The 105,620-nt window shown below is 37.5% G+C and overlaps 1 protein-coding gene across 1 annotated transcript; it reads left to right on the top strand.

The window, feature by feature from the left end:
• Window positions 1-7,460: 7,460 nt before the first annotated feature.
• On the top strand, window positions 7,461-103,542 carry CC2D2B (coiled-coil and C2 domain containing 2B). The gene is made up of 35 exons (XM_067709881.1): window positions 7,461-7,687; window positions 11,597-11,661; window positions 13,301-13,361; window positions 14,625-14,701; window positions 15,062-15,127; window positions 17,834-17,917; window positions 21,655-21,853; window positions 22,202-22,338; window positions 22,439-22,567; window positions 30,751-30,960; window positions 36,549-36,646; window positions 41,258-41,398; window positions 46,151-46,256; window positions 46,452-46,570; window positions 47,171-47,348; window positions 50,009-50,159; window positions 51,307-51,454; window positions 55,662-55,800; window positions 56,944-57,147; window positions 62,750-62,842; window positions 66,075-66,166; window positions 70,717-70,887; window positions 72,340-72,439; window positions 73,229-73,338; window positions 78,074-78,170; window positions 83,161-83,259; window positions 85,645-85,827; window positions 85,970-86,167; window positions 89,321-89,410; window positions 92,008-92,121; window positions 94,334-94,468; window positions 94,857-94,979; window positions 99,431-99,489; window positions 101,019-101,196; window positions 103,085-103,542. Exons 2-35 carry the CDS (start codon window positions 11,620-11,622, stop codon window positions 103,271-103,273), a joined length of 4,320 nt encoding a protein of 1,439 aa, XP_067565982.1. The 5' UTR covers window positions 7,461-7,687; window positions 11,597-11,619; the 3' UTR covers window positions 103,274-103,542.
• Window positions 103,543-105,620: the final 2,078 nt, after the last annotated feature.

Genomic DNA, 105,620 nt, shown 5'->3' with positions numbered 1-105,620 from the left:
GCTCCCACCAAAAGACAGACTGGGGCTTCCCTGGTGGCGCAGTGGTTAGGGGTCCGCCTGCCAGTACAGGGGACGCGGGTTCGTGCCCCGGTCCAGGAGGATCCCACATGCTGTGGAGCGGATAGGCCTGTGAGCCATGGCCACTGGGCCTGCGCGTCCAGAGCCTGTGCTCCGCAACGGGAGAGGCCGCATTGGTGGGAGGCCCACGTACCGCAAAAAAAAAAAAGATACAGACTGGCTGAATGGATACAAAAACAAGACCCATATATATGCTGTCTACAAGAGACCCACTTCAGACCTAGGGACACATACAGACTGAAAGTGAGGGGATGGAAAAAGATATTCCATGCAAATGGAAATCAAAAGAAAGCTGGAGTAGCAATTCTCATATCAGACAAAATAGACTTTAAAATAAAGACTATTAGAAGAGACAAAGAAGCACACTACATAATGATCAAGGGATCGATCCAAGAAGAAGATATAACAATTGTAAATATTTATGCACCCAACATAGGAGCACCTCAATACATAAGGCAAATACTAACAGCCATAAAAGGGGAAATTGACAGTAACACAATCATAGTAGGGGACTTTAACACCCCACTTTCACCAATGGACAGATCATCCAAAATGAAAATAAATAAGGAAACACAAGCTTTAAATGATACATTAAACAAGATGGACTTAATTGATATTTATAGGACATTCCATCCAAAAACAACAGACTACACATTTTTCTCAAGTGCTCATGGAACATTCTCCAGGATAGATCATATCTCGGGTCACAAATCAAGCCTTGGTAAATTTAAGAAAATTGAAATTGTATGAAGTATCTTTTCCAACCACAACGCTATGAGACTACATATCAATTACAGGAAAAGATCTGTAAAAAATACAAACACATGGAGGCTAAACAATACACTACTTAATAACGAAGTGATCACTGAAGAAATCAAAGAGGAAATCAAAAAATACCTAGAAACAAATGACAATGAAAACACGATGACCCAAAACCTATGGGATGCAGCAAAAGCAATTCTAAGAGGGGAGTTTATAGCAATACAATCCTACCTTAAGAAACAAGAAACATCTCGAATAAACAACCTAACCTTGAACCTAAAGCAATTAGAGAAAGAAGAACAAAAAAACCCCAAAGTTAGCAGAAAGAAAGAAATCATAAAGATCAGAACAGAAATAAATAAAAAAGAATTAAAGGAAACGATAGCAAAGATCAATAAAACTAAAAGCTGGTTCTTTGAGAAGATAAACAAAATTGATAAACCATTAGCCAGACTCATCAAGAAAAAAAGGGAGAAGATTCAAATCAATAGAATTAGAAATAAAAAAGGAGAAGTAACAACTGACACTGCAGAAATACAAAAGATCATGAGAGCTTACTACAAGCAACTCTATGCCAATAAAATGGACAACCTGGAAGAAATGGACAAATTCTTAGAAATGCGCAACCTGCCAAGATTGAATAAGGAAGAAACAGAAAATATGAACAGATCAATCACAAGCACTGAAATTGAAACTGTGATTAAAAATCTTCCAACAGAGCTTTCCTGGTGGCGCAGTGGTTGGTAGTCCGCCTGCCGATGCAGGGGATGCGGGTTTGTGCCCCGGTCTGAGAGGATCTTGCGTGCCGCAAAGCAGCTGGGCCCGTGAGCCATGGCCGCTGAGCCTGTGCGTCCGGAGCCTGTGCTCCGCAGCGGAAAAGGCCATGGCAGTGAGAGGCCCGTGTACAGCACCAAAAAAAAAAAATATCCAGCTACAAAAGCCCAGGACCAGATGGATTCACAGGCGAATTCTATCAAACATTTAGAGAAGAGCTAACACCTATCCTTCTCAAACTCTTCCAAAATATAGCAGAGGGAGGAACACTCCCAAACTCATTATACGAGGCCACCATCACCCATCACCCAAACCAAACAAAGATGTTGCAAAGAAAGAAAACTACAGGCCAATATAACTGATGAACATAGATGCAAAAATCTTCAACAAAATACTAGCAGACAGAATCCAACAGCACATTAAAAGGATCATAGACCATGATTAAGTGGGGTTTATTCCAGGAATGCAAGGATTCTTCAATATACGCAAATCAATCAATGTGGTACACCATATTAACAAATTGAAGGAGAAAAACCATATGATCATCTCCATAGATGCAGAGAAAGCTTTTGACAAAATTCAACACCTATTTATGATAAAAACCCTGCAGAAAGTAGGCATAGAGGGAACTTTCCTCAACATAATAAAGGCCATATATGACACACCCACAGCCAACATCGTCCTCAATGGTGAAAAACTGACAGCATTTCCACTAAGATCAGGAACAAGACAAGGTGGCCCACTCTCACCACTCTTATTCAACATAATTTTGTAAGTTTTAGCCACAGGAATCAGAGAAGAAAAGGAAATAAAAGGAATCCAAATCGGAAAAGAAGAAGTAAAGCTGTCACTGTTTGCAGATGACATGACACTATACATAGAGAATCCTAAAGATGCTACCTGAAAACTACTAGAGCTAATCAATGAATTTGGTAAAGTGGCAGGATACAAAATTAATGCACAGAAATCTCTGGCATTGCTATACACTAATGATGAAAAATCTGAAAGTGAAATTAAGAAAACACTCCCATTTACCATTGCAACAAAAAGAATAAAATACCTAGGAATAAACCTACCTAAGGAGACAAAAGACCTGTATGCAGAAAATTATAAGACACTGATGAAAGAAATTAAAGAAGAGACAAATAGATGGAGAGATAAACCATGTTCTTGGATTGGAAGAATCAACATTGTGAAAATGACTATACTACCCAAAGCAATCTACAGATTCAATGCAATCCCTATCAAACTACCACTGGCATTTTTCACAGAAGTAGAAAAAAAATTTCACAATTTGTATGGAAACACAAAAGACCCCAAATAGCCAAAGCAATCTTGAGAACGAAAAACAGAGCTGGAGGAATCAGGCTCCCTGACTTCAGACTATACTACAAAGCTACAGTAATCAAGACAGTATGGTACTGGCACAAAAACAGAAATATAGATCAATGGAACAGGACAGAAAGCCCAGAGATAAACCCACGCACATATGGTCACCTTATCTTTGATAAAGAAGGCAGGAATGTACAGTGGAGAAAAGACAGCCTCTTCAATAAGTGATGCTGGGAAAACTGGACAGGTACATGTAAAAGTATGAGATTAGAACACTCCCTAACACCATATACAAAAATAAGCTCAAAATGGATTAAAGACCTAAATGTAAGGCCAGACACTATCAAACTCTTAGAAGAAAACATAGGCAGAAGAGTCTATGACATAAATAACAGCAAGGTCCTTTTTGACCGACCTCCTAGAGAAATGGAAATAAAAACAAAAATAAACAAATGGGACCTAATGAAACTTCAAAGCTTTTGCACAGCAAAGGAAACCATAAACAGGACAAAAAGACAACCCTCAGAATGGGAGAAAATATTTGCAAATGAAGCAACTGACAAAGGATTAATCTTTAAAACTTACAAGCAGCTCATGCAGCTCAGTATCAAAAGAACAAACAACCCAATCCAAAAATGGGCAGAAGACCTAAATAGACATTTCTCCAAAGAAGATATACAGATTGCCAACAAATACATGAAAGAATGCTCAACATCATTAATCATTAGAGAAATGCAAATCAAAACTACAATGAGATATCATCTCACACCGGTCAGAATGGCTTTCATCAAAAAATCTAGAAACAATAAATGCTGGAGAGGGTGTGGAGAAAAGGGAACACTCTTGCACTGCTGCTGGGAATGTGAACTGGTACAGCCACTATGGAGAACAGTATGGAGGTTCCTTAAAAAACTACAAATAGAACTACCATACGACCCACCAATCCCACTACTGGGCATATACCCTGAGAAAACCATAATTCAAAAAGAGTCATGTACCAAAATGTTCATTGCAGCTCTACTTACAATAGCCAGGAGATGGAAGCAACCTAAGTGTCCATCATCGGATGAATGGATAAAGAAGATGTGGCACATATATACAATGGAATATATTACTCAGCCATAAAAAGAAACGAAATTGAGTTATTTGTAGTGATGTGGATGGACCTACAGTCTGTCATACAGAGTGAAGTAAGTCAGAAAGAGAAAAACAAATACCGTCTGCTAACACATATATATGGAATCTAAGAAAAAAAAATGTCATGAAGAACCTAGGGGTAAGATGGGAATAAAGACACAGACCTACTAGAGAATGAACTTGAGGATATGGGGAGGGGGAAGGGTAAGCTGTGACAAAGTGAGAGAGTGGCATGGACATACATACACTACCAAACGTAAAACAGATAGCTAGTGGGAAGCAGCCACATGGCACAGGGAGATCAGCTCGGTGCTTTGTGATCACCTAGAGGGATGGGATAGGGAGGGTGGGAGGGAGGGAGACGCAAAAGGGAAGAGATATGGGAACATATTTATATGTATAACTGATTCACTTTGTTATAAAGCAGAAACTAACACACCATTGTAAAGCAATTATACTCCAATAAAGATGTTAAAAAAAAAAGTTCATCCAGAAAGAAAAAAATAATAATACATCTCAGTGAATACATGCTATATGTATTTTTAAAAACATGTACCACTGTATAATAATAATTCCAGGAGTTAGGTGTAGTTAAGGAACACCACAGAGTACATATCACTTGCATATGCACGCATACTGTATAATGTTGCTATTTAAGAGATATATTGAGTTGGCCAAAAGGTTCATTTGGTTTTTTCCATAAGATGGCTCTGGTAGCACTTAGTTGTTTTTAACTTCATTTGAAACAATTTTGTTAGATTGTATTGTGACAACAGTCATATCACTGTGCATTAAAAAAAAACTCATCAGGCTTCCCTGGAGGCGCAGTGGTTGAGAGTCCGCCTGCCGATGCAGGGACACGGGTTCGTGCCCCGGTCCGGGAAGATCCCACATGCCGCGGAGCGGCTGGGCCTGTGAGCCATGGCTGCTGAGCCTGCGCGTCCGCAGCCTGTGCCCCGCAACGGGAGAGGCCACAACAGTGAGAGGCCCGCGTACCGCAAAACAAAACAAAACAAACAAACAAACAAAAAAACTCATCAAAATTGGTGAATTTTTGTGTAGCCATTTTGCCGAAATGCAAAATGTTGCTGAAAAGCAACATCTTTGGCATATTATGCTTTATTATTTCAAGAAAGGTAAAAACGCAACTGAAATGCAAAAAAAGATTTGTGCAGTGTATGGAGAAGGTGCTGTGACTGATCAAACATGTCAAAAGTGGTTTGCGAAGTTTCGTGCGGGAGATTTCTTGCTGGACGATGCTCCATCGTTGGGTAGACTAGTTGAAGATGGTAGCGATCAAATCGAGACATTGAGAACAATCAACATTATACCACGTGGGAGATAGCCGACATACTCAAAATATCCCAATCAAGCACTGAAAATCATTTGCACCAGCTTGGTTATGTTAATTGCTTTGATGTTTGGGTTCCACGTGAGTTAAGCCAAAAAAAGCTTCCTGACCATATTTCCACATGCGATTCTCTACTTAAACATAACGAAAACGTTCCGTTTTTAAAACAAATTGTGACGGGCGATGAAAAGTGGATACTGTATAATAATGCGGAATGGAAGAGATCGTGGGCAAGCAAAATGAATCACCACCAACCATACCAAAGGCCTGTCTTCATCCAAACAAGGTGATGTTGTGTATGTGGTGGGACTGGAAGGGAGTCCTCTATTATGAGCTCCTTCCGGAAAACCAAACGATTAATTCCAGCAAGTACTGCTCCCAATTAGACCAACTGAAAGCAGCACTCGACGAAAAGCGTCTGGAATTAGTCAACAGAAAACGCATAATCTTCCATTAGGATAACGCAAGACCGCATGTGTCTTTGATGACCAGGCAAAAACTGTTACAGCTTGGCTGGGAAGTTCTGATTCATCCGCCGTATGCACCTTCGGATTTCCATTTATTTAGGGCTTTACAAAATTCTCTTAATGGTAAAAATTTCAAATCCCTGGAAGACTGTAAAAGGCACCTGGAACAGTTCTTTGCTCACAAAGATAAAAAGTTTTGGGAATACGGAATTATAAAGTTGCCTGAAAAATGGCAGAAGGTAGTGGAACAAAACGGTGAATACATTGTTCAATAAAGTTCTTGGTGAAAATGAAATATGTATCTTTTATTTTTACTTTAAAACCAAAGGAACTTTCTGGCCAACCCAATATTTCTAGACATTTTCTCTTTCTCGACTCTCATTGTTCCTAAATTCCTATACCAGAAGAGCCCTAGAAAGAGGGGAGACCCTGCAAGGATTTTATTCAGTATGACAGTTTGGCCAAATGATTTCAAGGTTTGGACATATTTATCCGTATGCATTATTTCAGATTATAAGGTGAGTGGAACTTCAGTTCTACTTGTACTTATGCCATAATATACCAATATAACCTGGAATATTAGTTTTGCAGCAGTTTCTTTACTTCCACATCTCCCCTTCCCCAAATGTACAAGGTTTGTTAGAAGTTTTAAACACTTTCTAAATTTCTCTAGGGTTAAAGCGCTAAGCACAACGCCTCACACAGAAAGCGGCCATTAAACATCTGAACGTTTGAATGAATGAAAGCGTACGTAACACTGCTGTGCTGCTTTCCATACTAGCAAGTTTCCTCACTTCGCCCCCGCCAGAGTTTCCCAGGACAAGTTTCCAACCACGGAACATTTTATTTAACTCGTTATTTTAACACGGGGTGAGTCACTGGGAAAAGAAAATAAATCAATGTAAGTTGTTTCTTTCATTAAGCGAAGATGACATGTCACGAGTGCGCATGCCCAGCATGCCCTATTTTAAGAGTGCAAAATAATTAAATTGGTTACACTAATAGCAAGCTCTGGAAAGAAAAAAGACCCCTCGCATATTCGGGGCGCTCTTTCAGATGCCACACCCAAAGCACCTGAACTCTAAGAACCTCTCTCCTCGGGGCAAGGCAGAGGCAGGTCCCGCCGGCGAAGACCCGGGTCTTCGTGCTCCTCGGCGACCCGCACGCAGGTCACAGGCTCCGGGGCGTATCTGGACGGTGCGGGCGACCGCACTTCCACGGCGGGCTCGGGAGCATCCTCCCCCGGGAACACCCGCTCAGGGGCGACCCCGGTGGTCACCGCGGGCCCGCGCCGGCCAGGGAGCGCGCGGCCGATACTCACCCGTTGGGAATAACGGTTCTTCTTCACCGCAACGCGAGAGGTGCGGGGTTCTCACGACCCAGGCCACCCCGCTCTCAGATCTCTTCCAGAACAGCCGCCAGGGCAGTTGCGGCCACTGGAACACAGACGCAGGCGGCGGGTGATCAAAGCCCGTGGCTCCCGCCGGGCGCTCTAGGCGGAGACCGGGCCGAGCCCCAAGCCCACGCAGCCGGGTGAGCAGACGTTGCGCACGGAAGATTCCAGAAGGCACCGGCTCCTCGCGCGCGCCGGGGCCGCACCGCGCATGCTCCGCACCGCGCATGCTCCCGAACCGCCTTGAAGTTCAGCTAGAGGAGCAAGCGCCAGGCTAGCTTGTGGAGCGGACGTCGGGAGCGCTGCGGGGCGGTTGGTGACCTCTCAGAGTATGCGGTGAACGGTGCGTCCTGCCTTCGCTGCCCAGACGTAGCAAAAGTGCAGTCCATCCAGGTGAATGTCTTACTGCCCCAGAAAGCCTCCACCCTTCCCTGTCAGACGCTCCAGTATTTTGTCTGGTTGGAGACCGGCTCTGTGGGTTCCCCGGCTACCAGGGCCAGACCCGCATGGGCCACTGGGACTTGTAGTCCCCGGGACCTGGCCCACCCATTAGTCATCCCCTTGGGAATTAATCGGGTTGAGAACAACTCCATTATATAGCTTTCGAGAGCACTGGTTGATTTACTTTGAATCCGGGACCGTATTATTTATTGAGTCCCTACTGTGTGATGAACACCTTGCTAGGATTGGTGGAGGGTAGAAGAAGATGAGTTCATGCCCCAGCCCACTGTAGGTAAGCAAGTGGCCTTGTAAGGTAGACTGTAATGAACAAAAACTACGTATTATTAGTGGTAGTGGAGGTCCCAGAAGGACCGGAGTCAGAAAAAAATTTCCTGGAAGATGTGGGGCTTGAATCCGGCTTTGAAATGTGGAATGCTCTAGATTACGGGAGAAGCTGGAAAAATCAAATGATGGAATTGCGGGGAGTATAAAGAAGAGTTTGGTCTGGGTATAGTTGAAGGTTTATGAGAGAGTGGTGAGCAAGGCTTAGGTGGGGAAGTGGACACAAGCGTCTTTTGCCCTCACTTACAGAAAGGGCCTTTGTTTTGAGTTTCTCTCCAGTGGAGACTATAAGTACAGGCACCCAAGATACATCTTCAGGTTTAAATAAAAGATAACACCACAGGACTTACTTGTGTCCAGTTTCTGGACCTCATGGCCCTTGTTGCTCTATGAATTAATACATTTTTATCAATCCTATGATGAACTTGTGGGTAGCAAAATTACATTGCATTGTGTGTTGGATATAATGTTTCAAAATATACTACAGTTTTTATAATTTGTTTTGTCACTTATTCAATTTTTTTAAATTTTATTTTATTTATTTTATTTTTGGCTGCATTGGGTCTTCGTTGCTGCATGCGGGCTTTTCTCTGGTTGCTGTGAGTGGGGACTACTCTTCGTTGCAGTGCGTGGCCTTCCCATTGTGGTGGCTTCTCTTGTTGCAGAGCACGGGCTCTAGGCGTGCGGGCTTCAGTCATTGTGGCACGTGGGCTTAGCAGTTGTGGCTCACGGGCTCTAGAGCGCAGGCTCAGTAGTCGTGGTGCACGGGCTTAGTTGTTCCTCGGCATGTGGGATCTTCCCGGACCAGGGATAGAGTCCCGTGTCCCCTGCATTGGCAGGCTGATTCTTAACCACTGCACCATTAGGGAAGCCCTCAATTTTTATATACCAGAAGTTTCAAGGGAAGTGGATCCAGTCTTTCTTGACCTACAGAAGCAGGTTGTGATGATTTCTGACTTAGTCCTGAGAGCAGTGGATGATTTAGTTTTGATGCCTTTCAAAGATGTGTACAAATTCACAGATCAGAAAATTCTTTGTCAGACTGTTGGTTCCTAGGTTTTCAGTTTAGAAAATAAGATCACAGTTAACTAAAAGATATTAATTTTCAAACTTAGGTAATGGAACACCTGGAAATCTTGATCGTTTTCATGAAACACTGTGAAATAATGCTGTGTTACACTTAATTGTGGAATATTTTGGTTAAGTTCCACCTTTTCCATATCCCAGTACCAGTAAAGGGTAGCTGGTGACATGTATTTAATAAATTTTAATTTGAAAAAGTGCTATCCATTGCTTTAATTTTATCATAACTTTGAACAAGACTAATTTTTTGGCATAGCATCCCCATTCAAATCAAATGGGAGAACATGATTTGTCAAACATTGCTATAAGGGAGTTCAGAAAAGGTTCATGATACTATGTGACAATAAATGAACAAAGATAAAGATGAAACTGGGTTTTGGACTGAATTCTGTTCTGCTAAGGAAGAAAAGTGGATTAATACATTTGAAGTTATTTTTAACAAGAGCTGGGGAAAAACTGAAGGAAAAACAAATTTCTAGTTAGTTCATACTTAACCAAAGAAATATTATTAGATACCAGAATATGCATTTTGTGATCATTTCATACACTAGAGATTTTCCTGTAATTTTGTTCTGCTAACACTCCTGAAACCAAGTGGCAGGTGGTTGAATGTTAAATTTACACGCAACATAGAATAGGCTTTAGGAAATTTTATTTCAGCAATCACCATAGTGATAAAGGCATTGCTGGATGTATTTGCAGAACCCAGAGATTTCTACATGCTAAGCAAGAGGCAAACTTTTATACTTATAAAACACTTACAAAAAATTGCCTTCTGTTTGGTATGGACCAGAAAAGGTTGAATGAATTACTTCACTTTAATTCTCAGGCTTTGACTGTGGACCTCCAGTTCATCTGATACAAAAATAGCTAATCTTCAATTTCCTTGTCTTTTAGAAAAAGCTGTAACTACAAGAATTGTAAATTAGCAATATCCTTGAAGAGAATATTGGATTTAACTGTTGGAGCCAGTTTTTTAATACAGAAAGTTGAATTTCTGTAAGAAGGTGGAAGTCTGAGTCATAATTTTTCCTTGCTTCCGCATGTGATTTTTCGACAGGGCAAATGCAATTTTCATCCAGATCTTCAATTTTATCTACTATTTTGCCTGTAATCATTTATTTAGTATTTATTATAGTATTTATGAGACGATAAATAAACTAGTTTAGAAACATCTACAGGTCTGCAAAAAACGTGATTAATAATTTCTTCTACAATAAGATATTTATTTAATAATTTATTATAATTTAACTATCTATAGGATGTGTCACTGCTAATGTTTTCCCTAGCTTTAGCAGATAAAATTTGCAGGTGTAGGCATCAGTAAGCCAGGTACTGATTTGAAGTTCATTTTTCATTTTAGAAGTTCTTGCAGAGTGGAAAGTAAATTCAAACTTCTCTTTTCCCAACATTCTATTCCTGTTGTATCCATTCTTGGTATGTTGGTGGGAAAAATCTTAAAGGTGTTGATTCTTTTCAAGAGTCATGGAATCAATCTCTTAAATGCTTTTTTCACTGAGTAAACAAAGGAGTTAGCTAACTTAGAACTGGTTCTCTTCTGCTCCAAGTCAGTTCAGTATTGTTAATCACTTTTTGGACCTCTCACCTTAATGTCCCGTAAGCAGCCTCTGAAAACTGAACTCTTTTAACTCCTTCCCCAATTATATTCGACAATACACAGAATGATACTACCTCTCAGTTACTCAAGCCCAAACCTTAGAATCCTTGATTTCTCCCTCACTTTGTCCTACACATCTAGTTGCTCACCAAATTCTGTGAATTCTACCTCTTAACTGAATCTCCATCTTCCATTCCCGCTTCCACTTTTGGATTCAGATCTCCAGAATCTCTCATCAGGACTATTATAATGGCTTCTTAACTAGTTTTCCTGCCTCCAGGGAATATCTCTTTGTTTAATCAGATTTTTTTCTCACTGTAAAGTTTTATACTTTTTTGGGGGGGGAGGGTCCCAAATATTTTCATTGAAGTTATTCCTATGTATTTTGAAAAAGTTTTGTATTGCTGTTATGAAAGTGATTTCTATTATATTTCTAGCATATAGGAAAGCTGGTAACTTTGCCATACATTCTCTTGTATTCTGCCACTTATCAACTTTCTCATTTTTTCTAAAGTTTTTTGATTGAATGTCTTGGAGTTTCTATGTATAAAACCTACCCTCTACAAAAGAATCAGTTTGTTGTCTCCTTTCCAATAGTTTTACCTCTAACTCTTACATGTCTTATTGGACTAACTAGAATTTCTATTAAATACTAAAGGTGATCAACAACTAAATACTAAAGGCAATAGTGTGTTTCTTTGTTTAGTTTTTAGTTAAATTAAAAAATTTAAATAGCATGTTTATCTCAAGCATCAAAATAATTGTTTTCTCTCAGTAATATGATATATAATTCTTAAAAATATTTCTTATTTATTTAGAAGGTGGAAATGAAAGAACCATCATGAAAAAGATTTCAAAGAGAAAAGAAGATATTTTTAGAAAAGTAAGGTATTAATGGAGTTTATAAGGATTTTGATTATACTAAATAGCTCAATTGTAAATGTAGGAGACTCTTGAAAAAATGTGATATATTTGGTTCTATATACAAATCGTATAGTTCATATGTTAAAAAATAATAAGAGAGTTTACAGATTAGTTATACTCTTTGGTCTGTCAATTATGTAATAAAGTATTAGAGGTGAGTTATTTATATATTTATTTATCTATTTATTCCCTTATTTAAATATTTATTTCTCTGTTCTCTCAACCAGCTAACAATCCATTTCCTGCTTTGCTAAAAAAAAAAAAAAAAAGTTTTTCTTTTTTAAATCAATGAATGAGTGAAACATTTTTAGGACTGGTATCTACGTGTCACCTAGAGTAAGTCCAATTAAGATTCATGTTTTATTCCTGCCTTCTAGATGGGGATGGGAAGTTATGAAAAGTATATCCAGAATGCTGGGTGAGATTATTGGGAATTGAAGGAGACATCTATCAATCACTTGCTGGGGTTAATGTCCCATCACACCTTCAAGGGTTACTGTCTCCTTGGTCAAGAGTGAAGTTAGGTATTTTTAATTTTGTTGAGGAAAATACTGAAGGCTTAGTAAGAACAGAACATCTTAGTTCATACTGACCTTACTCAGTAGTTCTTAAGTGTGGTACAGGAACCACTGGTGGATTTGGAGTTCTTTCAGAAGGTCTATAGACTAAGCTCTTACTGTGATCATGTCAGTATACCCTGCTTTGGCTTTTGACACGAATCCATGTTTTTACTGTGATTGGAAATCTGATGTGTGTCTGCTTGCTCTTCCCATTCCAACTGCACATTAGTTTGGTTAGCATGTACAGTTGTTATTTAAGGAGTCTTTTGCTATTCTATTTTTTCAACTTAAAATGAAAAACTTATCCATATTCTAAAAAAAACATTTAACGTTGCTAGTATGGTTTAATTTTAGAATATTGAGGTTTAAAAAGTGGTAAAAGAAATAAATGCTCATTTTAAAATATTGAATTTTTGATAATGGTAGTACATTCAATTAGAAATACCAGTAGGCAACTAGAAATATGGTATTCAGGAGAGCAGTCAAGGTTGGAGACAGATTTGGGAAGCCATGGGAATCCATGCACTCTCCAAATTCTTGGAATGTGCCCACATTTAGGCTATGAGGAGAAGTGTGACCAAGAAAGGATACAAGGAATTAGTGGCCAGAGAGGTATAAGGGTAGAGGAAAAGGATATAGAAAGCTTTTAGAAAGTTATCAGATGCTACAGAATACTCAAGTAATAGCTAACATTGATATAGTGTTGAGTTTCAAAGTATTTTCATATGTTTGATCTCATTTGACCCTCCTAAAAGGTATATGAAGTAGGCAGTATATGAACACCAACAACTATCTACTGGATTTTATCATTAAAAGGTTCTTTTTGATATTACAGAGAGCAATTTTTTAATTAAAAAATCTATCATATATAAAGAGCTCATACCCATTGATAAAAGGATGAAATTTAAGAAAACAGGCAAAGGATATGAATTGTCATTTTAAAGGAGATGACTTTCAAAGGGCTGATAAACCTATGAAAAGATGTTAAATGCCAAAACAAAAAGATACAAGGTAACGCTTCCCCCCTTTTTTTTGCAGATGTCAGAAGACACAGATAACATTGCAGTAGAAGAAAATGTAGACAAGCATCTCCAGAAAGGTTCTCACTAAGTATACCACAGCTCTAATACTGTTGGACTTTATTTTTAAAAGATATAAATGACTAATCCTATCCCAGGGTTTCATTTGGGAACACAGTTTCTTAAGGGATAAGTTCAAACAGAAACTAAACTTCCTATATAATACAAGTGGGTATAAGGAAATAATGGTAAAGTCAGTGCATGTAATAAAACTAAGTTTTGTTTTCTCTCTCTCTCTCTGCAAACATGGAGAATCTTCTTGTTCTTCAGACTATGTTACACCATAAAGATACAGAGATATAGAACCTGTTTCAGGAAGTTTCCAGGTCTCAGGGAGAAAAGTATATAAATAATGGTTGACTCCTGCTTCATTTATCCAGCAAATATTTATTAAGCACCTACTATGTGCCATCTGTCATTCTAAGTTCTGGGAATAGAGTATAAACAAACCAACTAATAATTTTTAAATTTTATCATGGAATACTGCAATTAAGAATGAAGATTCTCATGACCTATACTGATTTAGCTTTATGCTTACCCTTTATTTCCACTATTTTCTATTTAACCTTTAACTACTCAAAGGCAGGGAGAAGAAAAAGAAAAATACAAGGCAAAATGACCAGTAGGTCCTCCATTTTCTATTGTACCTAGGACTGCATAACCCCTGTCTTTCTCAATCCATACAGTAGATCATCTGGTGGATGAGAAGAAAATAACATGAGGTTTGGAGTACACATAGCAGCTGGAGCCTTCTTTATACCCAGCAAGACTGTTTCATTTCCTCTAAGAGCTGGCAGTATTATACTGAATTTACAAAACTGACATAAGTAGTTAGAATGGATGCTTGGAGACTTACCTTTCTTTTTTTCAGATTCCTTCCTCTTCAGTTTAATCGAGTTGAAGTAAACTGGTTTTGATATTTGTATATTCTGTGGACTATAGAGCACTTTATATAGAATATTACTGTTTTCATTGATTTTTTTCCTAAAAGGAAAAAGATAAAGGTTTGCTTACTTGAACCCTATTTTTTTTTTTTTTTAGCCTCACTACAAAATTCAGTATTTATGCATGAGTATTTATTCCAGATGGAAGAGGGGGAAGTTTCTAAGCTTTATTTTCTAGGTTCTAAGCTCTCATGGGGCAATGACCCAGTCTTCATAATTGTCATGATCCAAAGAAATTCATGTTATTTAGCTATTTAATAAGTACTTTTGTTGCTGTTGCTGTTTAATTATATTATAAGAAAGTATCATGAACTCCATATTATGTTGGCTTCTTGATAGATTTAAATGTGGAAGAAAATCAAGACATAATAGAAACTCTGAGAGGCAAAGTAAGAGAAAAGCTAAAAAATGCCAAGGTAATATTATTTTTTCTTTCCTATTTTCAAATTTACTGTTTAAATCAACATATATCATGATAAACTTTTCTTTATCAAAAAGAGCTAAAATTCTATTTTAATATAGCTCCTTAAATCCAAAAAGCTTCAAGTTATTTTCCATGCTTTCTATTTCCAAACTTGAAGCCAAGAAAAGTTAAGTGATTTGGTTATGGTAACTAAATTTGACATCTCAGGAGAAAACATGTATATACTTTTTAAAAGAAAAACATTGAGAAGTCTTTGTTTTTATCCATTTTGGACAAAAGACTTATGAACATGATTATGTCTATATCTGTGAACATTAAGTTTTCCATACTATTTATTTACATTGTGTTTCAGATTAATCAAGGCAAAAAATCTTCAACTCAGCTTCTCATTGATAATAAGATATATCAGTGGTCTAAGGTGAATAACTTTTTTTAAAAAACTTTTTAGAACAGATTTATTGAGGTGTACTTTACATAGCAAAAATTCATCCATTTTAAGCGTATGATTCAATGATTTTTAGTAAATTTACAGAATATATAATCAACATTATAATCCAATTTTAGACCATTTTGTCACTCCAAAAAGATCTCTCATGCCAATATTTAATCACTCTCTATTTCTACTTGACATTATTTCTTATCTTAAAAAATTATAATAAAATATTATAGGTGATCCCCAAATTACAGATTTTGTTTTGAAATACAACGTGTAATCACATATTTGAAACTTCAAATGACAAAAGAACTCACATCTTGGGCGAACTGCATTATTTAGAGTAAAGGCTAAGCAGCTTTAACAAAAAGATTCAAAGTAAAATGTCTTAATTAAGATAGAAGTTTTATTTCTCTCTAGTGTAATAGATAAGTAGTCCAGGCTACTAGGAGAGTTCTGCCATCTTCAACACTTAGTTTCCATCTCTGAGTCCAATGGCAAAGCTACTGTGTCTTCATTTGCTAACCAAAGGGGAGGGAGGAGGAAGAGAGCCATAGGATTGCAGATTGATCTCTTACAGGACAAGACCTGAAAATTGCACACATTATTTCCACTAAAGGAATGTGGGAAACAATGTCTCGGTATCCAGCTAAAAGTAAGTTCTATTATTAGAAATGGGAGAAAAGACAGCAATGAACAACTAGTCATTTCTGCCATAAGCAATGAGAGTATTTAAAAAGTACTCTCAAATTTTAAAATGTAAGGAGTGTATCTCGGGTTTTTAAAAAACTCATCTTTGTCTTCTCTGCAGGGTCCCTCTTGGGTGCTTAGTAAAAATTAATTAAATTTAATAGTAAAAGCAGACTAAAAAAAGATGATTGTATACATGTTGTTCATTCAACAAATGAATAAAAATGAGCCTAACTTGGATTAATTTAACTATGAATAGTAAAAAATTGGAAGTTTATCAAGATAAGTCCACTGAATATCAAGAAAAGAGGTAAAAAGGAAGAGAAATTGGCTTCTAAGAGTTTCCATTACAAACTACTAGGAAGGGATATCTGCTCAGGAAGTTGAGGATTTTAGCAAATGATTTTTCAATGAGCAGAGACAGAGGGAAGTAAAAGTATATATGGACAGTTTATATATCAGTATTGTTGAAAGGTACATAACTTTTAAAGTTAATGGGACAGCGATATTGTAGATACAAACAGGATGTAGGATAAGCTTTTGTATTTTACATATTTTTGAATTCTTCAGTTCCTAGGAACCAGCAGATTTCCTCCTTCCTTCTTTCTTTCCCTCCCTCCCTCCCTCCCTCTCTCTCTCTCTCTCTCTCCCCCTTCCTTCCTTCCTCCCTCCCTCCTTCCCTCCCTCCCTTCCTTCCATCGATTCCTCTCTCAAACCTCTCTAAAAACAGTTCATTTAAACGTGTGTGACAAAGAAGTGATAGGTGATTTATAATTGAAAGATTCAGACTTTACAGTATTGAAAAATGAGAGCCTACTTACAAGCAAGTTCATCACTAAGAATATGCCACTTTTAATACTTTTTATTATCTCTAAGTTCACAAAAGATTATTGGTGGGGTGGGGTGGTACTTGTATGTGAGTGCATTCATACATGAGAGCACCCAAAAACAGGGAGAGAAAAGAGTTTGCCCTGAGTCCAATTTTGATCTAACTGTAAGGTAATGCTCTCAATACTCTGACTAGAGTGAAGAGATAGTTTGGGAAGATGGAGAAGATTTGGACCCTATATTTTAATTTTTTAATTTAAGAAATTTTCTAATTGAGATATAATTGACACATTATATTACTTTCATATAATTGACACATTATATTACTTTCAAGTGTACAACATAAGGATTCAATATTTGCATATATTGGGAAACGATCACCACAATAAGTCTAGTTAACATTTGTCACCATATATAGTTGCAAAAAAAAAGCTTTTTTTTCTTGTGATGAGGACTTTTAAGTTTTACTCTCTTGACAACTTTCAAATATGCAATATAGCATTATTAACTAGTCACCGTGCTGCACATTATATCCCCAAGACTTATTTTATAGCTGGAAGTTTGTACCTTTTGACCCCCTTCACCCATTTTGCCTACTGCCCCCTGCACCCCCTGCCTCTGTTCACCACCAGTCTGTTCTCTGTATCTGTGAGCTTGATTTTTTGTTTTGTTTTTTTAAAATTTCATCGATAAGTGAGATCATATGGTATTTGTCTTTCTCTGTCTGACTTATTTCACTTAGCATAATGCTCTCAAGGGCCATCCATTTTGTCACAAATGGCAAGATTTCATTCTTTTTATGGCTGAATAGTACTCCATTGTGTGTGTGTGTGTGTGTGTGTGTGTGTGTATCTTTGTCCATTCATTGGTTGATGGACACTTAAGTTGTTTCCATACCTTGGCTATTGGAAATAATGCTGCAATTTTATTGTGTTTTTTTTTTTAAATCACAGTTACCGGACCTTAAAAACAAAACAAAATACAAAAATAATTCATGAGCCAAACAGACGCAAAGTTAAATATTAACTTGATACTATCTCTCCTACTGCTTTTTGTTCTTGAATAAGATACAGTTACTATTACCATATTACAGAGAACTACTTCTTTCCCTTAAAAGCAGAAAAAGCTCTCACTTCAACACTGAATACTGGTTTTCCATTGTTTAACCTGCAGACTGAAGTCTCACTGGATGAAGGTCTTTCGTGTTTTATTCTGAGTGGTGAAGAAGACTCAACTTTAGGCCAGTCTGCAGAGCAGGTTGGATTTGTTTCCCTTCCTCCTACATCCTCATTCTCAGGAAAAATAACTCTTTATTAAAGGCATAGAATGAAATACTTGAAGGGAGGTGAAATTTTTATTATTGAGCTGCCTTCTCTTTATTGAGAAGCTGTTCATAATAATAATTCCTAACATTTATTGAGTGCTTACTGGATGCCCAGTGATATGCTAAATTTTTAATGTGGATCATCTCATTCAATCCTCATAATAACCCTGTGAGGTAGGCATTATTATGATCTCTGTTTTATAGGTGAGGAAATAGGCACACAGGGGTAAGAGCTGATAGAGCCGGGAAGTACAGGCTATCAGCTCCAAAGCCTGTGTTTTCTTTTGTTCTTCCTGTTCATTTCTCCAAGTGCCCACGTTGTTCTCTGTAATCTCTATTACTCTTCATTGATTCCCCATTCTTCATCCCTCCTTGTACAATCCCAGACCCTTCTAATTTCTGTCAGTTCTTCCCAAACTCTTCAGCCCACTGTTATTCTAGGGCCGTCCTCTCCTCCAGTCCTAATCAGTCTCACTAGTCTTTCCCATCTCCTGATTTGTCAGTCTCATTGGTCTCCCTTCTGCTCCTATTCCTCTCAACTTTCTCCATTCCTCTCTACCTTCAGATCTCTCTACAGTTTCCTTGAGCCCCCTCCTGTATTTCCAGAGTTCTACCCAGTATCTTCTGACACCTCCCAGTCATTTCCAAATCCTTCAGGTCCTCCTTCTGAATTTGTCTTGGACCCCGCTTTGCCTTTCTACTTATTTCTCAGTCTCTTCCATTCCCCTTTCTTTGTATCCTGTATCCTGCTCCCGTCTTTACGTTCCTTTTGTTGTTGTTTGTTCCACAGAAAAGAGCTTTATCTTTAAAAAATATAACAAATTTATTATATACATTATAAAAACTTAATGCAGAAAACCATGAGGAAGAAAATAAAAATCATGTGACATCCCACTGCTCTGAGATAAACCACTATTACCCTTTTTTCATACTGTTCTCTATGCTTATACCCATATATGCACACACAGACTTTTATATAAATAGAATCACAGTATAGCAATTCCATTTTTCCAATTGCTCAGCCAAACCTTGGTGTCATCCTTGGATCCTCTTTTACTCCCATGCCTCATATCCAGTTTGTCACAAATCCTGTTGGTTTTACCTTCAAAGTATCCAACCCACTTCCAGAACCCAGCCCACTTTTCATCACCTCCCCTGTCACAGCCTAGTCTATGCGGCCGTAACCTCTCATCCAGATCATTGCCATAGTCTCCCTTTATTTTTACTATTGCCCCAACAGTCTATTTGGTATATCATATAGAAGTCAGAGTGATTCTGTTAAAATCTAAGACAGAACATTTTTTTTAACACCTTCTAATGGTTTCCTATCTCAAAAAAAAGCTGAAGTCCTTATAGGGGCTTCCACGGCCCCCTTAGTACCTCTCTGACTTCCTTTCTCACTAGTTTCCCCTTCTCCCACCCAACTCCGGCCATACTGGCCTCCTTCCTGTTCCTGCCTCAGGGACTTTGTACCTTTTAACTGTCTAGAAATCTCTTCTCTTATCCTCATGCTCTCTCCCTCACTACCTTTGGGTCTCTGTTCAAACGACACATAATTAAAAATACTGTGCCTGAAAACCTTATGTAATAGTACCCCCCAACCCCCAACCCCCCATCCCAGTATTCTCTAGCCACTTATCTTGCATCATTTTTCTTTATGACATTTATCACCACCTCGCATGTACTTCTGTCTCTTTGTTTATTTTCTTCCTTGAACATATCAGGCACCCCATGTTTGAGTGAATATTGAATAAATGAGTATCAAACATGCACATGCTCTGCCAAGTCACTTGATACCCCAGAATCCCACGATATGGATTAAGGAATGGACTTTTCAGGGGGAACGAGAAGGTCCACCCAGCAGAGGGCACCAGGACGAAGCGCTGTGGTTATGGCTGCTTTTCCTTCTCACAGGGAAGACATGAGAGAAATTAGGTCAGTGGGGCAAGTAGACTGGGCACAAGGAAGTCCAGGCTTGGATGTGGGTTGTTTAGAGAAGTTGTTTGGAAAAGCCATCTGCCCTGCACCTGGTAAATTTGGGGACAATGGGAATCTACTGTCCTCATCACAGGAGGAGAAAGCTACTGTTTTGTGGGAGGCTGAGTGTGACTGTGGCTCCTTCCTACTGGGAGAAAGGGGAGAATCTCTCTCTCTCTCTCTCTCTCTCTCTTTTTTTTTTTTTTTTTTAACCACACCGTATTCAGGTGCATTCATTTAGACTTATGCATGGAAAATTAGGTGGTTGCCTTCTGACCGCATGCTTCCTGTCACACAACAGCTAACAGCACAGACACTGGTCTGCTGTGAGCTGCATAGTGAAGACCAGGAAGGTGATTATATTGGTTGAGATCATAGCTTGTCTCAGGCTAAAAATATGGGTAGCTGTAGTGGGGTAGGATTCATGAAAGAGACCTACATGGTTATAAATAAAAGGCTGGGATCCAAGATGAGAGCCTGACATGACTCAGCCATCAGGGCAGACCTCAGCTCTGAAGGCAGGTTAAAAGCCCTGGCCCACACCAGGGGTGCGGTGAAAGTAGCTTGGTAATGGGACCTCCAGCAGGAGCAAAGAGCCCCTCTTTGTCTATGATTGGAATATTCAAAGAGATCCCCTATGTGAAGATCCCTCAAATCTTGCTCCTAGGTGCCAGTGTCATATCTTGTTAGACTTCTGAAAATGATGCCACAAAGATTTCTGGATATAAAATACTTTCTTGATTTCATGACAGGGATATAGGGAAGGTATGATGATGTGATGACTTGATGTGAACCTAGGTGATGCTTAACCATGTTACTCACTTAATTTTGTCAGAGTTGATCAGGGCCATCTACGGTTATCTATTCAATGAAATTCTATTATTAATTCTTTTAATTTAATTATTTACCCCTAAATGTATGTTTTTGAAAATTAAGGGGTTTTTATTTGCATGACTCACATACTCTGTCTCCTTCTCTGTATCAACATATGTAGATTTTAAGTTAGACAACTAAAGTCATCCAAAATAAATTGGTAATATTTTTTGTGAAGAGACTCATATAAAATTTCTGATATAATATAAAAGTATACATTTTTATATTTAGTAATACATCTGTTTCAATACCTACATTCAGATTGTTTGTAACTTTTATATATCATATTTCAGAAATGTATCATAATCAATCACACTGCCACAGACTTCTATTTGTATCTTTACTTTTCTTTCTTTTTTTTCTTAAATATCATCCAGAAAACAGCATGACTACTCCACATCACCTTAGGTAGTACTTCTTTCTGAATGGTGGAAAAAAATGGGGCTGAAGACCACATGGCTTGATGTCTCTAGACTTTGCCCTGCACTGTGAATTCTCAACAGTTGAAATATCATAGTCCAATATTTCAGAACATTTTCCATAGGAGAGGAGAGACTTGAATTGTAGTTCTTTTTCAGTAGTCTTTCATTGAGAATTTCAATGAAGGGCTATAGAAAAATCATATTTTATAATATTAAGCCTTAAGTGAGTTCCTCTGTGTTCAATGAAATTTCATTGTCACACAGTTTCAGCTTGAACTTGAACTGGGTGGCATAGATCAGAAAGACTTCACAGCAAGCTTCTAGTACCTTTCATTTATCTGCCTGTTAATCATTGAGGACAAACACATATACTTATTTTTCTTTTTGGTATTCAACAGAGATCAGTAAATGATAGTTACCACAAACACTTTTCACTTGGTGATAATTTACAAAACTTTGCTGAGGGCCGAGATGAAGATTTTATGGAAGAAGTCGTTTTCCTAGATTTACTTGAAGTAAAGGCTGCCGATTATGAAGATGATCAAGAACAAGTAAAAAAACAACAGGCAAATATTTTTGTTCCAAGCAATTCTCCGGGTAAAGTTTTTACAAGAAAATATTCAAGTCATTAATGAATCATATTGTAGGATAATAGCTTCTTTGTATGCTGGATAGATAAAAAGTACTGATTTAAAATTATAGAAAATTTTCTATATTTGTTCTTCATGCTTTCTCTGAGTTAAAAGGAATTGGTTTAAAGAGCTCATTCATTGTGTGTGTGTGTGTGTGTGTGTGTGTGTGTGTGTGTGTGTGTGTGTGTATGTGTATAGACTTTCTGCTAGGCTTTAGTGGTAGAGTATATGATAGTTCCCTTTTGCTTCTTGTTTGGTCAATACCAGTTTAATATTTTGGACTTTAAAGTAATATCTATGTTTTGTTATTAAGTGATCAACCAACTTAAACTGCCAAAAGATATGATGCCACGCATTTTAGAAGAAGAAGGATTCTATGTTCACAAAAAGCCAGAAATATATAAAAAGACCTGCAACAAAATGGAAAATCGCCTGCTTAAACTAGAAGAGGCAAGTTCACTAGCTAACAAGGGAAACCACTCACTGATGGTGTGTGACATTTGTTTTTAGTGTAATATTTACTTACTATATTCTTAAATATTTTTGATAGGGGAAGTGTTGGTTTGAAGAAAGTGGAGAAATAATGTCATTACCTTCACCTGTTAGACGGTCATGGAATTTCAGACTCAACATAAGTAAGGAACCTTTAAATCCAGCACTGAAGACCATATACAGGAAGGTAACCAACAACAGTTTATTTATGATTATGGTTAGAATTCTTGTAATATCAATTATAACTTATATACTTATTTTTGTGGTGTTAATTCACCTTTTAAAGATATTAGTAAGTCTAGTAAAGGCAAAACTATGATGATATATTAAATATCCATTAAAATTATGTTTTCAAGGAATATTTAATGATATGGAGAAGTGCTCAAAATAAAATGTAAAGTTAAAAAAAAGCAGAATGCAAAATTTCATATGATCCTAATTTTATAAAAATAGATAATGAATGAATGAATTTATCAATGAATGAATAAGTACGTACATATATGTGTATGTAGATAAAAAGACTAGAAAATATATCATAGTCAATAACTATCTCTGGATAGTAGGACATAGGATTATTTTTATTTTCTTTGTTATACTCTTTTCTATTTTCTAAATTTCAGAAATGAATATATGTTATACTTATAATTAAACTAATTTATGTGTATTCCAAAAGACATTATGAAAATTAGCAGTCCATTAACCTAATGAGAAGAAATATTTAGACAGAAATAGTTATGTTAAAAATTTGGCTTGAAACAATTTAAATAAGAATTTTGTACAAAAACCTAATTGCTCAACCACTTGCATTAACCATTCCATATATAGGAAATATGGCTGTAGGTAGATACAAAGTGGAAATAATACTTCCTAAAAATACCGTCAACCCTTGAACAATGCAGCAGTGGGGCACCAACTCCATGCAGTCAAAAATCTGCGTACTGCTCTCTCTGCCTCAAAAATAAAGAAATTAATAACTTGCTCATCCAAAGGCAGGAAGCTGAGACAGTTTGGGTAGACTCAGGACTCAAACCCTAGTTCTTTTGATTCCACACATTGTGATCTCTAATCGAACACCAACTTTTCCCCACACTTAGTTAATTTAAAGATCTGTAAAATGAAAATATAGATACTGTAATTATTGAATAAATCTGTGTATAAGTGGACAAGCTCAGTTCAAACCCATGTTGTTTAAGGGTCATCTGTACTTACAGGACTTCATTCTCTATTCCCTCTGTTGCTTTAAACCTGTGAGTTACTTCTCCTCTTCTAGTAATTATATGCCTTCTGTAGTTAATGCTTTTTCTTTACAGTTGCAGTTCTGTGTTTCTTGCATATTCCAGTAACTGCAACATTTTAACAGCAAGAGCACTTAGTTCCTTATAAGGCTGTTACTTCTCAGCCTCCATAGGAAATGAGATTTCTCCCTAAACTGAAGAGATTTATACTTTTGGAGGTCTCTTTCTCTTTCTGTAACATGTGAGGATCTTCTTTCTTTATGATATATGCTCTCTTTTCTTCTCCACAGTTTCTATTTCTTTCCCAGAGAAACTAGAAAATTTGAAAAAAAAAGTCTTCCTTATGTTGTAATATGTTTTTTATATCTTTATACCACTCACAAATTTCTTTCAGGATTTTCTAAAAATACACCAAAACTTTTTGCTGCTAAGAAAATCTTTTACCATTTTACCATGCAAAATGCATTTAAGCTTTAATTAATTGTCCTACTTTTTTTTTTTTTTTTTTTTTTTTTTGCGATACGCGGACCTCTCACTGCTGTGGCCTCTCCTGTTGCGGAGCACAGGCTCCGGATGCGGAGGCTCAGCGGCCATGGCTCATGGGCCCAGCCGCTCCACGGCATGTGGGATCTTCCCGGAGCGGGGCACGAACCCGTGTCCCCTGCATCGGCAGGCGGACTCTCAACCACTGTACCACCAGGGAAGCCCAGTTGTCCTACTTTTAAAATTAAAGACATATACAAAGATTTTTATCATGAATGAGAGTTGACATTTATCAAATGCTTTCTCTAAGCCTTAAGTATTGTAATAGTATTTTCTTAACTTTTAATGTGGTGAATTACACTGATTTTCAAATATTTCTGAAATAAATCCCATTTGTGATGCATTTTCTTTTTATATATTACTGAATTTGATTTTCTAATATTTTGTTCAGGATTTTTGCATACATGTTCCTGAGATAACTTTTTCTTTGATTTTTCTTCCTTGTAATGTTCTTGTCAGATTTCCATCTAGGTTACACTGGCTTCAACACAATTTGGGGTGTGTTCCCTCTTTTTCTCTTCTCTGGGAGAATTGTATAAGATTGGTGTTATTTCTTCCTTAAATGTTTGGGAGAATTCACTGCTGAATGCATCTTGGCCTGGAAATTTATTTGTGGGAATGTTTTCTATTATAGACGTATTTTTTAAAAAAATAAAAGACTGTCCAATGGAAGCACATCTTGTGTTTGTGGATTGAAAGACTTAGTATTGTTAAAATGTCCATACTACCCAAAGCAATATACAAATTCAATGCAATCCCTATCAAAATCCCAATGGTATTTTTCACAGAAATAGAAAAACAATTCTCAAATTCATAGGGAACTTCTAAGGACCCTGAATAGCCAAAACAATCTTGATAGAGATGAGCAAAACTGGAAGAGTGACATCATCATTATGTCAAGAGTTTTCTACCATCTTTCTCTCCAGAGAACACTGATTTTGACAATCACCCATGGACAAGAGTGCCATTATGGAATTCTGGGAGTCCAGTGGAGAAGTTCCAGCACACCATTGAAGTAAATGGTCTAGAATTCTGGGTTGGTTGTTATTCTTCTTTTAGCACTTTGAAGATAACTTTCCACTCATTTCTGAATCTCATTGTTTCTACTGAAAAGTCAGCTTAAAGTCTTACTGTGGTTTTCAGTTTTTCTCTTTGTCTTTGGTTTTCTACTATAATATGTTAAGGTGTGACTTCCATTGTAATATGTTAAGGTATGCTTTTTCTTTATACTGATCCTGCTTTGGGCTATTAGGGCTTCCTCACTGTATGCCTCCATGTTATGCATCCGTTTTGGAAAATCCTCTGCCATTATCTTAGCAAATACTGCTTCTGCCCTAATCTCTTTCTCTTTGTGTTCTGGAACATCAAGTATACATATCCATTTTATCTTCTGCTTTTGCATTGTTTTCATCCCTTTTTCCCTCTGAGTTTAGTCTGAATATTTTCTGTTGCCCTGCCCTCTAGTTCACTTAGCTAACTTTCTACTGTGTTTAATCTCCTGTTAGATCCATCTAATGAATTATTTCCCCTTCTTCATTTATTTTTTACTTGAAAAGATTTCTCTTTTTTTTACCTTAAGGAAAAAGCATTCTGTGATCTTTGTTTTTGTGTTCCTTCTAGTTTAGGCTTAATGTCTAAATACTTAAAAAAATTTTAATTATTTCTATTACTCTATTGTTACCTCATTTCTGAGTTTTCCAAATTCTGGTTTGTGTTCTTTAATGTCATAAATTTTCTTAATGTCTTTTGGCTTGTTTTGTAATCCACATTTCTATTTTTATGTTTTTGAATGTCTTTCTGGTATGCTTTGATTGTGGGGATATTATATTACTGTTTATTCATTTTTATTATAGAAACTTTGTATAGATTTAATCTTGAGCCTTTTCTGCTGTTCATTCTTATATTAAATTAGTTTTCCTGAAATTTTAGGAAAAAAGCTTGTTTCAGATAACTTTTCTGATGTCACAGAATTCTGTTGTTTTTGTGTAGTGTTAAACAATATAGTGGCTGTATTCTCCTTCCCAGATTTTTTTCTGTATCTTCTATTAATCTCTGTGGTCCCTGACCATCTCAAGTTTTATTCCACTTCCAGTAGTTTCTCTTTAGTGTGAAGCCTTGTCATAAAATTTTCTAGGGAGTAGGCGCCCCTAGCTGCTTCAGAATTCCTTGCTGTAACCCATAACTGGAGTAGACAAAACCTCTAACAGTTTTGGCTGATGGCTTTTTTTTTTTTTTTTGGCTGTGTTGGGTCTTTGTTGCTGCGTGCGGGCTTTCTCTAGTTGCAGTGAGTCGGGGCTACTCTTAGGTGCGGTGCGCGGGCTTCTCATTGCGGTGGCTTCTCTTGTTGCGGAGCACAGGCTCTAGGCGTGCAGGCTTCAGTAGTGGCGCATGGGCTTAGTTGCTCTGCAGCATTTGGGATCTTCCTGGACCAGGACTCGAACCCTTGTCCCCTGAATTGGTAGGCGGATTCTTAACCACTGTGCCAGCAGGGAAGTCCCCTTTTACTCTATTTTTATAACACATTAATAATAGCTACCTTAAAGTCCATATCTGGTAACTCCAATATCTGGGTCCCTGAAAATCTGTTTTTTTTATTTGTTCTTCTCTCTTGATTTTGCGCTTTTAGTCCTGTCTTTTATTATAGTTGGTATTTTTTTATTATATTCCATATATTATATATGAAAAGTTGTAGAAACTCTAGATCATATCTTCTTGCAGAAAAGTTCATTCCTCTACTTTTTAGGCATATTGAGTGGGGATAATCATCTTAATCCAATCAGGGACTTAACTGATTTCAGACTGGGTTGCAGTTTTGTTAAGGCTCAATCTCTATCTAAGTCTTCTGTTTACCTAATCTCTTCCCTGCTTGACTGTAACCAGGGTAAGATTTTCTTTTTGTTTTGTTTTTTTAAATCACTAGCACATATCCAAATGCCTAGCATATAGCAGACACTCAGTGAATACTTATATAATTTGTAATGGAATTCATCACTTCAGTAGATGTAAGCTTTTAGGGTCCTGTATAATTTAGAAGAGAAAGACATCAGTTGACTGGCATAATCTTAGACAATCCTATTTTCTTCATGGTGCCTATCACACCATGAGAGCCTGGCAATGTCTCTGCCTCATCGTAATTCATAGTATAACACATTTACCAAGATTTTATAAATGACCCCCTCACCCCCACCCAACAGTGCAATATCTTTCTGTTTTTCCCCAGTTACTATAAAATCCATCTCCATTAAAAAATCAAAAAATAAAAGGATAAAAGAGGAAGGAAGGGAAATCCCTGGTATTTATTTTATCTTGTTTTTTGTTGTTACATGGCATAACTTTTGCATGGTATGGTGACAGTGTGTTTTATTTAAATTTTGCTCAAGATATAGCACAGATCTTTTAACATAATTATTGGAGACCATTGCTCTTGGAGAAGGAGGTCCTTGAAACAATGGCAGTTTGCTGAATGAATGAGTGAGTGCATGAATAACTGAATGAACAAAGCGATGATAAGTAAATGCAGAAAATATAATTTTTGGATAAACATTAACCACTATGCAGATTAACCTTTGTAACCATCTGGAATCCCAAGTTGGAAACCACTGGGCTGAACAAGTAATTTTTCCTCAACTGCATCTGTCTAGCTTCATCCAAGCTAATTTCAGTATTTCATGGACTCTTAGAGTTGGGAATAAATGTAAATGTCACTTCATCAAGCATGTAAACTGAGCATTAAAATTCATTCTGTAGCAGCATCCTTAACAGCTAATGTTCTCAAATTAGTGCCACACAAATGCCTCTGCCTGCCTTTCCCTTCTATCTTCTCTACATTTTTTACTCTGCTCAGCCAGGCATGGAGGCAAGGTTCATTTGGGGTTTCTCACTGGAATAAAAATAACATAAGGGCCATTGAAACAGAGATAATAGCTCCCTGAGTATCAAAATCCTCTCTTTGCTGTTGCCTTGGCCAGGTACTTTAATACTCTGTCATACCTCTATTACCCCAGGTCTTATTTGCTTGTTTTTTGTTGACTAGTTTTGCGTAATTATTTACTATATGCCCTTTATTCCTTCTGGCATTCTTCTTATACATTTACCTGGATTTTATACATGTGCATGTAAAAGTTACATTTATGCTACCCCCCTGTAGTTTATTAAGTATTCAATAGCATTATGTCTAAAAAAACGCAATGTACATACCTGAATTAAAAAATACTTTATTGCTAAAAAATGCTGTCATCTAAGCTTTCAGGGAGTCATAACCTTTTTGCAGTGGTAGCATCAAAGATCACAGACCACAGATCACCATTACAAATATAATAATGAGAAAGTTTGAAATATTGCAAGAAGTACCAAAATATGACACAGAGACGGGAATTAAGCAAATGCTGTTGGACAAATGGTGCTGACAGACTTGCTCAACAAAGGGTTGCCATGAATCAATTTTTACAAATTAAAGAATTTGTAAAAAAAATGCGACATCTGAGAAGTACAATAAAGCAAGTTACAATGAAATGAAGTATGCCTGGATCTAAAACTACATGGCCACTATATTTCCAGAATCACCCATCTAATGAATTATTAATTTCGGATATTTTCAGTATATTTTTAGCTTCAAAGTGTTCATTTGACATTTGATTCTTCTGTATATATTTCAGTTTTCTTGTGGAATGCCCTATGTTTTCATCTTCTCATCTTTTCATGTATTTTATCTTTTACTCTTTTTAAAATCCATTAATAGTAGCTACTTTAAAGTCCATATCTGATCAAACTCCAATATCTGGGTCTCTGAAAATCTGTTTTTTTAACTTGTTATGCCATGTAACAGCATGGATGTTTTTGTGCTTTCATCTGGTTTTTGATTCATTGTTGCCTAGATCTTTGTTCTTATGGTCTAACACACTTACCTAGTTCTAGAAGTTCACATAATTCCTTCAGTCAACTGCTGCTTTTAACCAGTGTCATGGAGCTTACTATCTCCCAAGAGAGCTCATTCCAGTATTAGGCAGTTCCAATTGTTTATTGTTTTCTGTGTGAATTAAAATCTGTCTCCTGGATCACTATTGCTCTTTTGACTTTGGCCATAAAGAACTCATAAACTACCTCACTTATGTGACAGCTCTTCAAATATTTGAAGCCTACTTCCACCTTTAGCTTTTGCTTTCCAGTCTAAACTTGCTTCCTTTGACTGCTGTTGGATATTCCGCCATCTCAGTTACCCTTCTCTAGCATCTGAGCACCACAATCAGTAGGTATTGAATAGGACGGGACCGAGGGCAGATGTTTGTGTTATTCCAGTAGAAACCCAAAGCAAGTAAGCAGCATGGTTATTCGTCCAGTACTGAATCTGCTTAATAAGACAGGCATCTCTAGCTTAGCAACTTGAATTTCCAAAATTATTCCATTATAATTTGGTGGTGTAAAATGGAAACTGTTTATTTCCTTGGTGGTTTTGCCTGGTTAATGACCAATTTACTACCGATTACTAAATTTTATAGGTGGAATTAAGTGCAGGTTTCCCTTTCTGAGTTGGCCTTTACATTGAGAATAGAGACTTACAAGATAAGGATAAAACAAAAACAAGCTTTATTACTATTTTCTTGCCTCCCCTCAACCCAGAGAGGAAAAAGGAGGAGATTCCTAGCTCAAGAGAGAGGAGGGAGGGAGAGATGTAGGCATCATCCTGGTGACCTACAGTCCTTGAGAAGCACTGGATATGCCACACCAGATCAGGGGTGGGACAGCAGTTTTTTCAGTGTAATAACAGGTGTAATAGCAATGACACAGACTGGAGGGTATGTTCTACTACTACAGATTGATCTAGAAAGAGCTCATGCTGTGTTTTTTAGGTGGTTGCAGTCATGGCTCATATCAGGAGTGGCTAGCCATTCATGAATTAAGCTGTACGTGCTAAGTAACCCATTAACCTTCTCAAACTGTATCACTAAAAACTAATCACATGAATATTCAAACATAAGTACTTAAATTCAAAGTAGTGTACTAAAACACTGTTGAATCATTTTTAATACAATCTAAGGCCTACGGACTTCAACTAATTTAGGGACAATCTGGTTTACAAATGGAGACAGTGTCATGTATAAAGAAAGATGGTCTCCTTATAACATTTGCTTAGAGAGTCCAGGCCCCTCCAGGGAATTTTCCAGGGAATTACCAACATATTCACTTAAGAAAAATGTTTTAATAAGGGTTTGTCATTTAACTCTGGCCACAGATGACTGTTAGAACATCACATAGTGAACTATTGACCCACCAGTTCTAAACACCATTTTTCATGGTGCTCCTATAGGAAATTATTTGGCGGCTTATAACTTGAAAGTTCAACCTCTACCAGCACACAATAGTAAGGTAGATGACAGTAATTTATAGCAAGGTGATTAAAATGCTGCAGTATAAATATATTTTATGAAATCAAGGGCTATAATCAATTTTGAGGAAGAAGGAGCAAATAATTGTTTTTTTTCTTTTCTGTATCTCAATTTTCTTACAGTTAACATATTACTTTTTAAAGAAGTTACTTGTAATTTCAAAAGAAATAGAATAAAATTAATATCCTGTAAATATTTTTCTTTAAAAGGCAGTGAAATCTGATCTAGAAAGCTCTATTAGGAACAAAATGGAAGGTCAAAGGGAAAGGTACCAATTAGATCTCAACATTGTGGGTTTGCAATTCAGTCATCATCCTCTCTTCAATCAAGAGCAAGTGTTATGTGCTAGGCTGCTCCAACTTTATGAGTGTTTTCAGGACAGGCAGCAACAGAATTTACCTCAGCTGCTTTATGAGAAGGTGAGAATGGTTTTCATTATATTTACAGAGCTGAACTTTTAATATTGAAAGAGAAAAGAGACTTCTTAGTACAGAGCAAGCTATCATTGAATATGTTCCCTTAGCACTTTGAATATTTAATCAAATAAAAGAATGGTTGATTTCAGTTTTCCTGAAAAGAAACTATAGGAATTAACTGGCTAGGGAGGCAGCCTCAAACATATCCTGCAGGATATTTAGCATCTATAAATGTTTGCTAATCAATGGTATTCTTGGTCCTATGACTCAAGAAGAATATTTGAAATCATTACTATTTAAAAGAGCCAAATGGCTGTTTTCAATCTTGTAAGAGTGTATTTTTGATAAAAATATTAGTGACCTTGAATCTCTCATCAAATATGAAGAGTGTTAGTCTGAGAATGATTGATCCAAGTAGTCATCTAATGACGTCATAAAGGGTACATAAAATCTGAAGAGAAATCGAAGGAGTACCCACTGATTATTTTTATGAATTTGCACCTCTCATCTAGACTCTGTGCTGAGTTTTTGATACATGAGCATTTTGTTAACTAGTGTTCTCTCTGAAAAGATATTTTGATAGGTCTCATTCAGCTAATTAATACAGTTAAAAATAAATATTTAGTGAGGTATTTAGCTAAATATTCAAAACTAATAGAGTCACCAAGATATTCCAATAAGCTGGAAATGAATTGTACCTTAATATATCTGCCTTTTAAAATACAAGTGCAAAAACTACAGGACTTAATCCATTTGATTGAATTTTCACATAGCAATTGTGTGGGAGAACTTAACAGATGAAGACCATGAATTAATAAGGTCAGAATATTTCCTAAAACAAATATTGAATATTCTAACTTTTAGTTTAATATGACCATTGTTTTTATGAATGAAGGAATCAACTCTGAAATTAAGATGTAGATCATTGAAAAAGTGACTTGATTTATAGATTTCTACTTAATAGACAGTTTTCCAACAGTATTGTATAATTTTTGAAGTCTGATCTAGCAATATCAATTATATTTCACTAGAGTACTATCTATTACTGTACATAAAAACTCTACATTTGTTTTTCATGTAGCATGGCTCTCTGTATAATATAACATTTGGGGATCATTATTTGTAACATGTTTTTTATTATTATTATTATTTTGATTCTTAGGAACCCAAAGTAATTTCTTAGCTGATTTTTACTTTTCTTCAATTTATTCCCTTATGTGCACATAAACATTTTCTCCAATTTCCTGGTAAATTGTAAAAAGAGAAATTTGGTAGGTCATGTTCATGCCCTTCTAAAATGAAAGAGGAGAAGAACAGTAGGGAGGAGGAGAAAAGGCCAAGTGTTACAGAGTATGTCCATTGGTCTCCTACCAAAATACTGATTTATAATGTATGTATCCTTTTAGTCCGTTGGTGTGAAATGTATGGCTCTGCTTGTTCTCAGTGGGTTCAAACCAACTTCAGAGTAGTGGGAAACTCACTGACATCCAAGGAATTCTGAAACTGGAATATGTCCCTTTATATGAGTATGAATCTCACTTAAAGAACAAGGAGAAGTGCTGCAGACAGTATTGGAGAGTAGAAAGGATCCTCAACCTGGCAGCATTCTGCTATTTTTCCCTCCAGTTTTTTTTAAATTACACAAGTAATACAGGAGTACATTCTCATTGTAAATGATTCAGTGTAGAAGTTTCAAAGTGTGAAAGACCCACTTCAATCTTTACCTCATGGTTTGAACTACAGCTTTAAAGTTCTCTTTTCATGTATCTGTGTGTATACATACGCCATGATAGTTTTCAACATAAATTGGATCTTCCCATATGTATTATTTGGCAACTTCGTTTTTTAAAACTAATTCTGCATCTTGGAGCTTTTTCCATATCACTATATATAGACCCATAATATACCTGTATTTTAATATGTTTAATCACTTCCCATTCACGACACTTAGGTCATTTCCATCTTTTTATGATTACAAATAATAAAGCAATGAACATCCTTGTACCCATATATTCGAGCACACAAGTGAAAACTTCTTTCACACAAGTGAAATCTAGGCTAGATTCATAGAAGTGATATTTTTTGGTCAAGGGTAAGGGTGCATGAAGTTTAAATTTTATTAGAGAGTAATGAATTGCCTTTCCAAAAAAGGTTTTCAGTTTGAATTTCCACTGACAGTACAGGACAGACCCCACTTCCCAGAGTTCTAACCAGTAGTTGATATTATTTGCCCATTTTTCTGTAGCTTTGTGTATCTTTATAAGAGTTTTCATATATATACACATATACGTATATACACATGTACACACATACACACACACACTGGATGTAAGTCCATACAAGATATATGTCTTTTGAATATGTTTTATATATTTTTGTCCCATTCTGTTTCTTACCTTTCAACTTCATTTTTCTTATCTCTTGGAAATATTTAAAATTTTATGAAGTCAAATCTGTCAGTTTTTTTCTTTGGGGATTTTAAGTTTTGTTGTTCACTTACTACGCTTCCTAGATTTGTATCAATTAGCATACCTTTGGTTACAACTCACAGAAAACTCTCTCTCAATTGCTTTAAACAATAGGGAAAAAGTATTACCTTCTGTATCAAAAGTCCGAAGTTAGGGCAGCTCTACAGTTGGTTAATTTGATGGCTCAACAATATCATCAACAACCCTGGCTTTTCTCTCTTTCTAACCTTCATCTTCAGAAAGTTGACTTGGTTAGCTCTTCTCATGGGAACTAACAGAGTGGCTGCTCCAGCTGAAGGCATGCTGGCCAGACACACAATATGCAGCCTAGAGTCTCACTTTGAGAGCCCTCTCCAACCTTTCCCTTATACCACAGCAGATTTCCCCTCATGTCTCATTGCCTAGAATTATATCACATTAAAATGCCTAAACCAGTCACAAGAGAGAAGAATGACATTGCTACAAATGGCTAGACTCATCAGGGTTTACGTCTAAAATAAATGGAAGAAGATTGAGCAACTGAACAAAATTGGGCTCTGCCTACCAAGAGAAATGAGTATTCAAGGGCGACCAATAGTGTCTGGCAAACCAGAATTATAAAGATGCCTTTCTAAGGATGCTCAGCATCACTAATCATTAGAGAAATGCAAATCAAAACCACAGCGAGGTATCACCCCACACTGGTCAGAATGGCCATCATCAAAAAAATCTACAAACAATAAATGCTGGAGAGGGTGTGGAGAAAAGGGAACCCTCTTGCACTGTTGGTGGGAATGTAAATTGATAGAACCACTATGGAGAACAGTATGGAGGTTCCTTATAAAACTAGAAATAGAATGGCCATATGACCCAGCAGTCCCACTACTGGGCATATACCCTGAGAAAACCATAATTTGAAAAGAGACATGTACCACAATGTTCATTGCAGCACTATTTACAATAGCCAGGACATGGAAGCAACCAAAGTGTCCAGTGACAGATGAATGGATAAAGAAGATGTGGCACATATATACAATGGAATATTAGCCATAAAAAGAAATGAAATTGAGTTATTTGCAGTGAGGTGGATGGACCTAGAGTCTGTCATACAGAGTGAAGTAAGTCAGAAAGAGAAAAACAAATACCATATGCTAACACATATATATGGAATCTAAAAAAAAAAGGTTCTGATGAACCTAGGGGCAGGACAGGAATAATGACGCAGACGTAGAGAATGGACTTGAGGACATGGGGAGGAGGAAGGGGAAGCTGGGACGAAGTGAGACAGTGGCATTGACATATATACACTACCAAATGTAAAATAGATAGCTAGTGGTAAGCAGCCGCACAAGGAGATCAGCTCGGTGCTTTGTGACCACCTACAGGGGTGGGATAGGGAGGGTGGGAGGGAGGCTCAAGAGGGAGGGGATATGGGGATATATGTATACATATAGCTGATTCACTTTGTTATACAGCAGAAACTAACACAGCATTGTAAAGCAATTTTACTCCAATAAAGATGTTAAAAAAAAAGTCTTTCTATATATTCTCCTAATAATGTGTGTGTGATATGTAATTTCTAGCTTTTTATTCTATCTAGAGTTTATATCTGTGTTTTCTGAGGTCAGGCTTCAACTCAATTTCTTTCCCCTAAAAGGTTAGCCTATTATTTCTACTGATTTAAAATTCTGCCTTTATTGTAAACCAGCTTCACATATTTACATAGATTTAAGGACTATCTACTCCACTGACTTATTGGTCTGTTTCTGCCCTGTTTTAATTACTATGTTTAATTATTAAATTATGATGTGTAAGGACAAGTGCCTCCTTATTGGTTTTTTCCTAGGATGTATTTGCATATTCTTATAGAGTTGATCTTCCATATGAACCTAAGAATTAGCTTGTCAACTTCTATTTTAAAGATCCTATTACCAAGGCTTCCCTGGTGGCACGGTGGTTAAGAATCCGCCTGCCAATGCAGAGGACACGGGTTCGAGCCCTGGTCCAGGAAGATCCCACATGCCGCGGAGCAACTAAGCCCGTGCACCACAACTACTGAGCCTGCGCTCTAGAGCCTGTGAGCCACAACTACTGAATCCCGCGCACCTAGAGCCCATGCTCCGCAACAAGAGAAGCCTGCACATCTCAATGAAGAGTAACCCCCTCTGAGAAAGCCCGCGCACAGCAACGAAGACCCAACGCAGTCAAAAATAAATAAATAAATAAAATAAATAAAGATCCTACTACCAAAATAATCTAAAAAAAAAGAAAGTGGATACATGTATATGTGTAACTGATTAACTTTGCTGTACACCTGAAACTAATACAACATTGTACATCAACTATACTCCAACAAAAATTTTAAAAAAGATCATATTACCATTTTTATTGTAATTGCATTGTTATATTAATTTTGAAAGAAATTTTATCTTTATAAAATTTGGGTTTCTTCATCTAGGAATGTAGTATGTCTTCACATTTGTTGAGGTCTTCTCTTATGTCTTCCACTAAAAGTTTATATCAGTTGACTCTAGTCGTGGAGTTGCCAGAAACTGTCGCTAACTGCGATAGACGACTTCTGCACATTTTAGGGTTTTGTTTCCTCCGGTTTTATTTCTCTGTCGATATTCTCTGTGGTTATTTCTGTCTGTTTTATACTTTCCTCCATATATTTTGCTGATTTTATTTTACTTGTTATCCTATGTTGTTATACACTTATTTTATAGTGAGATATAGATGTGTTGATATAATTATAAAATACATGTATAGGTATGGTTGTGATGATGGTAGTGGATATGATAAAGAGAGATAGATATCTTTTCTGTAACCATGGGATTTTAGATAGAAGATAAGATAGATGCCTGTGCTCAATATATCATCTTGATTGATTGGCATTTCTTTATATTAATTGATTAATTACTTAGAAGTTTCAAGGTATAATGTTTGTTTCTTAGACAAATATTGAGGCTCTTCTCAGTTCTGCCCCAAGGTGCTTATATAAAATATATTTTGGAAGACAAGACAGTAATATACAAAAAGTTATACACTTGTGCTTCTGCTGCTCATACCTAGACCTACAGGTGAATTGGCATGATGGTAACAAGTGGATGAAATGTACCAAAAAAGCTCTTTTCTTTGTTGTAGCTTAAAGCACTGAAGGATGCTACCAAATTAGCAAACGAAAATTTGGAAACAAGCCAGCTGACCAGAAAATCTTTACAGGATTATTATTGGCAGATAAGGTAGGTTTTAGGCCATTCATGTATTCATCAAGCATTTATTAAGTAATTTCTTTAGACAGAGTATAGTACAATGCTATGGATGATATAAAATAAGAAAATAACAATATCCTTACTCTTTTTTTAAAATTAAAGTATAGCTGATTTACAATATTTTGTTAGTTTCAGGTGTACAGTAAAGTGATTCAGTTGTATTTTTTTCAGATTATATTCCATTATAGGTTATTACAAGATATTGAATATAATTCCCTGTGCTACACAGTAAATCTTTGTTGCTTGTCTATTTTAGGTATAGTAGTTTGTATCTGTTAATCCAATACTTCTAATTTGTTCCTCCTTCTCTCCTTCTCCCCTTTGGTAACCATAAGTTTCTTTTCTACATCTGGAGTTTGTTTCTGTTTCGTGTATAGATTCATTTGTATTATTTTTTAGATTCCACATATAAGTGATGTCATATAGTATTTGTCTTTCTCTTTTTGACTTCACTAAGTAAAATATTCTCTAGGTCCATATGTTGCTGCAGATTACACTATTCCATTCTTTTTTATGGCTGAGTAATATTCCAGTGTGTGTGTGTGTGGCTGTGTGTGTGTATTTTTTTTTTCTTAAGCCAATCATCTGTTGATGGGCCCTTGGGGTTGTTTCCATATCTTTGCTATTGTAGATAGTGCTGCTATGAACGTTGGGGGTGCATGTATCTTTTCGAATTAGAGTTTTCATTTTTTCTGCGTATATACCCAGGAGTGGGATTGCTGAAGATCCTTAGTCTTTAGGCAATTATAGAAATGGTTCCAACCTTTTGTAAAAACTCATTTTTGTGTAAGAATATTTCATAGAGGTGTCACATGAAAGTAGTTTTACAGTCTATTTTAAAAAAATACATGTTGATTAAAAACTACTATGAGCTTATTAATACCTTTCAATTGACTTGGATTATATTTATCTCAAGTGTTTGTATATGTTTGAGAATTAGTCCACATACACATATGTGCAGGATATATTATTAATTCCATCTAAAAACAATACTCAGATAGTATATAGAGTTAAGGACCCCTGTAAAAAAACGTGATCTACAAGTTGGGAATCATTGGCTGATAGACTTGTTGGGAAGAGAAGTTAGGAAAGAATAAAATAACTGGAAAAATAATTTCAGGACAACACATGATTATGTGTCAAGGAATCTTCAAAAGCAAGAAGGCTCTCTGGGAGCCTTTTTTTGGGTAGAAAGTTAAACTGTGCACAAAGATATGACAACTGTGAGAGTGATTTGATAGTTAAAGAATTTCCCTGACTCTCTGCCCATTGACCTGAAATGGCTCTACAAGCTCTTAACCACTAGAGGCAAGTTGTTTTAAATAATTGGTTTCCTAGAATAACCTAGTTAAATGCAAACAATATTACTTGAGGAAGTTGACATATGTCTTGTACAAGTACTGGCACATAGTGAACTCTCAATAAATGTTAGTTGAATGAATGAGTGAATGAACAGAAACCTTCAGTATTTACAAAACAAACTAGTGTTATTTATAAAATTAACTACAACTTAAGGCAAAGAACAGTCATGGCATAAGGAACACAGAGCAAGTAAGGAAGGATTGAGGAGCAAAGAGAGTGGTAAATATGTGGGTAAGTCTCAATGAACAATCATGTAGTGATATAATGATGTCTTACAGTGTATAAAAATATAGAGAGAGTTAAAATATAAAACTTTTAGGGCTTCCCTGGTGGCGCAGTGGTTGGGAGTCTGCCTGCCGATGCAGGGGACACGGGTTTGTGCCCCGGTCTGGGAAGATCCCACGTGCCGCGAAGTGGCTGGGCCCGTGAGCCATGGCCGCTGAGCCTGCACGTCCGGAGCCTGTGCTCTGTAACGGGAGAGGCCACGACAGTGAGAGACCCGCGTACCGCAAAAAAAAAATAAAATAAAATAAAACTTTTAGAATGGAGTAAAGAATGGAGAAGCATAAATGTAATTAAAGATACTTGCATTGACTAGGAGGAGAAAAAGGTAAAGCTTAATATTAGACTTCGATAAATCAAGGACTTAGATTTTAACTTATGACCTCTAAAGAGAATTTAAAAATATGTCTTCCAAATCAATTGAAGAGGAAAATGGTATAATAAGAAAATACTCAAACTATCCAAAAGAAGGCAAAAAAAAAAAAAGAGAGAGAAAAGGGACTGTAGAGACTGATGAGACAAGGGGAAAGCGTAAAAGAAAATGGTGGAGTTAAACCTAAATATATCTAAGTGAGTTAAGTGATCCATTTTTATCTAGACTGGATTAAAATAATTGGATTTTTTTTCTGGAATTTTTCTTTGTGGCACTTATGTCCGAATTTTATTTTATTTTATTTTTATTATTTTTGGCTGCATTGGGTCTTCGTTGCTGCGCACGGGCTTTCTCTAGTTGTGGCGAGCGGGGGCTACTCTTTGTTGCGGGGAGCGGGTGGCTTCTCTTGTTGCAGAGTACGGGCTCTATGTGCATGGGCTTCAATAGTTGTGGCACATGGGCTGAGTAGTGTGGCGCATAGGCTCAGTAGTTGTGATGCACAGGCTCAGTAGTTGTGGCACACGGGCTTAGTTGCTCCGTGGCATGTGGGATCTTCCTGGACCAGGGCTCGAACCCGTGTCCCCTGCATTGGCAGTCGGATTCTTAACCACTGCTCCACAAGGGAAGCTCAATAATTGGATTTTTAAAAATCCAGTTATATTTTATTTAGGAGAGACTTATCTAGAACATAGGGATATAGAAAGTTAGAGAACAAAATAATGGAAAAAAATGCCACATAAACACTAACAAAAGAAAGCTGGCATAGCTAAGTTAGTATAAGATAAAATAGATCTTTAAGGCAAAAAGCTTTACTAGAGCTAGAGGGCCACATCAGAGTATATGGTTTAATTCACACGTGTGCATACACACACACACACACACACATATACATATATGCATATCATAATATGGCTTCAAAATATATAAAGCAAAATTTGACAGAAATATAAGGAAAAATAGAAATTCACAAATGTATTGGGCAATTTTAACACATTCCTCTCAGTAATTGATGGAATAAATAAACCAAAAATTCTCATTAAGGATATAGAAGATTTGAACAACATGCTTAATAGACTTGACTTGGTGTATTTGTAGAATATTGTACCTAACAACTGCAAAATACCACTGTCTTCAAGAACACATGGAACATTTACAAAAATTGACGTTATGTTATCTCAACAAATCTCGGAGTCTCAATATATTCAAAGGATTTAAATCATTTAGTGCAGAAACCCAACATAAAAATGCAAAAAATATTGCTAGGAAATCTCCGTATGTATGGAAATTAAGAAATACAGGTCTAAATAATTTGTTAACCAGAGAAGACATCATATTGATCATTGGAAAATGTTTTGAATTTACTGATAAAAAACTAATATGTATCAAAATTTGTGAGATACAGCTAAAATAATTCTCAGGAAAATTTGACTATTTAAATACATATATTAGAGAAAAAGAAAGGTTGAAAATTAATGAGCTAAGCATCTTTCTTAGAAAGCTAGGGAAAAGGATAGAAGGAATGAAATAAATAGAACAGAAATTAATAAGAAAGCTAGGATAGAATCAACAAATCCAGATGTTTGATAAAAAATTGATAAACTCGGGACTTCAGTTTATGAGGTTATATTATCCTTGAAATTAAAACCTAACAACAACACAAAAAATACTGCAACCCAATTTCATTCACGAAATATGCTAAACAGAATTTTATCAAATAATATAGCTAAACTGTGGTCATTCCAGGAATGCAAGGATGATTTAATATTAGAAAATCAATCAGCATAATTTACCATACTATAGTGAGTTTGCAAAGTCAGGAAACCAGTAATAGTATATTACTTCAGCATCCAAATAATCTGCTCACTACCCGTCAGGCAAAGTACCTCTAAATTTGAAGCAATGGTTCTAATTGTTAATCTGAAAAAATGTATAAGAAATATACTACAGAATGTCCAGAAAATCTGGAAATACATGGATGTTAGCAGAGCACTTTTGAGTAGTGAAAAATCTTTAAGAGGTATGAATCTCTAAATGGAATTTCATTCTCTACATCAAGATGTGGGTAAAATGAAAAAAAAGGAAGGGTGGGGGGCCCCAGAAGAGTTAGTACAATACATTCTTCCAGGCCATTTGTAATGACTTGTACTGTAGTTCTAATCCACTAACATATTTTTAAAATTTTATTTGTTTTTGGCTGCATTGGGTCTTCGTTGCTGCGCGCAGGCTTTCTCTAGTGTGGCGAGCGGGGGCTACTCTTCATTGCAGTGTGTGGACTTATTGCGGTGGCTTCTCTTGTTGCAGAGCACGGGCTCTAGGCATGCAGACTTCAGTAGTTGTAGCACGCGGGCTCAGTAGTTGTGGCTTGCGAGTGCTAGAGCACAGGCTCAGTAATTGCGGTGCATGGGCTCAGTAGTTGTGGCTCATGGGCTTAGTTGCTTCGTGATATATGGTATCTCCCCAGACCAGGGCTCAAACCCATGTCCCCTGCATTAGCAGGCAGATTCTTACCTACTGCACCACCAGGGAAGCCCCACTAACATATTTTTAATCTAACATTATTGTAGGAATACAAAACAGCTCTATGACTTAGAAAAGGAAAAGGACTTCTCCCTACTACAGAGTATATTATGGACTTGGAAACAGATGAAATCCCTTCGACAACGCCAAGGGTTTACAAGCACCTCGATAAAGTTGCAGTTTCAGAGGTGAGTGGCTGCTCTATTTGTCCTTATAGGTCTCCTGAGGAGCTGCCCATGAATAACTGGGAATTCAAAGTAACTTGGAAAAGAAAATCCAGAAGCTAGTCAACTATTTGACATAGTCAACAAAGAACTTGTATCTTGAATGTGTAAACAACACTTACAACTTAATAAGACAACTCAATTTAAAAATGGGCAAAAGATTTGAACAGACACTTCATTAAAGAAGGTATATGGATGGCAAATGAACACAGGAAACAATGCTCAACATTATGTTATATCAGTAGGGAAATGTAAACTAAAACCGCAATGCGATACACTACACACCTATTAGAATGGCTAAAATCCAAAAAAAAAAAAAAAAAGAGAAAAGAATAGAGAGAAGAAAGAAAGAAAAGAAAAAGGCAATAACAAATGCTGGCAAAGCAACAGGAACTCTCACTGATGGCTGGTGGAAATGCAGAGTGGCGCAGCTACTTTGGAAACAGTTTGGCACTTTTTGATAAAGTTAAACATAGACCCAGCAGTCATACTTCTAGATGGAACATGTAAGTCACAAAAACATATCTAGTGGAGGAGATAGTTACAAATTAAAAACTTTGCTTGCAAATCACTTCTTAAGCTGTTTGTGAACCCACAGTGAAATAACTGGTTCTCTCCCACAAGCCGTTGTCCTGGGTCTTTTGTTTTTCAAAACTATAAAAGATTAGTATAATTTCAGGCAATTAAGAAAGATGTTTAGCTTTGTTGATTTTTTTTCCTGCTGTAGTAGTTTTTAACAAAAGTGCTTCTGACAGTTTCTAAACCTAACCCAGCATGGACTTTGTTTATCTTAGGCTCCTGAATTCATGTAAACTTGCTGACTTGCCTCTCATATTTTAAACCGGTCTAATACACTCTTGCATTATGAACCCCTCTTCAGAAAAGGAGAGTCACAGATGCAATAAGCTTGTTCAGAACAGTAGCTCTGGACCAATATTCCTGCTCACCACCTACTCTTATTCTACGAAACTCCAATCCCACTTGAGGCCCTTTGCATTTGTTCCTTCTGACATTTACCATTCAACTTTCCCCGTGGACTTTGGCTTGGGTTTGCCTCTCCAGATTGCTCCTGTAGACTTCTGAACTAAACCCCACAGTGTCAGTGATGAGTTTGGCCGCACAGGACTAGCTAGCCCCAGCTACACTAAAATGGGGCATTTCACTTGATCAAAGTATCATTCTTTTTTTTTTTTTTAACATCTTTATTGGAGTATAATTGCTTTACAATGTTGTGTTAGTTTCTGCTGTATAACAAAGTGAATCAGCTATATGCATACATATATCCCCATATCCCCTCCCTCTTGCGTCTCCCTCCCTCCCACCCTCCTTATGCCACCCCTCTAGGTGGTCGCAAAGCACCAAGCTGATCTCCCTGTGCTATGCAGCTGCTTCCCACTAGCTATCTGTTTTACATTTGGTAGTGTATATATGTCAATGTTACTCTCTCACTTCGTCCCAGCTTCCCCTTCCCCCTCCCCATATCCTCAAGTCCATTCTCTACGTCTGCATCTTTATTCCTGTCCTGCCCCTAGGTTCTTGAGAACCATTTTTTTTTTAGATTCCATATATATGTGTTAGCATACGGTATTTGTTTTTCTCTTTCTGACTTACTTCACTCTGTATGACAGACTCTAGGTCCATCCACCTCACTACAAAGAGCAAAGTATCATTCTGATCAACTAGAAAAGCTGATGTTTGAAGGCGCTCCTGGGAACTCTGTTTCCAGGCTAGGTGTATCACCAGCAACCTCACCACAGGCCTTCACCTTGTGAACCCTAATTGAATAAGCTTGTAGCCAGGCCTATGTGAAAGACAGTACTTATGACAGGAAGACCTGGGACCTAGACACTAAGCTCAGCTTATCTTTTCTTCATATATTTGGTTTTGGGCATATTGAATTTGATAAGCTTTTGAGACATCCCTAAATAAAGCAACTGAATGGGCAGCTGGATGTATGGTTTATACTAGAAAGAAAAATGCTGAATTTTTATGGCAGAGTAATAGTAATTGAAGCCATGCATGTGCATGAGTCTGCTTAGGAAGAGGGTAGAGAATGAGATGAAAAGAGGGCCGAGAGCTAAATCTTGAGAAACTGCCTTGAATGGCTTGATAGAGGAGGAGAAACCAGAGGAGGGACAGAGAAACACCAGTTAGAGTGTTTTGCCACAGAGGCAAAGAAAGGGGAGTATTTTAAATAGGAGGGAGGGTTAATAGTATTTAATGCTTCTGAAGTATCAGTTAAGTCTAGGACTAAAAATGTTCATTGGATTTCCTCACATGGAGGTTACTGATTGAGAAATTAGAGCAGGTTTGATGAAGTGATGGTGGCAGAATAAAATAGCAGGAAATTGAGGATATAGTCCTGTCTTCTCATTCAGGCAATACATTTTCCTTGTCTCACGTTACCAACACTACATTAAACTTAGAGAAACTGCCTGGGTAAGTAGCCACAGACCTTGTTGTAATTTGGCTACTGAACCCAAACCACAGCACTGGTAAGTAGCACGGTGAACCCAGATTCCTGTATATTGTCTTCACCTGTGTTCTCTGTTAGGCTCCTACTTACCTGGAAGGGATCCAGATAACTGTCAAAGGGGCTTTTAAAAGATATAGAAAGAGCAATCTATTCAAGCAGGAAAATCCATGTCATTTCCCAGAGCTACTGAATAGAAAGGAGGAAGCTATGGAACCAAGATCACTGTCTCGGTGATCTCCTCAAAAAGAGACTGCCTGTTAAAACACCTATTGTCTAAGTACTGTACATTGCCTAAGTTACTCTCCACTGGAATCACTTGGGAGAGATCTAAAAACCACTGTTATGATTTAGTTGGTATGAAGTATGGTCTGGGCATCAGGAACTTTAAAAATATCCTCAGGTGAGTTTAATATGTGACAAAGTTTGTGAGCCATTGGATTAAACAATAAGTTAAATGACTTTTATATTGATTACCCTGAATCAGAGGAAAACAATAATAATATTTGTTGAGTGTTTGTTATACTCCAAGCACTGGACTGAGCACTTTACATGAATGAGTGCATTTAATTCTCATAACAACCCAATTTTCAGATGAGAAAAGTAAGGCATAGAGTACTTAAGTAACTTGCCCAAATTCCATAGTGTCAGTAATGGGTCTGGGCTTCAACACAGGTAGTCTGGTCTCTAGCCCATATAGGTAGTATCTACACTAGGTTCCCTATATTTTACTGCAAAAGGCAAAAAGCATATGATATTTTACAATGATAATGAGATATACTTCACATACCATACAGTTCATCCATTTCAAGTGTACAGTTCAATGGTTTTTAGTATGTTCACACCACTGTGCAAGCATCACCACAATTATCATTTTATAACATTTTAGGCACCCCCCCCCCCGTAGAACTATCTTCCTATTAGCAGTCACTCCTCACGTGTGTAGATATAGTTTTTGTTTTTCTTGGGTATATACCTAGGAATGGAATTGCCGGGTCATATGGTAACTCAGTGCTTAACATTTTGAGGAACTGCCAGACTTTTCCAAAGCAATTGCACCATTTTCTATTCCCAACAGAGTATATAATACTTAATCAAAGAATCTCCTTTTTAAAAGATTAAAAATAAAAAACTGAACTTTGAACTGAAAAGAATAAAAAGTCAACTCCCAGACCAATTATTTTCTGAAAGGGTTCCAGAGAACTGGGGTTTTGCTGGACTACTAATAGAAGAGGAATAATAGTAATACCTACTTCATAGGGTTGCTGTGAGAATTAAATGAGTTAATATGTATAAAGTACTTAGAATATTGCCTGGCATGTACTTAGTAAGTACAATGTAAAAGTTAGCTGCTGCTACTACTAGTAGTAGTACTGGTGGTAGTAGTAGTAGTGGTGGTAGTAGTAGTAGTTGTTAGTGGTAGTGGTGGTGGTGGTACTAGTTGTAGTAGTGGTAGTAGTAGTAGTTGTCGTCATTGTTGGTGGTGGTACTAGTTGTAGTAGTGATAGTAGTAGTAGTTGTCATTGTTGTTAGTGATGGTGGTACTAGTTGTAGTAGTGATAGTAGTAGTGGTAGTAGTTGTCATTGTTGTTAGTAGTGGTGGTGGTGGTGGTAGTTGTGGTAGTGGTAGTAGTAATGTCATGAACTGCTTACTGTTTATGCATAAACCCCAAGGAGTATAACTGAGATTTACCACTTAATATTCCTATAGTGTCCTGCCCTTACACATGGTCATGTTCTCACAGCTTAAAAAATATGGGAGGGACTTCCCTGGCAGTCCAGGGGTTAAGACTCCATGCTTCTACTACAGGGGGCATGGGTTCAATCCCTGGTCGGGGAACTAAGATCCTGCATGCCATGTGGTGCGGCCAAAAAGTTTTTTAAAAATATGAGAGGAAGCAAAATGAGAGGAAACATGGCATGTGCCCTTAAATTTGTGTCTTCCATCCCCCTTGGTTACTCATTCTCACCAGAGAGGTTTCTTGATGTCCTTAGAAAAGGCTGAAGACACTAAGTAGGGAGAAATCTGTGAAAACTAAGAACAAGTTTATGAAATTTTATGTATATACATATATATGTGTGTGTATCATATTGATAATTTCCTTGGGATGTAAAATTATTTTATGTAAGAAATTGTGGGGTGTGTGTGTGTGTGTGTGTGTGTGTGTGTGTGTTGGCAAGATATCTAACAACTCTCAAATCCATTATTCCTGCTTTAAATAATTCTATTTATTATTAATTAGGATGAAAATGAATAAATGTGATGAACAAAAACAAGAATTGTCAAAAATATATGAGACTCAGAAGAAAACTGAAGGAAAAGCATTTAAGAATGGGGAGAAACAGGAGGTATTTATATTGCAAAATAACATTCAACTCATCTTAACTAGTTATAATATTTGTTTGGTAGAATAGGAAATCTTGGTATTTGTAACAGTTACCCAAGAAAATGACAAATATAAGAAATAAAGTTTAATTTTAAGAATAATTGTCCTAAGCAATGAACTTACATTATAAATTATATATTTATTTTTCTGTTTCTAGAACTTCTCATATTTAGCTTCAGAATTTGAAGAAATAGATATTGAAAGGATAAATCCAATTACCTTGATGCCACAAATTTCTTTCACAGCAGAATTAACAAACTTATCTAGATGTTCACTGTAAGCATTTTTAAAAGATTATTTCTTCATTATATATTGTCTAGTAATTGTATTGTTTTTTTAATAACGTTAGATTTCTTGAGTGAGTACCATATACCAGGCACTTAGCATGCTGAGTTTAAGAGGACACAGCAAGCCTGTTGACTTAGAGCCACTTCCTTGAGGTTATTGAAGACATGGGGTGTGTGTGTGTGTGTGTGTGTGTGTGTGTGTGTGTCTTTTAAAAGTTAGAAAATATTTTTGAATTCTCAATTCAAGCTCCGCCACCCCCATTCCTAAGTCTCTCAGCTTTCTCCTCTCATGAGACATAATGGGTAAGTGCTATAATCTCTTTAAGTTATAATTTAGTAAAATAGCTGAATGATTTATGGTACCTTAATTTTAGTTCTTTTTGTATTTTTGAGTAAATGTCTTTTTAAAAAAACACTTGAGGGGTAGGAAAGGCTTTTATCCACATATAGGCAAATGTTATTGGGCTCAAATATTATTTGTCCTCTAAAATGATCATATTTTAACATGTTGAGGTACATTTTGAAAAGAATAATATTTTATATCTGGTTTGCTTTTCAAGGGTCCAATAAAGGTTTATTTAATTTTTAGGCATGAACAAAAGAGGAGAGCCAAAATTCAGAAGCTTAAATATTTTATTAAAATATTATACAACAATAAACAAGTTTCTTGCACTTCAGTATCTCCCCTACAGTTTGATTTTAAAGTCATGTTTCAACAAATTTTCAATATTCAGTTAATATATTGGCCTGAAACAATTTGCTTGGAGGTATGCCGTTGTCATTTAATTTTGTATCTTATTTTATGACATACATAATTTTAAATTTCTTGTTAGTTACTGTTATATGTGATAAGTAAGTTCTTTTATATTGAGATGACTGATCTATATGGATAGACATTTATAAATAATATATTTATAATTCATCAATAGTCTTTTATTAATAGCTGTAAGTACAAAATTATTTGATTTGTAGTTGTTCTAAATACGTCTATCCTGCTGAAATTCTTGCCAACCCTAGATGTGCAGCATTATTATTCATTTGTTAGTGAGGTGGAAGAGGGTTGTTTAAACTATGAGTAGTATAGCTATTGTAAGTGTTGAATGATTTCTCCAAATTGCCCCAACCTTAACTTGGTGATATCAGTCTCGATATATTTGTTCATCTTTTAAAAAAATTTTGGATCCCTTTAAGAATCTGATGAAAGAACACACATACAGCAGACCCCTGATTCCTGCCCAAACACCCCACCATAAGAATTCCTTCACTAAAAGAAGAAGAAAATAGGATGATGGAGAAAAATTAGAGACAGTAAAGGAGTTTAGACAAGAAGTCTTGCTGGTTAATATAAGGGTTAAACTTGTACCTAGAGCTGAAAGAAAAGTTAGGAGGGAATAAAGATTTGTTAACTAATGAGAACCGGCTGTATAGCACAGAGAACTCCACTTCACTGTACAGTAGAAACTAACACAACGTTGTAAAACAACTATACCCCAACAAAAAAATAAAAATAAATAAAAGTAAAAATAAAAAGATTTGTGTATGTGAGTGTGGGGTGGAGTTTGAGGTGTGGGGAGAAGATTATTATTACAAATCTAAATCAAAGTTATTTTTCAATGCCTAAAATAATTTTGTGCTATCCCTGATCAAAAGCTGTATTCATTTTGTTCATCTGAGCTGTCAAGTTACTATCATCTTAAAATGTACCTCTGTTGAAATTTTTATTTAAAAAATATATTGACTATACTTTCCTACTATTGTACCTAAAATAAATTGTGATATAATAATCCAACCACTTGAAGTTTAAAATCTGCCCCCTCCCAAAATAGATAAGTGTGTATTTTGAATCCCTCATCATCCCATGAATTAGCACATGATCTTAACAAAACAAGAGGCAGGGAAAGAAAGGAATCTATCTAGGGATAAGTTGTACCATTAGCAGTGCAAAACTTGCTAAATAAATCTATATGCCCTAGACTAACATTCTAACCTACATTTATAATTTTCTTCCTACTATTCTTCTTTACTCTTTCTTCACTTCAGCCAAACTGAACTGCTTGTTTTTTCCATACATTCTTGCAACTTCCTACTTAGAGTTTTGAATATTCTACTTTCTCCACTTATAATGCCTATTTTCATTCTTCACACTCCATCTCAGCCACACAGTGGTGTTGATAGCTTCCATTAGGAGACAAGTCTGTCTCTGGGGAGATTCCAGGTAGAATTTGCTACCTTTACATTTGCTACCATCCAGGATCTGGCCTCCAGCTCTGCAGTCTCAGAAACTGGATTTAACAGTTCCATGAGAATGCATCTACATACCCTAAATAAATTTACAAGGACGATGTGTAAAATCAGATTACGAATTCAATATCTGAATATATTTATCAGTTCGTTGTCTCTTTTTAGTCAATTTACTAATTTACAGTAAGAAAATTTTTTCACAGACCTAAATACTTTAAGTCCATTAGCTATAACCCCTACAAACATTTCTGTATTTAGGGAGGCCTTTGTCAAAGGGACCAATGTGTTGGGTTAAATTCACTCTTACAGGGACAGTATTTAGATGACCAGAAAAAATTTGCCTCTTCGTCTTTCCTTTTCCCCTGCTTTCTTGGTTAATCAACTATCCTTTTGATTGGTACATTCTTTTTTATCTTTCACGGGGCATTTACCACCCCCCACTGTCCATTTCCTTCTTCTTAGAACACATACCACTGTTTCCCCAAACACTAATAACACAGTATAAGTCAAAATAAGATTTTTCTGTTGAAAAAACTTTAGATTTGTAGTTATGGCAGTGATGGAACTATAGTAGAAAGCACAGCATACAGAATCAGAAGACCTGGGTTAGTACCCAGTGGACATCTATGGAACAGTCTACCCAGCACCTCCCTGACTCATTCTGGGACTTTTCCTCCCTTCCCTGCCCCATAGCTTGTTTAACCTGTCCTTGGATTCCATGAGCCAGCACATCTCCCCTTTTCTTAAGCACTTCACCTGGGTTTCTATCACTTTTAATAAAAATTAATATAGTTTCATATAGAGACTCCATTTCTTCATTTACAAAGTGGGAAGAATAATACCTATTTCCTATAATTTTTATCAGGTTTAAATGAGGTAAAGAATTTTAAAAGTGCTACACAAAAGTGAGTTATTCGGGTATTGTGTTATAGGTAATATATTCACGGAACTGTATTTGTAATCCTTTTATTCAATTGATTTTCTTTGAAACCAGTAAAAGGCATTATACTTTTAAACACCTAGGATTATCTACTTTTCTCACAATCATGTGGATCAAATGCTATAGAGCAATACCTATTTTACATTCTAGTATTTTTAAAAGAATTATGTTAGTGATGATCTTTATTTTAGTTCTTTTTCTATTTTGTACTTTCAGTGATTTATCAACCATTTCTTTTATATTTAGGTTTATGAAATAAGTAAAAGGACAAGCTTATTGGCAAAACTACATTTACCCTTACCTAAAAACACAGAGCTAAAAAGCAAAACTGTTTTGGAATATGTAGAATTTAGCTCTGATCAGCTGGTCATACCTGCATATGGAGAAGTAGGAAGCAGTAAGTTTATTAGAAATGTTTCTTCCCTCCTATTTTCTTCATGAGTTCCATATCCTAAATGACCCTGGGTCATTTATATGAATAAGGAATCCTATATTTACAGTATTAGGTTAAAAATGAATTAAGTTCTTCTTCCAGACATTAAACTAATTTTTAAAACTTTGACTTGAATCATCTTTGGGATATCTAAAATTCGGGATTAGCCCCTTTGCTTTTCCTGGGACATCTGAGACAAGGGCGCTATGCTCTCTGGAACGTGAGCTCCACTCCTGAATGCGTAGGCTGCTCTGCCTCTGCCTATCCTTTAGTAAATCTTAAAGATGCTCCAGGACAGGTTGATTCATCTTTGAACTGAATAGGGGAGGGAGGAAGAGAAAGAGAGAGAAAGGAAGAGGTAAAGGAGAGAGGAAAGAAGAAGTGATGTTTTTGTTTATTGTTGTTCAATTGATTTTACTCCTCCTGCAATTAAATTTAAGTTAGCATGTCTGCCAGAATGCTGTCATTTCTCTTCTCCCCCAGCTCCCTTCTCTTTCACCTTCCTAGGGGTTTTGCAGTTGCTGCATCCAGCTGGTAAAAAGAAAGGGAGTATGAATGAGTGAGCAAGGAGGAGAGAGAAGAAAACAAATAGGCAAAGGAACCAGGGGAGAACAGAAAATGAGGGAGGAATGTAGTCTGCTTAGACAGAGTCCAGATGAAGCAGAAAATAGGGTTGTGGAGACCCAGCAGAAAAGACTTAAGAGTGAAAATTTTAGGGAGCACTAGGAACTTGGCAGAAGTTTCAAGGAGTATCGTTAAGCTCTCTGAAGACAGAAAGAAGATGAGGAGAGGGGGAACGCTCAAGAATGTAGGAAAGGAGACACACAGTAGCTCTTTTTCTGCTGCCAATATTTTTTTCTTGCTGGCAGCCACTCCCAGAAAGAATGGGTTAAAAACTTCTGTGTCCAGATAAATATGTTCCTCTCTCTTTTGTAGTCTGTTTGAAGCAGTCTACCTGAGGGATCTTAGATGTGAGGTGAGGGAGAGCTCTAAGATTAGAGCCTATGGTCGACATAAACTTTGTGTTCCTGAGGTTCCACAAGTAAAAGTCTGGGAAAAAAACTGTAATGTGCTCAGATATTCATTTGTTTTTAATGCCTTTTATAAATAGATGTGCCCTTTCTTCTTGAGGGAAACGGAACTGAAGAACTTTGTCTTTTGACTTCAGGAAAACTAAGCTATTCTCTATCATGGGCCTTAGATGAAAATGGTGTTCCTCTGACACCTATGTCACAGTCATTAAGATCTGCTTACTGCAGGTAATAAATGTTTATGCTTGAAAAATAATGCCAGTCCTCAGCAAAGCATCTCACAAGACCTACAAAAGGGAAAACTCTAGAAACAGTTTAGTTTACTTGGATGTTGCTTTATTTTTTATTTGTATTTATAAATATGTAAAATATTTATATATTTTATTTATAATCACTCTACTAAGACAATAAGTATCTTTGTAGGTAAGAGAATGTATCTCTTCAATGCTTAGGATTAGAGCCACATGGATGATGAGAGAGGCAGTTCCACAGTCCTTAAACTGTAGGCAAAGGCCAAGACTCCGAAGGATTTTACTTCTGGGACCTTTATATCTCCCAGTCGTTCTGGATTATGAAAGAATCATTTTTTGCCTTATCAATTTGCTGGAAGAAATTGCTGGACATAGAAATTTCATCTATATCCCAGGACTTCCTAGGGGAATTGGGATTAACTGCTAGACCACATCCACAAACAGGATTACTAGAAGTAAAGTAAAATTCTATAAAAACGATGATAATGCTGGCTTACCTATTGTGCTATGTTTGAGTAAGACGGTATATATAAAGGACCAAAAGATCCCATCATTTAAAAATTAGTGAATGATAATAACAAGAAGATAGCCTTTACCCTCCCCATCTAAACACATATTTTTTTAAAAACCATGGCTATATCCAACTATATGACATTATGGGAAAGGCAGAACTATGGAGACAGTAAAAAATGTGAGTGGTTGCCAGGGGTTAGGAAGAGAGGGATGAACAGGCAGAGCACACAGGATTTTTAGGGCAGTGAAACTACTCTGTATGATACTATAATTGTGGATACATGTCATTACATATTTGCCAAAATCCATATAATGTAAGACACCAAGAGTAAACCCTAATGTAAATCATGGACTTTGAGTGATAATGATGGGTCAACATAGGTTCATGGATTATAACAAGTGCAATTCTTTTATTGCAACAAACATAATAAATTATAACCCTGGTGCAGGATGTTGATAGTGAGGTAGGCTGTGCAGGGTGTTTTAGGAGAAAAATGGACAATTAATAAGGGTAATTCATTTTGGAACTAGTGAATAAGCTTTTAATATGCTGAACCATTATTTTCTTGTGTTTCTTAGTATTTCCCTAGCACAGTCCCCACTGCAGCTATTTTTAATCTTTGCCTCATCATACTATTCTTTGCCTTTTTCTTGGAGTCAGGTGTTTGTTCTCCTCACTCTAAAGCTAGCTTTTATACAAGTAATTTGGAACTTTCCTTCGTCTCCATTAGGATTCTGCTGACATATTTATATCCTTTTCTTATCTTTTCTTCAACTTTTCCGTTTCCTACGCTATAAGTCTTTTGTATCCAAGAAGCTTTCTGTGCTTTGAAACAAAGAAAAATCCAAGCGTTTGATTAAACCCTGAAAACTCTTTCTGGTTGTTTTTCTCGCCCAAGTCCTCATATGGGTGGTCTACTGGTCTGCATACATTGCCTCTACTTTTAATTCACACATTTCGTCCTTAACCCAACTCAGTTATTCCTGAAGGCTACCAGGGACCTTCTGGACATATTCATTGGCCTGTCCTCCTCGTTTTGCTTCTTGAAGTCTCTTGTCTCATGGCTTCTGTGATGCTGCACTTAACAGTTCCTGTTAGTTGGGAACTCAAGTTTCTAAAAGATTGAGAGTAATTCTGCAAGATTGGAACAGATGACAGGTTTCAACAGGGAATGAATTGCAGGAGAGGTTTTCAAAGTTCAAAGTCCTTTCTAAAGTGAACTAGAAGTAAAACTTTACAGTTGGGGCCTCTGAGATCAGAGAAGGAAGTTACAGAACTCTCCTCCTCTACAGTTGTGGGAGCCCAAGGACTGGTGAGGAGCAGTGGTTCTAGGAACGGGATGGGTGCTCCAAAAGGCAAGATTGACTTGTGAGAGTCAGAGCATGGAGCCACAGGAGAGCACAAAGAAAGTGTGTTCATTCACTGTTTCACTCACTCATTCATTCATTTATTCATCAACTACTGACAGAGCCAGAGACAAAGAAGTGAACGAAAAGAAGATCTTAGAATGCTTCTGTGTAACATTAGGCACACCTCTCCAATCCCATGTTGTCTAGAGTTTTTGTTTAATACATTTTTAAAACATAAAACAGTTTTTCTCACACTCACTAGTTAATTATTTTCTGATGTGGTTAATTGACTTTTATGTTTGCCTTCATTTCTTACCTCCCACGACTTTCATTCTGGATTTACTTGCTGAAAGTTGCTCCTTTCATGATTCAGTTTTCATGGCTAGCAAGCTTGTTTAGTCTTTGTAGATCTGAAAATGTATTTATATTTTCCTCCTTCTTGAATAATTGTTTAGATGGGCATAAAATTTGAGGCTGATATTTACTTTCCCTATTTGAAGCTATAGTTGCATTATCTTCTGGGATTTGTCATAGCTGTTTAAAAGTCTGCCATCAGTTTAAACATTAGTATTTTGTACATTGTCTTTTCTCCCTGGTAACTTAAAAATTTTTTGCTTAATTCATAGAGACAAAGCCAGGGGCTGAGGGGAGGGAGGAATGGAGAGTTATTGTTTAACGGTACAGAATTTCTGTTTGGAATGATGAAAAATTCTGGAAGTACATAGTTATGGTGGTTGTACAATACTGTGGGTATACTTAATATCACTGAATTATATTACTTGCTTAGCATTTGGTTGTGAAGGAGGGGGTGCAGATGACTGAGGAATTTTGCCATAGCCCACAGCTAAACACCTGTAGGGCCAGCTGGGGGAATCAATATAGCAAGGGCAGGAAATGTTCTGTGGTCTTTATTACTTCCTGAGGCAGAAATCTGGAGACTACCTTGAAATACAATTACAACCTGAGGCAGAAATCTGGAGACTACCTTGAAATACAATTACAACCTGAGGCAGAAATCTGGAGACTACCTTGAAATACAATTACAACCTAAATTTTTTAGGCTATAATGGGATAAGTTTCTCTCCCTAATCTATTCTTTGACATTTAAACTGTACCTCAGCCTTTGTTCTCTAGGGGACCTGGGCTAAGAATCTTCCCATGAGAAGGAAAATTTGTTACATGATGGTGTTAAGGGTGTCAGGCCCTAGATATCTCTTATGACAAAGACCTTAAAACAGTTTAAATATGAGAGCAGACATAGGAATTAAAGAAAGGAAGAATACTCACTCAAACTTTATCTGTTTGTAATTTTGCTTAACATCCTATCATACCATACATTGGCTTTGTTAGCAATAGCTTCCAAAGATTCATCGTAAAAATATGAATAGATACTGATGGAAAGTAGACAGTGTAAAATGTATGTCCATGTTTGGGTTGACATTATTGAATCTGAGTCAGAACTGTATTTCTGGAATCCTAGTTTATGGACTGGAATTTTTCTTGAGTACTTTACAGAAAGGATCTTAGAAATCTTCTAGTCCAAATTGCTCTAATTCTACATGATGAAACAAATTATCTGTGAAGAGAGAGATTAAATAACTGGGATAATTGATGGCTGAAAATAAACCCTTACTGTTTAGGGTTGAATTCCTTCTTCACTTAGCCTATAGTTGAGGTCACTAAGGATGCATTATGAGTCTAGCCCATCTTTTATAGCTCTCTTGACTTCTGAAGATGGCCTCATATGACCAAAGATATTCTTCTGGCCCTTACTTCCCAGTTAATTGTATTACATACTCTATATTATGTTTCAACTGTAAAGATATAGCCTAAAGATTCTTTTTATATTGTGGACGTTAGATAGCAAAGATGAATATTTACAGACTTTACCCTTAAGAAGCTTACTTGTCTCTTAAGGGAGGGGTAGACATTTATCAAAAAGCTATGATACACAGCTAGGTGGTTTGTGACCACCTAGAGGGGTGGGATAGGGAGGGTGGGAGGCAGGGAGATGCAAGAGGGAAGAGATATGGCAACATATGTATATGTATAACTGATTCACTTTGTTATAAAGCAGAAACTAACACACCATTGTAAAGCAATTATACTCCAATAAAGATGTTAAAAAAAAAAAAAGCTATGATACAGTTAGAAAGTGAGAAGAACCAGGAAAGATATCACATCTAAACCTTCTATTTTATCCTTAAACACAGGATAAGCTTTATCTTTAAATACCTGGAATGGGTAGGTTTTACCCCATATAACAGATTTATCACCTGCATATTATATAGAAGTTCACAAAATATTTTCCTTTATGTTAGTGTGTTTAGGGATGTAGATGCAAGAGGTGTTCCTGGAATTCCATGGCTTATTAATGCACAGAAGCTTTTTGAATGGGCAAATGAGGTCAGAATTGACCCAAATAATCCAGAATATTCTGATTTAATGGAATTTGTTATGGTAAGTTACAGCAAATATCTGTACTGTAAATATGTTTTATTTCTTAAGCTCTACACTCTTACACTCCTCCACAGTTTGCAGTGTATTTTTCTAGGCATTAGGAGGCATTAAAAGTAAATCTGAGGACAGATAGAGTTTTCAGACAGTTTATAGTATTGTAAGGCAGTTAGAAATTCAGCAACTGAAATAATTACTACCTTAGGCCTGGTGATTGGTACTCTGCCACTATTTAGCAGCCCTTGCTTGGTGCATCTTGCATCCAGGCTGACATCTATTGTACATCTACTGAATGCCTGCCATATTATTAAACGCTGAGGATTGTAAAGATGATTTATAGATACACTCCTTCCCTCAAAGACTCTATTATCTATTCACTTCTACTCCTCCTTACAGCCAACTGAACTGCTGTGTGTGCTCCAACAGGCTTTCTTCATACCTTTATTCATGTCGTTCCCTCTGTTTAGAAGCGCACCTATAGCAGCTGTCTTACCCACCCTGCAAGTCTGGGTAAATCCTTCCTTGGCAACCTCAGTTAGATATGGGCTTTTCTTCCCTTGCCGTCCTGTTAACTTTTTTTCTTTTTATAAACTCTTATGGCTCTAATACCATTTTGCCTTTTACCTTAGTTATTTGTTCATGTGCTTTATCTTTCCTTGTGGAACTACAACTAGTAAATCTTTGTCTCTCTTATGGCAGCTAGCACTTTTCCTTGCATGTACCATGTACTCACATTTACATTTATTGAATAAAGCAGTGCATGCATAGATTATTGCAATTAAGTTTCTTCAGATCAGAGCTTCTCAACTGATGTGCTGAATTGATTACATGTGTATGGAAATATTGAGCCTCTGTCGACTCATAGGGCAACCAGACACAAAAACTCTCCTCTTTTAACCCACTGTGCAGTACAGATGTTTTCATTTTCTGTATAAATCATGACCAGGAAAAGACTGAGAAACTTCATAGGCCGGATTCTGCCTTTTTTTTTTTCAGATTTTCTGTACAGATTCAGTTGCTCCATTTCCTATTTTTATTGCAACTCTCATATCTCACAGTTAGGGGGAAAAACTGTTTTGAAATAATTCTTGAATTTCAAAAAATTAATATTTTAAGTAAAGACTTTACATTATTTGTGTTTTATAGTACATGAAACATAAAGAACAGGATATTCCAAAGTATTTTCGTCTCAAACAGTTGCAAGATGAATTTAACTTTGTTTCTGAAGAGGAAATGAAAAAGAGTAAACGGTTCCAGCTATTGCAGCTTAGAAATGCAGGTCAATTAGATGTTTTCCTTCTGCCGCAAATGCCTCTCTATGACAGAGAGATTCCAGATTTACTCTTCCAGGTACTTGGTTTCTATTTGAATATAGTTTATTCTATGATAAGTTAACGTTTTGCTGCTTTAAATCTATCTTAATTTTTTTTTAAACTGATAATCTGTAGACAACAATTTTCCCCTCTTAAAATTTTTTTAATTGAAGTATAGTTGATGAACAATATTTATATAAGTTTTACAGGTGTACAATATAGTGATTCACAACTTTTAAAGGTTATACTCCATTTATAGTTATTTATAAAATATTGGCTATATTCCCTGTGTTGTACAACATATCCTTGTAGCTTATTTTATATATGATGGTTTGTACCTCTTAATCTTCTACCCCTGTATTGCCCTTGCCCACTTCCCTCTCCCCACTTGTAACCACTAGTTTGTTCTTTATATCTGTGAGTCTCTTTTTTGTTATTGTTATATTCAGTTGTTCGAAACAATATGTTTTGTTGGACATATTAGGCAACATGTTGGACATAGATAGGCAACAGTCATGTCCATGTTGATAATACTTTCTCTTTCACAATTAAGTCGAGCTTGTTACATGGGAATTTTTCTTTCTTGATTTTTTTGGGATCCCCTTTTCTTTAGGCATTAAAAATGTATAGCTCTCCCAAATTTCAGAAAGTCCTTAGCTTAATTTTGCAACTTAATTGTCCCAACAACCTATTTCACAGCCAGACTCTTTTAAGTATATTATAAATTTATGTAAATATTGTGGGTTTTATTGTAAAATATATCACCAATTTAATGGCAACTTTGGGGGATAATGGAGAGAGACACTACCACATTAAACTTACACTTGATTATAAAGCACATCTCAATTTCAGAAACTTTAAAATGTGGGGAAAAAAGAAAGAAAGAAAAGTTCATCTTATGCTGTGTAGTGATGGCGCGCTGGAGCCTGCTGGCACCAGCTGGTAAGAGCCTGTTGTGTGCATCTCTTCCCCGCTCCTCCTTCAGTGATTTCATGTTGGTTGCTTTAAATGTATTGCTGGGAGAATGTCTACACCATAAATCAACAAATGCTGCAAATTGGGGCTTCCCCTCCCACTCCCAGAGAACTGGCTGTTAAACATTTACCAGCACTCCACTAGGCTTAAAAGAATGGAATTATAAGAGCTAATTCCTGTAGAAAAAAACAATTGTACTAATCCTAACACTTGTGCTTGCAAAGAGATGGTTCAAGAAGGAAGAAACCAATGTTCCATCTCTGAAGAAAATGCCTGTGTAGTAGAATTACCACTGTAGGGTGATGTCAGCCAACTTAAAGATAGCAGATGCTGATGAAGGATATTGAGGTTTATACATCTTATGGGTCAGAAAGAGTGAATGCCTTATACTAAAATTGGTTATAACAGGTTTATTAACTTTGGTGAATTATTATCAATTGATAAAAAACGGATAAACTTTTTGATATTTGATTTCCTTCGATTCTGGACTGAAGGGAAGTAGCAGCAAGCCACTTAATATTAAAAATAGTAAAAGTTACTTATAAAAAGGTTTATGTTTTTTCTTGTTGTTGCCACTCAGCCATCCTTTAGCTGTTATACCCTAATATAGAGGAGACACAAACAAAACTATACAGGACTCATTACATTTAAAACTCAAGTAATAGTGGGAAGACGCTCATGGCTGAACCAAGTGGATTGTCTGAGAATCTCTTTTGGTGTGGCTCAGAGGTGAAAGAGGAAATGCAAGTCAATGATTTTTCAATGATAATATCATGGCACCACCAGTTAGCACATATGACTATAATAGTCATAGGATTTGCAGATTATTCATTATTTTCACAAACATGGGTGAGTAGAAATATATGTATTCACAAACAGACCAATTGATATTTGGCTTTGGAAAGCATTGCTCAACTTTTAATTGTGATTCATCTGTTTTGAGACCTTAGGAATTTCAGTTAGTAAACTGCAGTGGGAAGCCCTTGGCTTAGAATGGCTGAAAAGTTATTCAGTTTCCTCCTGCTTCTCTCAATGATTGAATTCAATTCTACAGTTCCGTAAACTACTGTGGGCAAAGCACAGTGCTCAGCATAATTGAGGATATAACTTCATAAAAAAGGAAGAATTTCTGCTTCTGAAACTAGGGGCTTTGCTGACTTTCCTTATCTTATACAAAGTATTGAGAGAACACAAAAAGAGGGAAAGCAACCCAACTCATTTTCTGAGGTTGATGACCTTCATGCCAAAATTGGGCAAAGAAAGCAAAACATGATCATTTTAGGTCAATTTCACTTATGAGCATAGATGTGAAATTACTAATAAAATTTTAACAAATCAAAAAGCAATATATTATGTATAAATATATAATTATACACCATAATCTAGTAGGGTTTATTTCCAGATAACAGAGCTAAGCTAATCTAATCAAGGAATCTATTAATATAATTTACCACATTAACAGAGTTAAGGAAGGAAAAAATATGCTCCTTTTAAATGCCCAAGGGACTTCCCCGGTGGTCCAATGGTTAAGATTTCGCCTTCCAATGCAGGGGGTGTGGGTTCCATCCCTGGTCGGGGAGCTAAGATCCCACATGCCTGGAGACATCTTCAGCCTGTCCCCCTCCTCCTCCTCTTCCGTCCCTCTTACTCCCCCCTCTCCTCCCCCTTGTCCTCCTCCTCTAATTTGTTTACAAGAAGTATGAGGAATAAAGGAACAAGTTAAATGACACCACAAAGAAACAATCAGACAAATTTGGAATGTGGGCCAACTGGCTAGCAAGTACAACTGTTTCTCTCTGTTGCATTTTGATCTCTTTAAAAAGTCATCATTTTTAGACCTAAATAAACATTTCTTCAAAGACATACAGATGGCCAACAGGCACATGAAAAGATGCTCAATATTGCTAATTATTAGAAAAACGCAAATCAGAACTACAGTGAGGCACCTCCTCACACTAGTCAGAATGGGCATCATCAAAAAGTCTACAAATTAAATAAATGCTGGAGAGGGTGTGGAGAAAAGGGAACCCTCCTACACTGTTGGTGGGAATGTAAATTGGTATAGTCACTATGGAGAACAGTATGGAGGTTCTTTAAAAACTAAAAATAGAGTTACCATGTGATCCAGCAATCTCACTCCTGGGCATACATCCAGAGAAAACTCTAATTCGAAAAGATACATGCACCCCAATGTTCATAGCAGCACCATTTACAATAGCCAAGACATGGAAGCAGCTTGAGTGTACATTGAGAGATGAATGGATAAAAAAGATGTGGTATATGTATACAATGGAATATTACTCAGCCATAAAAAGAATGAAATAATGCCATTTACAGCAACATGGTTGGACCTAGAGATTATTATACTAAGTGAAGTAAGTCAGAAAGAGAAAAACAAATACCATATGATATCACCTTCAATTTAGGAAATGCATTACAAAGTCTTAAAAAGAGAGCTGTGCAATTATGTGCTCATACACATACGTCCCTTGATGGTATTAGGTTTGCTAGGAATTTCCGGGCTGGAATCAGTAGCAATTTTCTAGAATTTTGTAAAGCCATCATTTGGCTGTCTCATGTAAAGCTTGTTCTCAATAAAATAAGACGAAAGAAAAAAATATCATATGATACCACTTATATGTGGAATGTAAAAAAATGATACAAATGAACTTATTTAGAAAACAGAAACAGACTCATAGACATAGAAAACAAATTTATGATTACCAAAAGGGAAAGGGGGTGGGGGAGGGATAAATTAGGAGTTTGGGCTTAGCAGATACAAACTACTATATATAGAATAAATAAACAACAAGGGTGTACTCTATAGCACAGTGAACTTTATCCATATCTTTCTTGTAATAACCTATAATGGGAAAAAAATCTGAAAAGTATATATTATATATATGGAGATATACAATATATATATAGTGAAAAAACAGCAATTGGTGAAAAAACAGCAATTGGTGAAATTTAGATATTGGACTATTATGTAATATTGATAATTGAATAGTAGATATATTGGAAAATTGTTAGTTTTGTTGTCTGTGATTATGGCACTGTGGTTGTGTCCTTAGTTTTTGGAGATTCATGCTGAAGTATTTATTTAGGAATGAAGTGTCATGGTGTCTGTAATTTATACTTTGAGATATTTAGCCAAAAAAAAGAAAACAAAAGCAACAGATTAAGCAAATATGGCAAAATATTAATTACTTAATCTAAAGGGTAGGTACATAGATTTTAACATTCTTTCTAATTTTCTGTATGTTTGAAAAACTTGAGGAAAAATTAAAAACAAAAAATAAATAGCATTCTATACACCAACAAAAACTCACTAAAAATGTAACTTAACAAAGATACACCCTACAGTAGCAATAAAAACTCTTAGATTCATAGGAATATATTGAACAAAACACGTACAAAAACTTGATGGAGAAAATTATAAAACATTTTTGAATGGTGTAAAATTAGATTCAGACCTCACAAAAGAAATAAATACTATGTGTAATGAAGATTACACATGAAATGCAAAACTTTAAATGTATATCTTAATCTTGGGCAGGAAAATCTTTCTTAAACAAAACACAAAAAGTATAAATTATAAAGAAATAGATTAATAAACTTGATAATATTAAAGTTTAAACCCCACAGATTAGGAAAAGATATTTTCAAATTATATATTAATTAATAAAAATTAGTATCCAGAGTATTTAAGTAACTCCTATAAATTAATACTTTTAAAATAAATAAAGTGATATGAAATAGTAATATAATATATCCCTAGGTAAAATGTTACTTGTCAACAGGATTAATTTCAAGATTTCTTGTGGATAATTAGAAAAACAAATAAATTACTTTCAGATAATTTATCTACTTAAGGTAAGAGATACTTCATAATTTTTGTGTCATCTTTAATGCTCTCTATAATGTAAAATGATTTCAGTGTGCAGTTAGGAACGTATCCCACAAATGCAGCTATAACAGATGCAATTTATTCTAAATTATATAGATGAAGCATCCTGACAAATAATCTTAGACCCACTGCTGGATGTTAAGTTAAAGTTATTGATTATGGCCAGCATATTTTGACTACTTACTGTATGCCATGCACTTTATAGATATTGTTTCAGTTAAATCTCACAGCAATCCTGTGACATATTAATAACAGTAATATTATAATTATTACAAAAGAGGAAACTGAGGTCTGCAGTAGTTAATCATCTTTTTCCCAAACCACAAAGTTAATAAATGGCCGGGCCAACGTGAATCCAGGACTATGGCCTCCAAATCCCACTCTCTTGACCCTTATACTCTACCACTTTCCATTTCTTTTGTTTCTAGTGATTACCAGGTAAATGCATGCATGAAGAATTGTTCTCAATCGTCTTTACATTTTCTTATAATTTTCTCAATCGCAAATTTTTTCTCAATCATTACTCAGTTTTAAAAGATGAATGGACCTCCTCCTAGAAGCAAACAAAATATGTGTTCTTAGCTAATTCTCATTGGGAGAATCTAAAAGAAGTATTCTCTCCTCTCAATTCCAGAGTGTTGCCAATATCTCCTACACATGAACTGAAATGAGTAGTTAATATTTTATTGCAGTGTATCATATCTAAACTCTGTTACCTTCAAGAAGTGAAACTAATTTAATTCTCTGTTTATAGGAATATGAAAGTCAGATAGAGAAGGATATGTCCATTTCAGATATGAATTCTATTACCGCACAAAGGATTAATTCTGCCAATTTTCTGAAAAAGGTAACAACAACAGAATAGTTTTATCAATATGTTTGAATTTACTTTTGTGAAAACTGGTCTGCTGGATGCACAGTACTATACTCTTCCCAGAGAGTCAGATGGACAGACTTACTTACTCATCACCTCTTTCTGATCACCGAGAGGTTTTCTGTTCTATTCAGACTTCCTTTTCAGAGTTAGTTACTGACCATCTGTAAATGTACACTGTTGATGTACATTGTTGATGCAGCAGTTACTTCAATTGACAGCAAACTCATTATTAAAGCATATCCCACTCTTTCCATTTACAAATGAACGTTAAAGACTTCCCATCTCTTTTTGACCCTAAAAGTTCATTTTAGGAAGTATGCCAGCATTTTGCCAGAATCCCTAGTTTTATTAATAACTCATAATGCCGTACACCAGAGCAGTTCACGGGACAAAGGGAGGAGCCACTAGGAGACAGAACACCGTAACAAAGCCTAAACCAGGTTTGAGGTGGAATCCCTCACTGAATTTCACCCCTGATTTCTTTCCACTGACCCCTCATCGCTCCAGTGACTATATGTATAGATCCATCATGCCCAGCACAGTGCTCTTCACTCAGAAAATGTTGAGAAATGTTTGAACAATTAATGAAGTAAGGGATAAAATTGCAGGCTGAGGAGGTTTCTAAGACTTCTGCAAGAGTAGAATCTATACTATAGGGCTATAGGGCACCAGAGCAGCCTTTTAGGGTAACTTGAAAAGAAGCAGAGAGCCATGGGAAGATCTAAGAGGTACACACAATTCCCTCGTGGAGACAGGAGAGAAGCAACCTTGTGTGACTAGAAAAGCCCTAGGCAGGTGTGTGAAGACCTGTTCTGACCATCCTGTTTGTCTTTGGGCAGGTAATCTATGCACTGAGTCCTGCCTTATTGTTCTATAAAAACAGACAATAAAAATGCCTGCCTTGCTTTACTTCTGAAGTAAGGGGCAAATAAGATAGAACCTCAAGGTCTATGCTAGTTTGTACTCTGTTCCTATGGAAGTGTGGTGGAAATGCAGACCACTATAGCTATTGTAGCCTGAAAGAGCACCTCCTCTTTATTGCTGGCAGACGTTTTTTTCCACTCACTCTTGCCCCTCCTACACCTTCTTCATTAGCTCCATATATATTTTTTTAAGTTGAGATGTGATTTAATAATGATATTTGCGTCTTAGGAAATAAAGAGGTGTTCTTACTCATAAGAAAAGAGAGGGCTTCCCTAGTGGCGCAGGTTGAGAGTCCACCTGCCGATGCAGGGGACATGGGTTCGTGCCCCAGTCCGGGAAGATCCCACATGCCGCAGAGCGGCTGGGCCCGTGAGCCATGGTCGCTGAGCCTGCGCATCTGGAACCTGTGCTCCGCAACGGGAGAGGCCACAACAGTGAGAGGCCCGCGTACCACAAAAAGAAAAGAAAAGAAAAGAGAATACATATCCTTCTTATGCCTTCTCTTTTTTTGGTGTATGAGGAAGCCCAGAAGGGAGGGCAGCAAAAGATCAGGAATGTGGTAAGAGAGCAAGTGTCTGAGGATGCTTGACCTTCATATAGGAATCCTGGGAAGGAGCTTTAAGAACATTGTGTGATTGGGTTTCACCTCCTTGTGAAGACTTCTTTGCTATCTCAGGATAGTTTAAAACTACAGGTTTAAGGGATAATTACTTTAATTACAGGTACTGGAATCCTGCTTTGACACTGGAGGCCTAATAGGGCCATGGTGTCTAAATCCTGCTGCGGGAGGGACTGTGAGTTATATGCATTACACTTCCTGCTGTGTTACTGGGGTCAGTGGTGGCTGAGGCCGGGACTGGAGCAGTAAAGTCCCGGCAGTCTCAAGGATTGCTAGATAAAGTTTTGCTGAAATATTTGCATCTAAGAGGCCAGTGCTTCTCCTCAACCTGTCCCTTTCATTAATTTACTCAATAAATACTTATTGGGCACCTGCTGTGAATCAGTCATTATACTAGACATTGGAATTACAGCAGTAAACAAAATAGATTAAAATCCCTGGCCTCCTAGAGGAGGTCGTTCTGGTGGGGGAAGTCAGATAATGAACAGAACATGAGTATGTTAGAAAGTGATATGTGCCATGACAAGTGAAGTAGGAAGAGAGGACAGGAGTGTGTATGGGGGTGGGGGGGTCAGGTGTGATTTTAGATAAGGGAAAGCCTTCCTTAGATCAAGGAAAGCCCTCGAGATGCTAACGCTTCAGCAAAAGACCTGAAGTGAACTGAAGGAGCTAGCCATGGAGGTTTTTTGGGAGAAGAACGTTCCAGGCTAATGGAACCACATGTGAAAACTGTGAGGAAGGAATATGCGTGGCCTATGGGAGGAACGGCAAGGAGCTCAGTCTGTGTGATAGCAAGGGAGCAAGGGAGAGGGAGAGAGAAAGAGAGAAAGACAGAGAGAGAAAGCACAAGTGAGAAGGCTCAAGCACACTGATGGGGTCAGAGGGAGGAGGGCTGTGGTTCACCTTCAAAGGAAACAATTTGTTCCCCACATGGCAGGGTAATTCTTAGGAATTATAATTTCCCATTCTCCTATCACCCCATTTTCCTATCGAATTTAAGCAGATCATTAGGCTTTAGTTTACATTATCTTTGGGATGATTTGTGGCAGGACAGAAAGAAAATTGCCTCCAGACACACTTCTTCCTGGTTTCATTTCTAAAAGTGTAAACCTGTTGTGAAGCATGGGGTTAGGGGAGAAAGGGAGGGATTTCCTCCGACTAAAAAGAAGAATTTCAGAGTCCTTGGAGGAACCAAGATCTGTGGGTTCTCCAAGTTGCAAGGGCTTAGGGGATTGGCTCTGTTCAAGCACTAAATATCTTACCAAGCTGACAGAATGAGAGCTTAAGGTCAGAATAGGATGGACTCAAAGGAAATACAGAAATGTGACCACATTTCCTTGTGAATCAAGATTTGTGTGTGTACAAGTGACTGTTGTAGAAACACATTCACAGGATAATCATCTCCTTTGGTGAAGATTAGTTCTGTCCACATATACTGTGAGTTAGGTGGAAAAAGAGATGAGAGGGACATTAATGAGAGCGTTAGGAGTGATTTTAATAATGGTAGCAAACAGAACCATACTTTCACTTACCTAATTCCCCTTTCCATTCATTGCTTGAAAAAATTAGGAGTGAAAAATAGTGACACCAGTAGCATTGTATATACTTAATCTTAAAATATAAACTGCATTTCTTTAAATTCTAAAAATTTTTTTGTAGATGAGAAGGTCGATAATGAAAAGAATTGCCAAAGTTAACAAATTTAACTTATCAGATATTGTGGCTGATTATGAAGAAATTGTATCTGCAAGGTACATACTAAAATTATTATTATTTAAGTACAAAATAGAAAGCTATAAGATAATACCTTCAAAGTCCTCTAATAAGTTCTCTATTTTTATATTAATTAAGTTAATGTCAAAATGCAATTACAAAGCATAAAATGAAACACAGTGACTTAATTTTTTTTTGTCATTTTAAAATTGCATTTTGGACATAACTATATGATTTGTATTTTCAATTGTATAATATTTTAGATTTTAACCCTCTCCTTATTGATACTTTTTAGGGCAAGAAAGAAAAGAAAAAAAAAAAGAAATACTTTTGTCCCAAATTAGTTTTGCCCTAAGATTTCCCTGTCCTGAGACTGCTACTGGAAAAGTCATTGCTGGTAGCACCACACACTAAGCCTGTAATCTCTCCCTTTCAAAATGGAATCCTCAGCCATATAAGGGCTCTGTGATCCACAGGCAGCAGTTGGGGGAGCCTTTGGCTGAAGTAACTCAGTTCTCATACTGTCCTATCTGGGAAACTTAAGGGTGGGAGCAGGAATTAGGGATGCTGCGTTTGGGGAAACCGCCCTGGGGCCACTTGCAGATTCTTAGTATTAATAATAAGGTTTTAATTGGTGTAGGATGCTGAAGCCTATTTTTTTTGAGGGGGGTGTTCTATTCTAAAATATACCTTGAAGTAATTCTTTCATGGGCACATTTTTTAAATGAAAACTTACTTTTAAAAAATTTTTACTGGGGTAGGGACTTCCCTGGTGGTGCAGTAGTTAAGAATCCGCCTGCCAATGCAGGGGACACAGGTTAGAGCCCTGGTCCGGGAAGATCCCACATGCCGCGGAGCAACTAAGCCCGGGTGCTACAACTACTGAGACCACACGCCACAGCTACTGAAGCCTGTGCGCCTAGGGCCTGTGCTCTGCAACAAGAGAAGCCACTGCAATGAGGAGCCCACTCATTGAGGAGCCCACTGCAATGAGGAGCCCACTCATTGAGGAGCCCACTGCAATGAGGAGCCCACTGTAAGAAGAGTAGCCACTGCTCGCCGCAACTAGAGAAAGCCCATGTGCAGCAACGAAGACCCAACACAGCCAAAAATAAATAAATTTTTAAAAATAAAACTTTTACTGGGGTAGAGTTGATTTACAATGTTGGGTTAGTTGCAGGTGTCCAGCAAAGGGAATCTGTTATACATATACATATGTCGACTCTTTTTTAGACTCTTTTCCCATATAGGCCATTACAGAGTGTTGAGTAGAGTTCCCTGTGCTATACAGTAGGTCCTTATTAACTATCTATTTTGTATATAGTAGTGTGTGTGTGTCAATGATGAAAATTGATTTTTTTAAACTTTTTATTTTTTATTGGAGTATAGTTGATTAACAATGTTGTGTTAGTTTCAGGTGTACAACAAAGTGATTCAGTTATACATATACATGTATCTATTCTTTTTCAAATTCTTTTCCCAGTCAGATTGTTACAGAATATTGAGCAAAAGTTCCCTGTGCTATACAATAGGTCCTTGTTGGTTATCCATTTTAAATATAGCAGTGTGTACATGTCAATCCCAAACTCCCTAACTATGCCTCCTCCCCTCCCTTCCCCCAGGTAACCATAAGTTCGTTCTCTAAGTCTGTGAGTCTGTTTCTGTTTTGTAAATAAGTTTATTTGTATCTTTTTTTTTAGATTCTGCATATAAGTGATATCATATGATAGTTCTATTTCTCTGTCTCACTTCACACAGTATGACAATCTCTAGGTCCATCCATGTTACTGCAATGGCATTATTTCATTCTTTTTAATGGCTAATATTCCATTGTATATATGTACCACATCTTCTTTAACCATTCTTCTGTCAGTGGATGTTTAGGTTGCTTCCATGTCTTGGCTATTGTAAACAGCACTGCAATGAACATTGGGATGAATGTATCCTTTTGGACCATGTTTTTCTCCAGGTGTATGCCCAGGAGTTGGGTTGCAGGTTTATATGGTAGCTCTATTTTTAGTTTCTTAAGGAACCTCCATACCATTCTCCATAGTGGCTGCACCAATTTACATTTCCACCAACAGTGTAGGAGGGTTCCCTTCTCTCCACACCCTCTCCAGCGTTTATTGCTTATGGATTTTTTGATGATAGCCATTCTGACTGGTGTGAGGTGATATCTCATTGAGGTTTTGATTTGCATTTCTCTAATAATTAGCAATATTGAACATCTTTTTCTTAAATTAATTTTTATTGGAGTATAGTTGCTTTACAATGTTGTGTTAGTTTCTACTGTACAGCAAAATGAATTGGCTATACATGTACATATATCCCATCTTTTTTGGATTTCCTTCCCATTTAGGTCACCACAGTGCATTAAGTAGAGTTCCCTGTGCTATACAGCATATTCTTATTAGTTATCTATTTTATACATAGTATCAATAGTGTGTTTGTGTCAATCCCAATCTCCCAATTCCTCCCACTCCTGCTTTCCCCCTTGATATCCATAGTTTCTTCTCTACATCTGTGTCTCTATTTCTGCTTTGCAAATAAGATCATCCATACCATTTTTCTAGATTCCACATATACGTGTTAATATATGATATTTGTTTCTCTCTTTTGACTTAACTTCACTCTGTATGACACTCTCTAGGTCCATCCACATCTCTACAAATGACCCAATTTTGTTCCTTTTTATGGCTGAGTAATATTCCATTGTATATATGTACCACATCTTCTTTATCCATTCCTCTGTTGATGGACATTTAGGTTGCTTCCATGTCCTGGCTATTGTAAATAGTGCTGCTGTGAACATTGGGGTGCATGTGTCTTTTTGAATTATGGTTTTCTCTGGGTATATGCCCAATAGTGGGATTGCTAGGTCATATGGTAGTTCTATTTTTAGTTTTTTAAGAAACCTCCATACTGTTTTCCATAGTGACACTATCAATTTACATTCCCACCAACAGTGCAAGAGGGTTCCCTTTTCTCCACACCCTTTCCAGCATTTATTGTTTGTGGATTTTTTTTTTAAGTAAATAAATTATTTATTTATTTTTGGCTGCATTGGGTCTTCGTTGCTGTGCACGGGCTTTCTCTAGTTGGGGCGAGCAGGGGCTACTCTTTGTTGCAGTACGCAGGCTTCTCATTGCGGTGGCTTCCCTTGTTGCAGAGCACAGGCTGTAGGCATGTGGACTTCAGTAGTTGTGGCTCGTGGGCTCTAGAGTGCAGGCTCAGTAGTTGTGGCACACAGGCTTAGCTGCTCCGCAGCATGTGGCATCTTCCCAGCCCAGGGCTCGAACATGTGTCCCCTGCATTGGCAGGCAGATTCTTAACCACTGTGCCACCAGGGAAGCCCATTTGTGGATTTTTTGATGATAGCCATTCTGACTGATGTGAGGTGATATCTCATTGTAGTTTTGATTTGCATTTCTTTAATAATTAGTGTTGTTGAACATCTTTTCATGTGCCTCTTGGCCATCTGTATGTCTTCTTTGCAGAAATGTCTATTTAGGTATGCTGCCCATTTTTTGATTGGGTTGTTTGTTTTGATGATATTAAGCCACATGAGCTGTTTGTAAATTTTGGAGACTAATCCCTTGTCAGTCACATTATTTGCAAATATTTTCTCCCATTCTGTGGGTTGTCTTTTCATTTTGTTTATGGTTTCCTTTGCTGTGCAAAAGCTTTTGAGTTTAATTAGGCCCCATTTGTTTATGTGTGTTTTTATTTCCATTACTCTGGGAGATAGATTGAAAAAGATATTGCAGTGATTTGTGTCAGAGAGTGTTCTGCCTGTGTTTTCCTCTAAGAGTTTTATAGTGTCTGGTCTCATATTTAGGTCTTTAATCCATTTTGAGTTTATTTTTGTGCATGGTATTAAAGAATGTTCCACTTTCATTTTTTTTACATGTAGCTGTCCAGTTTTCTCAGCACGGTTTGTTGAAGAGACTTTCTTTCCTCCATTGTATAGTCTTGCCTTCTTTGTCATATTTATAGATTAATGGACCATAGGTGTGTGGGTTTATTTCTGGGCTTTCTATCCTGTTCCATTGATCTATATTTCTACTTTTGTGCCAGTACCATACTGTTTTGATGACTATAGCTTTGTAGTATAGTCTGAAGTCTGTGTTTTATTTTCAGTCTTTGGAGGAAAATAGGTGTGACCATAAAGCTATAATTGCATAGATTTGTGTTGCCAGGGTTGGGAGCACATATAACTAACTCCTATTCAGAACCATGTAGAAAAGTTGAGTATCTAACCACTTTCGAGAGAACGATTCCTAAAAAATGAATAATCCTTTGATATAACATCATGTTTCATGGAATTACCTCTCCACGCCCTTGTTTCTTCTTGGACCATACACCCAAATTACGTGGAGCAATCACATTCTCTCTTAATATAGCATCTCTTCTATGCTCAGAAAAAGATTCTTTCCTTGGGTCTAAGACAACTCTGTCTCCCCTCCACAATGGAGAGAACGTGGTTCAGAATAATGGCCTTATTTATAATAATTAATTTTAAAAATTGATATATTTCAAATTTTAAGTTATCTTGTATCTATGTGATTGATCATTTTTTACTCTTTAGCCAGTTGACACGTGCAGTTTGTAAGCTTCTTGAACGACGAAGAAAGTTAAAGCCTCAGAGGCAAGAAAGGAAAAAAGTGGCAGCACAGACTATCTGTGACGGAGATATTAAGATTCTTGTCAGAATATTGAGGGCTTATAATATTCCTACAAGGAAAGCAATAGTTAATAGGTAAGGCAATTGCGCCAATTTTTGGAGTTGCAAAAGATGTCTTAAATGTAAATTTCTATACTATCTTCTTAATAAAACTTTGCACTTGGGGCTTCCCTGGTGGCGCAGCTGTTAAGAGTCCGCTTGCCGATGCAGGGGACACGGGTTCGTGCCCCGGTCCGGGAAGATCCCACATGCTGCGGAGTGACTGGGCCCGTGAGCCATGGCCGCTGAGCCTGCGCGTCCAGAGCCTGTGCTCTGCAACGGGAGAGGCCACAACAGTGAGAGGCCCTCGTAAAAAAAAAACAAAAAACAAAACAAACAAAAAAAAACAAAGAAAAAAACTTTGCACTTTATTAATGCAGAAACTAAATGAAAGTTGAAATCTTCATTTGGATAGTCAAACTTACTGTCATTGCTGTGTATTACAAATTTTCAGAAGTTTGAGATGCCCGAAGTACCTTTAACATGTATATTTTTGGGTGCTATATCAAATAAATACCTTCTGTCCCTATTCCCTATTGTGAAAACTTAAGCTGCTATTGCTAATTACACTGTTCTCTGCCACTGTCCCCTCACAGTATTGGAAGTATATAGACTACAGGAGAGAGTAAGCTCCATTTTGGATTTATCATTTTAGGTGACTTCTACAAAAATCAAATCTTACCTATCTCTTCTGCAGGCACGCAGTGTGTTTTATTTGCGTTTCTTGGGCAGAGGATATGTAGGGTCAGAGTGGCCAAATTAAGGCATCATGAATATTAAATACTCATGAATATTTAGTATAACCCGAATTTCAAGTGTTTCATATATTTAATCTCATGTATAATTTATGTATTGTGAATATTTAGTGCCCAGGTACCTCAGGAATACTGAGTAACCCTCTCTGTCTACATTTAACACTTATGTGCTCTACTTGCTTATTTTGTTTACCACATCCCATGAACTCTACATATGCAAAACAAATATTTTGCTTACTAGCTACGAATCTATAGTTAAAACCTCTTAAAGGTTTTGCCTGTGTTTTATATTATAAAATATGACTTTATTTATGATAGAATTGATATTCTCAAAACAAATGCACATTTCAAGGCTGTTTTGTGAAATAAGGACATTATAAAATTACCACCATTTTCTATAATGATCAATTTGTAAAAGAAAGAATATTGTAACACCAAAAATAGGAAGAATATAGTCTCAAAGTATTACTTGCTCTATTTTTTTCCTTTTGCTGAGGGTCAGTGAAAACTCTGTCACAGACTGGTTCCAATCCATAGTTCAGCATTTAGGAGCTACCCTTTCAGAGTAGTGATTGTCACGTATTTATCTCTAACCACCTATGTTATGAAGATCCAAAGCAAACTCTATAAGATCCAGGGTAGCTGACTTATATACCTCTATAAGCAGAAGCAAAAAGCCACCAAAACTAATATTAAAATTAATTAAAGTGCCTATCTCTATATTGTTTTTCAGAAGAGCCTTGGATATTCCTACTTATTTGATATCATCCATGTCTCGCCTCAGACATAAAGAAACAATCAAATCCGTAACCTCAGATGAGATCTTAAATGAGGTAAGTATTTAACACTTCTATAAAGTGCCGTTTTGATCATGTTTTCCCTGAATTGCAACTGGCCCCTAACTGGACTATCCATCTAATTCTAGTTTACTCTCCATAACACAGTGAAGGTGCTCTTTATAAAATGTAATTCTAACTATTTCATTCTCTGCTACCCTGCTCTCAGGGTCTATAGAATAAGGTGCAAGCTCCTTACAATGGTAGCTCCTTAGAACGGCTACCACTCTGTGATGGTCTGGTTCTTACATGCCAATCAGCCACATTTCTCATCAGCCCACAGCGGTATCATATCATACTACTACTTGTTCTAGAAGGCCTCCGTATATGCCCTTTCCTTTGCCTGGAATGGCCACCATACCTCCATGTTATTGGCGACATGAACTACTATTTAATGTTTCAAAGCTCAAGCCCAAGCAATGTTTTCTCTGTGAAGTTCTCCTTGTCCTCACCCCAGAGAGTTAATCATTCTCTCTCCTGAGTTACTATTATACCTTGAATATATTTCTTACATTTCATTGCAATTATTTGTTTACCTGTTTATTTTCTCCTGATAGACTTAAGATAAAAATCCTTAAGGATTTCCATTTATTTTTGGATCCTAGCAAAGTAGTACCTGATATTGAATAGGTTGAAGAAATGTTAATTGAATGAATGAATGAATAATTGTTGTTTGAAAAACTGGAAAAAGTAAGCCATCCAGTTATCAGCCAGTAACTAATTTCTACCTTCTATCAGCTATATAAAATATTACAAAAATCTAGTCGTGTTAATTATGTGTTTCAGGATACTGTGCACCCCTTTGTGGAAGTTTCCTTTCAGCACACTGTGTACCAAACCAGTGTTGCAAGTGGATCTCATCCATGCTGGAATGAAGAAATTAAAGTAGATTTTATGTAAGTTGGAGTCCATTTTTCCTCAGCTTCTAAAATAGAGCAGTAACAAAATTATTTTCTTGAGCTGGTTATTGAAAATAATGATGGATATAGGCTTAATTTTTAAGTTTTTAAATTATGAAGTATTTCTTACATAGATATTAATATATATAAGGTATATGTAAATGTAAGTTCTGAGGAAAAATGATAAAATGAATACCTCTGTATCTACCATCTAGCTTAAAAAATGGAGTATTAGCAATATTTTTGAAGGCTCCACTGTGCCAATAACTATTTGTATCCCCTTTCTTTCTCCCCAGAGGTAACAACCATGAATTTGTTTATCATTCCCTCTCTTTATGACTTTAAATCATAGGTATTTATCCCTAGCTATGTTTTATTTACCTGTGGATGTTTTCCAACTTTATGTAAATTGAATGATCTTTTGCAATCTGTTTCTTTACTCTTATTTTGAGCGATTTATCCATATTCATATGAATATGAATTCATATTCCTTCCTTCCTTTATTTTCACTTCTGTATAGTATTCCACTGTATTAAAATGCCATAATTTATTTATACTTTATCCTGTTGATGCAGATTTGCCTGGTTTTAATGTTTTTCTATTGTAAATAGTATTGCTCTGAACATTCTTGTACTTGTCATCTGGAACACACATGTAAGAGTTTCTTTTTAAGACAGTAGTTCTCAAAGTATTTTGTGCACTGAAATCACCTGTACAGCTTCTTTAAACAGATTGCTGGGCCCAACTCCATAGTTTCTAGTTCAGTAGTTCTCATACATAATTCCATTTCTAACAAGTTCTCAGGTGTTACTGATGCTCCTAGTCAGGGGACACTTTGAGACCCTTTACTTTAGGATCTGTATCCAGGAGTGGAATTGCTTCAACTTTACTAGCTAATGCCAAAGTTTTTTCTAAAGCGATTGTGCCAATACATACTCACAACAGCGATATAAAAGTTCCTATTGTGCCACATCTTCAATAATATTTTGTATTTTTAAAATTAATGTTTCTAATACAGTGGATCTAAAGTGGTATTCTTGTTGTGGTTTAATTTACATTCCTGGATTTCTAATGAGATTGAGTTTCTTTTTTTTTTCCATTTTAAACAAATCGATAGGCTTTAATTTTTAGAGCAGTTTAGGTTCACAGTAAAACTGAGCAGAAAGCACAGAGTTCTTATACATCCTCTCCCTACAACACGCACACACAGCTCCCTAAAGTGTCAGTGTGGTACATTTGTTACAATCAATGGACCAATGTTGACACATTATCAAAGTCCGCAATTTACATTAGGGTTCACTCTTTGTGTTGTACATTCTATGGGTTTTGACAAATGTATGATGACATGTATCCACCACTGTAGTATCATACAGCATAGTTTCACTGCCCTAAAAATGCCCTGTGCTTCACCCATTTATCCGTTCATCCTTCCCCTGGAACCTCTGGCAACCACTGATCCTTTCACTGCCACCATAGTTTTACCTTTTCCAGAGTGTCATTGCATTTCAGGGTTCTCCATAAAAGCAGAACTAACAGGGTGTGTGTGTGTGTGTGTGTGTGTGTGTGTGTGTGTCTGTTTGACTCTCTTTACCCTCTGTAATAGGGGTGTGCCTCATCCAATTGGTTGGAGGCTTAACAGAAAAAAGGCTTACCCCACTTAGGAAGATGGAATTCTGCCAGCACACTGGCTTCAGACTTGAACTGCAGCTCTCCCCTGGGCTTCCAGGCTGCCAGCTTACCCTGCAGATTTTGGGCTTGCCTTCCCCCACAATCACGTGAGCCACTGTTACAGAGGGTAGTTTGCCTTACTCAACGTCTACTGACTTTTTTAATGTGGAAAGAACACTTAACACGACATCTACCCTTTGAACAAACTTTTAAGTGTGCAATATACTACTGCTGAATGTAGGTAAAAGGTTGTACAGCAGATCTAGAGCATATTCATCTTGCTTCCCTGAAGTTTTACGCCTTGTTGATTAGTAACTTCCCATTTCCCCCTCCCCCCAGCCCCTGGTGACCACCATTCTGCTCTTTGACTCTATGAATTTGACTACTTTAGATGCCACATACAGGTGGAATCATGCAGTCTTTTTATGACTGGTTTATTTCATTTAGTATAATGTCCTCAAGATTCATCCATGCTGCCACATATTGCAGAATTTCCTTCTTTTTAAAGGGTGAGCAGTATTCCATATATATACCACATTTTCTTTATCCATTCATCTGTCAACAGACATTTAGCATGCTTCCATACTGTTGTGAATAGTGCTGCAATGAACATAAGAGTGCTAACATCTCTTTGATATTCTGATTCAGTTCTTTTGGATAAATACCTAGAAATGGGATTGCTAGATCATATGGTATCAGTTCTATTTTTAATTTTTTGAGGAACCTGCATAACGTTTTCCATAGCAGCTGCACCATTTCACATTCCCACCAACTGTGTGCAGGAGTTCCAGTTTTACACACCTTCACCAGCACTTGTTACTTTATTTTATTTTTTTTGATAATAGCCATCCTAACAATTGTGAAGTGATATCTCATTGTAGCTTTGAATTTCCCTGATTATTACTGAGTGTTTTATTATTAGTAATTTTGAGCATTTTTTTCATGTATCTATTAGCCATTTGTATGTCATTTTTGGAAAATGTCCATTCAAGTTTTAGTACATTTTAAAATCAGATTATTAGCTTTTTTACTATTCAGTTGTATGAGCTCTTTATGTATGTTGGAGATGAACCCCCTTATAATATATATGGTTTGCAAATATTTTCTCCCATTCCATAAGTTGACCTTGTACTCTGATGATTATTTCCTTTGCTGTGCAGAAGGTTTACAGTTTGATATAGTTCCACTTTTTTATTTTTGCTTTTGTTGCCTGTGCTTTGGTATCATGTCCATGAAATTATTGCCACAACCTATGTCATGAAACTTTTCCCCTGTATTTTCTTCTAGAAGCTTTATAGTTTCAGGTCTTACATTTTAAATATTTAATTCATTTTGAGTTGAATTTTGTGTATGGTATAAGATAAAGATCAAATTTGATTCTTTTTTTATTAACATCTTTATTGGAGTATAATTGCTTTACAATGGTGTGTTAGTTTCTGCTTTATAACAAAGTGAATCAGCTATACATATACATACATCCCCATATCTCCTCCCTCAAATTTGATCCTTTTGCACGTAGTTTTACCAACACCATTTGTTGAAGAGATTGTCCTTTCTTCATTGAGTAGTCTTGACACCCTTGTCAAAGATCGGTTGACCTGACATAGATGCAAGGATTTATATCTAGGCTCTCTATTCTGTACCACTGGTCTATATGTCTGTTTTTAGGCCAGACTGTTTCAATTACTGTAACTTCGTAAAATATGTATTTTGAAATCAGGAAGTGGGATCTCCAGCTCTTTTCTTTCTCAAGGTTCATATTTGATGCTAAAGCTATATAAATAGTCTTTTGTAATTGAAAATAAAGTGCACTGATCAAGACAGATTTAAAATGTGGAACTTAAAATTGTTCTCTAAACTCAAGTAGCAATTTTCAGTTGTTACTTCCTATACATCTTTAGCTCTCCCTCGGGTAAAAGGAATATAAAGAACTGTCAACTACATCTGTTATCAAAGTCCTTTGTCTTTTCCTGGCGCCCTTACCCCCTTCTCTTGCCAATCTTGTTCATCTCCCTCAATTTCTGCAGATCATATGGTTCTTGACTATTTGCATGGTTTTTTGATGGCATCCCTCTGACTTTTTTTTTTTTAACATCTTTATTGGAGTATAATTGCTTTACAATGCTGTTTTAGTTTCTGCTTTATAAGAAAGTGAATCAGCTATACATATACATCTATCCCCATATCTCTTCCCTCTTGCATCTCCCACCCTCCCTATCCCACCCCTCTAGGTGGCCACAAAGCACCGAGCTGATCTCCCTGTGCTATGCGGCTGCTTCCCACTAGCTATCGATTTTACATTTAGTAGTGTATATATGTCCATGCCACTCTCTCACTTTGTCTCAGCTTACCCTTCCCCCTCCCCGTGTCCTCAAGTCCATTCTCTAGTAAGTCTGCGTCTTTATTCCTGTCCTGCCCCTAGGTTCTTCATAACTTTTTTTTCTTTTTTAGATTCCATATATATGTGTTAGCATATGGTATTTGTTTTTCTCTTTCTGACTTACTTCACTCTGTATGACAGACTCTAGGCCCAACCACCTCACTACAAATAACTCAATTTCATTTCTTTTTATGGCTGAGTAATATTCCATTGTATATATGTGCCACATCTTCTTTATCCATTCATCTGTCGATGGACACTTAGGTTTCTTCCACATCCTGGCTATTGTAAATAGTTCTGCAATGAATATTGGGGTGCATGTATCTTTTTCAATTAGACTTTTCTGTGGGTATATGCCCAGGAGTGGGATTGCTAGATCATTTGATAGTTCTATTTTTAGTTTTTTAAGGAACCTCCATACTGTTCTCCATAGTGGTTGTACCAATTTACATTCCCACCAACAGTGCAAGAGGGTTCCCTTTTCTCCACACCCTCTCCAGCATTTATTGTTTGTAGATATTTTGATACTGGCTTTAATGAAAGATAGCAGTTGTCCTGAAAGCACATAGATTTTCTTATCTTATACTTTATAAAAGAAAATAATGCAGGCAATTTTATAGTCCTTTATGAATAATGCTTTTATAAAATCAATTAAGCATTTAAATACGTTTTTCTTATTTACAGCTTACCAGGACATGATTATAGCGTCTCAAGCTTATCTAAAATAAAAGATAATATATATATCAACATTTTTGATGAAATGATTATTGAAAAACATGAGGTAAAGTAAAATAATAATCAATGTTGAAATAATTATAAGTTCAGACTGAATGAAGTCTATTAACATATTTGTAAATTTGATTTTAGATACAGTATCTATTTCCAACATTTTCTAAAAAGGATATGGGGCAACTTGAAATAAAATCAGACATATGACAAGTCAATTCAAAAATAACAGGGATCGGGCTTCCCTGGTGGCACAGTGGTTGAGAGTCCGCCTGCCGATGCAGGGTAGACGGGTTCGTGCCCCGGTCCGGGAAGATCCCACATGCCGCGGAGCGGCTGGGCCCGTGAGCCATGGCCGCTGAGCCTGCGCGTACGGAGCCTGTGCTCTGCAACGGGAGAGGCCACAACAGTGAGAGTGTACTGCAAAAAATAAATAAATAAAATAAAATAAAATAACAGGGATCATAAACCACATAGAAGAGGAGGAGAGATAAATATACCAAGAATTTGGGAAAAGTAGATTTCTGCAATTGAACGTTACATTTACACGTGAACTTCCTGGTAGCCAAGCTTTAGCGTATGTTTGAAGTTTGCTGCACTAAGCATATTTACTATGATAAAGGTATATACGTTAAGATGCTTTACACTGTTTACTGACATGTAGCAAGATATCCAAAAGCAGTGGTTATGAACTGAAGGCAGGAATCTGGGGTATTGGCAGCTTTTTTCAAACTTCGGCCCTTCCCCAGATTCAGGTACGTAGCAACAACAATCCCAGGGCTTGGAAATTGAATACCATGGCTTTCTTGATATTCTTAACAGTTGCATATGATCACTAGAATCTCAAAATTGTCTATTATGACCCTGGACTCCCTGGCATTTGTTCTTCTTAGAAGAGAGAGATCAGATTAAAATGGGAGCCAGAATATACTGCATTTTCTTTTGCAAGGTTTTTACATTTCTAACCTGGACTATCTACAAGTGGACCATCAGATGAATTTTCTAAGGAACGGGCCATGGCAACCTAACTGATACCATTATTTCTTGGCAGTAAGCCAACATGGTCCATAATTACAGCAGCAAGGCAGAGGTGGATGGTGGAAAGGTAAAAGATGAAGCAGAAAGCAAGATAGTGTGTGAGGAAAGCTACAATGAATTACCCTTTTTATCTCCCTTCTTTTATCCTATCTCCTTACTTCAGCCCAGATAATAGTGTATAACTTTAATATTAACAGAAATTCTGAGTTTATGGATTTAAAAGAAGTCACGTTAACATAAATAATCTAAGGTCTTCCTCTTGGTCCACCCTCTACTCACAGAACCTCCACCAGTCCCTCCGAAAATTTTCTGGAAGCCTCCAAGTAGTCCTCATATATGTGCCTAAACATGACTGTTAGCTATAGTCATCCTTCCCATTTCAACAGTGTGTGTGTGTTCTTTTGATTCAGGCTCCACAGCTCTCAAAGCCACTTAAAAGAATCTCACCACCACCACTGTTGACATTGCCCCTGATTAGGATGCCATCATCTGTGCCAAGGGTATTATCTCCCCAATTATCCTTGAGCCCAAAGCTATGAAACTTCAGAATACCCAAGAGGCACTGGATTCTGCACAAACATGGGAAGAATGGCCCTATTTTCTCTGAATTCATGCTACATATTATATATCTAGATCTTAAAGCAACAGTATTGGTACACAAAATCTCACAGTAGAAGAGCTTCTCCAGCCGCCGACCCTAATCATCAGGGGTCAAACCCAGGACAAGGGACCTAGTGGGGTACAGTGCACACCAACCCTTTCCATGTCCTCATTGTCCTTTCTCTTCACCTTGCTTCCTAAACTCAGCCCAACTGCTCTCACCTTCCCTAATTACAAACAAAAAGATTCAGTGGATATAAGTACATACTAGTGCTAAAGAGAGGGATATTGCCTATACTAGTCTTAAACAAGCAACATGCCTGTTCCAAGAGGTATTCTCTAACACCTTTCCTATATTCCCCCATTTCAGCACTTTTGTTGATGAAGTGAAAAATTTAAATGGCTAAAAGTGGAGTGAATCATAGAGTACTGCCAGTGGGGTTGGTCGTGGTGGTAAATGCCAAACCCATTTATGTCTAGTCCCTGCTTCTCTTACTACACATACTTTCTCTAATTTAAAAAATAGGATTATTGTGGCATAATTATCATATAATAAACTGCACATAATTAAAGTGTATACTTTGACAAGGTTGGTTTTTTTTGTTTGTTTGTTTGTTTGTTTTTTGCGGTACGCGGGCCTCTCACTGTTGTGGCCTCTCCCGTTGCAGAGCACAGGCTCCGGACGCGCAGGCTCAGTGGCCATGGCTCACGGGCCCAGCCGCTCCGTGGCATGTGGGATCTTCCCGTACCGGGGCACGAACCCGTGTCCCCTGCATCGGCAGGCGGGCTCTCTACCACTGCACCACCAGGGAAGCCCCTTTGACAAGTTTTGACGTATATATACCCATAAAACCATCATCAAAGTCAAGATAATGAACATATCCACCACTCTCAAAGGTTTTCCCCTGTCCTGTTAGAATACCTCCCTCCTTCCTTTCCTTCCTCCCACCCCAGGCAACCACTGATCTGCTTTCTGTAACTATAGTTTACATCTTCTGGAATTGTATAAAAATGGCAGCATACAGTATGCACTTTTTTCCCCTTGGTCTGGCAACTTTCACAGAAAAATTATTTTGAGATGTGTCTCAGTTGTTTTATTTATCAACTAGTTCATTAATTTTTACTGTATAGTGGTAGTCTATTGAACACATACATTCTGTTGTACATTTAAATATTCAGCTGTTGATGGACATTTGGGTTTTCTTTGGGGGTGGCTATTATTAATAAAGCTGCTATGAGCATTTGTGTATAAGTCCTTGTATGGACAAATGCTTTAATTTCTCTTGGGTAAATACATAGGAGTGAAATGGCTGGATCATATGGTAAGTAGACATTTAAGAAACTGCTAAACAGTTTTTCCAAAGTGACTGTACCATTTTTTATTTCCACCAGCAATGTATGAGACTTCTTGTTCTTTCACAGTCTTACAGACAAGTGGTCAGACTTAAAAATTTTAGCCACTCTAATAACCGTGTGGTTGTATCTCATTGTAGTTTTAATTTGTATTTCCTGATGACTAATGATGGTGAGCACTTTTCCGTGTATTTATTTGCTATCTGAATATCTTCTTTGGTCAAGTGTCTGTCCAAATCTTTTGTCTATTTTTCAAATTGGGTTATTTGTTTTCTTATTATTCAGTTCTGAGGATTCTTTACATATTCTGTGTACAAATCCTTTATCAGATATATGATTTACAAATATTTTCTCCCGGTACATAGCTTGTCTTTTCATTTTCTCAACAGTGCCTTTTGAAGAGCAAAGTTTTAAGTTTTGATGAAGTCAAATTTATCAACTTTCTTTTGGTGTCATATGTTTTAGCTCTGTTTTTGCTTTATATATTTTGTAACTCTTTATTAGGTGCATGTACTTTTCTTAATTTTTGAATTTTATTTTATTTATTTTTTTATACAGCAGGTTCTTATTAGTCATCAATTTTATACACATCAGTGTATATATGTATATATGTCAATCCCAATAGCCCAATTCATCCCACCCCACCCCCCCCGCCACTTTCCCCCCTTGGTGTCCATACGTTTGTTCTCTATATCTGTGTCTCTATTGCTGCCCTGCAAACTGGTTCATCTGTACCATTTTTCTAGGTTCCACATATATGCCTTAATATACGATATTTGTTTTTCTCTTTCTGACTTTCTTCACTCTGTATGACAGACTCTAGATCCATCCACGTCTCAACAAATGACCCAGTTTCATTCCTTTTTATGGCTGAGTAATATTCCATTGTACACATGTACCACATCTTCTTTATCCATTCGTCTGTTGATGGGCATTTAGGTTGCTTCCATGACCTGGCTATTGTAAATAGTGCTGCAATGAACATTGGGGTACATGTGTCTTTTTGAATTATGGTTTTCTTTGGGTATATGCCCAGTAGTGGGATTGCTGGATCATATGGTAATTCTATTTTTAGTTTTTTAAGGAACCTCCATACTGTTCTCCGTAGTGGCTGTAGCAATTTACATTCCCACCAACAGTGCAAGAGGGTTCCCTTTTCTCCACACCCTCTCCAGCATTTGTTGGTTGTAGATTTTCTGATGATGCCCATTCTAACTGGTGTGAAGTGATACCTCATTGTAGTTTTGATTTGCATTTCTCTAATAATTAGTGATGTTGAGCAGCTTTTCATGTGCTTCTTGGCCATCTGTATGTCTTCTTTGGAGAACTGTCTATTTAGGTCTTCTGCCCATTTTTGGATTGGGTTGTTTGTTTTTTTAAATTGAGCTGCATGAGCTGTTTATATATTTTGGAGACTAATCGTTTGTCTGTTGATTCATTTGCAAATATTTTCTCCCATTCTGAGGGTTGTCTTTTGGTCTTGTTTATAGTTTCCTTTGTTGTGCAAAAACTTTTAAGTTTTATTAGGTCCCTTTTGTTTTTATTTCCATTACTCTAGGAGATGGGTCAAAAAAGATCTTGCTGTGATTTACATCAAAGAGTATTCTTCCTATGTTTCCTCTAAGTGTTTTATAGTGTCCGGTCTTACATTTAGGTCTTTAATCCATTTTGAGTTTATTTTTGTGTATGGTGTTAGGTTTTATTATATATTCTTTATCACAGTCTATCTTTATATAATATTATGCCACTTCATATATAGTGTAAGAACAGGATATTACTATACTACCATTTCCCCTCCTGTGCTTTGTGTTAGTGTTATCATACATTTTCCTTATATGTATGTCACAAACTCCACAACAGGTCATTATTATTGCTTTAAATGGTCAATTATCTTTTAAAGAAATTTTTTAAAGGGAGAAAAAAAATCTTTTCTATTTACTCTTTGGTTTCTTTTTAAAAAGGAAGAGAATTTTTTATACTTACCTACATGTTTGTGTGAAATTATCCAACACATGATATAGAATGAGTAATAGAAAAATTATTTATTTTAATAGGATCACAGTTTCAAGAGCTGCAGTGGTCATTCATATATAAGAAAGAATTGGCTTGGATCCATTGTCTTCCCTTTCTCTGCTCTCCTGCAACAATCTGAGGTAATAGAAGATGATTCTTTGCTAATTATTCTGAATTTTTGTCTCTGGCTAATAGAAATACCTGTGTCTTTGAGTCAGATTCTGACTGGCAGGTTGATAAGTCAGTCAAAATGATCCTGTATTCAACTGCCCCATGGGTGTTGGAGTATTTGAAGGTTTTAGCTGTCTCTGGAATAGGGGACACCCACAAATTTATTTCATGTATTTTTAGAGTGTTTGTTGATGAAGAAAAGGACAGGTAGCCTTAGATCTTAAAGCAACATTCATATTTGCTCATAATAGTTTTGTAAGACCAGATTCATAAATATTCTGATTAATGACATTGCTTTGTAACCATGGGTTCCAGGAGTTTCAGCTCCTCAAACACTGTTTATTGATAATGGTGAGACTGATGATTAGCATCTGTGTCTGTGGTACCCCCAGAGGGCTCTGCTGTTGGGTTTTGCAGCAAGAAAATGCCTACATGGCCAGCAAAATATAAAAACCCCATTCTAGATTTCATCTGGGGCCCTGTAACTTACAGAGATATGCCAGTTACAGATGATTCAGCAATGAATTTTCTACCTCAAGGAGTTCACTGTCTATAGAAGAAAACCATTTCAGTACGACATGGTAATGCTGTAGGGCTTTGATAGGGGCATGAGGTTGGTACTATGAGAACACTGAGTAAGGAGTACCCTACCCTTCCTGGTTTGGAGGGGGAAGCAAGGGGGTGTTCAGAGGGGTTCGGGGTAGGTGAGAGGAGAATGAGGAGGAGCATGAAAGGTCAGGGGAATATTTACAGAGGAGATAACTTTTAATCAAGTCCCTAAAGATGCATTTATCAAGCACACAAAGTCATTTGACTCAGAAGGATTTATGTGTCTATCAGTTAGTACTGTATTCAGTCATATGCAACAGAAAACCTGACAGTGGCTGTTGTAAGAGGTCTATTTATCTCACAAAAAAGAAGTCTAGATGCCAGTGCATCTGCTCAAGAATATCATCAAGGATCCAAGCTACTTTTGTCTTTCTGTTCTACTCTCCTTATCATGTGACTTTCATCCTCATAATTGCACCTCCAGCCTCATATTCATGCTGCAGACAGGAGGTGGGGTGAAGCAAGAAGGGACAGTGCCTGTATCAGGAAAACAGACACTTCCCCAGAAAACCTCTCAGACTTCTTGCATTTTACTTATGTGACTTGGTCACTACATGGCTGTCATGTTACCACCTAAAACTGTTGGTAAGAAAGGAGAAGAGAATGGAGGAGAATAGAAACGTCTGCGTATTATGCAATCACAGGATGTCATGAGGGAGCACGTTGAAAATACAAGTGCTGCAAATAAAGAGCAACGGAGATTTTAAATTGTTGGAGGTATAGGGCTTCCTATGTTTGTAAATCCCTGCAGGTGTTTCTCAGTCTCAGGCCAGATGCTAGGATAGAGAAGTAGTTAAGAATGTGAGCTTCAAAGGGGGACCAACCGGGCTTCCCTGGTGGCGCAGTGGTTGAGAGTCCGCCTGCCGATGCAGGGGACACGGGTTCGTGCCCCGGTCTGGGAAGATCCCACATGCCGCGGAGCGGCTGGGCCCGTGAGCCATGGCCGCTGAGCCTGCGTGTCCGGAGCCTGTGCTCCGCAGCGGGAGAGGCCACAACAGTGAGAGGCCCACGTACCGCAAAAAAAAAGGTGGACCAACCTGGGTTGTAATCCCGGCTCTACTACTCATTAGTTTTGTGATCTCACACAAATTACTTACATGCTCTGAGCCCCAGTTTCCTTATCTATGAAATGGAGATAAGAGCGGTATCTACCTTATTGAATAATATGATCTATATCAAGCACTTGGCAGAATGCCTTGTACATAGTAAGTGCTCAATAACTATTAGTTATATTAGTAGTATTATTAGTTATTATTGTAAATTATCTCCTCCCAAACATGCGCGTGCACACACACACACACACACACACACACACACACACACACATAAGATCCCTCCTCCAGTGGACTTTGGGTCATCCTTCCTGCTGTTATATTTTTTTTCCTCTTTCCAGACCCAATACAAAATGTATCATGGTCTTTTAGCATTTTCTCTGAGCTTAAATTAGATCTTCTAAGAGCTTTTATCACTCTGGTCCATTAACTTGCTTCATTGTTTCATCCCTTTCTTACTTCTGCCTTCTCCACGTACTACATATTAGACAGGGACCCAGGGTGTCAAGGTTGCCTATGAACAAATCATCATGGAGAACCTTACCATCCTTGTGCAAGTACCTATTAGTAGAATCAGCATGAACCCATGCAAGCCTGTTTCCTGCCATGGAGAAGACTGAACTGAGCTATACTATATTTGACTGATGTTTATTTTCATCATGCAGAATCCATTATACTGATATACTCTTTCAGATTAGTGGAACATTTCAAGTAAATATTCCACCGGTTTTGCTTGGGTATACTTGGAGTGAGACTTACGTGTCTCCTAAAGAAGATTATAATGGACAGAATTTAAAAGAATGTACCTTCTTAAATATTTTTGCTACTATTGAACCTCAAATATCATATGCCATCTGTAATCCAGAACTAAACAAGGTAGGTTTTACACTGAATTATTTTCATATATACTATCAAAGAAGTGTTAATTTCAAAGCTGACAAAAATGAATGTTGGTTCTTGATATTTTCCTGTGGAGACAATATAGTACAATGTTGAAATGTTTTCAACTCGATTCTAGTTTTCAGGTCAAATAGATGTTTTGGAGAGAGCACAGATTTTTAAAAAAAATTGTAAGGCATTATTTCCTGAACGAAGAATCACAACTACTGTTTTTAATGATGAAGGGATACAGATCTTAGTAACAAGATACATCAAGGCATTGAATCCACCTCAACAATTCCTGGATATATTTCTTCATGATTCTAATGCAACACTTGTAAGTTATATTTATTTTAGTAGCTTTATTGTGATATTCGTATACCATACAATTTGCCCTTCCAAAGCATATAATTCAATAGCTTTTACTTTATACACGGAGTTGTGCCACCATCACCACAGTAAACTTTAGAACATTTTGATCACTCCAAATTTATATTTATTTTAACTTGTTTACTTTTTATTATTAACTTTGAGTATAACTTTCTTATTAAAATTACTTTACCTTCAGAGACAGTTTCCTGAGAGAGAAACCATCTATGTTGCAATGTGTCCTCTTGAGCACCAGATGGAAGAAAACATTTCTTCCTGATCCCCTTCACTTCTGCCCACTTGTACTAGAGAGTCACTGTTGCCACAACAGTTCACGTGACCATATCAGCTTCACAACTTTTCTGTCAAACTTTGAAAAATGACACAGAAAAATTCCTTTGACTTCCAGGCAAAATTAAAAGCTATGTTTCTAAAGGAGTTGTGCCCTTCTAAGGATTGCTTCTTGTTGTATGTGGGAGTGAAGAAACTATGTTTTTTTGTTTTATTTATCTTTGGCTGTGTTGGGTCTTCATTACTGCACACAGGCTTTCTCTAGTTGCGGCGAGCGGGGGCTACTCTTCGTTGGCGGTGTGTGGGCTTCTCATTGCGGTGGCTTCTCTTGTTGCAGAGCACGGCCTCTAGGAGCGCGGGCTTCAGTAGTTGCAGCACGTGGGCTCAGTAGTTGTGGCGCACGGGCTTAGTTGTTCTGCAGCATGTGGGATCTTCCCGGACCAAGGATCAAACCCGTGTCCCCTGCATTGGCAGGCAGATTCTTTAACCACTGTGCCACCAGGGAAGTCCAACTATGTTACGTTTTGCTCTGTAAACCACCAACATAACACTTCCCACCCCATCCTTATGTGGCTTTATGCATATCTGTTATTTACCAGCTGATAAAAGAGACACGTACCTGTATTCATTACGGACTCAGAAGAGAATGTAGCTTCTTCCACTTTGAGAAACGAATATGTGAAATCAGAGATCTAGTCTCCCGTTGAAGAAAAAAATAAGCTTTGCAGACACCTTTACTTTATAAGGTTGGAACAGCAGCACCATCCATGAAATACAAACCACAAATTTTACTGTTTCTGAAGTTCCTATATTGTTATTAATTTTGGTCTTAAGTTGATAGATTCCACAGAAGGTGATAAGTATCTTTTACCTCTTCCTCCATTAGAAAATTAGTTTAATAATGGATTTCTTGATCAAGAGCATCACCACTTACTAAAACGTACATGGAGAGAATAATCAATAAACAGGCTTTCTAGGATCTTTTTTTTTTTAAGTCTTCTGCAACATTTATTGATAAACAGGAAAGGGGTTTTAATTACAGTTTTAAAGCTCTTTTTTGTCACTATTATTAGTAATTCTCTATCTATGTATGGTAATATCCAGTTTTAAAAATACTTTATGATTTAAGACTTTAAGTCATAACATGTCTGTTTAGCTGATTAGTTCTCCCCTATACTTCTAAAAGAGAAATTGTACAGTACAAGAGTCATTCATTGGGATTAGATTTATTAATCTAGTTACCTACTAGTTTGACATTTTAGGAAGGAGGTAATTGGGTTTTTTTAATGATGGATAAACTTGTGCTGGTGTTTTGGATCTTATGATGCTGAGCATGTTCTGCACTGGTGCTAATGTTTAACATAATTTTATATTTACAAACATACCTGCTACCCAGAGGCAAGTATTAATTTAGTCCATATGGACTACTGACCCCTCTTGAGACTGCAACATACATACTCCTAAACACACTCATACATATTGTGTTTAGACTTTAAAGTATCTTAACCCATTTCTGGACATGAATGTGTTATAAACCTCCTGATTTCTAGCAACATATAAAAAAACACTGCTATTAAAAACACTTCACGAGTCATTGTCAGCCATTGCTGGCATTCTGTCACTAGAGAATACACAGCAATATCTGGTATGTTGCATGCTTTCAAGATAGCCTGGATTTTAAAAGTTAGTCCATTAGTTGTATCTGATGGATGTAAATTTGCCTCCTAGTTCACTTTGTGTCAAGAGCTAAAACTGTGAACTTTCTCTTATTGGTGGGTAATAACTGAAAATAAAGATTTTATTTTCATAAAAAAAAAGAAAAAAGAAGCTTTGATTAAAGGGCATCTATGAAAAATCATTTATACCTTTTATTTATTCAGGCTTGATTGAGTCAATTGACTCTCCTCAGAAAATTTATATTATTTCCCAGTATAAAGCTCTTACCTGGATTCTTTAAGCTAAAATCAAAAGTCCTAGTTTAGATCACCATTTGCTACACTCTGCTTTTCCATTACGTGTTTCTTCTTGCCTGTTTCCTGACACCGAAAGTCCAAGGAGATAATAATGCTCTCAGATTTCTTTCAAGGACAATCTTTGCCTTTTTAAAAAAGCATAAATCCTAGCTCCTTTGCTTATCAAGGATTGTGAACCATGTTTAATTAATTGCATGAAGTCAGAAACGTGACCAGTGTAGGAAGTCATAATAGTGCATAAATGGTAGCTATTGTAAATCAGTGAAAATGTTGAACTTTCTGTGTTAGCTCATTGTTTACTTGTACTCCTTTCTTCTTTCCTACTCTAGTCTGAGTCCTTATCTCCAGCCCTATAGGGGGAACAATCCACAATAGACCTTCTGTTGTTGGAAAAAGTCGGCTGCACCAATGACTTCTTGCTGCAGCAACTTATAACTAGTTTTTATTAATAAAAATATTTCTGCTAGATTTTGAACCTAAAAGTAAATCAAACTTTTGCTATTCTTCAACATCTTTTTTCATTTTTTAAACAGTTATACTTTAAAGTATACATGTAATGTATCGTGTTTAAATTTTTTACTTATTACAATGAAATGTAATGGTTAACATGCATGCTCTGAAGTCACGCTAACTTGGGCTTATTCCCAGAGACCCATAAATTGTGTTCGTGTGTGACCCTGAGCAAGTTATCTTAGCACTCTAAGCTTGTTTCTTCTTTTGTAAAATAAAATTAATAATAGTGTGTACTTCATAGGCTTGTAGGATACACTAAATGTGATGACAGTGCATGTAAAGCACTGTGCTTGGTGATAGGCATATAGTATGCTCTCAATAACTGTTAGTTAATATTATTTTAGGACCTCGTTGCTCGCTTTGTATCTTTGATTCCTATTATGCCTGATACACTGGATGAAAATGATGGTTTTGACATATGGATGACATCAGAGGTAACAAATGACATTTTATAATTTAAATGTATAGTATTTCTTACTTGCTTTTCTTTTAAAGAAAACTTTTTAAAAATATTATGCACTTATGTAGTAATTTGCTTCGTGCAGTTTGAAGGTAATTGATAATTTAATACATCATTTTCAGCTCTATAACGATCCGTAAAAATAATTCTTAAAGACCAAAATTCTTATTCAACATTTTAAGTAGCTCATAATATTGAGATTCAATGGGAATTCCAGGAGTACAATATTATGACATTCTCCAGAGAGAAATATGGCTTGTTCACTATAGAGGTGGTCAGACCCTGAAGTCTAGCAGAAATACCACCACTTCCCAGAAGCTTTCCCCAGTTTTCCCACATCTGAATGAAGAGCTTGTATAGCAGTGCTCTTCCTTGGCACTTGGATTAAAATTGTCTTTAGTCTGATTTCCAAGTAAAATACAGGCCCCATGCAATATTTGGGACATATTTATACTAAAAAACTACTTGTTTATCTGAAATTCAAATTGAACTAGGCATCCTATTCCCCACCCCCCTCCACAAGTGTGGCAGCCCTAATTAGAGCACATTTTCCATTCCACCTTAAATTATATTTAGTTGCTTATATACTGGCCCTATACCCACACACTGTACATATACATCCCAAGTTTAATCTCCTTGAGTGGTAAGGAAGATTTGATTCTTATTTATTTTTATATTCGTCACTTGTACGTACTTTAAATTTAGCAAGTATTCAATATTTTTAATGGAAAATACCAGCCTGATGGGAGCCTAAGAGAAGGACACTCTCCATCTGGAACTGATAGTCCTGGCACTTATCTAGAATGTTTTAGAGGTTAGGTTTTTTTAGCTGAAATGGACTTAGCGGGCACAGGACTAACTTAATAGGTCAGCTACCCTGCCTTCTGCTAAGTGGGAGTAAGGGAGATACAAGCACATGGTTTGTTTCAGGATCCAGTGATTCAAATCTGGTAAAACTCAAAGAGGAGTCAGTTAACTCTAGATTCTTCTTAGACTCTTCAAACTAATCAGAATGTGTCCAGGGGTATTATGATCCTGCAGAACATTGAAAGATAGCCTCTAAAGTAGCTAAAAATAACCACAAAATAACCATTCAGGCAAATACTAGTGCTCCCGAGTGCCCTCCAACCCAAACAATACCCATAATCCACAGGTTACCACAGTCATAGGCTTCCTCTTGGCCAATGTCTTCCCATTGACATGAACTGTTTGGACTTGGGATACCCATGAGTGAATGACTAATTAGTTTGTCACAAGACAAGAGTTATTTCTCCTACCCAACATACAGTCTTGGAGTCAAACAAACCTTGGTTCAAATCCTACGTCAACCATCTGATAGCTGTGTGACCTAAGATAAGTTATTTAGCTTCTTTGGACCTCAGTTTCCTCATCTTTGGCATACAGGGGTTTTGAAAGGATAGGCACCTGGAACGCAGTATGTTAGTTACCTACTCTCATCCATTCCCTCCTTCTCTTATGAAATCCAGTCAGGGGAACCTCCTTGGCCTGACGTTGAAGACTGCTCATAATCTGCTCTTCATTCTCCTGTTCACACACACCTTTCAGAAGAGCCACGTTACCATCCTCCCTAGCCTCCTCAGCATCACATTCAGTCGGTGTGTACTGATGTGGCCATATCAGTTGTTAAAACATTGAAATGCTTCCAGACTGGTAAATAGTCACTCCAAGGGCTCCTGAGCGCCCCCTCCCCAAGCTCCCTGACCACCACAGCCCTTTCTCTGGGACTAATGAAATGGAAGCACACGTGCAGTCTAAATGGTGCAGCCGCTACTCAGCAATAGCACATCATTGCCATATGAACATTTGGGCCTATACATTTTGTTAGATCCTTTGATTTTTCAAGCCAGAAATCCAGAGTTTTATATGAGATCTTCCAACTTTTAAAAGCATTTCGGGGCCAAACGAAACACACCTATCAACTAGAACTAGGTTACAGACCACTGGTCTGCCACCTCTGCTGTGCTTTTTCTCTCCTGCCACCACTGCTTTACTAGGCACCCTGTATGTGATTACACCCAGCCCAACTGTTCAGCTCTTTCAATTAAAGAAGTTTCCATTACTCTTTCTGATTGGGCTCCAACTCAGATCTCTTCCTCTCTTTCAGTTGAGAGCACTATGTTGGTACAGGACAGAGTGTAGCTCCATTGACCAAACGATCCCTTCCTCCAAAAACACTATGTGATTTCCCATCAGGTGAAGTTCCTTAAAATATCAGCCAAGATATCCCTGTTTTCCAAGGGTATATGTCTCAAACAAAAATGCCCCATTTTGGAGGATAAAATTATTGGGTCACTTACACAGTATCCACATTAATTATGCCATGATAAAGGTGATCCTTATGTTCCAAGTTAATGTTCTCTCTTTCTAATGCCCTAGTGTGTTCACAGGCAAAGGGTGCTGGAGCTTTCGGCTTTGCAGTCATCTTAGTGACCTGGCAAGGATGTGTGTGTGAGGGTTTGGAGGGACTCTAAATCTGTTGAATGCTTGCATTACTCAACTTTCTCTCCTCCCCTCCTTTTTTGTGTCCTTGTTGCTTTTGTTTTGCCTTAGCGCTGCATCAGTTTGGCTATTGGAAATAAGGAGGAGCATGCCATACTTCTCTGTAATTTCTTCCTGTATTTTGGAAAGAAAGCTTTGGTCCTCCTAGGAACCTCGATGTTGGAAGTAAGTGTTGGACTTAATATTTAAATAGTGTAAGCAAAACTAATTAGCTTTTAGCTGCAAGTTTAAAAGACTTCAACCCCAGGTTTCCTTCTTTTCACAAGCTAATTAGGAAATTTCCTAGGCGAACAATTATTTACTTAGGAGGATAATGTTCGTTCATCAAAATTTCTACAATGTAAAGAATGACTTCCTTTTGTTTTTCTTCTTCATAAAGTAGTACAAATAAGAGTGCTACTTCATGGAGCTACTAAAAATATTAAATTACATAGTAAATAGCACTGGGGACAGCACCTGGTTTATGTGGAAAATGCTCGATAAAATGGTGGTGGTAGGTGATGTAGTAATAGTTACAGTAGTAGTTATAGTGGTTGTTAACCATCATCACCACCATCATCTTTATGTGTCCCTAACACTATATTTTAAGATCCTTAAGAAGTACTTCTTCCTGTTTTACACTGCTCAATTTTTAATCGTGTAAGAAGTGGGCCAGAAATTTATGTTAACCTACCTGAAATTTTTACAACTTATATACACTTGCATTCAAACCTCCAGAAAGCTGTCTTCTTTTGGATGTTTCTATTTCTACTATGAATATCTTGATAAGTGTCAAAAACTTCCAGTCTTGTTCTTGTCATGATCATTTATTTCTCTATATTCCCTTAATTTCCCCATATGATCCCCCGCTGTAGTTTTGAGTGCCACTAGATGGCAGTAAACAGCCAACAATATTTCAACAAACATTTTTACAGTTTTACCTCTGAGTCAACACTGGGTGGCAGCACTCATCTGTGCCTTTCACCTCTGCTACTGGTTGAGGTGAAGCCTCTTTACTGTAAAGATGAGCACAGTGATAAAGAGCAAGAGCTTTGGAGTTAGGGAAACCAGGCTACACAGCACAGTGTTAAGAGTACAGGTTTGGGGTTTCCCTGGGGCTTCCCTGGTGGCGCAGGGGTTGAGAGTCCGCCTGCCAATGCAGGGGACACGGGTTCGTGCCCCCGTGTGGGAAGATCCCACATGCCGCGGAGCGGCTGGGCCCGTGAGCCATGGCGGCTGAGCCTGCGCGTCCGGAGCCTGTTGCTCCGCAACAGGAGAGGCCCGCGTACCGCAAAAAAAAGAGTATAGATTTGGAAGTCATAAGAGGATTTTAAAACCCAGAAATGACGTTTACTAACTGTACGATCTCAGCCTTATTTCTCTGAGCCTCATTTATCTCCTCCCCGAAAAGGAGTCATTCCATTTACTGTTACCCTAGACAAGCTTCATGTGAAAGATGGGCATGACCATCATCCCTGCCTCACAGAATCTGGAATTCATGTGAGAAAATTAGTGAGTGCTGAGTACAGTAGCTGGGGTACTCAATAAATGTTAGATAGTCATTATTATTGTTACCTGACATTTTTATTCTTTGCTAAATAAGAAAGGTTTATACTTCAAAAGTATGTGCAGAGCGAAATAATCACATAATGACTACTTTTATTCCTCAGGTGCTTTCCTGTGTAATTTCTCTCTGGCCTCTAACTCTGTATCTTGCTCACAAAATTAATTTTATGGCTTTTCAACTTCACTTGGCTTTTCAGAGCCTTAGGCAAAATTCCATTCCCTAACTCTGCACGGTGTTCACCCTTGGTCTCCAAGTATGTTCCACATAAAGCAGGGCTAATCCATGTAGCACCTTCGTGTGAATCACACAAAAGCGCCCCTACCTCCAAACCCTTTAGTACTGGATACTGGGAATTGGTCATAATATACTGATTTTGTTAGAACAACATATTTTATTGCTATGAGGGTACACCCTTCAGGACCATACGTGGCAGCACTAGCTCAAAAGTTCTCATTTGAATCCTCATGCTAGCCTGGGCCTGAGGATTTCAGTTGCTTTGGTTTTATCCTTTTCAAAAAAATTGTAAAGGTCCTAAAAAAGGCTTTTAAAAATCAGAGATAGCAGGGAGTTCCCTTGTGGTCTAGTGGCTAGGATTTGGGGCTGTCACTGCCGTGGCCCAGGTTCAATCCCTGGTCAGGGAACTGAGATCCCGCAAGCTGTGCGGCAAGGCAAATAAATAAATAATACAGGAATAAAGAATAACCAAGGTAACTGGCAATATTATCTATTAAAAAATCAGAGATAGCACATGCTTACAGTATAATTTCCACATACGAAAATGAGTGAAATCAATCATCCACCAAAAATGCCTTTAACTCTTTCTTCTCACAGGGGCATGTGGCTTATGTATTAACGCCAGAAACTGATGAATATTTGCTTTGGAATCCATTAACTGGGCAATGTCATAAGCAGTTTGACCCATTTTGTCCCTTACAAAGTGTAGATTGTTTGTTTGATGGTGAAAATGTAAGTATATGGCGGGGGGCGGCGGGATCTTGAGTTATCACCTCAAGAGTTAAACCTGTGGTTCTGTACACTGACCATACATTAGAATCATGTGGGAACTTTGAAGAAGCTATAGATGTTCAGTTAGAATCCCTGGGGTGTAGGGCCAGGGGAATCTTTTATCCCCAAGGCTCCTTAACGTGATTCTGCAGTGCCTCCGAGGTTGAGAACCAGCGAGCATTCTAGTGCGCACACACCCCTGGAATCTCTGTACCTCCTGCCTCAGAACCATCCTTGGCTTCTGCCACTTCACTGGGGAGTAGGACTGTAAAATTTTGCTCCGTCCTAACCTACTATGGGCTTCGTACTCCTGTGGGCCTCTACTGATTTTATGTTGATGTATTAATAGGTCTGGTTTAACATTCAGCAAAATAATTCACCAGGGGCTGTATATTTTGACTATTCAAAGGAAAGTTTCTGGAAACAGTTGCTTCCAAAAAATTATCAAGGGACGAAAGCACAAAGCATACAGGTAAATTATACTTTTCCAGGTGTGTCTCTATGAAAGTTACCATTGGTTCTAATCTTAGGAATTGTGACAGCTCTTATTATGTTTATACAGCTGATTGCTTATTGAATTATTTGGCAGTATTAATAAAACCTAGTTTTCTCTGCCCTCCAGCCTGAGTTTGGGCTATTGTGATCCTTTTTCTCTACTTGCAGAAAAGAGGAATTGAGAAGAAGGTATCATCTTAATTGTGAATTTAGGTTTTAAAATAAAAATTTTAAAATGTTCATCATGAAACATAAAAAATAATGTCAAGATGGTGTAATAAGTTCTTACTTGGACCTAGCCCTTCTACTACATATCCATAACAATGATAAAGTATAAAAATTGAAAAACAGAAGGCTTATCTGGGCTCCCAACCATGATAGTTATCTCATGGAATAGAAGCAGGACAGAAACACTAGCAGTGAGTGGGGCCCAAAGAGGACGGCACCAAGGTCTGAAAATGCTTCATGAAATCCAGAGAACCAGAGCCAGTCTCACTTTTTGAAGCCAGGGACTGTGTTGCGGCTCCCCTACTTTGCTACTCTTGAGAGAAGATGGGAAAGAAAAGCAGCAGACTCACTGCCTGGGGCTCAGGAGGTAAGAGACCAAAGTACAGAGCTGAGAATCAGGAACCAACCTAATCACCAGATGGCTTGTCCAGGGGATCTATGATGTACTCACTACTGCTTTGGGAAGGCACCCAAATTCCATTTCGACAGCTGTTTCTGGATTGAGAGCCATGGTATGGCAGTGTGCAGGCAATTGCAAAATTCAAAAACTAGGAGCTATGACCCAGAGGAAGAAAGAGAGGGGGGATGAGAAAAAGGACAATGGAAAAATAGGAAGAAGACAATTCACAGAAGCAGAAACTCTAGGGCTCAACGTCACTCATAACGAGGGAAATGCAATTTAAAACAATAAAACACTATTTCACATGTAGAAGATTGGCCAAACTTTTTTAAAAGTGTGATCACATCTAGTATTGGCAAAGAGGCAGAGAAACGGTGGGAGTGTGAATTGCTATAAACACTTTAGAAAGCAATATGGTAAGGTTGGTAAAGCTGAAGAAACCCAGCCTCTGATCCACCAGTTCATCTTCTAAGTATATACCCTAGAGATACACGCACAGGGAGACAAGTACACGAAGGTCATTACTGAATTGCTTGAGATAGCAATAAATAAATAAATAAATAAAAGGAAACAATTCATCAACCAGAAAATGGGCACATGAGTTATGAATACTCCTACTATAAGATATTCTATACAGCAGTAAAAAAAGAGTATATGAAACTACTTTACTGTAGTTCTTAACTTGGCTGTACGTGCAGTGTATCGGAATGTCTGAGGGAAGAGCCCACGCATTGGTATTACTTAAAGCTCCCCACGTGATCCCACATGCAGCCAAGGTTGAGAACTACTGACCTAGAGCCACTGTTATCCGCATGAATGAATATAAAGAATGTAATGTTAAGCAAAGTAAGGAAGATGTGAAATGACACACTTACACGAAGTTTGAAAAATATATGTTGTTTACGTATATAGAGATATATAGTGATAGTGTAAAAGCTTGCATGGGAATGATAAACACCAAATTTAGGGTAAAGTTTACCTTTGGAAAGAGGAAAAAAAAAAGAATGATATCAGGGAGCAGTATACAGAGTACTTCAAATCTGTCTGTAATGTTTTACATCTTTAAAAAAAAACCTAAAGTATGGAAGAATGCAAAGATTAGATGTAGCTTGGTGGTATGTATGTTGGGTGGATGTTCACTACATTATTCTCAGTGCTTTATCTGAGAATGTTTGACATAGTTCATAATATCAAAAAGAAGGAATGGTGGTTGTGGGGAGAAAAATCAAACAGTATCAAAGTGTAAAAAGTGAAGAGTTTCTCTCCTCTTCAACATCTTTTCCCCACTTTCTAAGAAATAGCCACTGTTGGTAGCTTCTTGTGCATCCTTCTAACATTCTCCTTGCAGATGTTTGTAAAGTCCTTATAAGGAAGGGGAAATGTGCTTATCTCTCTTGAGCAAACCACATTTATGGCATCCACAGACCTTGCTTGCTTTTCCCATCCCAAAGTTGTGACCAAAAGTATTGCTGCCTCCTAGGGGGGAGAATGATATATTTAGAGTTGAAGTTTTTTGTTTCTATTAATCATTCTCTTATTAATTCAGGTAATGTGTATTGAGTGCTGCAGCAGGCCAGCACTGTTTTAGGTATAGGTACCACAAGGAAAAAGACATGTCTCAGTGCTCTTGGAGCTTGTGTTCTAGAGGAGGAAACAGAAGGAAATGAGCACTTGCTGTACAGAGCGATAAATGCTACTATAGAAGAAATGAATGTGCTTTGGGGAGCACTCAGCAGGAGGCCTGAGGTGAAGGGGAGTTGCAGGGGCTTCCTGGGGAAAAAAAGTGATGACTAGCAGAGTGAAGAAGGGTGAGCAGGAGCTGGTTTAGATGGAAGTTAAGGAGGAGTATGGTCCCAGCACAGAGCGGGGACAGCAGGCATGAAGACCTGCAGTGGCAAGCGGATGTCTGTCAAGGAGCTGAAAGGCCAGCCTGGCTGCTGCCAAGGAGTGAGCCGAGGACAGTCAGAAGCCAACATCACCAAGGCAAGGGCTGCCATCATCAAAAGTGTATTTTTAAAAGCCACTAAACCCTTTGACAAGTTGAATATATAAATATAAAACTCATAGTTGCATTTGACTTGTATCCCTACTGATTTCTTTCCTGTGGGTTAATGGCCCTTGATCTTCTGCCTTGTCGCACACATACAGGAATAAACCACTATCTGTGGTGAGCACTGTTGTCGTTTTTTTTCTTAATCGCAATGGAGAACACAAATTTGAGTGTGTATGATGAGAATATGGGTATTCAGAGATGGAGTTAACAGGGAAATCCTCTCAAAGTTTTAAAGGATATGAATTCCCTGAAAGGGGCCTTTGCCTGAAAAGAAAATAGACTAACACTCCATAAACTTATCAAGTCAACATAACCCAGGCCTCTTTTTCAGGCCTGAAAGTGGCCTAACTAATCCCTAAGAGTTGCCAGGATAGGGGTGCGGGGGATTGTTTTGGAGGGGCAGACAGTGGTTGGTGACAGCAATCAGGGACTTCAGTTTACCTGTCCTGACTGTGATAGTTGGTGGCCCCTGTAAGGTGATGCTGCAGTTTATGCTTCCCTTTCTCCAGTATCTCTCATCTCCTGCCGTGTTCACTGTGGGGAAAGTCACTGTGCTTGAGCCTATGCTCTAATCTAGTGGTTATCCAGCCACGGCAGGCATCAGAACCTTCTGGAGGGCTTGTGGAAAAATGGATTGCTGGGCCTTACCCTCAGAGTTTCTGAATCACTGGGTCTGAGGTTGCTGGTCTGGGGGCCATGTTTTGGGAGCCACTGGCTTAGATCATCACCTGACAGACTGAGCCCCCTCAAATCACTCCCGAAATTTTCTAAGACCTAGAGGCCTAGCAAATGTTTCCTTCTTTTCGTACAACCCTCATTCCACTCATGAGGGGGAAACATCTGTCCGTGTCTCTATAGCTCCTCTATTTCTCAGCTCAGAAATATCCTAAGTAAAAACCGCCTAAACCCAACCCCTCACTCTTGTCTATATGAGCCCTGCAGGGAGGGGAGGAACGGGTTAGGTAGTGGGGAGGGGGTTGGAGAAGTCCTCTCCTCCTCCCAGAAAATCCTGCTCAGGGGGCAACATGGGGAAACATGGTAGAGCATTGCTCTCTGCTGTTGCTGGGGTGCCTGGGGCAAAGGCTTGGCGACAGGGAGATTGAAATGGACTCTGCATGTATGTGCGAGTGTGTGCACATGCGCACATGCAAACACAGAGCCCTGACTCCCGCCTGCTGAAAGGAACAAATAATCAAAGAAGGAAGATGATACACCATGTTACAAGAGTAATAATAACAATAGTATCTGATCTTTGTTGAACAATATGTGCCAGGCTTTACATGTATTACTTGATTTTAAAATCTTTGCATGATCCCAGGGAAGTAGGTACTGTTATTGTCCCTCTTTAAAAGACGTGGTAACTGAGACTCACAGAGGTTAAGTGACTTCACCAAGGTCACAGTTAATAAGTGGAAGATACCAGTGCAACTTCCAAGATTATCTGGTAGAATCAATAAACATGTCCAATGCTTGTTTGAATAAACAGATGGGGATAGCAGATCTGTCTTCTTCTGTCATGAAAAATATCTTTTGTAAGTCCATTCTCCCTTCCATGCCCTGGTGAAGTAGTAGTAAAATCAGAGGGAACACTGTGACCTGTGTTACCTTTGTGCCTCTACCATGGAGTGCTTTTGCCACATGAGACTGGTTTAGGTTCACCCTCATTATAATCAGCACTCCAAGGGCCTACTGACGTAAACATGGTCTCCCTAGAATCTTTTCTAACTTTCAGTTTTCTGTATTTCAGCCTGAAGAAATAATTTATTCTGATACTAATAAAAGCATGGTGGAAGATCTAAAGAACAGGTATGATCTCTATTTATATATTATGAGTATCATGTTTTCTCTCTAATCTCTCATTCAGCCACCCTTCAGTCCTCTAACCCAGGCTCTCAAAATACCCATTAGATTCAGCAACAGGAGCATGAAATGCAGATTATAATCGTTCCACTGAGTCATCTGTCTCTTGGTGCATCAAAAGTCACCCCTCCGCTATCCAGGGTGCTTCTTGAAAACACATGCCAAGTTAAATATGGTTGCATCTGGAAAACACCGTGGGCTGCCGTTAGGAAGTTCTCAACACAGACACCTGTTGAGCCGTATAGTAATAATAATGCAGTAGCTAACACTTCTTGAAAGGACAGGAAGGTAAATGGCCCACAACCTGGTGTGTGGTAAAAAGAGCCAAGCTGGGTGGCAGCAACATCAGTACTGTCCCTCGTAGGCACCCTCCCCCTCCCCCCACCACACACACACACACACACACACACACACACACACACACACACACGTCCGGAGGAGTGGTTGAGTCAAGCCCAAAGGGTCACAGCCTTGCAGCAGACCTCACTCCTACTCCAGATGTGTCAGAAGCTTCTAGATCTGACTACCTCCAGTGACTCATGCTGACACAGCAGGCTGGCATGTAAGCCGCTACCAACTAATTGAAACAGTATATGACAAAAAGCATTTTGCCACTCCCTTTTCTCACTAGCACACAACTCTCACCTCTTATTCCCCTCCTTCTTCCCCAACTCTTAACAAAAAAGGAATAAAAGCACTAGGAAAATGGTCCCCAACTTCTGGTTTTCATCAGAAATTGCTTCTAGAACTATTGTAAAATATAGGTGCCAGAGGTCAAGACCAGACCTGTTGAATCACTATCTGGAAGATAGTGAAATATTTTGATAAAGTCCTACAGGTGATTCTGGCGTATAGCCGTGACTATGACTCTCTGCAAACTTGAAACCGCTTAGTCACTTTATGGACTCAGCTGAGAGGAGAGGCCCAGCAGCTTCTTCCGGAGCACACAACGATTCTGCCCAGAGGAGAAGCTTCCATCAACCAACTCACACTGTGCTCCACTTTCTCCCCTCCCCGAAACAGTTTCTCAGCAGGCACTGTTTTAGAGGCGGCATAGGTAGGCAAAACTCCCTGCCCTCGTGGAGCATACGTTCTGGTAGGGAAACTGCTCATCATACTGACCAATCCAGTGCTTCATTTCCTCCCAATGCTGCTTGCTGAATTAACTGATCCAGTTACCCCATTCCTGCTAACATTATCCCAGACAAGATATCTGAATTTTTATAAAGGCATTTCTTGGAAACACAATGTCTTATGTCAAAGGAGGGTCTTGGAGAATAGGAATGCCAACCCAGTAATCAGATGGTAGGCAAATCACACCCAGTAGGCAGATATCCCTAGCCATAGAGGTCTGGTTTTCTCCTAAATCAAAAAAGTATCATTCTCATACTTGAGAAAAAGTGACAAAACTTTTTCCACATTTATTTAAATGAGTTGTAATTTATCATAAAATAATCTTTGCATTCTTACCTTAGGATTGAAAGAACTCTGAAATATAAAATAATGGAATGGCGACCTAAACAGCCAACACGTTGGAATAGACAATGTACTTTCATTTTAAGACAAATCCTTCCTAAGTTAGAGCTTGGCACCGGAAACGTTGTTTCATCTGAAGAAGAGAGTGAATTTGAAAGACTGCTACAATTTTATTGGGTTTGTATATGATTTAATGCATTAATGTCATTTGTTTTATCTATGTTATTAATTGCCAGATGATACTAATCTTAAGTATCCCTGAAATGCCTTTTATCTTGATCTTAGGTGATACATGCTATGGCATTAAAATGCATTTACTTATAGACTGAGAAATTTCAAATGTAGTGAGTAACTAGTACCATGACCAGATTGCATGACATTTTCTTGGAATCAGTTTTTTAATGTATAAACCACAAACTTTGGAAAGAGATACCCAAAAGGAAACCACTTGCAACTAAGAAACTAAAAAATGATTTCTAGATGGTACAGTAATAGAATGGATTCCATGTCCTTGCTTCTGGGCAAGAGGACTAAGGCAAGCTTTAATATCTTCTACATGCAAATTATTCTCAAATTTATACATCCAGCCTGGACTTCTGACCTCCTCTCATATATTCACCAGCACATTTGACATCATCATGGATGGTAGAAAGGCACTTCAAACTCAGTTAAGTCCATAATCAGACATGGTGGGCATCTGGTGTATTGTTAGGGTCCTTCTTTTCTTCCCCTATGATATCCTTAGTTATGGAATCCTCTCACCTCCTTTTCCCTATGAATTGTTCCAGTGGTTTTTTGGAAGCCCCAGCCTCTCAATAGTGATATTCCTTCCCCCTACTATCCCGTAGACTAGAAGATGTCTCCTCGGGAAACCCTCTAAGAGAAGAAAGGAAGGAATCTGTTGGGAGTTTATACTCAGGCTGCCAGGGAGGGATCTGCAGGCACTATTCATTCATGAATAGGGAGGAAGTTGTTTTGTTTTGCTTTCTTTTTAATAGAATTAGGGGGTAAAGAGATAAGCAAAGCATAGTTAAGTATAAGCCAAGGTTTAAAACTTGGAGTTCCTTTGTAAAATTATCTGCTATTTAATAACACACATTCATGAACCTAGACCGAATCCTGCAGCTTGGGTTCAAATCCTGGCTCAACCACTCATTAACTTTGACCAGATTGCCTAACTTCTCTATACCTTCTACCCCACGGCTCAAGATAAACAGGGATAAAAAGAGTTACCTGCTTTGTGGTTGTGGTGAGGATTAAGTGAGCTGCTTAACCATAGCACCCAGCACTTAATAAATGTTAACTATTATTTGTATCCTATGTGGCAGCCATTGTGCTAGACACTTGGGGTTATGACAGTAAACAAGACAGATACAATCTTGAGCATTCACAGAGACTGTGGGCTAGTTTGAGAAATGGACCAGAAAACGAGTAATTGCAGTATATTTTATTAAATAAGCTAGGAAAGGACAGTGTCCTATGCAACCACAAGAGAAGAGCACATCAACAGATTTAAAGATCAGGAAAAGCCTCCTGAAGTAAGCAAACTAAGTCTTGAAAGAAGCTAATGACTGTCCTTTGTATATTCTTAAATAGAAAATTTTACATGGGACCATGTTCCGTACCCCTTAATTCTGTCATATGGTTATCAATAAATATAAACTGAATCAATGTTAAATAAATTCTTCCAAAGTGCTCCCTTAAGTCTGTCACTTATAGGATCAAGGTTTCCTTGTTGGCAGTTTGCGATTCCAGAAAGGGTGCAAATATGTGGAATGTTAAGTGTGCAGCCTCTGGCATTAGACAGACCCGGTTCTGCTCCTCTCTCTGTAAAGTGGGGATTATAACAAAGCCTACCTCATAGGGTTGTTTGAGGATTAAATATGTATGTGAAGTATTTAGCATTGTGCCTAGAACATAGTAAGCACCCACAAAATGATAACTATTATTATTATTTTATGACTTCCATTTCTTTGAGGCTTCTGTAATCTCTTTGCATCCAGTAATTCTCCATCACCTACGTGACCGTAATGTGGTTTGACGTGTTATTCTGCCATTTGTCTAGGTCGCAGGATTTCCTATCCAGATGCCATACACTGATGTACAGTCAGTTATTGATGCTGTGTATCAAACTGGAATTCATTCCTCTGAATTTCCTCAGACAGAATTTGCTCTAGCTGTGTATATTCACCCCTACCCAAACAACATATTATCTGTTTGGGTGTATTTGGCTTCATTAGCGCGGTATCAGTGAAAAGGAATAAGGGAAAAGGGAAAGATTGTACATAGCCCCCCTCCAACCAGAAGCCAAACTTTTCTAGTACTTGGGATTTTCCTATTTATCCTCAAATCCAGACAGGTGTGAGCCCAATTTTTGGTTCACTTATAGAGTTGGGCACAAGACTCACTCCCTGAGTCTTTGAGGACAAGCATAAATGACCTCCTCACCGGAGACCTCGTCAGGGAGGACACTTTGGGAAGTCTGGTGCCTTGGGTCGCTGTCTACGGCAGGTCTTATTCTGGGAAAGAAGCAATTCTGACTTCTCTCTGAATCAGTGTTACTCAAATTGGGGGCCCCACACCACCTCCATCAAAATCACCTGGAAAGCCTTATTGAAAATGCAGAATCCCACATCCCACCCAGGACCTACTAAATGGGGATCTCTGGGAGTACAGCTCCAGAACCTACATTATTTTAAACAAGCTCCCCAGGTAACTCTCTTGACCAGTTAAGAGTGAGAACCTTACCTTATAGAGTGTTGTCTTTACTGAAGTGAGGCTAGTACATCTGATGCTGGTTCTGATGGAATTCCAGGCAGAAGTTATTCAAATAGAAACCCAAGGTCATTGCTTCTCGTGAGATAAAAGATTATTTCACTGGTTAAGAATAAGAGGGAAATATGCCATGTTGGGTTGAGGACCGCTTCTGGCGGCTTCTCAAAAATTTTCTCTTTAGATGCCACTGACCTGAAGTCATTTCATCTCCAAGTATTTGGAAGGGACTCCCAGGAAACACTACCTAAATGCTTTCCTGATTCTGTGACAAAGGGAGAAAATGGTCTTACCAAATCCCAGAGCTCCTTTTTTTCTTAATGAGCAGCCCCCCATTCTGCCTCTGGCACTTTTCTGCTGCTTTTCTTTCACAACGGTGCCCCCAAGGAGACCCATCTAGGGCCTCAAGAAAGAATGGATAGGTATCTAAGTAGGAAACACTGTACTTTCTTGTATTTGTTCTGTGCTTCATTGAGAAGCGTATTCATACAGTTTATTTAAATGTTACATAACAACTTATTTTTTTTAATCAAAAGATACAGATTTCCAAAGGTTTTATATGATGAGAGCAGTTTTATATGAGGTAAAAGTCATAAAAAGAAAATTCACTTCTCCTGCTGTAGTGGCACTGGGGCTTCTTGAGTCACTCCCACAAGCAGAGAGCAGAGACCCCAAATTCATCCTCAGGGAACCCTCAGTCTGTATCCCCTCCCCCAATATACCTGCATAGGTTGATGCCAGAGAAGACCTCATTTATTTGCAGGGTGTTAGTCTCGGACCAAACTCAAGATTACTAGAAGAGTAGAAAGAGTGGGCATGTGGGTAAAGAGAATGCTTTCTCTGCAAGGTTAAAACCTAGTTATATATGTCCTCTGACATGCATGAGAAAAATGATCAGAATTTTTGTTTTTATTTGAATGTTTGTGTTTAAATGCTATAGGAAGTTTTGTTATTAACAAGTCTCCCACACTGATTGGGGTAGCACAGAATTGTATCTATGAAAAGACAAGTTTGCCAAAGAAATGCTGAATTCATGCAGTTCATTTTTGTGACACACTGAATGTTTACATAGCTATTTTGCTAATCGTTTGTGGTTTTAGAATTGATAGGCCACTTGAGAGTAAGGTAGAAAGTGTTCATAGGCACGTGTGTATTGTATTCTGTATTATATGCATTTTTAAATATGTGTATGTGTTTCTCAACTAAAAATTTTTCCTAAAAATTGTGATTGTCTATAATGAACAAATGTTTTCATTTTACTGTTTTAAAAATACATGATATTAAATGTAACATGCAATTATAAAATTCTATGAATCGTTCCACAAATAATTACAAAGCATCCATTATGTACCAGACACTTTATATGTGCTGGAGGACAGTAGTGAAAAGACATTCTTACAAGGGAAGTTTACATTCTTACAAGGGAAACAGCTCAGAAGCAAATAAACAGTAAGTAAGTGAGATCATTTCAGGATATGATGAGTGCTATAAAGCAGTGGTCCTCAACCTTTTTGGCACCAGGGACCGGTTTCGTGGAAGACAATTTTTCCACGGACGGCGGTGGGGGAGTGGAGGGGGTGGGGTGGGATGGCTCAGGCGGTAATGCGAGCAGCGGGGAGCGGCAGATGAAGCTTCGCTCACTCGCCCACCGCTCACCTCCTGCTTGGCGGCCCGGTTCCTAACAGGCCGCTGACGGGAGGCTGGGGACTCCTGCTATAAAGGAAGCAAAAAGGTTGGCATGATGGAGAAGGACTTTATTGGGGATGGAGGATATAAGCAGTGTAGTGAGGGAAGGCCTCTCCACGGAGATAATGTTTGAGCGGAGATTT

The sequence above is a fragment of the Pseudorca crassidens genome, chromosome 16 (genome assembly GCF_039906515.1).
Source record: "Pseudorca crassidens isolate mPseCra1 chromosome 16, mPseCra1.hap1, whole genome shotgun sequence".
NCBI classification, from domain to species: domain Eukaryota; kingdom Metazoa; phylum Chordata; class Mammalia; order Artiodactyla; family Delphinidae; genus Pseudorca; species Pseudorca crassidens.
This window is presented reverse-complemented; position numbering and strand designations above follow the sequence as displayed.

Coding starts and splice junctions, on each gene's coding strand:
- CC2D2B (XM_067709881.1), top strand. CDS start 11,620: ATGAAAAAGATTTCAAAGAGAAAAGAAGATATTTTTAGAAAA. Junction 78,171..83,160: donor TGATTATTGAAAAACATGAG/GTAAAGTAAAAT, acceptor TTATTTTAATAG/GATCACAGTTTCAAGAGCTG. Junction 94,980..99,430: donor CGAAAGCACAAAGCATACAG/GTAAATTATACT, acceptor TCTGTATTTCAG/CCTGAAGAAATAATTTATTC.